At 47.8% G+C, this 103346-nt stretch overlaps 3 protein-coding genes and 1 long non-coding RNA gene across 16 annotated transcripts; 2 read left to right on the forward strand and 2 right to left on the reverse strand.

Annotated features, from left to right (window-relative positions):
• Window positions 1–8815: 8815 nt before the first annotated feature.
• Window positions 8816–17969, reverse strand: DUSP15 (dual specificity phosphatase 15). 6 transcript variants are annotated; one of them, XM_005568643.5, is made up of 7 exons: window positions 17717–17969; window positions 16972–17005; window positions 14817–14899; window positions 12713–12762; window positions 11668–11742; window positions 10313–10484; window positions 8816–9418 (listed from the first exon to the last, which is right to left on the reverse strand). In XM_005568643.5, the coding sequence occupies exons 1-7, from the start codon at window positions 17735–17737 to the stop codon at window positions 9146–9148; spliced, it is 708 nt and encodes a 235-aa protein (XP_005568700.1). In that variant the 5' UTR covers window positions 17738–17969; the 3' UTR covers window positions 8816–9145. The 6 variants fall into 6 exon arrangements, with proteins under 6 accessions (XP_005568700.1, XP_065379028.1, XP_005568702.1 ...); XM_065522956.2 differs by lacking the exon at window positions 17717–17969 and adding an exon at window positions 17560–17651; XM_005568645.5 differs by lacking the exon at window positions 17717–17969 and adding an exon at window positions 17448–17497.
• Window positions 12324–13244, forward strand: LOC141407909 (uncharacterized). The gene is made up of 2 exons (XR_012419233.1): window positions 12324–12470; window positions 12668–13244. It is a non-coding gene; the product is annotated as an uncharacterized lncRNA (long non-coding RNA).
• A 63-nt stretch (window positions 17970–18032) lies between the features above and the next one.
• TTLL9 (tubulin tyrosine ligase like 9) lies at window positions 18033–92846 on the forward strand. Of its 5 annotated transcripts, none has more exons than XM_065522955.2 (14): window positions 18033–18348; window positions 35339–35382; window positions 46604–46696; window positions 55331–55442; window positions 56471–56656; window positions 66914–66982; window positions 69527–69617; window positions 71581–71621; window positions 72444–72531; window positions 82107–82165; window positions 82998–83194; window positions 85708–85821; window positions 87352–87476; window positions 91165–92846. In XM_065522955.2, exons 3-14 carry the CDS (start codon window positions 46641–46643, stop codon window positions 91239–91241), a joined length of 1215 nt encoding a protein of 404 aa, XP_065379027.1. In that variant the 5' UTR covers window positions 18033–18348; window positions 35339–35382; window positions 46604–46640; the 3' UTR covers window positions 91242–92846. The 5 variants fall into 5 exon arrangements, with proteins under 5 accessions (XP_065379027.1, XP_045218648.2, XP_015313382.2 ...); XM_015457896.4 differs by lacking the exon at window positions 18033–18348 and adding an exon at window positions 27614–27705; XM_045362713.3 differs by lacking the exon at window positions 35339–35382.
• An 827-nt stretch (window positions 92847–93673) lies between these two features.
• Window positions 93674–101117, reverse strand: PDRG1 (p53 and DNA damage regulated 1). 4 transcript variants are annotated; one of them, XM_005568648.5, is made up of 5 exons: window positions 100956–101117; window positions 99020–99095; window positions 97526–97600; window positions 95199–95279; window positions 93674–94603 (listed from the first exon to the last, which is right to left on the reverse strand). In XM_005568648.5, exons 1-5 carry the CDS (start codon window positions 101040–101042, stop codon window positions 94521–94523), a joined length of 402 nt encoding a protein of 133 aa, XP_005568705.1. In that variant the 5' UTR covers window positions 101043–101117; the 3' UTR covers window positions 93674–94520. The 4 variants fall into 4 exon arrangements, with proteins under 4 accessions (XP_005568705.1, XP_065379029.1, XP_065379030.1 ...); XM_065522957.2 differs by having other exon boundaries at window positions 93674–94981; XM_065522958.2 differs by lacking the exon at window positions 97526–97600.
• Between the last annotated feature and the right edge of the window lie 2229 nt (window positions 101118–103346).

The following is a 103346-nucleotide window of genomic DNA, read 5'->3' on the forward strand; positions in this document are numbered from 1 at the left end:
TCCTGGCTAATTTTTTGTATTTTTAGTAGAGACGGGGTTTCACCATGTTGGCCAGGCTGGTCTCAAACTCTTGATCGCAGGTGATTCACCTGTCTCCACCTCCCAAATTGCTGGGATTACAGTTGTGAGCTACCGCACCCAGCCAGTTTCCTCCTTTTCTAGTGGGGAGATAAACTGTGTGGTCTAGGCGTCCTAAATTGACCAGCACATGAGTTTGAACTCAATGAGTCCACCACCCACTTTATAGAAGAGCAAAGAGATCCTTGTTGCTAGACAGCCATCGTTGGCCACTACCTCCAGGGGCAGGATGGTACCTGGGGGACAGCCAGCAGACACAATGTGGTCTTGTAGAAGTTGGAGGTGTTGGCCAGGTGCAGTGGCTCATGCCCATAATCCCAGCACTTTGGGAGGCCAAGGTGGGTGGATCACCTGGGGTCAGGAGTTCAAGACCCCTGGTCAACATGGTGAAACCCCGTCTCTACTAAAAATGTAAAATAATTAGTTGGGCTTGTGGCAGGTGCCTGTAATCCCAGCTACTTGGGAGGCTGAGGCAGGAGAATCGCTTGAACCTGGGTGGCGGAGGTTGCAGTGAGCCGCGATCTCACCATTGCACTCCAGCCGGGGTGACAAGAGCAAAACTCCGTCTCAAAAGAAAAGAAAAGAAAAAAAAAGTTGGAGGCGTCCAGCTGGCTGCACTGACTCTCACAGCCCGGAAGGCGGCGCTCTTGTTGAAGGCAGAGTGGAGTCGTTTCTTCCAGGTGGAGGGGCCTCTTTGTTGGTGCCCTCCAAACGCTTGTGCACCACCCAGGCCTGGAGGCTGAAGGGGATTTGGGGATGGGGGGCTTGAGGGGGCACTTGGGGAGGAGTAGCTAGGGCACTTGGGCCGTGCAGAGGGATGAGACTCTGTCCTGCCCCCTGCCCTCTGTCTCCCTCCTTTTCCCTTCCCTTTCCCTCCCTCCCTCCCCACAACACATACTATTTGAGCTCCTACTAGGACCCCAGCTAGGGCTGGGGATTAAATGGGGAATAAGAGAGACATGGTTCCTGCTCTCAAGGAACTCAAGCCTAACGGGAGAAGACAGCTGTAATCAGTTAAACAGAAATAACTATATTCTAAATTATGGATTGTGATAAATAAAAGAAAAAATAGAGTGATGGGATATAAAATTATGGCAGTGGTTTGCTATCTGCCGAGCCATAAAATGAAATCCCTACCTATTGTCATACACAAACTGAACTCCCAATGGTTTAAAAAAACCACAAGTAAGAGACAAAATGATAAAAATTAGTGGGAATAATGCAGGAGAAAATCTTTTAGGGTCAGAGAACATTTCTCAAAATGTAAAAGGAGTGAGACCCTGTCTCTACTAAAAAAAAAAAAAAAAAAAAAGAAAAATTAAAAACTAGCCAGGTGTGGTAGTATGTGCTTATAGTCCTAGCTACTTGGGAGAGTGAGGTGAGGCAGGAGGATCACATGAGCCCAGAAGGTTGAGGCTGCAGTAAGCCATGATCACACCACTGCACTCCAGCCTGGTGATCAGGGCTCACTGCAACCTCGAGCTCCTGGAATCGAGTGATTCCAGGCACACACCACCATGTCTGGCTAATAGTGTAATATTTTTTGTAGAGATGGGGGTGTCACTATGTTGCCCAGGTTGGTCTCGAACTCTTGGGCTCAAGTGACCCTCCCACCTCGGCCTCCCAAAGCACTGGGATTACAGGTGTGAATTACCGCGCCTAACCTGGGAGGCTTCTTTAAAGAGTGTGGTCAGAAAAGGCCTCTTTCAGGAGGTAACATTTGTGCTAACACCTGGATGGAGCCTGACGAACAGCCGGGGAAAGGTGTTCCAGTAAAAGGAGCAGCAAAGGCAAAGGGCCTGCAGTGAAAAAGAGATGGATAATTCAGGCAAGGCCAGTGTGATCAAAGAGGAGGCCATCAGGAGATGTATTGCTACATTTCTCTCGTTCAGCACTGAGGGGGATTTAACGGATGAATTGCACTCAATCATTGTCCTCAGAGACTCCAGGTCTTGTGGGAAACATGGACACCAAAACAGAAAAGCCACAGGTCCTTGTGGGTGCTAGGGGTGAGACTTTTTGAGGTTTAATTTCGTTGTCTGTAAATGTCTGTAGGTGTCAATACCACCTAACCTCATGAGGTTGGGGTAGGTATAAGATGAGCTGGTGCATATAAAGTGCTTAGATAAGTGCTTGGCACACAGTGCTATTTATCATGACACTTATTATATTAAGAATAACATGAAGATGACATGTGCATAGGGCAGAGGGTGCTGTCACCATGACTAGAGGAGTATTGTTTTTGTTCATGGCTGTGGTCTCCAAGTGACTAGAATGGTCCCTGGCACACAGGAGACCCTCAGTATGTATTTGTTGGATGCATTGAGCTGGCCTTGAAGGGTGAGTAGGAAGTTGAGAGATGGAGTGACATTTTTGGAAGAGGGAAGAGCTTGAGCAAAGTCCTGGAGGTGTGGAAGGCATGGTGCACTCCGGGGTCAGTGAGCAGCCTGGTGTTGCCCTTGCTGGGTGTGTGTGTCTGAGGGTACAGTCGACTCTCGTTATTTGAGGGAGTTAGTTGTGTTCTATAAAGTTCCCATAAACACTAAATTAGGGACTAACGAACCATTGCTCCTGGGGGAAATACAGGGCTAGGTTCCTGCCAGCTTCTGGTCACACCATTTTCATCAACCAACCAACACATAACCTTGTTTTCTGTGTGTTTCTGTTTGAGGAACTTTATTTAATATGATGCTGATTTATTAACACTGAACTCACAACCAACAGCTCTAAACCTCATGTCTGAATGAAGCTTATCTGACTTGTATTTTCCATAGAAGGTACATGACAGCTTTCTTGCACTCAGGAACACTAGACCACACTTCAACCTTATGCTTGGGGGCCATTTTAAATTACCAACAAAAAAGCACAAAAACATAAAAAATGTGGAAATAGACTGTAAAAAGGACACTTGTTTACAGTATGAGAGCTGAAATAAGAAGGCAGAGAATTGCCTTGTTTGACCTGAGCTTCAAATGTTCCTGGGTGGTTGGGGGGGGCGACTTACCTTTTTTGCCATTCTGCACACATCCATGAATGGCCATGAAAGTGACGCAAGTGTTGCTTTGGGGATTACAAATAAATTATAGCAAATAGGATAATTTGCAACTATGTGATCCATGAATAATGAGGGTCGACTGTGTGTGGTGGGGGAAAGAGCAAGAGAAATTAAGGAGGAAGAGATAGGCTGAAGCTAGATCATGAATGTCCTTGAAGGCCAAGCTTTATTCCATGAGTTTTGGGCACCAGAAGGGTTTGAAGCTAAGGAGTCATGTGTATGACAGTGGTGGATTGAGGGATGGGTCAGAGCAGCCAGAAGGATGGGGAGGCCAGACCCCAGAATCTCTTGCCTTTGAACAACAGCATGTAAGTCTTAAGGGACAGGCCATGCAACCACCCATTCAACACTTATTGAGCACCTACTATGTGCCAGGCACAGTGCTTGATGACACTGCCCTCAAGCAGCTCATGGTCTGCTAGAGAACACAAATTCACAGCAGTCACTTAAAATTCATAGGGAAAGTTGTTCAATGAGCCTGCACCTTTGGAGTCAGTGATGACTTGAAAGAAGCACTGAGTTGGAGCTTAATAAATGCATTAAATAAATGAATGCATCAGGGAACGCTCTTTAAAAAAATTTTTTTTATTTCCATAGATTTTGGGGAACAGGTGATACTTGGTTACATGAGTAAGTTCTTTAGTGGTGATTTGTGAGATTTTGGTGCGCCCATCACCCAAACTGTATACACTGAACCAAATTTGTAGTATTTTATTCCTCACCTCCCGGGGAAGGCTCTCTTGAGGAAGAGATGGTTAAGCTGAGGATGGTGGGAGCTGACCAGGTAAAAGTGAAGAGGAGAAGGCATTGCAGGCAAAGGGAATCATATGTGCAAAGGTTTAACGGTGATAAAGACATGAAACATTTAGAAATGAAAGGAGCTACAGTCAGGGATGGGAGGGAGTGGAGACAGATGAGGCCAGGGAGGGGCAGTTCATGCACGGCTTTGAGGGCATAGTGAGGAGTTGGGACTCCTTCACAAGGGCAATGGGGAGCTATGGAAGGATTCTGAGTATGGGAGAATTGAGGCCAGATTTGCATTTAGGAAGATCCCTCTTGAGGACTGCAGGGATTGCTGAGGGATGGGGGAAGCAGGAAGCCCTGGGAGGTCACTGCAGCTGTCCCGTGAGAGCTGACAGAAATGGGTTCCAGCAGATCGACTGAAGAGATGTTCTGTGGGGAGAGCCGGCAGGCCTTGGTAATGGAGTAGAATTAGGCTGGAAGGTGGGGAGTGGCCAGGGTTCAGGTACCCAGATGGCAGAAGTATGTAGGGCTGAGCTGATGAGTGTGATGTTTGGGTGTGTTGAGTTTGAGGTGCTTGGGGGCCATCCAGGAGACAGCGCCCAGCAGGCAGCTTGATGAGCAGACTTGGGGTTCAGAGGAAGACCTGGAGCCACCATGCTGAGGCCATGGAAGGGGAAAGTGGGACATGAGGAAGTAGGTTCAGAAGTGAGTGCTGGGAGCCCCAGCAGAGGAGGGGACAGGATGGAGGCTGAGAAGCAAAGGCCTGGGAGGAGTTGCAGGGCAGGCAGCAGAGATTCTGGAAGCCAAGTGAGAGTGTTTCAAGGAGGAGGGAGGGCCTACGAGATGCAGACCCACCCAGACCCATCCAGGAGCCAAAGAAGATGAAGACAGTGACATATGCTTGGATTTGGCAACTTAGGCATTATCAAGAGGGACAGAAGCCAGACTGGTCATGGGGGCTGGGAGGCTGAGAGGGAGGGAGTTGGTGTGAGGAGGCTCTCCAGGTGCTTCCCACTGTGGAAAGAGGGGGAGGCCACAGAAGGAGGGGCTGGAGGTGACTTTGGTGTTTTGGGGGGGCGGGGGTGTGTGGATGTGTGGTTGGTTGCTTATTGCTCAGGGAAGACAGCCCAGAATTGAAATGACGGCAACTGTCCCTCCACAATGCCAGAAGGTCCTCCAGGGGGATCTTTCTAAATGCAAATCTGGTCTTTTTTGTTTTTTCTCTTCTCTATAGATGAGCTCTCACTATGTTGCCCAGGTTGGTCTCGAACTCTTGGGCTCAAGTGATCCTCCTGCCTTGACCTCCCAAAGTGGTAGGATTACAGTTGACGCACAGCTCCTGGCCATAAATCTGGTTTTGACCCTCCCCTACCATAGCTCCCCATTACCCTTGTGAAAGAGTTCCAACTCTTCGTCATGGTTGCAAAGCCATGCATGAACTGCCCTTCCCGGGCCTCATCTGCCTCCACTCCCTCTCCTCCCCCAGTTTAGTAGTTTTTGTCTCTAAATGCTTCATGTCTTTATCACCATTAGATCTTTGCACATGTGGTTCCCTTTGCCTGCAACACCTTCTCCTCTTCACCTTTACCTGGCAAGCTCCCACCATCCTCAGCTTAACCATCTCTTTCTCAAGAAAGGAGCCAGTTTGGAAGAAGTTAATGACGACTGGGGAAAGGGAGGACATTCCTGCAGGAGGTCCCTGAGAAGGGCTGGTGTTGGGAGCACCAAAAAGGTTCCTGAGCTGCAGAGGTTGGTGGGTTTGGGGGTGGGAGGCTGAGGGAATTCCCATGAGTGCATTGGTGGAGTGGGAGAAGAGGTCCTCTGAGAGGGAAAGGTGGTGCAGGTTGTGGCAGCCTTGACTGATTGTTATAAGAGAGTGTCCGAGGGTCTCTTATATGTAGAGAAGATTACCCTCAGTCCTAGAGGCCAGAGAGTGGCCCAGGGTCACACAGCTATTGGTCAGTCCCAGTACCGGGGCCACTTGTGTCCAGAACCTGCCCAGTGCTGAGCGTCTCCAGTCCCCTGTCCCCTTACCTTGAAGAGTGCTGAGTCCTGCTGCGCCTGGTAGCCCTGCTTGGCTATGTGCTTCCAGGGGATGCAAAAGAGGGTCTTGTCCACATCCTCCCAGCGTAACCCCATGTAGCATCCACTCTCAATCTGCGCCACCCCAGTCCCAGAGGCGCAGGGGACCTCTGGCTCTGCCATGGGTCACCTGCCATCGGGGACCTTTCCTTCCTTCTGGCCATCAGGGATGCAGTGCTCAGGGGGCCAGGTCTTGGGCTCGCAGTGGCTGGATCCACGTGGGCCTGGGGACTACGGGCCACCTGGATGATGCTTGGAGGCTATGAAAGTGAAAGTCTGGGTGGGCAGGTTTCACTTTGTCTTTTGTCCCCTCTCCTGGGATGCCCTTTCCTTTTGCCTCTCCCCATAGCAGCCTAGCCTGGAGGGCGTTGATCCTCTTTTATGGGGCGGCAGGAGCCGCTGTGGGTCACAAGACCCACTCAACTTGGGTAGCCTGGGCTCTGCAGGTCCCAGGAGGCGGGCCCCCACTAGCTTCCAGAGACACAGCTTTGCCCCACCCTACAACTGTCACCTGCTCTTCCCAGCCCACCTGCAAACTTGTCAGTCTCTTTCCAGGACCTGGACTGTCGAGGTTGGAAAGGCAAGGGCTTCTCAAACTAACTCCTGCCAGAACTGAGAGGTAGCAACTTGTTTCAAATGCACACTCATGACCTCCATCCCAGACCTGCAGAATCAGACTTTCTGGGCAGGAAGCCCAGGAAACCCACATTGTAATGAGTTCCCCCATGAGGTTCTGATGCAGGTGGTCCGGGGGTCACACTTATTTCCGTAAATATTAGGAGTTCCCACTGACTGATTGCTCATCACAGTGCTGGGCCTGACTAAACACTTTCCCGCAGTGTCTCAATTGGTTCTCACAACAGCTTATGAGGTTGGTATAATGCCCTGTTTTAATGTTAAGACTGAGCTCAGAGAGGTTAAACCCTCTAACAAGGTCACAGGACTAGTGGGTAGTGCAGCCAGGAGCCAAAATGTGTGCCCCACACTGCCTGCCGACAGCTACACCTGCACTTCGTGGATTCTTGGTGGGGGTCTCTGACCCCCAAAAGTGAATGTAAATTTCATGTCTATGCATTTTTTTCTGGGGTTTGCATCTTTCATTAAATTGTCAAAGGAGATGTGGGATATGAAAGAGATCAAGTTGCTCAGATTGCTCCATTCCTTGCTGTATTCATGGAACTGAGGCTCTGAGAGAGAACGCCCCTCACTCCCTGCCCCTCTGCACAGCAGTGGGCACAGAGCTGGGCACCTGGCCAGCATTGACCAGAGACTGGAAGCATTGTTCCTGATGTGTACCTGCTAGGAGGGCTTTCTTCGTGCTCCTCCTTTCCTCCAGCCCCATATTCCAGTAGCCGCCTGGCTCTTGAAGCATCTGGAAGGATTGATCTGGAACATCAGATCAGTCCTATAGATGATGGGGGCCATGGAGGCTTCTTCTTTTTTTTCCAAACAGGGTCTCGCTCTGTCGCCCAGGCTGGAGTGCAGTGGTGCGATCTTGGCTCACTGCAGCCTCCGCCTCCATGGAAACTTTTAAATAGGGGAAGACACCATCAGAGATAGAAGGTGTTTTAAATGGGGCATCTGGTTGCCATTTAAACTAACCAGCCTGGAGGATGTGGGCTCCCTGCACTCTGGTAAGTCCAGCCACTTTGCTCTTCACATTAACTGTGAAGGGAAAGACCCTAACTCATGACGGTAGGTAGTTAGGAAGTAACTCCTTCTGGTTTTGGAGGCTACTGGCAAGGAGGTTACGAACTCATGGCCTTTCCCTTAATGTTCTGCCTGCCTGGAATGCTTCCCCCAGATAACCAAATGGTCCACTCCCTCACCACCCGGCGTATTTTTTATCTGGTATCTTCCCGACCGGAATGGCAGCTACCTGAAAGCAGAGGTTTTGCTCATTGCTATATACCGAGGGCCGAACACAATGGCTGGCACACAGTAGGTACTCAATGGACATTTGTTGCATGAATGAGGAATAGGAAGTTGGGGTGGCAGCTGAAGGTTATTTTGTCCATCCCCCAACTCCAGTGCTGGAATCGGTGCCTCCCCGGCAGCCCTGAGCACAGTGGTTTGTGCATATTAAGAATCCCATACAAGGGGCTATTGGGTTATAGCTATTTTCAATCCCTCTCAACTTTGGGTATAGTTTTGGAAATATCAGCTGCAGTGACTTCTACTCATCCTCAGAGCCAGCTACTGCTTTGATGGGCAGCCCTGGCCTTTAAAATCTTGGCAGGAAGGGTCATTCCCACTGGCTGGGGGTGGAGCCTCCTTGTCAGGAACCTCCCAAACCAGAGGAGCTACTTCCTAACTACCTGCCATCGTGGGACTCAGACTGACTAAGCTAGCGTCCAGCTTCCCCTGCTCTGGCTGTGTGTGCTCGGGCAAGCTGCCTGATCTCTCTGAGCCTCTGTTTCCTCCCTGAGGATTAAGTAAACTCATGCAGTAAAAGGTCAGGATGAGGGAGGCACTACCTTATCTTCCTAGCTAGTATTTGTGCACAGGGATGGGAAGGGAGTCGGGGAGCGGAGGGGCCACTCAGGGTGGAAGAGAGGGATTCAAAAGGTGGCAGGAGGTTCCGAGATAAGGAGGAACTCAGGCCTTGTCAGGCGGGACACGGTGGCTTTGGGAGAGATGTATGTTGGGTGGGAGAGGGGAGGTTTTAGAGAAGGAGGTGCGGTCCCAGGAGGCAACTCCGCAGACTACAGTTGCGGGAGGGTGGTGGGCTCCTCAGGCCCCAGGGGATGCAGGCTCCCTCGCATCCCCTTTCCTGCAGGCTGCTGGCCCCTGGCAGAGTCCCGCTGGTGCTGCCTTGCCTTCGTTGAATGACTGGGAGGCACTCGGACAGGCAGCTTCTTCTGTGTCTCTTTAATACCCTCCAGGCCCGTCCAACCCTCCACTCCCCCTCCCTCCCCTCCCGCCGCCTTTAAGGGTGGGCCCCCTCCCCCAGCCCACGGACTAAGGCACCAGGTGGCTGCAGCCGGCCGGCCCGGACACAGAGACGCACAGGTTGGGGATGCTGACTGCAGACGCGGATGAGCAGGGTGGGCGAGGGAGGCAGGGTTCAGGCCGCCGCGGGGCTCCCCCAGCCTCTGGGCCCATCCTGGGGGGCGTGGAAGGCGCCGACAGCCCCCGAAGGCAGCCAGTTGGGAGGAAGTGGGGAGCCACGGCGGGACTGCATCCTCACTTGCCGCCCTTGCGGGACAGACACCGAGGGAGGCACGAGAAAGTCTGCTTGACGCGCGCCAGCAGCGGCAGCGGCCGGTGGGCTTCCCGGGGCGTGCGTGGCACCAGGCGCTGCAGGGTTCCCTCGGAAGCTGCGGAGTGCGGCCCAGTGGAGGAGGCCGAGGTCGCAGAGCCCTGCCGGCAGCGCTTGCATAGCGGCAGCAGCGCGCGCAACTCCTCCTCGTCGCGGAAGGGGCTCTCGCCGAAGCGCTCCTCCAGTTGCCGGCGAAGCTTGGGTGGGCGGGTGAGGTGGGCGGGGTCAAGGCCGGCCGCGGGACTGGGTCAAGGCAGCCGGCCCCGCCCCCACCCTCCCGACCTTCGCCCTTCTCCGAGCGTCCCATACCTCGCTGAGCCCCTCCCTTCCTGAGCGTCTTCTTTGCCTCCCGTCTCCCGGGTTTCCATCCCGTCACTGAGTTCCTCTTCCCTTCTAGGAGGACCTTCCCTCTCCCTGACCCCTCTTCCGCCTTTGACACTCCCGTTTCCAGACCTGCTAAATTGACCCCAGGCGCCCAGCGGGATCACTCCTCCCTCTTTGCACTTCTGGGTAACTCCTCCCGCTTTGCACCTCTGTGCTCACAACCCCATTCCCACAGGTTTCTTCCTTGCCCGACTCTTTCCCAACGCCGTCCTGCAGATAAGCCTCTGGGTACCGCCCTCAACCTGCTGAGAGCCCTCCCCCTCTCATCCTTTGTTCCCAGGGAAGCTTAGTTCCTGACATTTCTACGTGGCATCTGCCCAAGAGGTATAAGAGGGAAACTGCTGTGGTCTCATCAAGGACACAGGGGTGGAGTAGGACATAGTTCTCCCCGATGGGGTCAAACACTCAAATCCTTCAGGTTCCAGCCAGGTAGGGCAGGCAGTGGGAAGTGCTGGAAGACCTAGTCAAATGGGAGGGCCCGCACTGATCTAAAGGCATTCAAATTCTACATTGAAAAAGAAAACACCTGGCTGTCTGACAAAATACACCTAGGAGCTGGATTAGCTCAAAGGCCATGAGTTTGAGACCCTAGAAAAATCCGGGTCTGAGGCACAGGCTAAATTTGTTCCAATCAGTGATCAGTTTGAGTGGGAAGAAGGATCTCCCACCCATGGCCCAACCCAGCCCTTGACCCCATCCATCCCTACCTTCTGGGAACTGCCCCAGCCAAACTCTTCAAGCTGCTGCCTAAAGCCTGGGTTGGGGTTGGCGATGGGCCGGGTGGCCTTGATGGCTTCAAGCACGTCCCGCCAGCCTAGCCCCGTCACAGTCATCACATACGCCGTCACAATCGTGGTGCTGCGAGAGATGCCTGCAAAGCTGGGATCCCCGACAACCCCTCAGGCTTCAAGTAAGATCCAGTGTCCTCCATGCCCCCCACGCACCCCACCCTGAGAGAGCTCTCTCACCCTGGGAGAGCTCAGCTCTCCCACCCTTGCCTCCTGAGCTCCAACCATAAGGGACCTGTCAGGACTTGCCATCCCACCTCCAGGCCTTTGCCATGCTGTTCCCTCTGCCTAGAGCACCCCCTGGGTTCTCCCACATCAAAGGCCTGAGTGAAACACCATTCATTCAGTCAACAAATATGTCCTGAGCATCTGTTCTTTTTCAGGCACTGGGAATGTAGCGGGTATAAAACAGACACGGCCTTTGCTGTCCTGGAGCTTACAGTATGGCTGGGGGGACAGACATTGATCAGAGAATCAATTCCAGGTGGTGATAATAGCTTTGAGGATGAGTCTGGGGGCTAGGAGATCCACATAGGAAGAGGTATTAATCTATAGGTGGAGTGGGGTTAGAGAAGGGGTTCCCAAGGAATGGACATCAATGAAGTTTGAAAGATGGATAAGGGTTACTCAGGAACCTTGTGGGCAGTGTGTACAAAGACCATGAGGCATAAGCCTTGTAGATTTGGAAGATGGGGAGGAGGTTAGTACAGCTGGAAAGGGGAAGGAGGGAGAGGGTGGGAGATGAGACTTGGGAAACCAGCCTCGTTGCTGGGCCTCCAGCAGAGCCAGCCTGAGCCTGGATAGGATGGGCGCTCAGCGAGAAGTTAAGGAATGAATGACATCAACTGAGTGAGGGGCACCTGGGAAGACCCAGAATTCTTGTCTCCCAGCTTGGGGTTCCTCACTGCCCTGCACCATCACCTCCAAGGCCTGGAGGGGAGGAGAGAGGCCCAGAACTACTGGAGGGTGAACTACTTGCATGACCTCACTATTCCTCCCAACAGTCCCGTCAGGTCAGCTTTCTTTCTTTTCCCCATTTTACAGATGAGGACATTGAGTCTCCGAAAGAAACAGCTACTTGGCTATGGCCACACAGCTCATAAGGAATAGAGCCCCGGGTTGGCCGCTCTCCAATGAATGGTGGGCCCTCAGGCACTGTGACAGGCTGGAGAAGATCCTTCACAGGTTCAACCTTCCCATAGGATGAGTATGTGTTCAACAGAGGGCACAGCCACTTCCTTCCTCCCCCACCTTACCCCCCAACCTTGACTCACCAGTGCACAAGGCAGTTCCCCCCATTAAGGCGGCAGCAGTGGATGAAGTTGATACATTCTTTGAAGTGCTTTTTGCTAGAGGAGAAAGCAATAGGGTAGGGAGCACTGTGGAGCAGATCTCTCAGGAGTTGTTCCACCCCCACCCCAATTACAGGATAGCAAGGGACACAGAGCACTGGGTTCCCCAGGTCAGCCAGCACATGCAGTGAATAGGGGCCAGTACTTAGCATGAGCTGGAGGTGTGTGTGTGTGAAGCAAGAATGGTGGCATTTCAGGCAGTGAGAGAGGCCAGTCAGGGCCAATCTCACCATCTAGGCAGGAGCACTCCTCCTGTGGACCCTGTTATCATGATGGGTTTATTGTGGCCTTTCAAAGAAATGGGTGGGAGGAAATACAAGGGTCCCACTCCTCTGGGGTCTGCAATCAGAGCACCTGGGCACAATGACGGGCAGCAGCGGGCTGGGAGCAAGATTCCCAAGGGGCAGGACTGTCTGCCTGGCTCCATCCCAAGCGGGGACGCATGACTACTGATGTTACAAACAAAAATCCCATTTTCTGAGCTTGGTTATACTTCAGGCCCTATGCTAGATCCTTGACCTCTGTCATCTGATCTTTGAAAGCCTCCTTGACTCTGATCATGCACTCTGGATTTACAGGTGAGGCTCAGAGAGGGGAAGTGATTTGTTCAAGGTCACACAGCAAGTAAATGGCAAAGCCTGGCTGGAACCCAGATGTCTTAACCCCAAGGCCAGGAACAGACTGAACGTGACCCTTTCAAATCAGCCGGTGTAGCTGGTCCCAAGGTACAGAGTGTCTTTTTCCCATTTCATACTGATGATACTGAGGCTCGGGGAGGTCGAGAGTCTTGGCCAAGGGCATATCACAAGGGCATGATTGAGACAGAGTCAAACCTGGGACTGGTTGAGCTGACCACCTGTGATAACTTTCTGGCCTGAGTACTTTGTCCTCCTTCAAACCCCCTCCCCTTCGCCCACCACAGGAGGCGGCTGTCTGTCCATCTGTGGGTCCATCCAGGGGAACTTACATGGGTACCTCAGGGGTATCAGCCACCGGGATGCGAAGGTAGGTGATATCCTACAAGTACAAAATACACTCAGGCAGGGGACCTTGCTTGCAACCCTCCCTGACGCTGGTCTGAGCTGCCCAGGCAGGGCATGACCCCAGCCCAGTTCCTGCCCCTCTCTGGCCCACCGTGGTCCTCTGTCCAAAGAAAGTAGTCATCTCTGAGGCCTCCCAGCTGTGACCACTTGTGATTCCTGAACCTTCTAAGCAGATGGTGTCTCCTAACCCCATCAGCGACTTGGGCATGAGGTCTTCTATCCCTCCCAACAGGGACCCAGGAACCTTTATCAAATCACCAGGAAAGGGCTACTTAAAGGGACTCCACTCCAAATGCAAATTACAAAATTACTTCGTAAAAAAGGTAAAGCAGATTTGATTATCTTGAAGAGAAACAAAAATCATGAAAACAAGTATACATTTCATGAATCCTGGTTATAAAATGATGTGCTAATTGTGAGAATAAGGAATAAATTGTCAGGATTTTTTTCCAACAAACTTGCTGTGATGTCCTTTGTTTCCTGATTAGCCATACAATATCATGAAGATTATTTTTGCCCGCCTCCTGAGGACCTCCTTGCTTTTCTCAAGAAACCGTCTTAACATTTTGATGTTCAAATGGATCTTTTCAGGGGCCAGGCCCACCACTGGCAGTAACTAACGGACCACCAGCCAGGTTCTCATTTATCCATGGCTTTGTGTGAGATTCCAGCCCTTCTCTCACTCACATTCCCCAAGGTCATGACATCCTGCATCTTTGGCAAAGTTTGCAATTTCACTTTGCAACACATTTGGCCTTGGGTTTGTGTGGTGCTATCAAACCCTGCCTGGTAAATGCGCTGATGGAGCGGGAGGGAGGAGAGATGCTCGGGAGAAGCAGGAAGGGCCATAGGAGCAGAGACTCACTGTGTAGACTGTCATTTCATTAGTAAATACACTCATGACTTGACAACCTTCCCCATGCAATCTAGTGACTGTTTACTCCAAATACTCCCAAACGAGGCTGCCCTAGGAGGCAAAATAAGACTCCAATGGTCTGGAAATTTCTTCTCTGAATGACATTGAAAATCGTAGATTATTGGAGGTTGCTGTTAGAGAATATCAAATCTGACATATGGGAAAACTGAGGCCTAGAGAAGGGAAGGACCTTGGCCAAGGTCACACGGCAAGTCTATGGCAGAACCGGATCTTCGTTTCAGATCTCCAGGACCTTTTCCCACCCATGGTTCTTTCTCTCCAGTGGATGATACAGACTCTAATAGATAAGGGAGAAGAGGCTCTGTTCATGGGATAAGAATATGATTAACTTTGTTACAGTATCAGTTGTGATTTTTGGGGCACCTATTTATGTAGTTCCCAACCACTCAGTGAAGTGGGTACTGTTACAAAGTTCCCATTTTACAGATCAGACAGCTGAGGCTCAGAGGGGGCAAAGTCCTGTCTGCAAGGTCATAAAACAAATAAACGGTGAAGATGTTCCTGACATAAGCACGTGTAGTCTGGATTTATTACTTTCCTCTGCTGGGTCCTAACACCCTCATGCCCCTTTCCCAGGAGTTGATAATACCAGCACCAACCGCTCTAGAGGGGACCACACTTTACAGTGTGCAAAGCACCTTCACTATCTTGCAGTCCCTGTGCATCCTCACAACAGCCCCCTGGGGGCAGACAGAGCTGAGGGATCAAAGCCCTAGAGAGGTGAAGTCACAGTCCAAGGTTGCATAGCAAGACACAGAGCCCAGAGTCATCCGTTTGGATTCATTCATCCAGTTGGGCCATGGGAAGCCCATATGGGGGCCATTTTAAGGTTCAGTGTGAGACTTTGGTGCTAGATGGCCTGTGTTTGTACCCCAACTCCTCAGCTTCCTGGATATGTGACCTTAGGTTAATTGACCTCTCGGGGCGTCAGCTGCCAAATAGGGATGATAATGTAAAATGGCCCAGTGGTGAGACCAAATGAGTTAACATGAGTCAAGAAGGAAGCATAGCACCTAGCACATAGTAGATATTTGATAAACGGGTCTGCACCCTCCCACCCCGCATAGCCCTGGGATGGGGGTAAGAAGTACCTGCAGCAGAGGCTGGGGTGACTCATGGATAGAGATGATGTGTGTGATCTTATTCCGGCCCAGCTGATCCAGGTCTTTGGCATCTGAAAGAAACAGGATGTTTGAGCCAATCTGGCTGGCGTAACTTATTTGTCCCTGATGGCCAAGTGCGGAGGGAGCTCACTGCCTGCCCAGCTCTCCCCCTCACCCCACCACTCCACCTTGGCCCACCCTCTGCTGGCTCCCTGATCCTCTTGCTTCTGAGGCACATGCAAATAACAGTCCAGCATCTCTCCATCCTTGCTCATGCTGTTCTTTTCATCCAAAATACCCTTCCCAGGCATATTCTTTGACCCAGCAATTCTACTTCTAGGAATCTTGTCTACGGAAGCACTTGCTCACACAGAAAGCCGTGTGTGGAGGATGATGTTCTCTGCAGTCCTGCTTATATCACAAATAGTTTAAACATGGGAACAACCTAGTGTTCATTAAAAAGGGACTGTACGATTAATGGTGTAGGCATATTTTGGCACAGCATGCAGCCATTAAAAAGAGTTAATATGTTGATGTGCAATGATGCCCACAATGTATTTTTAAGGATACAGAATAAGCTTCCACTTTTATTTTAAATATTATGCCTTTATCTACAAAGATATATGAACAAGGGATGTACCCGACAGTGGCCCTCTCTAGGGGCTGCATACCCAGCATATGCAGACCTTTTATATTCAGAATAAATAACACATGTCCCCTCTGTCTCCATTTCCTCATTCGATGAGCATTTACCGAGTGCTAATCATTTGCATACTTTGGCTGGGCACTGGAGGTCTGGGGCCAGCTTCGTAGCTCCTGCCCTTATGGGGCCTGCACACTTACAGAGGATTCAGACCTTACTTGGCCAAATACTCACAAAAATCAATGTGGCATGAGCAGCTGAGGGAGCTCCCAGGAAGGAAGGGACCAGAATTTACGAGGGTAAAGCATCTGAGCCCCTCCCTCTCTGAAGCTTTCTCTGACTCTGCAGATGGAAATGATTTTCTCACCTCGGGTCACCCAAGCCCTGGACCAGTCTGCCCCTTAGCATGTTTTCTTTTTCTTTTTTCTTTTTTTTTGAGACAGAGTCTCGCTCTGTCGCCCAGGCTGGAGTGCAGTGGCACGATCTCGGCTCACTGCAACCCCCGCCTCCTGGGTTCAAACGATTCTCCTGCCTCAGCCTCCCGAGTAGCTGGGATTACAGGTGCCCACCACCATGCCTGGCTGATTTTTGTATTTTTAGTAGAGACGGGGTTTCACCATGTTGGCCAAGCTGGTCTCAAACTCCTGACCTCAGGTGGTCTGCCCACCTCCGCCTCCCAAAGTGCTGGGATTAAAGGTGCGAGCCACTGTGCCCGGCCCCCTTAGCATGTTTTCTACCAAGCATGTTTTCTACCCAAGGTCTATGTTCAGCTGTGCCTGCCAGCCACCAGCCTGGAAGCCACTGAGGAACAACGTATCTATACATGGGTGTCCCCTCCTCCTGACTGAAGATTGCGGAAGGAATGGATGAGAGAGTGGGGAATGTAAAGCTTGCCAGTTCACCCCCGCCAACTTCCAGCTCCAGGCTGCCCACCTGCTTCAGGGCTCTGGGGTGTGACGGGATTGGTGCTCATGACCCTGCTCACAAGAGGGCCCAGCCCGTCTCCAGAGACCTCTCCTCTGACAAGGAGGAAGTTAAGAGGGGAAGAGTTCCCAGCTTCCCCGCTGGAAGCAGCACCCCTAAACAGACTTCAACCCAGAACCTCAGGGTCAGAAGAGCCCTCAGCAGCTGGTAGACCTTTTGTGCTGAGGAGGAGGCTGAGGCTTAGTGCGGGTGTAGACTTGCTCAGGTCCACAGCCCAGGCCCGGAGCCCTTTGCTCTGTTCCTTTGGTCTTGTGGTAGAACACTGGGTAAGGCTGAATGGCGGGGAGGAATGTCAACGTCAGGCCCCCATGCTCCCTCCATGTCTCTTCGAGCCTGGGGACATTCACCTGCACATGCACCCCTTGTCCTTCATCAGCTTTTTCCTCCTCCCAGCCTGCAGCCGCTTCCCTACCCCCAACCCCATTCCTGAGATACATGGGCCAGGGCATGAATGGTGGACACAGGCCTGAGACAGGCAGAGTGCCATGGCCTCGGGACAGAGTGGGCAGTGCTCACCAATGAAGTTTCCGAGGTAGAGTCCGGGAAGTACCTAGAGGAAGGACAGGCAGGGGTCAGTGGGGCAGAGGCACCCCCTTCCACCCCCAGGGCAGCTGGGGGGCCCACAGCCCCTCACTGTCCTATGAAGGGTATGAACCTCAGGGCTCAGGGAGCACTCGCTTCCCTTTTGTGGGCCCTGGGTCCTCTGTGAGAGGGGTCTGGGGCTCTGGGGAGGGTAGGCGAGGGGGCCAGTTAACCAACCGAGGGAACCAAGGGAGGCCAGCTTGGGTATAAGAGGGGAGAGGAGGAAGGCAGGTCTTAGGAGGAGAGGAGAGAGGTGGACTTGCAGGGTGCCGGGATGGAAATTTTGGGGCTGGGGAGGCAGAAAGGCAGGGACATGCAGAGGCGGGACAGGATGGAGAAACAGCCCCGGAGACAGCAGGGGAGTCAGCGACAAGGGAGAGGGACACATGCAGACGGAGAGCCGGACTCACTGGGAGACAGCCCGGGAGTGACAGCCAAAACAAGACACAGCGAGAGACACAGAGTCTAGGAGAGAGGGCGGACACAGCGGGGACAGAGACGCAGGGTCAGAGAAGGAGAGACCCGACAGCCGCGGTCTCAAGCCACAGGAACACGGAGATGCCGCCGCACAGAGACCGGCGAGACCAGAAGGTCAGAGGCGGGCGGACGGAGCTGGTCAGCGCCGGGCCGCGGCGGCCGGGGCGGGGGCCGGGGAGGCTGCGCGGGGCCCGCCCCCTACCTTGGTCATGCCATTGCCCATGATCCCGGGGGCGGCGGTCTGAGCGCACCCCCAGCTCGTCGCCCGGAAAGCGATCCGGTCACAGCTGCCCTGACGTCCCAGGCCCGGCGCCTGCAGCCTGGCGGGGAACGGGGGGCCTGGCGTCCGCGGCCCTGCCCAGCCCTGCCCAGCCACTGCCACCGCCCGCCGACCCCCGGCCCGGGAGGGAAATGGTGGTGGAGCCGCCGCTGCCGCCGCCGCCGCCACAGGCTCCTCCTACCCCTTCGGTCATGTGGGGCCCCCCCTCGGGTCGCGGCGGGGGGCCGGACAAAGCCCCAGTGTGCCGGGCCCACGGCCCGCGGGACAACGGCAGTTTGTTGGGGCCGCGTGGGGCCGCCACCTCCGGAGGTGGGGGCGGGGGCGCTACCCCACCCTGGCACCGGCAGGCGCAGGCTGATGGGGGGATGTCGTCTAGAGCCCCCCGGCCGGTCCACAAACTCCCGTCCCCCTTCCGGCTCTGCCTGGACCTCCCTGCGGGCCCCGGGGCAAAGCACCCAACTTCTCCCGCCGCGGCTTCCAGCAGAAACGTGACGGGGCTGGACTTTGATCGCCAACGGCTCTCTGCTCTTCAGAGTCTGCTTGGAACGTGATAAGTGGGTAATTCATTCCGATACATCCCCTCCACCCGTGCAGACACCCTACCAACCAGCCATCCTCCTTTCCCATCCATTCTCCCACCCTCTTGTTCACTCATTCACCCGTCCATCTTCCCATCCATACATCCACCCTCTCCTTCCTTCCTTCTACCCATTTCGGCCCCTGGGAGGGATGGTGCCATCTAGGTAAGCTCTGGGACCAGGCACAACTGCCATTAGGTGCCCCAAGAAATCACAGGTGAATGTTGGGAGAGGGATTTCAGGGAGGGTTCCAGTCTAAAGGAGACTACATCAGGATGTATTAATAGCTAGAGGTCAGGGTCCTGGAAGGGGTCTGGAGACCAAGGTTTGAGGCCCTGTTCACCTCTGACCTGCTAGATGACCCTGGGAAAGTCCCCATGAGCCCCAGCTAACCCTATCTGTGTATCTAAGGATGTTGAGGTGAGCCCTTCCGGCTCCCAGGACCAAAGCTGGAGAAAGTAAAATAATCAAGACACTTCCTATAGGACTGAAATAGAAGCAGCTGCACCAGCTTTGTTCCTCCAGCCATCACCCCCACCCCTCAATCTATAGTAGTAGGTGACTGGGGATTGTGGATAGAGAGCAGGACAGAGAGAATCCACAGAGCCCTTTGAAATACAGTGATTGGAGAAAAATAAAACTGTTTCTTTCCTGTTTCTTCCTCCCTCAAGTTCATAGCATACATGGGACTGCCTGTCTCAGCTCTCATAAAAGCCCAGAGTTCTCATAAATACCAAATTATTCAGTAAATACTTACTGAGCATCTAGTATATGATAGAGACTAGGGACACAGCAGTGGGTAGAGATTGTTCCTACCTTCATTAGCTAACGGTCTAGACCAGCATTGTCCAAATGAAGTATAATGCCAGCCACATGTACGGCCACATTTAAAAAGCAGAAACAAGTTAATTGTTGATAATATTTTTATTTAACCCAATATATCCAAAATACCATTTCAACATATAGTCAGTATTCTAAAACTATAAATGAGATATTTTATATCCTTTTAAAATTGTATTAACTATTCAAAATCTGCTGTCTTTTACATTTACAGCAAGTCTCAATTCAGACAAGTCACATTCCAAACGCTTACTAGTCATATGCAGCTAGTAGCTACATATTAGACATCTCAGATCTAGAAGGGAAGGCAAACAAAGTAAGCAAAGAGACAAATTATTTACAAATGGTCCCAGTTTTCTACGAAGGAAACAAAGCGGACATGGAGAACCTCTCTGAATAAGTGGCATTTGAGCTGAGAGGTGACGTATAAGAAGAACCCAGCTGTTTAAAGAGCGGAAAGCCAGGTGCGGTGGCTCATGCCTGTAATCCCAACACATGGGGATACTGAGGCGGGAGGATTACTTGAGCCCAGGAGTTTGAGACCAGCTTAAGCAACATACTAAAACCTCACCTCTAAAAGAAATTTGGCTGGGTATGATGGCTCACATCTGTAATCCCAGAACTTTGGGAGGCCAAGGCAGGAGGACTGTGTGAGCCCAGGAGTTTGAGACCAGCCTGAGAAACATAGGGAGAGCCTGTTTTTACAAAACAAAAACAAAAAAATTAGCCGGGACCTGTAGTCCCAGCTACTCAGGAAGCTGAAGTGGGAGGATCACTTGAGCCCAGGCAGTCGAGATTGCAGCAAGCCATGATCACACCACTGCACTCAAGAATGGGTGACAGAGCGAGACCTTGTCTCAAAAAGTAAAAAATTACGCACACAAAAAAGAAAAAGAGTGGAGAGAGTATTTCCAGCAGAAGGAACAGCATGGGCAAAAGCCCTATGATGGGAGTAGCTTGGCCTCTGTAAAAAGCCAGTGGGACTGCAGTAGAGGGAGCTACAGAAGGTGTTAAGAGGAGGGTTGGGGGCCAGAGCATGCAGAACCACATATGGCCATGATTGGGATTTAAAGTTTTTCTTATCTTCTTCTTCTTCTTCTTCTTTTTTTTTTTTTTAAGACGGAGTTTCGCTCTTGTTGCCCAGACTGGAGTGCGATGGCGCGATCTTGGCTCACTGCAACCTCCACCTCCTGGGTTCAAGCAATTCTCCTGCCTCAGCCTCCCAAGTGGCTGGGATTACAGGTGTGTACCACCACGCCCAGCTAATTTTGTATTTTTAGTAGGATGGGGTTTCTCCATGTTGAGGCTGGTCTCAAACTCCTGACCTCAGGTGATCTGCCCGCCTCGGCCTCCCAAAGTGCTGGGATTACGGGTGTGAGCCACCGGGCCTGGCCAGTTTTTCTTCTCTTCTGTCTGATAAAAACCCAACAGGAAAATTTAATCTGGGAGGCCAGGTCATCTGATTTATTTAAGTCAAATACTTTGACCCCTCACTGACCCTTTCCTTTGTGGGGGCCACTGCAGCAGCTCAAGTAAGAGGTGACAGTGCCCTGGGACAGAGTGGGACCCGAGAAGCTGGAAAGAAGGGGATGGACTCAGCATATATGAATATTTTGGCAGGGCAGCTGAAAGGACTTGCAGATTGATTGGATGTAGGGGGAAGGAAGGAATATTAGGATGGCCCCAAGGCTTCCTGCCTTGAAAGTTACTATCTGTGTCACAGAAATGAAAGCAGGGGTCTTCACCAATTCAACACATGTTTATTGGGCACTGAGCTATATGTAGAAAATTGTGTCAAAGATGTGCTGACTTAAGTTTCCCCAAATGCCCAACCCATGGATGGTGTAAAGAAATGCTGATGCTGGGCGTGGTGGCTCAAGACTGTAATCCCAGCACTTTGGGAGGCTGAAGTGGGAAAATCGCTTGAGCCCAGGAGTTGGAGACCAGCCTGGGCAACATGGCGAAATTTTGTCTCCACGAACAAGCAAACTAAAACAAAAAATTAGCTGGGTGTGGTGGCACGAACCTGTAGTCCCAGTTACCTGGGAGGCTGAGGTGGGAGGATTGCTTGAGGTTGAGGCTGCAGTGACCTATGATCACAGCACTGCACTTCAGCCTGGATGACAGAAGAGACCCTGTCAAAAAAAAAAAAGGAGAGAAGAAAGAAAGAAAGAAAGACGAAAGGAAGGAAGGAAGGAAGGAAGGAAGAGGAAGGAAAGAGAGAGAGAGAAAGAAAGAAAGAAGGAAAGAAAGAAAGAAAGAAAAAGAAAGAAAGAAACCAAGAAAGGAAGGAAGGAAGGGGAAGGAAAGAGAGAAAGGAAGGAAGGAAGGAAGGAAGGAAGCAAGGAAGCAAGAAAGGAAGGAAACTGATAAACGAGCTTGAAGACTAGCTCCTTACCATGGCCCTGGCCTTAGCTCTGCGATCCTAGGCAGGTGAGCCAATGTCTCTTAATTTACCCATAGAGGGGCAATTATAACAGTCCTTTGTACTCCCACTGAGTGTTAAGGGGGAAGACACAAATTACATGTAGGAAATAATTCTTTTAAGTTAAAAGCCCGTATGTGTTATTAGATCTAACACATTTAATATCTATGTACTGTTCAGCCTTTGGAATTATTAGTTAATACAAAGCCCAATCTGTCTTAAATCATGAAATGACCATTTTACAAAACCAATAATAGGAAGATGCTAAAATATGGGTCTCACCCTGTCATTCCCTTGCTTAAAGCCCTTTAGTGGATTACTGTGGTAGACAAAATAACGGTCCCCCCCAAAGGTGTTTACACTCTGTTTCCTTGAAACTGTGAATGTTATGTTACGTGGCAAAGGGGAATTAAAGCTGCAGATGGAATTATAGTTGCTAATCTCGGCTCACTGCAACCTCTGCCTCCTGGGTTCAAGCTATTCTCCTGCCTCAGCCTCACGAGTAGCTTGGATTACAGGTGCCCACCACCATGCCTGGCTAATTTTTGTATTTTTAGTAGAGATGCGGTTTCACCGTGTTGGCCTCGCTGGTCCTGAACTCCTGACCTCAAGTGATCCACCCACCTTGGCCCCCCAAAATGCTGGGATTAGAGGCGTGAGCCACTGCACCTGGCCAGAATCAGCTGATCTTGAGATGGAGAGATTATGCTGGATTACTCAGAGGGGCCCAACATAATCCCAAGGGTCATTATTAGTGAAAGAGGGAGGCAGGAGAGTAGGAATCAGAGGGCATGCGATGACAGAAGCAGAAGTTGGAGTGGTGTAATTGCTGGGTTTGCAGATCGAAGGGGGCCCACAGCCAAGGGATGCAAGTTGAAAAGGCAAGGAAACAGATTATCCTAGAGCTTACAAAAGAAACTCAACCTTGCCGACACCTTCATTTTAGCCCAGTGAGACCCATTTCACACCTCTGACCTCAAGAACTGTAAGATACTACGTCTGTGTTGTTTCAAGTCACTATGTTGTGATTACAAGCAGCAACAGGAAATTCATACACTCACCAACACCTTTAGGAAAATGTCCAACCTGCTTAGCATGGCACACAAGGAGGCCTTGTGGGATGTGGTTTCTGCCACTGACTTTAAGCAAGTTTTTTTTCAACTTCTCTGGGCCTCAGTTTCATCATCTATGAAATAGGGAGGAAAAAAAAAACTCTCAGTAGGTCTGTAGTAATATTAAATGAGAGGACATGTTTCAAATACCTAGTAGAAAGACTGTAACACAGTACATTATTATTATTATTACCATTGGCATTACTATTATCACAGAAAAATTGACAGAGTAAGAACCCTTGTCTCTACTCCCTTCACTAGGGCTATGTTTCCACATCTGTGAAAAAGGAAACAAGACCAAACAGGTGTGGAAGTCTTGTCTCTCCTCTCTACTCCACTCTTTCCTAGTTACTGATCTGTGTCGTGCTTTGCTTTCTCTAACTTCCAACTTCGCATATGCTGTTCTCTCTGCCTGGAATGCTCTTCCCATCCTCCTTACCAAGCTAACTCTCATTCCTCCTGGAAGTCTTTACTGACTCCTATTAGACTAGTTTAGAAACCACTATTGTGCATTCCCAAAGCATGCTAAACTTCCTCTATCATATTATTGCTATGGCCTGTGTTGTTTTTCATTGGGAAAAAAAATCTTAAATCCAGGTAAGGATACTTTGACCTATTTGCTTCAATTGTGTTGTTTAAATAAAACAAAAACATTCTAAATAAACTTGAAGTAGTTAAGTTTCCTTTTCTCTCCCCACTTCCTACACTCTCTCCCCAACTAGTATCATGAATTTAGTGCATATCTTTTGACAGGCGGGGATACTCACCACTATACTCACAAGGATTGGCTATGGTGCATATCTTTTGAGTCTGTGTTTTTAAACTCTTACTATCTATACATACAAAAGAATATGAAACACACTTTATATGTGTTTATAATTAACACAAATTGTAACCTTTAAAAAACATTTCTCATTCTACAACTTTCTTTTATTCACTCAACAATAGGTTTTGGGAATATGTACATATCGATATAGCTCTGGATCATTCTTATCACTGTATGGTATTTTATTATTAGAATATATTGACCGGCTGTGGTGGCTCACACCTGTAATCCTAGCACTTTGGGAGGCCAAGACCAGTGGATTACCTGAGGTCAGGAGTTCACGACCAGCCTGGTCAACATGGCGAAACCATCTCTACTAGAAATACAAAAATTAGCTGGGCGTGGTGGTGGGTCCCTGTAATTGTAGCTACTAGGGAGGCTGAGGCAGGAGAATCACTTGAACCCGGGATGTGGAGGTTGCAGTGAGCCAAGAGCACACCATTGCACTCCAGCATGGGTGACAAGAGCAAAACTCCGTCTCAAAAAAAAAAAAAAAAAAAAAGGAATCTATCCCATTTTATTCACCCATCACCCTACTAGTGGACATTTAGATTGTTTCTAATATTTTCGGTGTTATCAAGAACATTGCAAACAACATCCTTATACATATGACCTATGTAGTGGTGTAAAAATTTCTTTAGGAAGGTTGTCACCTTGCACACTAACTACAAGATGAAAGGTATTCCATGGAGATGTGGGCCTATAGGATATTGTCTAGTAGTGGAATCTCTGGGTTGTAAGGTTCCACAACTTTATGAGATACTGCCAAATTGCATTCCAAGGTGTGAATAGCATGTAAAGGCTCCCGTTTCCCCACATCCTCACTAACATCTGACCTCATAAAAAACATTGACGTATTTTATTTTTGTATAGTTGATGTATTTCAAATCATACAATTATTTTTATTTACATTTCTTAATTGGCTTACCGGCCATTTGAGTTTCTTCTGCTGAAAATTCCATATTTATATCCTTTGCCCATGTTTCTTTTCTTTTGTAGGGGTGAGGGTATGGATGTCTCTTCCTTAACGGTTTGAAGGAGTTCCTTGAGCACCAATCCTTTGTTATATATGTTCTAGATGTTTCCTCCCAGTCTGTAGCTTATCTGCTAATCGGATTTACCATGTCTTTTGTGCAGTGGCATGATCTCGGCTCACTACAACCTCTGCCTCCAGGGTTCAAGTGATTCTCCTGCCTCAGCCTCCCGAGTAGCTGGGATTACAGGCATGTGCCACCACACCCAGCTAATTTTTGTATTCTTAGTAGACACAGGGTTTCACCGTGTTGGCCAGGTCTCGATCTCTTGAGCTCATGATCTGCCTGCCTCGGCCTCCCAAACTGCTGGAATTACAGGCGTGAGCCACCACGCCCAGCCTGGCAGTTTAAATTTTGAGGTAGTCACAGATCATCTTTTTCCTTTATGAGTAGTGTTTTATTATTGTTTATCTAAGAAGTCCTTTCCCACCCCAAGATAATAAATATAACATGTATATGTCTTAAATATTTGTTATCATATTTATTTAATCCATTTAATTAGGCATCTATTTTTCAACTCTATGGAAAGTAAATTTCTCAGTGCCATTTACCGAGTCCTCTATTTTTTCCCCAGTGATTTTTTTTTTTTTTTTTGAGACGGAGTCTGGCTCTGTCACCCGGGCTGGAGTGCAGTGGCCGGATCTCAGCTCACTGCAAGCTCCGCCTCCCGGGTTTACGCTATTCTCCTGCCTCAGCCTCCCAAGTAGCTGGGACTACAGGCGCCCGCCACCTCGCCTGGCTAGTTTTTTGTATTTTTTAGTAGAGATGGCGTTTCACCGTGTTAGCCAGGATGGTCTCGATCTCCTGACCTTGTGATCCGCCCGTCTCGGCCTCCCTAAGTGCTGGGATTACAGGCTTGAGCCACCGCGCCCGGCCATCCCCAGTGATTTATAATGCCACCTCTATTGTACATCAAGTACACACACACGCACACACACACACACACTCTCTCTCCTGTGTCTGTTTTGAAGCTCTACTCCTCATTGGCTTGGTAGGCAGAGAAGTGTCTCCTTGCCCCAACATATACACATTGTTCTTTTGATTTTGACAAGATTCCTCAAAAATCCTGATTGGATTGGGGAAAATACACGTCTTTCTGATATTGAGCCTTCCCATCCATGAACATGTATATTATTGCATTTATTTGATGTCCTTTCATAATATTTTGTAATTTTCTCTATGAGAATATAAACTCCATTAGGGCAAATGCTCTGTCAGTTTTCCTCTCTGCTGTATCTTCAGAGTCAAGAACAGAGCAGGACACAGAGTAGATGCTTCATAAGAATTTGTTGTTTAACGTCTTTCATATACTTTATGAGATCTGTTTCTACATATCTTATATTTCTGTTGCTATATATTTTTATTGTAGTTTCCAATCAGCTATGGTTGGTATATAGAAATTCAAATGTCATTTTTGGGTTGATTTTTTTTTTTTTAAACTTTTAATTTGTTCTAATACTCTGTAGATTCTTTGGATTTTTAAATGCAGACAGTTCTGAGGGACATCTATTTCAGAAGAAGAGAAGAATGGATATTGTGTAGGCAACTAGCAGCATCTTCCACACTACTACTGTATGAAGCTAGAAGAGTCAGGTACTCTAGCCCTGGCAGCGTTTGTGGACTTTAAATCTGAAACAAATAGTACAACAAAGCAGGTGTCTGTTGAGTATTCATTTGGCCAATTCCAGTACTAGTAGTAGTATCTATTGAGCACAGGTGCCAGTAAAAGCAACAGCATCCAGTGCTATTTGCAGCAGTCATGTCAGTAGTGGTGTCTGATGTCCAGTAATAATCAGAAATGGCACCCCAATCAAAGTTTCTGCAAACTCTGATTTTGACCATAATTTTGATCAGCTAGACTCCCTGAATTCCTTCCCCATTTTTTGATTCTGATTTCCAACAACTCTGTGACTCATTCAATATCCTACCAATGAATTCCATTTCTATTTCAGTTAATCAAAGATAGTTTTTTTTGTAACCAAGAATTCTGAACAATTAAACTCTCATGTTATCTGCAAATGATAACTTTGTCTCTTTCTTATATATGCATTCAAATAATGAAATGCATAGATCTTAAGTTTTCAGTTTAGTCAATTTTGACAAATGCGTATACTCAATATAACCCACATCTTTATTAAGAGAAGGAAATCCCCATCACTCCAGAAAGTTCCTTCATCTCCTTCCCAGTCAACCCAACCTCAGTACTTTAAAAAAAAAAAAAAAAAAAAAAAAAAAATGAGCTGGCTGGGTGCAGTGGCTCACGCCTGTGATCCCAGCACTTTCGGAGGTCGAGGCAGGTGATCACGAGGTCAGGAGTTCGAGACCAGCCTGGCCAACATGGTGAAACCCTGTCTCTACTAAAAATACAAAAATTAGCCGGGCGTGGTGGCATGCACCTGTAATCCCAGCTACTCGGGAGGCTGAAAAAGGAGGATCATTTAAGCTCAGGAGGCAGAGGCTGCAGTGAGCCGAGATGGTGCCACTGCACTCCAACCTGGACGACACAGCGAGACTCTGTCTCAAACAAGCTACAATGAGCTATCGCTGTAGTCACTAAAATGAAAAAGATGGACAACATCAAATGTTGGTGAGGCCATAGACCTTAAGAATTAGCGGCTGGGATAGCAAAGGTAACTGGCCGCGTTACTGACTGACCAAGTGACCAGGTGACTTAGTGAATAACTTCTTTAAGTAAGGAAACTCAGTAAATTACATCTGGTAAATTACATTTACCAAAAGCTGACAACTTTTCAGACGCAGCGCTCTTAGTTTAAGGGAAGTGCAGTTGGAGGCGGCGGGGGGCAGAGGCAGCCAGCCTCAGAACGAATAGCCCCAGGGTCGCGGAGAGGCGGGCCTGGGAAAGAAAGGTTGAGGAAGCCGGGGAACCTAGGCTGCCAGGATACCCAAGAGCCTCCAGAGGCTCTAGTGGATCGGAGTCTGCGCACTCCGCCGAGAGCGTGCCTTTGGCTCACCCAATCAGAGCGGCGGATCCAGCCGCTTCTCTGTCGCCTTGGCAACGGGACGCACAAGCACGCGCGGCGAGTGGTGGCGGTTTGGATCTGGCCCGTGGGGAATCGCGTTATGTCGCGACCCAAGGTAGGAGTCAACCTGACCCAGATGCTTTTATCGTCCCTAGAAAAAGGGAGGAAAGCCGCAGAGGGATTCAAAATCGGTTGGGGATGGGTGTTCCCCGCGGAATGGGTAGCGGGGTGGGGCGGGGAGAGGGGGTGGTGGTCTTGCGGAGGAATTCCGGAAAAAGGAAGAAAAAAAGTCAACGAACTTAGAGGAAAGACTACAACTCCCGGCATGCACCGCGCCGCCCAAGCTGCTGCGCAAGTCCAGCGAGCCCGGCCAGCTGGGGGGAAATTTACACAACAGTGGGATTCTAAGCTCCGTGACCCCTGGGGAAGTTGAACCTCAGAATTTCAGATTTCCTGATTTGGCGAAGCCCGCCTGCCCGTCCATCCATCCATCCATCCATCCATCCATCCATCCATCCATCCATCCATCCGTTTATCCATCCATTCAAAACAACGCTAATTAGTGTCTTTTCCCCCATCAAGCTCATTGCTGGTCAAGGGACACAGGTGAATCAGACAAACCTCTGCCCCCTAGAGGGCACAGACCAATTCCCCCGTTTTAAGAATGGGAAAAATGAAAGTCGAAGAGGGAAAATGAATTACTGTAAAATCCGCTCTCCCCACCCCAACCCACTTTTTTTTTTTTTTTTGAAACGGAGTCTCACTGTGTCGCCAGGTTGGAGTGCAGTGGCGTGATCGCAGTTCACTGCAACCTCTGCCTCCCGGGTTCAAGCGATTCTCCTGCCTCAGCCTCCAGAGTAGCTGGGACTCCAGGCGCACGCCACGACGCCCAGCTAATTTCTGTATTTTTAGTAGAGACGGGGTTTCACCATGTTGGCCAGGATGGTCTCGATCTCTTGACCTCGTAATCTGCCCGCCTCGGCCTCCCAAAGTGCTGGGATTACAGGCGTGAGCCACTGCGCCCAGCCTCCATCCTACTTCTTAATCCCAGCTCTCATTCATGAGTGGAACCTTCATTTATCTTCTTTCTTTCCTTTTTTTTTTTTTTTTGAGACGGAGTCTCGCTCTGTCGCCCAGGCTGGAATGCAGTGGCCGGATCTCAGCTCACTGCAAGCTCCGCCTCCCGGGTTTACGCAATTCTCCTGCCTCAGCCTCCCGAGTAGCTGGGACTACAGGCGCCCGCCTCCTTGCCCGGCTAGTTTTTTGTATTTTTTAGTAGAGACGGGGTTTCACCGTGTTAGCCAGGATGGTCTTGATCTGCTGACCTCGTGATCCGCCCGTCTCGGCCTCCTAAAGTGCTGGGATTACAGGCTTGAGCCACCGCGCCCGGCCTTTTTTTTTTTTTTTTTGAGATGAGGTCTCACTTTGTTGTTCAGGAGGGAGTGCAGTGGTGTGATCTTGGCTCAGTCGACTTCCTGAGCTCAAGCGATTCTCCTGCCTCTGCTTCCCAAGTAGGTGGGATTACCAGTGTGTGCCACCATGCTCAGCTAATTGTTTTTTAGTTTGTGTAGAGACAGGAGTCTCTATGTTATGTTGCTGTGTTGCCCAGGCTTGTCTGGAACTCGGCCTCAAACCATCTACCGCCTTGGCCTCTCAAAGTGCTGGGATTACAGGCATGAACCACTGCACCTGGTCAGCCTCTTATTTCTTTAATTCCCTCTCCCAACAAAAAGTGAGTTTATCTGCTTTCAGAGTGCCTTGAACTTCGCCTTTTTACTACAATTCATTACTCATGTGACTATTTGTTTAACATCTGTCTTCCTCGCTGCTCTGGGATCTAATCTGACTTGTTCTTCTCCGTATTCCCGGTCCTCAGCACAGAGCTAACTACAGTTGATACATATTGAATGACTGTTGAACGACCTACCTAGATGCTCAGCTAAAAAACTGGGACTGTTGGCTCCTCCATCTTCCTCACATCCCACATCCAATAAAAGCCTCCTTCCTCTAACTTTCTGAATATGTCTTGAATTTATTTTTTCCTCTACCTCAACTACTATGCTAATCATGACCAAACTCTCAAATTTTAAAAATTAATACTCTTTAAACACACAGATTGGGACACATATAACCTTTTTTTTTTTTTTTTTTTTTTTGGAGACAGGGTCTCATTCTGTTGCCCAGGCTGGAGTGCAGTGGCATGAACACGGCTCACTGAAGCTTCAACCTCTTGGGCTTGAGTGATCCTCCTGCCTCAGCTTCCTGCGTATCATTTTATAAAAATATTATTAAGAAAAAAGAAAACAAACATCTACTGAAATAGTCCCTTCCCATGAACCCAACTAATTCCTTTGAAAGGAAGGACGAACTGCAGGTTGCTGAAGAATGCACAAACTCTTAGCAGTCTACACTGTGAATATAGTTTAGACATGGGTGTAGCAGACCACGTTGGATGAAGGAAAAAAATAGTGGACTACTTCTTTGTGAAACGATGAATTTTGTTTTTGTTGTTGGAAAGGGAAACAAAGGTCTCCTATATATTGACTTAGGACTTTGCGGTTTCTTTCAAATGACCCAGGGGAAATAGGAGTATGAATTTATTTGAACAGGATAATTCATGTCAGCCTTAAGAGAACATGCCGGGATATACTTTGTGTACTCTCACAAAAACATGCCCAGAGAAGGCCAGAAGTCAGAATACTATATGTTCCAACCATTGACCTCATCTCCTCAAGGTGATGGTCGCCAAGACCTCAGCTCCAAGGCATGCTGGGAACTCTTCAGAGGGCTAAGGGGAAATGAGGAATTGGATCAGGCAGGAATGAAACTGGGGTTAGTGGAACCAGCTAAGCAATGAAGCTGATCTCTGGTTAGATGTTCAAAGTCTAATCACAATGGGTAGGCTGGTGTGGCAAACCGGTTTCAGCATGACTGTCTCCACCTGGTGGGTAGTACCAGGGAGCTCAGAGCAGGACTCCAGGAATAGAGCCAGGAATGAAGGCAGCTGGCAGTGTCACAATCCTATGCTCTTTTTGACTCAACACCAACTGGTGCCATTCATGCTACCCTCCATGAATGGCACCAACGAGAAATAAAAGTTCTCTGTTTGTAGCCCATACAAGCAACCAAGCCACTTTTGAATCATTTTCTCAATAAGATCATTTTAAAAAAAAATTCTTGTAGCCTTATCTTTTCTAAATGCATTATTTTAGTGGTTTGGGGAAAGTTTATATCCCTGGCCTGTTTTTTGGGTCAAGATAGTAATAGGACTTCTATCTCAGGCAATATGACAGATGAGATTTCTTGAAAAGCTTATTAACACAACACACTTAAAACTGTTGGCCAAAATATAACAGACATCCTTTGAACTGTGTAACTGACCTGCGTATGTGGAGGGGCAAGGATTGGTAGAAGAAAAATCCCCAAGGGACCACCACCCTAACACAGACACACAGACACACACACACACACACACACACACACACACACACACACAAAAGAAAAATAAAAAACAGAATTGTCACTAACTGATTCTTCATTCGTCATTTTCCTTGGGGAAGTCATTGATTGTCTCACAAACAGGAGTTGAAGTGTCATGGGGCCCACTGGGCAAGGAGTTGGAACTGAGACCTCACCATAAAGCTGGACCCTTCAGAGACCCCCACCCTTAGTAAAAGTGTAATTAGAACCAATTTACCCTTCAGCACTGGGAGACAACTAGGAAGCTAGGCAGCTTCAGTGTAGGGGAAAAAACCTTTCTCCTGATAAATCTTTTTTTGTGTGTGTGACGGAGTCTTGCCGTTGCCCAGGCTGGAGTACAATGGCACCATCTCTGCTTACTGCAAGCTCTGCCTCCCGGGTTCAAGCGATTCTTCTACCTCAGCCTCCCGAGTAGCTGGGATTACAGGTGCTTGCTACCACCCTGGCTAATTTTTGTATTTTTAGTAGAGACAGGGTTTCACCATGTTGGCCAAGCTGGCCTCAAACTCCTGACCTCGTGATCCACCTGCCTCAGCCTCCCAAAGTGCTGGGATTACAGGCATGAGCCACTGCGCCCAGCAAGAATTCTTAACCTTAGATGAGTCCTCAGGCTAGTCTGAGAAATGCTAAATAAGATGTTACCATAAAGTTTACTGTTCTTGGGGGCCCAGGCAGATGTAAATGCTAAACATCTCGGAGTCAAACATCTTTGACTCCTATAATGGTCGAATTACATAATAATTACGTAATAAAAAATGTTTTAAATGAATTATATAATTGCATAATTGTATAAGAAAAGATGTTTTAAGTAAGTTTAAAAAAAAAAGCCTGTTCATGATAAACCCTCAGAAAACCAGGGAATAGTAGGAAATTTACTCAATTTAGTACAGGAAACTATAGGAATCTACAGCCAGTATCATTCTTAAAAGCTGAAATAGAGAATGCATTCCTCTTATGATCAGGAGCAAGATAAGGATGTCAGCTGTTACCACTTTTAGTCAACTTTGTATATACTAGAGTTTTCACCAGTACAATAAAGCAAGAAAACTAAATAAAAAGCGTAAATATTGAAAAGAAAGAAGTAAGTCTGCCTTTATTCACAGATGACATCATTGTATCCAGAGAAAACTCAAAGGATTTACAAACTACCAGAACTAATAATTCAGCAAGGGCATCAAATACAAGGTCAATGTACAAAATCAGTTATACTTCTATGTATGTATCAGTTTCCAATTTGTGACAAATTGTCACAAATTCAATGGCTTTTAAAAACACTAACTTATTATCTTACAGTTATTTATTTATTTATTTGAGATGGCGTCTCACTCTGTCACCCAGGCTGAAGTGCAGTGGCACAATCTCGGCTCACTGCAACCTTTGCCTCCTGGGTTCTCCTGCCTCAGCCTCCTGATTAGCTGGGATTATAGGTGTGCACCACCATCCTGGCTAATTTTTGTAATTTTTAGTAGAGATGGAGTTTCACCATGTTGGCCAGGCTGGTCTTGAACTCCTGACCTCAAATGATCTGCCTGCCTCGGCCTCCCAAAGTGCTGGGATTACAGGCGTGAGCCACTGTGCCTGGTCCCTGTCTTACAGTTAATGAGATCAGAAGTCTGAAAGGGTTCTCGCTGGGCTAAAATCAAGGTGTTAGCAGGGCTGCCTTCATATCTGGAGGCTCTAGGAGAGAAGCCCTGTGTTTTGCCTTTTCTAGTTTCTGGAGACTGTCTCATGGTCCCCTTTCATGTTCAAAGTCAGTTCTCACAGTGTGTGACTGCCACTCTGACATTGACTCTGCCTTCTTCCACATTTAAGGATCCTTACATTGGGCCCACACAGAAAATACAAAATAATCTTTCTATTTTAAGGTTCTTTGATTAACAACCTTAATTCCATCTGCAATTTTAAATTCCCCTTGCCATATAATGTAACACATTGATAGGTTCTAGGGATTAGGACACAGACATCTTTGGAGATGGCCTTTTTCTGCTTGTTACAATTTACTATCATCAGGTAGAAAACGAAATTTGAAAATACTGTATCCAATAGCATCATAAAATTAAAAACCTAAGAATAAATTTAATTAAAAATGTACAAGGCTGCTATACTGAAAACTAGAAAATAGTGTAGAAAAAATTTTTTAAAACATTTAAATTAATGGAGAGACCATATTACTCATGGGTTGGAAGGCTCAGTACCTTATAATGTCACTTCCTGAAAATATCTGTAGATTCAATGCAATCCCAGTCAAAATCTCAACATGTTTTTTCGTAGAAATTGGCAAGCCAATTCTGAAATTTATGTTGAAGTACAAAGGACCCCTAATTGCAAAGACAATCCTGAAATCAGAATTTACTCTACCTGACTTCAGGATTTACTAGAAAGCTACAGCAGTAATTAAGCCAATGTGATAGTGACATAAGGATAGACAAGTAAATAGAATAAAACACAGTCTCGAGATAGATCCACATACACATGGTCAATTGAATTGTGACAGACGTGCCAATGCAATTCAATGAGGAGAGGAAAATTTTTTTAACCAAAGGCTCTGGAGCAACTGGATAAACATATGGAAAATGGAATTGAAAGCATGAGAGAGGATTAAAGATAAAATACAAAAAGACGAGGACAGCTTGACTAGTGTTGGGGGAGTTGGAAGGGCTTGAATGGAAGAATGAAAGAAGATTTCGCTGTGTTTCAGTGGGGCTTGCTTCTGCCAGTTTTATAAAGCAGTATCCTCCGCCCCTCTCCGCCGCTCTTTGAGGGGTAGGCTGGTGTGCTAAGCAGAATTCTAAGATGGGCCCCAAGATTCCCACTCCCTGGCGTACATGCCTTGTACAATTATCTCTCCTTGAGCATGGAGGAGTCTGTGAATTTGATGGTATGGTTACTATGGTGATTACCTTCCATTACTTAGGACTCCATCATAGGTGACTTGGAGAGGGGAGGATTGGAAGTCAGAGGGACGTGCTCCACGTGGCCTGGAGGAAAACAAACGTGCATGTTGTGAAGTGCCTATGGGGGCCACACTGCAGCTGCAGGCAGCCTCTAGGAGCTGAGAGCAGTCCCCAGCAGACAGCTAGCAAGTAAACAGGGATCTCCATCCTACAACCCCTGGCAACTGAATTCTGCCAACAACCTGAATGAGCTTGGAAGGGGACCCCAAGCCCCAGATGAGAGCCATAACCCCAGCCATCACCTTGACTGTGGCCTTGTGAGAGCTGAGCCGATGATGCAGCTAAGCCATGCCCACGCTCCTGGCCCATGGAAACTGAGATAATGGATTCCCATCATTTTAAGCCACTGATTTTGTAATAATTTGTTACCCAGCAATAGAAAATGAATGCAGATGGCAGGTCTGTCCCAGCTGCAAATGTCATCCTGCACAGGACCAATTTCGATTTCTCTCGTCATACGTGCCTTAGGGATTGGTCTTCCCAGGACAGAGGGCCAAGCTGTTTTGGACGTGGTTGAAGTGAAATAATACCCACCACCCACTGAGGATTTGAAAGGTCCATTTGGGGTGAAAGGAATTGACATTGCTCTGAGTCTTTAACCTAGCCTCTTCTGGGATCAATTTAATCAAACATTCCAAGTTAAGAGTAGGAAGTCCAGATCGGCTGGGTGTGGTGGCTCACACCTGTAATTCCAGCACTTTGGGAGGCCGAGGCGGGCAGATCACCTGAGGTCAGGAGTTCCAGACAAGCCTGGCCAACATGGCGAAACCCTGTCTCTACTAAAAATACAAAAATTGGCTGGGTGTGGTGGTGGGCACCTTTAATTCCAGGTACTAGGGAGGCTGAGAATCACTTGAACCCGGGAGGTGGAAGATGCAGTGAGCTGAGATTGCGCCACTGCACTCCAGCCTGGGCGACAGAGCAAGACTCCATCTCAAAAAAACACAAGGAAAAAAAAAGTTCAGATCCTTCTCACACAGTGTATTGAGCTGAGCTTTCAAAACTGGGGTTCAGGGCTGACCTTTGGAGTACTGAAAATCAGGCATTTGCTATACTGGTCGTATCTGTGGAGCAAACCTGCAGTAAGGTGGTACCTTGGATACTTGGGAGTTCATTCATAGCAGATAAATTCTGGTCCATTTGCTGGGGACATGGTGGCCAGTGGGAACTTGATCAGACTGGACCTTCATGTCTCAGAACCTAAGCATTATTGAGTCTGATGGTTTCGGCATTTTAATATGTGCAGTAAGTTAACCTGGGAAAGCAGGGCAGATATACAAAACCAGTTACAGCCTTTTCCTTTCCTCATTGCAGAACCAAAATTACAAGGGCCATGGATTGTCAAAGGGAAAAGAGCGGTGAGTGGTCCCATCCAATCCAACAATCACAGACAACCAACCTCCCTCCCTCGCCTTTTCAATCCCTCTCTCACTTTTCTACTTCAGCAATTATAATGAAAATGATAGTAGAAGTAGTAAAGCTAAACCATTATTGAGCACTTACCATGTGCCAGGCTCTGGGCCTGTCACTTTACCTGTATTGGCTCATTGAATCCTGACCCCAACGATTTGAAGTAGATACTACTATTGTGCCCATTTTACAGATGGAGAAACTGAAGCTCAAAAAGGCTAAGTGACTTGCTCAAGATCACATGATCAGTTAGGGGCAGAGCTTGTTGGACTCCAGGGCCCACTATCTAACTTTGGTCTCTCCTGCCTCCTTCAACAACCCTGTGATGACTTGATGACTTGCATGTCAGCTGTCCTCTGATCTGCTTCACTCTGCATCGACAACCTGGATGCCAAACCCAGCACCCCTTTGGATCTCCTAAAGAGAATCCACTTGCACAAAGCAGGAGTGAACAATGTAGACTTTATTGAAGATTTTTGTGGGGAGTTAGAGGAGGTAGTTTACATAGCAAATGTTTTGATAATCTATTCTCTGGCTCATTAGATATTTCTCTCTCTCTCTCTCTGTCTTTCTCTCCTTTTCTTTTCTTTCTTTTCTTTTCTGTTCTTTTCCTTTGAGTTTCGCTCTTGTTACCCAGACTGGAGGGCAATGGCATGATCTCAGCTCACGGCAAACTCTGCCTCCTGGATTCAAGTGATTCTCCTGCCTCAGCCTCCCGAGTAGCTGGGATTACAGGCATGCGCCACCATGCCCAGCTAATTTTGTATTTTTAGTAGAGACAGGGTTTCACCATGTTGGTCAGGCTGGTCTCGAACTCCTGACCTCAGGTGATCCACCTGCCTCGGCCTCCCAAAGTGCTGGGATTACAGGCGTGAGCCACCGTGCCCAGCCAGATATTTCTGTTCTTTCTAAAGTCCCTCCTGGCTATACCACCACTGAGGAGGGCATGTGTGATTTGGGATGCTTCTCTCTTGCAGCGCCCATCTTCTTTGCCTTCTTTCTCTCCATACTGACTATCCCACCAACTTCAAATCTCTCACTCTCTTATGCAGGGCAACTCAGCAATGTTCCGGATCCTGGCCCTAAACATACATGCCCACCCGACCCCCATCCCAACAAAACAAAGAGCACTTAACAGGCCTGTGTTAGGCTGTTTTTGCATTGCTATAAAGGAATAGCTGAGACTTTTTATTTATTGATTGATTTACGTTGAGACAGAGTTTCGCTCTTGTTGCCCAGGCTGGAGTGCAATGACCTGATCTTGGCTCACTGCAACCTCCTCCTCCCAGGTTTAAGTGATTCTCCTGCCTCAGCCTCCCGAGTAGCTGGAATTCCAGGTGCCCGCCACCATGCGTGGCTAATTGAGACTGAGTAATTTATAAAGAAAAGAGGTATAATTGGCTCATGTTTCTACAGGCTGTACAAGCATGGCACCAGCATCTGCTCAGCTTCTGGTGAGGCCTCAGGGAGCTTACAATCATGGTGGAAGGCAAAGGGGGAGCAGGCATGTCACATGGCAAGAGTGGGAACAAGGGAGAGATCCCAGGCTCTTTTAAACAACCAGATCTCCCATGAACTGAGTGAAAACTCACTTGTCACCAATGGGATGTTGCCAAACCATTCATGAGGGATACGTGTTCAGGATCCAATCACCTCCCACCAGGTCCCACCTTCAACACTGAGAATCACATTTTAACTTGAGACTTGGAGGGGACAAACATCCAAACCATATCAAGGCCCCATCTACTTATTTCATAAAGGCACACACACACACGCACACACACACAGGTATTTACCATAAAACATTTTTTATTTATGTGCCTTATTAGGGCACATGTAGATATGTGTTCCACTACCAGTAAGAGAAAACTCGTAATAGTAGCTTAAACAAATTGTATTTATTTTCTTCACATTACAAAGAGCCTGGGGTGCTGGTACAGTGGTTCAATAATGTCAGAGCCAGCGTCTTCATGATTGCCTTTTTTTTTTTCTTTTTTTGAGATGGAGTCTCACTCTGTTGCCCAGGCTGGAGTGCAGTGGTGCGATCATGGCTCACTGCAGCCTTGATCTCCCAGGCTCATGCAATCCTCCCATCTCAGCCTTCTGAGTAGCTGGAACTACAGGCTCATGCCAGTGCACTTGGCTATTTTTTTTTTTCCAAACTCTTGCTCTGTTGCCCAGGCTGGAGTGCAGTGGCGTGATCTCGGCTCACTACAGCCTCCACCCCAGAGGTTCAAGTGATTCTCCTGCCTCAGCCTCCCTAGTAGCTGGAACTACAGGCGCCTACCAGCACACCTGGCTAATTTTTGTGTTTTTAGTAGAGACGGAGTTTCACCATATTGACCAGGCTGGTCTCGAACTCCTGACCTTGTGATCCACCCGCCTTGGCCTCCCAAAATGCTGGGATTACAGGCGTGAGCCACAGCACCCGCCTCACTAATTTAAAAAAATTTTTTTTTTTTATTTTTTGTAGTTATGAGGTCTCACTATGTTGCCCAGGCTGGTCTCCAACACCTGGCCTCAAGTGATCCTCCCACCTCGGACTCCCAAAGTGTTGGGATTACAGGCATGAGCCTTCATGATTGTCTTGACCTCTTCCTCATGGAGACCAAATGGCCGCTATAGCTCCAGCCTTCATGTCATGATCAAGACAGGAAGAAGAGGGGAGGGAAAACTCAAGCCACATCCCTTCCTTCCCTCCCTCCCTCCCTCCCTCCCTCCCTCCCTCCCTCCCTCCCTCCCTCCCTCCCTCCCTCCCTTCCTTCCTTCCTTCCTTCCTTCCTTCCTTCCTTCCTTCCTTCCTTCCTTCCTTCCTTCCTTCCTTCCTTCCTTCTTTCCTTCCTCAAAAGACCAAAACTGTCCCAGGAACTTACCCTTTCTAGCAGTCTTATGTTTCTATCTTATTGACTAGAATTGTGTAACGTGGCCACCCCAACTGCATGGGTAGCTAGGAATACAAGTTATGTTAAGTGTCATTGTACTGTTATTACTATTCTGCACCCTGCTTTTGTCACACAAAATATGTTTCATGTTTATCCACGTTGGCACATGTAGCTCTGAATGCATTGTAACTGCTACCTCTGTTTCATTGTGTATCACACGTTATTTACCCATCTTCCTGTCGAAAAGCACTTATGAAGTACTGGTTTCAGCAGAAACTGACCCTGGGGGAAGGACGTGAGAGCAAATGGTTTATTTGGAAGGTAATTCCAGTGAGCACTGACAGGGAAGTGGGGAAGTAAGACAGCTGAGGAGGGAAACCAGTAAAAGGTGCATCATCGACAGGTAATTGCTGTGAGCAAGTGGGCTCAATCCCCCCAGGGAATTCCTGGGAGAACGTAGAATGCACTGCAGACTCATCCTAAGTGAGAGATGAGAGACTTAGCGGATTTATCCACCAACTCCAGTCGTCACTGCTTGTATGCTGCTGGCAGAGGGGCAGTTCACTCTGGTGCTTCCAATCTGCTCCACATGCTGGCTGAGCAGACTCCGGGGGCCAGGGAAAACCCTCAGGTAGCATCGAAGGTGCTGGCAGTGGGAAGCTCTTTGATTTGCACGCACAGGAGTGGTGAATGCCAAAGGGATATGGGTAGACCACCAACAGTGTGTGCCACAGGTTATTTCTGTAACAATATTAACAATTACAGACAAGTATCTTTGCACATGTGTTTCCTGGTAGAAATGCAGAGTACAAACCCAGGGTATAGAGCTAGGATAGGTTGCTGAGTTTAGGGTACGTGCATATTCGATTTTACTGACAACTACCCAGTGGCCCTCCAAAGTGCGTTCTACCAGCAGAGGAGGAGTTTCCATTTTATCCCATTGTTGCCAAAACTTGGACCTTTAGATTTTTGCCAGTCTGATGTGTGTGACATAGTCCTTGATTGTTGTAATATGCCGAATTGCTCTCCAAAGATGTGTCCAATATGCACCCCATCAGCATTGTAAAATAATTGTCATTTCTCCACATTCTTGCGAACATTTGATATTTGCCTGATTTTTAATATTTTCTGCAACCTGATGGATTTTGAAATTGTATCTCTTTGTCGTTTTGGGTCTATTGCATATATTTTTAGTAGTCCATGTTGTCTCCTCTATTGACTTTTAGTGAAACCTCCTAATTTTATCTTTTTTTTTTGTCATATTATTTGTAGAGATGAGGTCTTACTATGTTGCTCAGCCTGGTCTCAAATTCCGGGGCTGAAGTGATCCTGCCTTGGCTTCTCAAAGTGCTGGGATTACGGGCATGAGCCACCGTGCCCGGCCTATTTGATCTTTTAAATGGTTACTTTAGAGCAGCAGTTCTAAAAGTTTAAGCTCAGGGTGGGTCCCTTTACAACTTAAAAATTATTGTGAAACGAATTAACTTTTGTATATGTGGCATACATCTAACAATGTGTACCATATAAGAAATTTAAGCTGATAAATTTTAATTTATTTTATTATTTTGTTTTATTTTTGAGACAGAATCTCACTCTGTCACCCAGGCTGGAGTACAGTGGTGCGATCTTGGCTCACTGCAATCTCCGTCTCCCCAGGTTCAAGCAATTGTCCTGCCTCAGTCTCCCTAGTAGCTGGGATTACAGGCATGCACCACCACATCCAGCTAATTTTTGTAATTTTTAGTATAGATGGGGTTTCACCATGTTGGCCAGGCTGGTCTCGAACCCCTGACCTCAGATGATCCACCCACCTTGGCCTCCCAAAATGTTGGGATTACAGGCATGAGCCACCATGCCCGGCCTAAGCTGATAAATTTTAAAAATACTTATTCATTCATTTAAAAATCAATAAAATACTCATTACATAGTAGCATAAACTTTTTTTTTTTTTTTTTTTTTTTTTGGAGACAGGGTTTTACCCTGTCACCCAGGCTGGAGTGCAGTGGTATGATCTCAGCTCACTGTAACCTCTGTCTCCCGGGTTCAAGCGATTCTCGTGCCTCAGTCTCCCAAGTAGCTGGGATTACAGGCTACCACGCCCGGCTAATTTTTGTATTTTTAGTAGAGACGGGGTTTCACCATGTTGGCCAGGCTGGTTTCGAACTCCTGACCTCGAGTGATCCGCCTGCTTCGTCCTCCCAAAGCGCTGGGTTTACAGGTGTGAGCCACTGTGTTCGGCCCAACATTTTTAGGAGTTATAGTTATATTTCCCCACCAAAATGTACTGAGGTGAGTAGTAGTCATTTTACATTTTTGTGAATCTCTTTAATGTTTGGCTTATTGGAAAACATTTGACTTTCCAGATCTTCTGTGCTCAATCTGTTAATATAGATTGTTTTGGTCGAAGGACAGGAAGAAAATCCAGCCTCACAAAGGTATTTGGAAAAGGGAAGACTTTGTGTACCCCTGAAAGAGAGTTGGGGACCCTGAGGAATATTTGAGACCACACTTCACAACCTATGGCTCTAGGGGATTACAATATGCATCCTTACCTTATCACCTTCAAGTCTACCTTGAAGCATAATTACACCACTTCAGCTACAACTAAGAACCCTACAGCAACACACTTCTGTTTGCTCCCCTCTGGTCCTTTGTGCTGCTATTTTTGTCATATATGTACTTGTAAATATGTTACAAACCCTTCATTACATTCTCACTATATTTGCTTTAAATAGCTACTTGTATTTTTTTTTTTAATTAAGACATGGAAGAAAGTATTCCATATTTACTCCACTCATCTTTCCTTCTGAATTTCCATCTGGTATAATTTTCCTTCAGCCTGAGGAACGTTCTTTAGTGTTTCTTATAGTGTGGATCTGTTGGCAATAAATTCTCTCAGCTTTTATTTATTTGAAAATGTCTTTATTTCACTGTCATTTTTTAAGTAAAGTTTTACTGGATATAGAATTCTAGGTTGATCTTTTTTTCTTTAAGCACTTGAAAGATGATATTCTTTTGTCTTTTCAGGCTTATGTTGTTTCTGATGTGAGGTCAGCTGTTCTTTTTTTTTTTTCGGAGTGGGGGACAGAGTCTCGCTCTGTCGCCCAGGCTGGAGTGCAGTGGGGCGATCTCAGCTCACTGCAACTTTCACCTCCCAGGTTCAAGGGATTCTCCTGCCTCAGCCTCCGAGTAGCTGGGATTACAGGTACCTGCCACTACGCCCAGCTAATTTTTGTATTTTTAGTAGAGACGGGTTTCTCCATGTTGGTTAGGCTGGTCTCAAACTCCTGACCTCAGGTGATCCACCTGCCTTGGCCTTCCAAAGTGCTGGGATTACAGGCGGGAGCCACTGTGCCCGGCCAGAGTCAGCTGTTCTTGTCTTCCACTCCCACTCTCCACCCCTCCCCCCCACCCCCCTATGCAATGTGTCTTTTTTCTCAGGCTGTTTTTTTTTTTTTTTTTTTTTTTGAGACTGTTCTGTTTTTCAGCAATTTGGCTATGGCTTACCTGCGTGTAATTTATGTTGTGTCTATCTTGCTTGGGGTTAATTGAGCATCTTGGATCTGTGAGTTGATAATTTAATCAAATTTGGAAAACTTTTTAGCCACCATTTCTTCAAAAAATATTTTCTGTCCTATCTCTTCTTCCTCTCTTTCTTGAACTTCAATTACATGTATGTTAGACTGCTTGATATTATCTCACAAGTCGCTGAGGTTCTGTTCATGTAAAAATTTTTTCTCTAATTCAGTTTGAACAATTTCAGTTGTACTGTTATAAAATGTATGGTTTTTCCTTCTCAATGCCCAGTCTCTTGTTAAGCACACCCATTGAACTTTTAATTTCAGATATTATATTTTTCCCTTCTAGAATTTCCATTTGGTTCTTTTTTTTTTTTTTTTTTTTTTTGACAGTTTCTTACTCTGTCACACAGGCTGGAGTGCAGTGGTGCGATCATGGCTCACTGCAGCTTTAACTTCATGGGCTCAAGTGATCCTCCCACCTCAGCTCCCCAGGTAGCTGGGACTACAGGCACGTGCCACCATGCCTGGCTAATTTTAGAACTTTGTGTAGAAATGGGGTCTCACAGTGTTGCACAGGCTGGTCTTGAACTCCTGGGTGATCTTCCCACCTCAGCCTCCCAAAGTGTTGGGATTACAGATGTGAGCCACTTGGCCATTTGGTCCTTTTCTGCAATAACTCATCTATTCACACATTGTATCCATCTTTTCCCATAAATCCTTTAACATATTTATAAAGATTTTTAAATTCCTTCTCTAATGATTCTGATAACTGAGTCATTTATGGGTTTATTTCAATTGGCTATTTTTCCTCTTGATTATGTATTACATTTTCCTACTTTGCTATTGCATGTGTTATATTTTTAGAACTGCACTCTGGATCTTGTGTATGAAAAGCAATTATATATAATAAATTTTAGTCTATATATACACACACATACATACACACACTTTATAGAGTATGTAAGCTCCTTCCTCTGTCTAGCGGTTAGGGTTAGGGGCTGATCTTTCAGATTCCTCCTAAAGCTGAATTGAACATAGATTGGGCTGCAGCTTTAATTAAATTGTGTGCACTCCAGTCCAGTCTCCTTCACTGCCATTTTGAGCTTGTTAGTGTTTGAACTAGGTGGGGCTGCAGTGCCCATTATTGTTTAATTTATTTTTATTTTTAGAGACAATGTCTCACTATGTTGCCCAGGCTAGTCTCCAACTCCAGTTTTTCATCTGTCAACATAAAAAAATAGAGACAAATCTCCAAGTAAAAAGGTTTTATTTGGGAATAATATACAAGAAGTAGAACTGCAATCTAGGATGTCCATATAGACTAGGATGGCTCCCAGCATGTCTGAGAACAAAGGAAAAGATTAGGGTTTTCCTGGGGAAAGAGGAGATTTACGTAAGTTGTTTCAAAAGAAAGTTCATTGGGGCTAGCAGGGTTTTTTATGAGAGCTGGCGAGTTCAGTAGCAGATTGGTGAGTGTCAGTAGTTGCTAGGTAGGACTTGGAGTCTTGGAGTTCTTGTTAGGCCTTTGCAGTTTTGGATTGGGCCTGAGAAACAGTGTCAGGCTAGTATTCTTCTGTTAGCTGCTAGCTGCCCTTGTGCTGTTAGCAGTACTTGTGTCTCATGTGGTAAGCTGTGGTTTGGAAAATGTTCTTGTGATGGTTCTTATTATCTGGCAACTCATACATGAGAATCCTCCCTTCATGACCTTCCCTGGCTCTGTTTCTTTACTTTTTTACTTTTTATTTTTTGAGATGGAGTCTCATTCTGTCACCCAGGCTGGATGCAGTGGTGGGATCTCGGCTGACTGCAACCTCTGCCTCCCAAGTTCATGAGATTCTCCTGCCTCAGCCTTCCAAGTAGCTGGGACTACAGGTGTGCACCCCCATGCCCGGCTAAGAGCATGGGGCGGAGGCTGGAGAGCAGTGGCGTGATCTCGGCTCACTGCAGCCTCTGCCTCCCAGGTTCCAACGATTCTCCTGCCTCAGCCTCCTGGGTAGCTGGGATTACAGGCACATGCCACCATACCTGGCTAGAAGCTGGGAAAGGCAAGGAAACAAATTCTCCCATAGAGCCTCCAAAAGGAATGAAGCTCTGCCAACCCATTTCAGTCCCTCTGACTTCTGGGACAGTAAGGTTATTCATGTATTTATTTATGTATTTATGTATTTATTTATTTATTGAGACAGGGTCTCACTCTCTTGCCCAGGCTGGAGTGCAGTGGCACAGTCTCAGCACACTGCAACTTCCACCTCCCGGGTTCAAGTGATTCTCCTGCTTCAGTCTCCCTAGTAGCTGGAATTTCAGGCGCCAGCCACTACACCCAGCTAATGTTTGTATTTTTAGTAGGGACGGGGTTTCACCATGTTGGCCAGGTTGGTCTGGGACTCCTGACCTCAGGTGATCTGCCTATCTCGGCCTCCAAGAGTGCTATGATTACAGGCAGGAGCCACTGCGCCCGGCCTAATTTTTTTGTGTTTTTAGTAGAGACGGGATTTCACCAGGTTGGTCAGGCAGGTCTCCAACTCCTGACCTTAAATGATCAAATGATCCACCCGCCTCGGCCTCCCAAAGGGCTGGGATTATAGGCGTGAGCCACCTCGCCGGGCCCCCGGCCCTATTTTGCCAGGGTCTGACATAAGTGACTCCATTTTGAATCTGACAACTTTCACATACCACTAATTATAATGTTAGCTCGAGTTTTTTTAGATGCTTTTATCAAGTTGACGAAGTTCCTCTCAGAGTTTTTAAATGAATGAGTGTTTAATTTTTGTCAAATGCCTTTTCTGCATCAATTGATATGATCATGTGATTTCTCCTTTTTAGTATGTTAATGACTGTTTTTTTTTTTTTGAGACAGTCTCTGTCGCCCACACTGGAGTACAGTGGCGCTATCTCAGCTCACTGCAACCTCTGCCTCCCCAATTCAAGCAGTTCTTCTGCCTCAGCCTCCCGAGTAGCTGGGACTACAGGTGCCCACCACCACACCTGACTAATTTTTGTATTTTTAGTAGAGATGGGATTTCACCATGTTGGCCATTCTGGTCTTGAACTCCTGACCTCAAGTAATCTTCCTGCCTCAGCCTCCCAAAGGGTTGGGATTATAGGCATGAGACACCATGCCTGGCTCATTGATTAATTTTTGAATATTGAACCAGCCTTGCCTGCTGGAATAAACTCTGCTTGGTTATGGTGTATAATCATTTTTATATATTGCTGAAATCTATTTGATTGCATTCTGTTAAGGATTTTTCCATCTATATTCATAAGGGATATTGGTCTGTGGTTTACTTCTTGTGTACTGTCTTTGGTTTTGATATCAGGTTAATACTAACTTGGCAAAATTGAATTTGGAAATTCTCCCTCTTCTTCTATTTTCTGGAAGAGATTGTGTAGGATTGGTGTTAATCCTTCTTCAAATATTTGGGGAAATTCTACAGTGAAACCATCTGAGCCTGGAGATTTCTTTTTTGGGAGGTTTTGAATTATGAATTCAATTTCCTTAATAGCTATAGAGCTATTCAAATTACCTATTTCATATTGGATGAGTTGTAGTAATTGTGCTTTTTGAGGAATTGGTCCATTTCATCTAAGCTGTCAAATGTAGGTGTGTAGAGCATTTCCTCATTGTGGCTGTGATACCTGCGGGCTCCATAGCAGGAGCCTCTGTTTCGGTCCTCTTATTGGGTAGCTGGGTCTTTCTTTTGTCAGTCTTACTGACAAATAGGCTTGTCGATTTTATGGATCTTTCCAGAGAACTTGCCTTTTATTTTACCATTTGGCTATACTGTTTTTCTGTTTTCGATTATATTGATTTCCAGCTCTCCTCTAGGCCCTCTTTAACATCACCCCAGAGTGGGAGGGCACCTCATTACTGCCAGGTCGGGGAGGAAGTCCAGGCTCCACACGTGGTCTCCACTGCTCAGTGGGGGTGGAAGCCTCATTACCGCCTGGCAGAGGTGAAAGCCTGGCTATGTCTGTGGCCTTCTCTGACAGCACCGGGCAGGGGTGTTGGGTGCCCTGCTGCAACCTCAGGGGAAGTCTAGACTCCCTACCCAGCCTTTGCTGGCATCACTGGGAGTGGGCCACAGATGTGTTCTTGGGGATCCAGCTGGAGTAGAGCAGTGATGTCCAAGTCTTCTGCCTGGCTAGGCTGCTCCTTTCTTGGTCCTTTGGCTAGAAACGGGGTGCTTTTGTTGAAGCTTTATCGTCTGTGCCCATTGGCATTTCTGGGTTGGTGGCTTTTCATCTCCATATCTGAACTGTATGAGATAAAAAGGAAACTCAGGGAATTCACCACCTTGTAGTTCCCGTGGTCCTGAAGTCCTCAGCCAGTCTGCCCTCTTCTCTATCTTTTCGTCTTGTATTTGTTTTATAGATAATATCTTGAGTTTTCAGTTGTATCAGTAGGAGGAATAGGAAAAAGTACATCCGCTTCATCTTCCCAGATGATTGCCAGGAGAGGGCTTTGCAAATACTTATCCTTTCACGTAAGGATTAGTCATAGCACATGGAAAGCAACCAGATCATGCCTGGCACGTAGTAGGCTTGGATACAATGATCATTATTTTTCAATGATTCGAAGATGCTATAATTCTCAATTTGATTATGCTAAGTGTTGTCATGCTCTAATGCTAAATTCTAAAATACAGTGTGGAACTTTCCAGATATGGAACTTGACTTCTCTTCCTCCCACTTTTTTTCCTCTCCCTGCGCCACCCTAGGAAAATCATTGATCCTGAGCAAATGTTCATTGCCTTGTCTTGCAGAGAGCAGAGAGCGTCAATCCGGTTCAAGACCACCCTCATGAACACACTCATGGACGTCCTTCGCCACAGGCCAGGATGGGTGGAAGTGAAGGAGTAAGACACTCCCCCCAGCCTTGTCCCTTCTTCCCTTTGTCTCACAGGTCCTTGTCTTCCTTCGGTTTTCTCCTAATTCCCCTGGGTGGCCACTGGGACTTGTCCCAAAGTGGCTGTGATATTTATTTAGCACCCACAATGTGCCAGGCACATTATCGCTATCATCTCTGTCTTATTTAAGCTTTCCAACTAAACCGTAAGATAAGATTATGTTCAGAGTTATGAAACCAATTGCTTAAAGTCACACAGCATTGCAAGCGTCAGAGCAGGATTCAAACCCAGGCGCATTTGTGTCCTACGGCTTTCAGTAGAAACTAGGAATGCAGCTACCACAGACCTGTGGCCTGGATCCTCCTGTGATGGGTCCAGATCAAGGACTGCTCTTCCCTGGCCACTTGCTAATTTTGTGACTTTGGCCTGTAAGCCTGCCTTTCTTCTTTCATGCTGGCCTCTGGGGACACTGATTGAGACAAATCAGCATGTGATGCCTGGCACAGAGTAGGTGCTATTAGTTAGGGCTAAGGATTGGATGTATGCAATGGAAACCCAAAGTAAAAGAGGCTTCGACCTGCTAGAAGTTTATCTATCCCATTGAAGTTCATATGTAGGAAGTTCAGAGATGGTAAGGGGGCCCCACAGAAATGTGAGATCCATCTGCTTCTGTCTTTCCACTCTACTATCCCTTAGGTGAAGTCCTTGTTTTTCATAGTCCAAGATGGAGTTCCAGCCTTGCTTTCACATTCCAAACAGCAGGAGGTAGGCAAGAGGCAATAAAAGGCATAAGCCAGGTGCAGTGGCTCACACCTATAATTGCAGCCCTTTGGGAGGCCAAGGCGGGAGGATCGCTTGAGTCCAGGAGTTCAAGACCAGCCTGGGCAACATGGCAAGACCCTGTCTCTACAAAAATTTTTTAAAAAAGTTAGCCAGGCACGGTGGTGTGTGCCTGTAGTCCCAGCTACTTGGGAGGCTGAGGTGGGAAAATTGCTTGAGTCTAGGAGGTCGAGGCTGCAGTGAGCTGTGATCACACCACTGCACTCCAGCCTGGGTGACAGAGTGAGACCCTGTCCCAAAAGAAAAAAAAAAAGAAAGAAAAAAAGAAAAGGCAAGCCCATCCCTTGAAGGACACAACCCAGGAGTCTCTCACAGCTCACTGGCCAGACCTTAACCATGTGGCCACACCCAGCTACAAGGGAATCTGGAAAATGTAGGTTTTTTTTTTTTTTTTTTTTGAGACGGAATCTTGCTCTGTTGCCCAGGCTGGAGTGCAGTGGCACAATCTTGGTTCACTGCAAGTTCTATCTCTCAGGTTCACGCCATTCTCCTGCCTCAGCCTCCTGAGTAGCTGGGACTACAGGCGCCCGCCACCACACCCAGCTAATTTTTTGTATTTTTAGTAGAGACGGGGTTTCACCATATTATCCAGGATGGTCTCGATCTCCTGACCTTGTGATCCACCCGCCTCGGCCTCCCAAAGTGCTGGGATTACAGGTGTGAGCCACCACACCCAGCCGAATCTGGAAAATGTAGTTTTTATTCGGGGAAATACAAGCTACATTTTCTCAAGTAAATGCTGAAAATTCTTTTACTGTAGAGAAAGGGGAGAAGGGATAAGAGGGATAGCTGCCCTGCTGTGTGGTGCTCAGGAAATATGTGCTGCTTACCATTAGCTAAGCCTTCTGGACACTCTGTAGCATTTTGCATGCATGATCTTTTAGTCATCCCAACAAATCTTTCAGGTAGATGTTATCATCATCCCCATTTTACTAATGAGAAAACTGGGCACAAAGTAGTGAAAATGCCATGTTTGAGGTCACTCAGCTTGTGAGGGCTTGGGCTGGGATTTGCATCAATACCTACATGTTGGAAGAAAAAATATATAAAATCTTTTTAATTTTGATTAAGTCCAAAAAAAGTATATATATACAATTTCATGTCTTTTAGAATATTCACAAAGTTGTGTAATCATCACCATTTTTTTTCCCCCACATACCTGCTATGTCAAAACCATGATCTAATTCCAGAACATTTTCATTATCCCAGGAAGAAACCCCATACCCACCAGCAGTCATTCCCATTTCTCCCTCCCTCCAGCCCCTGTCTTGGGCCCTGTCTCTATCTATTCTGGACACATCATATAAGTGGAATTATACAATATGTAAACTTTTGCCTGTCTTCTTTCACTTAACATAATGTTTTCAAGGCTTATCCATGTAGCAGTATGTATCAGTACTTCATTCCTTTTTTTGTTTCTTGTTTTGTTTTTTTGAGACAGGGTCTCAGCCTGTCACCCAGGCTGGAGTGCAGTGGTGCAGTCATGACTCACTGCAACCTGAACTTCCTGGGCTTGAGTGATTCTCCTGCTTCAGCCTCCTGAGTAGCTGGGACTTCATTCTCTTTTATGACTGAATAGTATTCTACTGTGAAGAAGTACCACATTTATTTATCTATTCATTAATTGATAGGTGTTTAGGTTATTTCCACCTTTGGGCTGTTATACATAATGCTGCTGTGAACATTCATGTATGAGTTTGAATGGACATATGTTTTCACTTTTTGTGGGTATATACATAGGAGAGGAGTGACTGGGTGATATGATAACTCTATGTTTAACTTTTTTAGGAACTGCTAGACTGTTTTCTCAAGTGGCTGTGCCATTTTACATTTCCACCAGGAGTGTATGAGGGTGCCGATTTTTCCACATTCTCACCAACTCTTGTTATTATTCATCCATTTATTTATTTATTTATTTATTTATTTATTTATTTAGAGAAAGGGTCTCTCTCTGTCACCTAGGCTGGAGTGCAGTGGTACAATCACAGCCAACTACAACCTTGACCTCCTGGGCTCAAGTGATCCACCCACCTCAGCTTCCTGAGTGGCTGGAACTACAAGCACACACCACCATACCTTGCTAAATGTTTTAAGTTTTTTTTTGTAGAGATGGGGTCTCATTATGTTACCTAGGCTCATCTTGAACTTCTGGACTTGAGTGATCCTCCTGCCTCTGCCTCCCAAAGTGTTGAGATTATAGGTATAAGCTACCGTACCGACCCTCGCATTTATTATGGCCATCCTAGTGGGTATGAAGTGGTATCATTGTGGTTTTGATTTGCATTTCCCTGATGGCTAACGATTTTTAGCATCTTTTCATGTGCTTATTAGCCATTTATAAATCTTCCTTGAAGAAATATCTATTGCCCATGTTTAAATTTAGTTGTCTCTTTATATTTGAGTTATAAGAATTCTATCTTATAAGGGTATTCTTATATATGATTTGCAAATATTTTCTTCCATTTTGTGAATTATCTTTCCTCTTTCTTTACTGTGTCTTCTGAGGTAAAAACTTTTTCATTTTGATAAAGTCCAATTTAACCTATTTTTTCTTTTGTTCCTTGTGCTTTTGGTATCACATCTAATAAACCATTGTCTAATCCAAGGTCACAAAGATTTACTCCTATGTCTTATTCTAAGAGTTTTATAGTTTTAGCCCTTACATCTAGGTGTCTGATTTAATTTTTTTTTTTTTTTTTTTTTTTTTTTTGAGACGGAGTCTCGCTCTGTCACCCAGGCTGGAGTGCAGTGGCCGGATCTCAGCTCACTGCAAGCTCCGCCTCCCGGGTTCACGCCATTCTCCTGCCTCAGCGTCCCGAGTAGCTGGGACTACAGGCGCCTGCCACCTCGCCCGGCTAAGTTTTTGTATTTTTAGTAGAGACGGGGTTTCACTGTGTTAGCCAGGATGGTCTCGATCTCCTGACCTCGTGATCCGCCCGTCTCGGCCTCCCAAAGTGCTGGGATTACAGGCTTGAGCCACCGCGCCTGGCCTTGATTTAATTTTTTATATGGTGTGAGGTAGGGGTCCAACTTTAATATTTTAAAATACTTACTTTTAAACTTTTTTATTTTGAAATAACTTTAGACCTACAGAAAAGTTTCAAAAATCATACATAGCTTCCTCTTTTAGCAGTTTCACCACCTTTCCCTGTTAGCAGCTTATGTAATCATAGTACATTTGTCAAAGTCAGGATGTTAACACTGATATATTACTGTTAACCAAGCTGCAGACATCATTTGAATTTCACCAGTTTTTTTCCACTAACATCCTTTTTCTGTTCCAGAATCCAATCCAGGATCCCACTTTGCATTTAGTTGACCTTTTTTACCTTAAATATGTTTCAGTTCCTTGGTCTTTGTCTTTCATGCCCTTGACACTTTTGAAGAGTACATTTTGTAGAATGTCCCTTGAATTGGATTTGTCTGATGTTTTCTCATCATGAGGTTATGGATTTTGGCAGGAATATCACAGAAGTGGTGCTGTGCCCTTTCCAGTGGAACTCATCGGGAGTTTGTGATGTCAATGTGTCTTATCACTGGTGACAGTACCTTGATTGACCATTAGATTAAGGTGGTGTCTGCCAGGTTTCTCCAATGTAAATTAACTTTAAAAAAATAATTAATAAGTATCTCATGGGCAGATACTCTGAGACTGCAAATATCTTGTTCCCAACAAACTTTCATGCAATGGTTTTAGCATTTTTTGATAATTCTTTTTTTTTTTTTTGAGACAGAGTCTCACTCTGTCACCTAGGCTGGAGTGCAGTGGGACAATCATGGCTTACTGCAGCCTTGACCCTCTAGGCTCAAGTGATCCTGCCACCTCAGCCCCCTGAGTAGTTGGGACTACAGGCCCATGCCACCATTCCTGGCTAATTTTTGTATTTTTTGTAGAGATGAGGTTTAACCATGTTGACCAGGCTGGTCCTGAACTCCTGGGCTCAAGTAATCCCCCTGCCTTGACCTCCCACTGTGCTGGGATTATTGGCGGGAGCCACCGTGCCTGGCCTTTTTTGAGGATTCTTGCCTAAATCTAATATTATTACAATAATTGCAAAATGGTTACTCTCTGTCATTCCTTCTACATGTATTAGGTGGCATTCTTCTGTAGAGAAAGTTTTTCTCTTCCTGCCCCTTATTTAATTATTTAGTATCAGTTTGGCTCATTGCAGTCTATCATCTTGCCTAGAGGTTACCACACCTAGATTTTCCCAATAGGAAACTGAGGCCCAGAGAAGAGGGCAAGGTCACATAAGTGCTACTGCCTGACAAGACGAGAATCAGGGCTCTTGACTCCTGTTCTAGTGCTCCTTGCACTGTGTGACATGACTTGGTAAAAACATCAGGGTGGCAAAAAGGCAGCACTGGGCATCTAGATGAAGCCCCAGCCAGCCAGCCAGGAATCTGCGAGTCTATGGTGTCTGAGGGTTTATAGAACACATGGCCATTTCCTTTTTTTTTTTTTTTTTTTTGTGAAATCGAGTCTCACTCTGTCGCCCAGGCTGGAGTGCAGTGGTGCAATCTCGGCTCACTACAACCTCTGCCTCCTGTGTTCAAGCAGTTCTCCTGCCTCAGCCTCCCAAGTAGCTGGGATTACAGGAAACTGCCACCACGCTGGGCTAATTTTTTTAGTTTTTAGCAGAGACGGGGTTTCACCATGTTGGCCAGGCTGGTCTCAAACTCCTGATCTCAGGTGATCCACACTCCTCGGCCTCCCAAAGTGCTAGGATTACAGGCGTAAGCCTCCATGCCCAACCAGCCACTTCTCCAGTGGGTTTCCATCAGTTCTTGAAACCATTCTTGCAAACCACTGTGCCTGGGCACAGCCACAGGGGAGGTTTGGAGAAGGACCAGGCCCCAGATTTTCATGAGTAACTTAGGACAAAATTTGGAAACCATAGATTTCTAGTTCCAGTGTCATTCTGTTACCATGTGCTTCACGTCACCATATCTGTGCACAGTGTGTGCACCGATGTCCATCTCTGGACATCTCTGAGCACAGTGAAAGGCTGGGCCTGTCTGCCTGCTTTAAAGCCCTTCTGCACGTGGTGTGACATTCAGGAGAAACACCAAACCAGCAGCCACAAGGAGAAGCAATTTAAATCTTTAGTTCTAGGAAAATTCCAGGCTGGGTGCAGTGGCTCACACTTATAATCCTAGCACTTTGGGAGGCCAAGGCGGGCGGATCGCCTGAGGTCAGGAGTTCGAGACCAGCCTGACCAACATGGAGACACCCGTCTCTACTAAAAATACAAAATTAGCCAAGCGAGGTAGTGCATGCCTCTAATCTCAGCTACTCTGGAGGCTGAAGGAGGAGAATCATTTGAACCCGGGAGGCAGAGGTTGCAGTGAGTTGAGATCGTGCCATTGCACTCCAGCCTGGGCAACAAGAGCGAAATTTCGTCTCAAGAAAAAGGAAAGAAAATTCCAAAGGGAGCTCCATTTACAACACAAGGCTCAACTGCTTGGCCATTGTTCCAGTTGCTATGGCTGTGTAACAAATCCCAAAATTTAGCTGCTTAGGACAGCATTGCATTAGGCACAGGGCTCCTGTGAGTTAGGGACTCTTACAGGACACAGTGGGACTGGCTTGTCTCTGTGACATCAGCTGGGGGCATCAGCTGGGAAGAGTCCAGAGCTGGAGGTCACTTGGTGGCAGGAGTAGTCTGAGGGCATCTGACTCACAAGTGTGGCAGTCGATGCTAGCTGTTTGTGGGGATCTCACTAGGGCAGACAGCTGAAGAAGGTTCTCATGGGTTCTCCTTGTGGCCTCACAGCCCCGCAGCCTCTGGATGAGGGATATAGTGTAGGCATCTTTTGGAACTACAGTCTGCCCCTGCATCCTCCCCATTGGTCCTGTTCAGGGCCTGTTCATTCATCATCCCAAGGTGATGGCGATGTCTCTTCACTTTTCTCCATTTCTGCCTCAAATTTCCTTCAGATGTCCTTTAAAACTCAGTCTACTTGTCTGTATTAGAGAAAAGGGGTGGGGGGAAGAGAGACAAACCAAACACTTTTTTTTTTTTTTTTTTTTTTGAGATGGGGTCTCACTCTGTCACCCAGGCTGGAGTGCAGTGGCACAATGTTGGCTCACCACAACCTCCAACCCCCTGCTCAAGTGATTCTCCCACCTCAGCCTCCAGAGTAGCTGGGACTACAAGTGCATGCCACCGCTTCTGGCTAATTTCTTGTATTTTTGGTAGAAATGGGATTTCACCATGTTGGCCAGGCTGGTCTCAAACTCCTGAGCTAAAACAATCCATCCACCTTGGCCTCCCAAAATGCTGGGATTACAGGTGTGAGCCAGCACGCCCAGCCCCAAACACCTTTTAATAGGAAAATGGATATACTGTGGTATGTTCACCCAATGGAATGGGAAATGGCAATTAGAATGACTGAATTAGACTCCTATGTATCAAAAGGATCGATCTCCAAAACAAAAGTTTGGTGGGAAGAAAGCATGTTGTGAAAAGAAACAGATGGGAGTGGTTCTAACCACAGAGCTTGGACTCTGGAGCCTGAGATCTGAGTTCAAATCCTGCTCTGCCGGTAAGTAATAAGTATTAGTGTTAAGTTTAAAGTCATGACAAACAATGCCATGTGCCATGATGCATGGATACACACATATGTACATGATGAAACTATAAAGTCACTACAGGCCGGGCACGGCGGCTCACACCTGTAATCCCAGCATTTTGGGAGGCCAAGGTGGGTGGATCACCTGAGGTCAGTTCCAGACCAGCCTGGCCAACATGGCGAAACCCTATCTCTACTAAAAATAAAAAATTAGCGGGTTGTGGTGGCACGCACCTGTAGTCCCAGCTACTTGGGAGGCTGAGGCAGGAGAATCGCTTGAACCTGGGAGGCAGAGGTTGCAGTGAACCAAGATCACGCCACTACACTCCAGCCTGGGCAACAAAGTGAGACTCCGTCTCAAAAAAAAAAAAAAAAAAAGCCACTGCATAGAAATGATAACACACCAAACTCAGGCTGATGGTTTCCTTTGCAGCAGGAGAGACGAAGATAGAATCAGGCAGGGATAGACAGGGGGCTTCAGTTGTATCTGTACTTTTTTACTTAAAAATGATTGTGAACAATCATGGTGGTGTTTTATTTCCTGTGGCATCTTTTCAAGCTCCTCCTCCCAGCACCCTAGCACTGGCACCCAGATTTGGTAGATTGACCCAGTTTCCTCTCCCTGGCATGGTGGTGGAGAATGGGTCAGAATTTGGAGCCGGCAGAGCTGGATGTGGGTCCTGCTGCTGCCATGTCCTCGGTGAGCAAGGTCATCCCGCCTTAGAGCTCTGGGGATGATCCAAGTCACCTTTGAGGGCTGCTCTGAGGATTTGGTGAACAGAGAGTTTTGTGAACTGGGAGGGGCTTGCAGAAGTTAGCTCATTCCACTGCGGGCTGCAGGCGTGGCAACTGGCAAGAACAAGTGAGGCCAAGTGGCTGTCGCACCACAGAGAGTTGTAGGGACTGTGGTCTGGGGAGGGTGTGCCCTGTCTGAAGGGGTGGCCGCTCCTCAGCCCAACTAATAGGTGCCAGGAGGCACTCTGGGTTCAGTGATAGCTCAAGGGAAGCCAGCCACCTGGATTTTTGTGGGAACAGTTCCCTGGTTTTTGCTGTGGTCTAACAAAGAACATTTAGGCCAGTGACACCCACGGCCACTTTCAAGAGACTCCAGAGGGACACATTGCTGCATACCCTTCCTCAAACCCCCTCGGCAGCACCTCCCTGGGCCTTGCAGTGCCAAGGTCCTCAGATCATGACCTTTATCCCCACCCCCAACCGCAACCCCAGCGAAGGAGAGTGGGACTTCTACTGGTGCGACGTCAGCTGGCTCCGGGAGAACTTCGACCACACCTACATGGACGAACACGTGCGGATCAGTCACTTCCGGAACCACTACGAGGTAAGCTGGGCAGGCAGGAGGGGACCGAGCCAACCAACTCATGTCACTGGGTGTGGCCATGAGCTGGAGCTGGTACAAGGATCAGAACAGAAAAGTATATTGGAAAAGTGTATTAGAATGTGGGATGCAACGCCGGGTGGGGAGTATGAGGGCTAGACCTATGGAGAGCCAAATGGTTTGGGGGTATAGGGATCTAAGGCCTGAGGATTGGAGGTCACAGGTTGGTTGGAGTTTCAGCACCAAGATTTGAGGAGCAAGCTGGTTTGAGGGTGCAGGGTCTGAAGGGAGAGGATGTATGAATGATTATGGTGATTTCAGGGTGGAGGCAAGTTGAGAAGTTTGGGGTCTAAAGATGGGAAGGAGGTCTAGAAGGGACAGGACTGGGGGAGGCTGTGGTGGGAGATTTTTAAAGGTTAGTCTAGCTTAGTGGTTAGAAGCATGAATTTTTTTTTTTTTTTTTTGAGATGGAGTCTTGCCCTTGTCACCCAGGCTGGAGTGCAATGGCACGATCTTGGCTCACTGCAACCTCTGCCTCACGGGTTCAAGTGACTCTTCTGCCTCAGCCTCCCGAGTAGCTGAGATTACAGGTGCTTACCACCACGCCTGGCTAATTTTTATTAGAGATGGGGTTTTGCCATGTTGGCCTGGCTGGTCTCGAACTCCTGACCTTGTGATCCACCTGCCTCAGCCTCCCAAAGTGCTGGGATTACAGGTGTGAGCCACCGCGCTCAGCCAAAAGCATGAATTTTGGAATCAAGACAGGCCTTGGTCAAATCCTGGTCAAATCCATAGCTTCGTTGGATAGCTATGAGCAATTGACTTAATCTCTCTAAGCCCCAGTTTCCTCATCTGTGAAATGGGGATAATTCTTGACTAGCAAGCTCTTTCTGGGTCAAAGTTACTCTTACTGTTGCTATTTTGTGGGCCAGAGCATGGAGGCTGCAGGGTGGCTGGTGGATGTGTGTGGCTGGGAGGGGAGCGGGGCTGCGAGCAGGAGCTGATGGCTGCCTGTCCTTCCCGCCACCCAGCTGACCCGGAAGAACTATATGGTAAAGAACCTGAAGCGGTTCCGGAAGCAGCTGGAGCGCGAAGCGGGAAAGCTGGAGGCAGCCAAGTGCGACTTCTTCCCCAAAACCTTTGAGATGCCTTGCGAGTACCATCTTTTTGTGGAGGAGTTTCGCAAAAACCCAGGAATCACCTGGATCATGAAGCCTGTGAGTGCCCAGTGCCTGGGGCTGGTGGGAGGGAACAAGTCCCAGGCACCAGAGCAGGGATCAGGTGCAGACACTGTCTGGGAATGCAGCCTTAGATGCAGTCTGCCTTCCCGAAGGGCCAGCTTTAGCTCCTCTTCTCTGCAGTGTGTGGACCCAGCAGCTATGGCTGCCGGCACACAGTAGGTGCTCAATGAGTGTTTATTGAATGCAGAAGTGATCAAAGCCCTCTTATGTTTCCAGGCCTGAGAATGTTCCAGGCCCCAGGGAGGGAGTGGGAGGGAGGAGGGAGCAGACCTTTCCTGTGGAGCTGAAGACTGATGTTGGCTGATGCAGATTTAGCCAATAACACAGGTGCTTGGAGGGCAACTGACATTGGGCTGACAAAAATAATGGATGCTCCCAACGGGCACGGAGCCAGGGTGTACCTGCCTCCCAGGTTCTTCCCCTGGCCCATCCTGCCTCTCCTGTGTCCAGGGAAGACGGTGAGGAAGGCTGTGGCTGCAGCAGTAGGGATTAGGCTGATGCGCATGGAGTTCTGTGACCCACCGGGGCAGATTCCAGCTCCCAGCATTATCCTCTCAGACAGATGGTAATTTGTGCTAATTGGGAACAGCACTTGCATATTAAATTGATTCCATTCCCAGCCCACAGCCTTTGTTAGCAGCAGACACAACGGCAGCTACAGCTGTAATTAAGAGGAGGCATCTTGGCTCTGTGTGTCTGTGCGTCTGTGTGTGTGTGTCCTGTCTCCCAAATCGTGAGGCACCCTGTCTGGGGAGTGGAGAGTGGGTGCTTCTGTGCTTCTAGTCATTTCTGGCCTGGGTTCTAATTCTGTGTCCACTGCTTACAAGCTATATGACCCTGAGCAGGTCACCCAACCCCTTTAAGTCCCTCTGGGCTCATTTCTTCATCTGTAAAATGGAATTAATGAGTGTGTCTACCTTACAGGGTTGTGAGAGAATTCAGTGAAGTTACACACATTCAACACATGAATTATACAAGTTATATCAAGGGCTTGGCATTAAGTGCCTGATAATTGACCACTGGTATTTCCAAGAGTCCAGGAAACACTGTCTCTTCGCTGTGTCCCTGGGAAAGCACTAGGTCAGTGTTTCTCAAACCCTAGAGTGCCCGTGCAGCATCCAGGGACCTGGTTCAATGCAGAGCCTGATTCACAGGTCTGGGTGGGGCCTGGGAATGTGCATTTCTACCAGCTCCCAGGACCTGCCAGTGCTGCTGGTCTGTGCATACACTTTCAGTATCGAGATTGTGGAGCAGCGGTTCTCAAACTTGAGGATGCAACAGAATCTCCTGAAGAGCTTGTTCAAGCATCCCACCCACCACCCCAGAGTGTCTGATTCAGTCGGCCTGGTGGGGGCCTGAGAATTTGCATTTCTAGCAAGTTCTCAGGTATAGCAGTCAGGGTTCTCCAGAGAAAGGAAAGCGTGTGTGTGTGTGTGTGTGTGTGTGTGTGTGTGTGTGTGTAAGGAATTGGCTCATACAATATTGTGAGGGTTGGCAAGTCTGAAATCTGCAGGGCAGGCCAGCAGGGTGGAGCTTCAGGCAGGATTTCTATGTTACAGTTTTGAGGCAGAATTGCTTCTTTTTCAGAAACACTCAGTTTTTACTCTTAAGCCCTCAACTGATTAAATGAACCCCCCCATGCTATCAAGGGTGGTAACTTAAAATTAATGATTACAGGCCAGGTGAGTGGCTCATGCCTGTAATCTCAGCACTTTGGGAGGTCAAGGTGGGAGGATCGCTTGATCCCAAGAGCTTGAGACCAGCATGGGCAACATGCAAGACTTAGTCTCTACAAAAAATACAAAAATATTAGCTGAGTGTGGTGGCATGTGCCTGTAGTGCCAGCTACTTTGGGGGCTGAGGTGGGAGGACCGCTTGGGCCTAGGAGGTTGAGGCTGCAGTGAGCCGAAATCATTCCACTGTACTCCAGCTTGAGTGACAGAGTGACACCCTATCTCAAAAAAAGCTAATTGCAGATGTTAATCACATCTACAAACTACCTTCAGAGAAACATCTAGACTAGTATTTGACCAAGCAACTGGGCACCATAGCCTAATCAAGTTGACACATAAAATTAACCATCACCCCAGGTTCTGAGGGTGCTACTGGTCTGAGTACCACACTTTGAGAACCACTGGGTTTCAGTATTAATTCCGGGATCTTATTTGGATTCCGTTCAGGAGGAGAGAGTGTTAAAAACAGAACATTGCCCTAAATTTGGAGAATAGAGGGAGAAGAGTCCCCCCAGTCCCTCCACTCTTCCCATAAGGCCTGTCTTTGTGACATGGTTGATCTTTGCCCACCCACAGGCGAAAGTTTTCGCATAGTTGCTGTGGCCCGGCCAGTCACAGGGCAGCCCTCGGGCATCTCCTCTGCATTGTCTTCCTGGTGTCTGCCGAGTCTTCATCTTCCTCATCAGTGGCAGCAGAGCAGCCCAGGACTCAGAAGGGAGCAGGCAACATCATCCCCTCTCCACCACCCTGTGGGGACCCTCCTCCCACCAGGCCACAGCCCCAGCCCATCTTGGAGCTCTTAGGGGAATATAAGAACAGACCCAAGAGGGTCTGGCATTTAAATGTCCAGTGTAAACATTGCATTGCTCTTAACTTTTTTCCCATGGAAGCATTCTCCCTTGCCAGCAGTTCAGGCTGGCAGGGTTGGTGGGGAGGTGGGCAGGACACTGACATGGGTCATGGGACCACTGTGACTCCAGTATGCCTTGTGGTATGGGGAGGTGGGTGCTTGGCTGTCAGGGACTGGGCCTGTCAGTCTCTCTGTGTGCCCCGCAAGCTGCTCAGGGACAGGGCCTATCTATCTGCTCACCCTGTGTCCACCAAGCTGGTCTAACACTTCACACACCGCAGCAAGCGTTCTTGGCAACCAGGGGGCTGTTCTCAGCCTTGGGGGCCTATTTCCAAACTGCAAGGCAGGAAGAGCCACATTCTAACATTCCATTACACTAGTTTACCCCAACCAGAGCTTCTCAGAATTTTTCACTGAAACTTTCTAAGAGTTGGGATGATTTGCTTAGTAAAGAATAGAAAATCCAAATAACAGCTTAGACAAGAGGGCAAGACTTCTGTACTGTTTTTATGCCATTGGCCTCTGGAATCTGGTGAAATGTGTGGACCCTATCACAGAATAGTGGTGTTTTTTTAACCACTTCATTGAAACAGAATTGGCATACAAAAAGCTGTGCATATTTAATGTAGACAGCTTGATGAGTTTGGAGATAAGCATGTACCAATGAAAGAGTTGTGGTTTTCAAAACAGAAAATACAGTACATTTCATTATAAAAGAAGGCAGCTATATCGAAAAGCCATTATCAAACTGTTAGTCTGGGTACCCCAAGAAACGGATGCCAAGACAAAATTAAACAGTTTGGCTGGTGAGAAAAAATGGGGAGGGAGCTAGCAGGTGAGACTGGGAGAGAAGTCAGGCCTCCAAGGAAGGAAAGAAAGAAGAGAGGGAGGGAGGGAGGAAGATTAGAAGCCTTTGGAAAGTTCATCAAGGCTCCTGGGAGGCCTCAGCCAAAGTTGGCTGTCAGGAGTCCACTGTCTCTCAGGAATGGCTGGTCTTCATATCCCCTGGGGCACAGTCACTGACTGAGCAGCCCTAGCAAGGCGCTCTGGCAAACACAGCTAGACCTCAACTGGAAGCAGCTGGCACTCTCAGTCAGTTACTCTGTTGGAGGCCTGCAAGGTGCATTGTCATGGGCACCACACAAGCTATTACGAAATTCTTTGTGCTATAGAAATATGTGTGCTTTTCATTAACAATTAAAGAGGATCTAACAGCAGGCCTCACAGCTACCATAATTTTAAAGTCAAGAGGAGCATAAACAATATTTTGAGATATCTGCAACAATTGTAATGTGATATCGAAATCACTGTGATCTCTTTTGATGGCAAAGTCACAGGCATGGCTAACACTCCTATGATTTGTTGCATTCCTAATAGAGAGAAATGTGAACATCTGGTTAGTGGTTAATGAAAATAAAGATGAAAAAAAATTTTTTTTAAATTTACATTTACAGACACTGGGGAATTTTTTGAATGACGAAAAGCCGACTCTAGGGATGGTTTATTGGGTGGCTTAGCAACCCCACCAATTCCCAGCCCAGCAGGCTGGCTGCTTCTCCCGGGCCCCTCTTCACACCTCCCCTGCCTTGGGAATAAAGGAATGCCCTGGCCTCATGTCCTTTTTGAAGAAGACACACATTTTTCCCAGAAGTCCCTGTAGCAGACTTCCCGTAGCATCCTGCTGGCCCCTGCCTGAACCAATCACATGGCAATCACCGTGAGGGCTCAGACCGCCCCAGAGGACAGGGCCACCGGGAGGAGTTGGTCCAGATGGGTTCTGTTGGCAGAGGAGAGGAGGGCATGGCTGCGCCACTGGCTGTATTCCACACCCGATGAATGCTACGTGAGGAATGCAGCCCCCAGCGACAGGGCATGGGGTGACAAGGGGACAAGGACTTTGGTTGGCCACAGCTGGCACAAAAATTTATGGCTTATTCTGATAATCCATTCAAATAGTGGTTTCCAATAAAAAATATATCTTTTTATAAAACGCATAATATGGCTGGGCGCCATGTCTCACGCCTGTAATCCCAGCACCTGGGGATGCTGAGGCAGGTGGATCACATGAGGCCGTGAGTTTGAGACCAGCCTGGGCAACATGAAGAAACCCTGTCTCTACAAAAAATGTAAACATTAGCCGGGCGCGGTGGCTCACGCCTGTAATCCCAGCACTTTGGGAGGCCGAGGCGGGCGGATCACAAGGTCAGGAGATCGAGACCACGGTGAAACCCCGTCTCTACTAAAAATACAAAAAATTAGCCGGGCGCGGTTGTGGGCGCCTGTAGTCCCAGCTACTCGGGAGGCTGAGGCAGGAGAATGGCGTGAACCCGGGAGGCGGAGCTTGCAGTGAGCCGAGATCGCGCCACTGCACTCCAGCCTGGGCAACAGAGCGAGACTCCGTCTCAAAAAAAAAAAAAAAAAAAAAAATGTAAACATTAGCCAGGTGTGGTAGTTCCCACCTGTAGTCCCAGCTACTCAGGAGGCTGAGGTGGGAGGAGTGCTTGAGCCCTGAAGGCAGAGGTTGCAGTGAGCTGAGATGGCGCCACTGCACTCCAGCCTGGGTGACAAAGCAAGACCCTGTCTCAAAGAAAAAAGCATAATATAAAAATATTTCCCTCCCAAACCATCAAGTAATAGAGATGTCCCCAGAAGTAGCAATGTTTATCATGTGATTTTGTGTATCCCCGGCACTTTGCAAGAGGTATATGAGCCCCAGGTTTGTGTAGCACAGATTTAACTATCTCGGATTTGTCACCCGTTGGCTGGGTGACCTTGGGCAATGTGTTTGGCCTCTCTGTTCACTGGTTCTCTCGGCTGCAAAATGGGGATAACATTAATGTTTATGTCAAAGCTGTGTGTTTTTTTCAAGCTTTAATGAGGTAACGTGTGTAAATCACAGTGCCTGGCACAGAGTAAACACCTGGTAAGTATTAGCTGCTGGCATTGCCATTGTTGTGAACCATTTTACTAAAGTTCGTATTCTGATTATCTATTTCAGAGAAGCAAACCACTCCCAGACGTAGTGACTTGAAACAACAGTAATGTCTTATTTAGTTCATGAGCCCCCAGCTTGGGCAACGCTTGACAGGGAAGGCTCATCTATGCCCCAGCATCCACTGAGGGCTGGAAGATCCCCTTCCTAGCCTGCTCACTGGCTGGGCTAACAAGTAGGTGCCGGCTGTTGGCTGGGAATTCAGCCAGGGTTGAGGGCTGGAAGACGCAGTTGCCTTCCAGGTGGGCCTCTCCCTGTGAGCTGGGCTTCCTCACGGGATGGCTGCTGGGTTCTGAGGGCGACCATCCTGAAAGAGAGAGCCAGGTGGAAGCTATATTGCCTTTTATGATCTGGCATTGGAATGCACACATCACTTCTGCCATAGGCAATTAGTAGAGACACGTCCAGATTCAAGGGAGGGGACATTGACTTTACCTCTTGACAGGGTTCTGGAGAACATATGGGACTAGAAATATTGTCGTGGTTGTTTTTGGAAACTGCCATCTGCTGGATGTATTAGGTGATTTCCTAATCAGTATTAGGTGATTTCCATCTCACCAACCCCAATGTAACACCATGCAGGCGCTTCATCTTCCATTCTTTAGGGTTAGTCCCTTAGGAAGGCACCTCCTGGAACAGTCGTGTCAAGTTAGTAACAATGGCCTGAACAATAAAGGCATTTTGTTATCTCACAGAACTAGAAGGCTGAGGGTAGGCAGATCCAGGTTTGGGGATGTGCTCCATGATGCCACTAGAGGCCCAGGCTCCTTCTCTCCATCCACTCTGCAGCCTGTGTGCTGGCTTTTTGTCATCAGACTTGTCACCTCATAGGTGTGACATGGCTGCTGCAGTCACAGGCATCATCTCTGCAGACAGTAGCATTCAAAGAAAGAAGGAAGGAGGCCAGGACTTTTCTTCCCGACCCCCTTTCTCCCCAGCTCCTTCCCTAATATTTTTAGAAAGGAGAAACATCTTTCCTGGAATCTCTGAACAAATGTCTCCTTAGGTCTGATTGGCTAAAACTGGTCATGAGGTTTCCACCAACTGCAAGGGAAGCTGGGAAAACCTACATCTGGCCTTTCCAGCCTCCCTCATGAGAGGTGGGCTTTGCTAGCAAGGAAGAAGAAGAAGGAAAGTGGCCATAGGAAAGGCAGCCAATAGGGTTGGAGATAGGGGTTCCTAGATCAAAGAGTATGAACCTGAAAAGATACCTTTTAATTGAAGTTTAATAAACCATAGAAGAGTAGTCAAATTATAGGTGCACAGTATGAATTTTCACAAAGTGAATCCACTCAAATAACCAGCACCCAGGTCATAAACAGAGCATTCCCTACCCCTCAGCCACCCTCTTAGACCCCCTTCCACTCACTCACAGCCCCTCAAGGCACTAAACAGCATAGGTTTGCTTTGTCTGCTTTTGGACTTCAATTAATTGGAATCTTATAGGGTGAGTACCTTGTGTCTGGTTTCTCTCCCTTGACATGTTTTGCAGTTCATTCTGCTGTTGTGGGTAATTGTACATTACTGTCATCTTTGTATACTATTCCATTGATTAAATATTCATCCATTGGGTAGTCTCCGGGTGGAGCTATTATGATAGTGCTGCTATGGGTGTCTGGGGCCATGTCCATGGTGACATGTCCAGACATTTCTGTCATGTAGGTCCCTAGGAGAGGAATTTCTGGGACCTAGGATAGAGGATGCCTATGTTCAGCTTTAGCGGATGCTACCAGTTTCCAAACAACATACTCTCATACCAGCAGTGTGTGCAAGTTCCAGTTTCTCCACATCCTCACCAATACTTGGTATTGTCTGTCTTTAATTTAACCATTCTCAGGTAGTATGTAGTAGTATCATATTGTGATTTTCATTAGTGTAAGAATTAAAGAAAGAGGAGAGAAACTCGAAAGGTGGCTCGCCAGTCAAGACAGGTTTATTTTAGAGAAAACAAACCTGAGAGGAGCCTTCTGGCTGAGTTAGGTCAGAGCCACACTTTCTTACAGACTTAAGAGTTTTTTGTTTTGTTTTGTTTTGTTTTAAAGGTGGAGTCTCGCTCTGTAGCCCAGGCTGGAGTGCAGTGGCGTGATCTCGGCTCACTGCAAGGTCTGCCTTCTGGGTTCACACCGTTCTCCTGCCTCAGCCTCCTGAGTAGCTGGGACTACAGACACTCGCCACCATGCCCAGCTAATTTTTTGTATTTTTAGTAGAGACGGGGTTTTGCTGTGTTAGCCAGGATGGTCTCGATCTCCTGACCTTGTGATCCACCCACCTCAGCCTCCCAAAGTGCTGGAATTACAGGCATGAACCACCGTGCCCCAGCCAGACTAAGAGTTTTTAAGGATTCAGGGTGGGAGAATTTATTAGAGGCTTGGACTGCTTCTGTGTCTCTTTGTTGTGCTTATCTGGGAGGGAGAGTTGTGTGTCTGTTCCCATACATCTTTCTGCAGCTGCAGGCATATCCCCCAAGTCTGCTTTTAGCTTTCCTATCTTAGTGCACCTGAAGGGAAAGGAATGTGCTTATTAAGACCCACTGTTTTACTGGAGTCCATTGTATGAGGGTGAAGTTTGGCAGTTGCCCAAGAGACTTTCCCCCCGCCTCCCTCTGTGCCTGAGCTGTCTTATCAGTGTTTTACTGTCTGCTCTTTCTGGCTGTTCATAGTTAGAAGAGAAGTGATTTCCTTGGAATGCATGAGGCTAGAAAGGGAGCTGGAACTTAAAGTGGTGGTGTTTGTCCAAGATGACGGTGCTCTTGTTTTGTCAATTAGCACTTCTCTGTTGGTGAACTCTCTGATGAAGTTGAGTGCCTGTTCTTTTGTTTTCTTTTCTTTTCTTTTTTTTTTTTTTTTTTTTTATAAAGACAGAGTCTCATACTGTTGCCCAGGCTGTGCAGTGGTGCAATCCCTGACCACTGCAGCCCTGCTCTCCTGGGCTCAAGTCATCCTTCCACCTCCACCTCCCAAGTAGCTGGTACTACAGGGGTACACTGTCACACCCAGCTAATTTTTTTGTTTTTTTGTTTTTTGAGACGGAGTCTCGCTCTGTCGCCCAGGCTGGAGTGCAGCGGCCAGATCTCAGCTCGCTGCAAGCTCCGCCTCCCAGGTTTACGCCATTCTCCTGCCTCAGCCTCCCGAGTAGCTGGGACTACAGGTGCCCGCCACCTCGCCCGGCTGGTTTTTTGTATTTTTTAGTAGAGACGGGGTTTCACCGTGTTAGCCAGGATGGTCTCGATCTCCTGACCTCGTGATCCACCCGTCTCGGCCTCCCAAAGTGCTGGGATTACAGGCTTGAGCCACCGTGCCCGGCCACACCCAGCTAATTTTTAAAATTATTTTTAGTAGCCATGAGGTCTCCAGGTCTTACTACGTTGCCTAGGCTTGTCTCAAACTCCTGAGCTTAAATAATCCTCCTACTTCGGCCTTCCAAAGTGCTGGGATTACAGATGTGAGTCACTGGGCCCAACCTATTGTATGTTTACACTGGCAATCTTCTTTCATAAAATGCCTGTTCAAGTCTTTTGCAAGGCTGTGAACTGTTGGAAGCTCCTGGTGCACACTGATTAGTTGCTTTCTAAAATTGCTATGCACATTTGGCTGCCCCTGAGCCACCACCAGTACTCCATAGAGTTTTTGGCACCCAGTCTTCTGGGCATACACAACCCTGAACCAGGATGCACAGCATGGCAGGCAGAGCAGGGGCCCTTTGTGCAGTTAACAACCTGTACAACCACACTTGACAACCCTGCCTGCCCCTACCTTGTACAGAGAGCCTCAGGTGGGTCAGGTGGGCCATGTTCAGAGGAGAACAGAAGGAAATGAGAGTTTGCAGTTATGCTGGAGGTAAGATGGCTTGGGGGACCTGCTCAGTTGCTGCAAATACCTAAAGGACTCTTCTGGACCCAGGAATCAGCTTTGTTCTAGGAGGTCCTAGAAGCCAAAGCCAGACTGGCCAGTTTTAGCTCAACACAGGTTAGGCTGTGAACGTTCTATGAGGTCTGGGTTATTGCATAAAGCTCAACATACAGTATGCACTTCATATATACCTTTTGGATGACTACTTAACAAAGCTATCCTGTAACAAAATGGGCTGTGTTTGGCGTGGGTTGGGGGAGGTAGTGAGCTCCTAGGCACTGTGGGTGTGCAAAGTCAGGCAGGAGGACTGTTGTCCTTCTACAGTGGTAGAAGGGGAGTAATGCCTTTGTTGAGGACCACTCCATAAGAGATCAAAGATTCTGTCAGCCCCTAGACTCTGTGAAGCTATGAATTATCCATGCTGGGTTTCAGTAAAGGCAGGCTGATTTCAGTATTAGCCGAAGCAAACCCTAATTAGGAAGGCAAATTGATTTCCAAAAAAAGAATTGGATAATATGTTCCCAGGACTGTTAGAAATGGCTTTTTAATTGTCTGTTCTTTTGCATTATTCATGCAAATGTATGTCTTTGTGAGCTAAGTCAGTCTGCCTCTTTCCCTCGCTTCCCTCTCTCCCTCTGCCAGGGTTAGCACCTTCTCTGTTCCAGCCCCTTCAGTTAGCCTTCCTCTGGGGAGAGTTGGGGGCTCATAAGGAAAAAGAGACAGATATGCTGGGGAGAGCCTCCAGCCATGGGGGCCAACGAAGAACCATGCAGAGCTAAGAGCTGGCTTTCTGCGCCCACCCCACCCCAGGTAGCCCGGTCACAGGGGAAAGGCATCTTCCTCTTCCGCAGGCTGAAGGACATCATGGACTGGAGGAAGGTGAGCCTGCCTCTTCCCCTTCCTCCCTGAACCCTCCTCTGACCTTGCCAGCAGGAGGGGCCCCTCCTTCCTGCTGTCAAAGCTCAGAGGGCTGGCAGAGAAACTCTGCCCACAGGTCTGCCCATTGGAGCAGGGTCTCCAGAGCCAGATTGTTCAGGTTCAAATCCTGACCTTGCCACTCAATCACTCAATAGCTGTGTGCCCTTGGGCAAGTTACTTCACCTATCAGTGCCCCAGTAAATGTGGATGGTGATTGTACCTGCTGAGGATGCAGTGAGCTAATAAACACACACACACACACACACATTCTCACACATACCCACACACCCAGCACAGTGCCTGGCACTCAGCGCTCAATGCACATTTTTTTTTTTTTTTTTTGAGACGGAGTCTCGTTCTGTCGCCCAGGCTGGAGTGCAGTGGCCGGATCTCAGTTCACTGCAAGCTCTGCCTCCTAGGTTCATGCCATTCTCCTGCCTCAGCCTCCCGAGTAGCTGGGACTACAGGCACCCGCCACCTCGCCCAGCTAGTTTTTTGTATTTTTTAGTAGAGATGGGGTTCACCGTGTTAGCCAGGATGGTCTCGATCTCCTGACCTCGTGATCCGCCCGTCTCGGCCTCCCAAAGTGCTGGGATTACAGGCTTGAGCCACCGCGCCCGGCCTCGATGCACATTTTTTATCTGGGCCTCCTGCTCACGTGGCTGGGGAGAGTTTGGCTGACTCTTCCTCAGGGCCTAGACTGAGCCTCGGGGGCAGCTCCCTCCCAACCCCAATCCCTTCCTGTCCCAAGACACGGTGCAGTAGAAATCCTGATTCAAATCCTGCCTCTCCCACTCAGCAGATGTGTGGTCTTGGGAAAATGACCGAAGCCCTCTGAACCCTCTGAACCCGAGTGGTGACGATGGTGCAGGGTGGGTGGGAGGAGCAGGATGGCTGAAATCCTATAGGACCGGCCCCTGCTGTACCAGGAGGTGAACAGCAGTGCTCAGTGTCTTGACTCCTCCCATGAAACTGTCAGGGCACTGCAGGGAAGAAGCTCAGCAGCCTGGAGGCCCAGCCTGCTGGAGCACTGTCAGTCCCTCTGGCAGCCACGTGAGTGGCTGGGCCCAGGTCTCAGGAAGGCAAAACCTGGCTGCTTCTGTCGTGATACAGCTAAATGGGGAACAATGGGGGGTGGAGCAGGTCTACCCTGAGAGCCAGTGCTGCCTGCCATTGTTGGGGCTGTTGTGTCACCCCATCAAGTGTGTGACCCTTGTCTGAGTGAAGGGGACAATAGGTGGGAAAGGCGTTTGCAGCCTGTGAGGTGCTGTGCAGATGCATGAGAGCATTGCTGTCTTCCAGAGCTGGGCTGGCAGGTAGAGAAGAAGGAGCAATGTCCTCGGGGGCCCATGGGTGGTATAAGCAGCACTGTCCAACAGAACTTTCTAGAGGGATGGAAATGGTGGATATCTGTGCTCTCCAATGCGGTGACCACTAGCTACATGCAGGATGTTGAGCGCTTACCATGTGGCTGGTGTGACTGAGGACTGGATTTTTAATTTCATATCCTTTGTAAAAATTGTGGGCTGGGCGTGGTGGCTCACACCTGTAATCCCAGCACTTTGGGAGGCTGAGGTGGGCGGATCACTTGAGGTCAGGAGTTCGAGACCAGCCTGGCCAACATGGTGAAACCCCATCTCCACTAAAAGTGCAAAACTTAGCCATGGTGGCTCTCACCTGTAATCCCAGCTACTTCAGAGGCTGAGGCACAAGAGTTGCTTGAACCCGGGAGGTAGGGGTTGCAGTGAGCCGAGATCATGTCACTGCACTCCAGCCTGGACAACAGAGCAAGACTCATTCTCAAAAAAAAAAAAAAAAATTGTGGTAAAATATGTAGCATGAAATTTACCATTGTAACCTCTTTTAAGTGTGTGGCTTTGTTACATACATTAAGTGCATTCACATTGTTGTGCAACCACCACCACCGTCCATCTCCAGAATGTTTCATCTTCCCAAACTGAAACTCTGAAACTGTTAAACACAAGCTCCCCATCCCCTTCTTTCCCCAGCCCCTAGCAGCCCCCATCTACCTTCTATCTCCATGAACTCGACTGCTCCAGGCACCTCATCTAAGTGACACCAGACAATATTTGTCCTTTTGTGTCTGGCTTATTTCACTTAGCCTTATGTCTTCGAGTTTCATCCATGCTGTAGCATGTAATTTCATTTACTTTTCATCAAGGTAAATGTAAATAGCCTCTTGTGGCCAGTGACTGCCCTACTGGGCAGCACAAGTCTAGAGGTTAAACACTCAGGCTCTGGGCCCAGACTGTGTGGGTTTACATCCCAGCAACACCACTAACTGGCTGTGTGAACTCGGACAAGTTACTCTCCCTCTCTGTGCTTCTAATCTGTGAAATGGAAATAACATTAGTACTTACCTGATAGTAAGTACTAATAGGGTTGATTTAAAGATCCAATGAGCTACCCCAAGTAGTATCTAACACAATGCCTAATACATAGGAAATGTTCCATAAATAAATGTTCAATTATTATTACAACTAGGACACAAGAAGCTCTGATGACCAGAAAGATGATATTCCTGTGGAGAACTATGTGGCTCAGCGTTACATTGAAAATCCCTACCTGATAGGAGGTGAGATGGCTGTCTCTGCTCCTGCTCTTCCATTGCATGGTCATCAGTCAGTCAGTCAACAAGCTTTGACCAGCAGCCTGCCAAGGGCCCAGCCTGACACCAGGCATGAAGGGTTGCATGGAAAGAGATGGGTTCTGCAGTCTCCCACCTCCTAGCCATTGCCTGTACGGTTCCCTCTCCCCAGCATGTCCATTCCACTCCCTTCTTGGTTCAGGAAAATTCTCCTCCTTTAAAAACTAACTTATTCATTCATGCATTTATCCAACAAATATTATAAAGTACCTACTTGGTGCCAGCACTGCCCTGAAAACTGGCTACCCCCCAACCCTGCTCTCCTGGAGCTTACACCCCTGATGAGCAGGCTGCAATAAACCAGAAAACAAACCACGGGACGGTCCCATGCAGTGCTGGGTGTTAGGAAGTCAGTCAAGCAGAGCAATGGGACAGAGAGTGACATGGGGGCCAGGGGGTGGACACGTGAGCTGAGACCTGAGTGACAACTATGAGTCACTGTGGGTAGATTTGGAGGGAGGGGAATGCAGGGAGGAGGAATTGCAAAGGCAGAAGGCCCTGAGGTGGAACCCAGCCTCCTGCCCGCAACCTTGGTGGGTTTCCCCAGGCAGGCCAACATCTGCTTTTCTCACTGGGGCTCTGGGAACTACAGGCACATCAGGCATGCGGGACGTCATTGCAATAGTGTTAATGCCAGTTGCCTCCTCCCACGTCCTCTGGCAATTACCTTCCCCAGGGGGAAGTCCCTAGGCCTCTTCTCCTCTCTCCCCCATAGTGACCCCATCCTGTCTGTGACTTAAACACCACCCAAAGGCCAGTGACTCCCAGTTTTCTGTCCCCAGCCGAGATCTTGCCCCTGAACCCCAGATCCTGATGTCCAGCAGCCTGTGACATCCCTCTTGGGCATCTGCCAGCCACTCAAACCCAACACATCCCAAATTCTGCCCTCCCATCCCCCCACCACTCCTCAGCTTCTGTGTCGGGGACACAGCTAGAAGCCAGGAGCCATTCTGGGTGTGTCCCTCTTCCCCTGCCACATCTGGTTCTCACCAAGCTCCTACAAGCTCTTGAATCTGCCTGGCCGCTCCTCTCACCTCCACCCTGGGCCCGGCCACCATCCTCTCCCTCCTGGACCACCACACCTGCTCCCTCACTGGCACCTGCTGCTGTTCTGCCCACTTCTCTCCACCTCAGCGTGGCAGCCAGAGGGAGGAGACACCCTTCCGTGGCTTCCCATGGTTTGTGAGACAAAACCCCAAAACTGCATGGGCCCTGACCTCTGCCAGCCTAGCCGACCTCATCTCCTTCCACTCTGCCCTTGGCCCGAGCTCTTTCCCCCTCCAGGCCTCTGTTCTCGCAGTTCCTCCTGCCCAAGGTCCTGCACCACTCTGGGCTAGGCAGGCACCTTCACTCCATGAAGGTCACCACTCCCCATGGGGGTCTTTGACCACTGAGTTTCAAGCCTTTCCCCCAAGTTGACCCCCACGCACCCCTCCCCCGCCTCCCGTTATTCTCTCTTTATACCTTGTGCAGTTTTTTTGTTGTGTTTTTTTGAGACCATGTCTCGCTCTGTCACCCAGGCTGGAGTGCATTGTCATGATCAGAGCTCAGGCAGCCTCCATCTCCTGGGCTCAAGCGATCCTCCTGCCTCAATCTCCAGAGCAGCCGAGACTACAGGTGTGCACCACCACGTGAGGCTAATTTTTTGTAGACACAGTCTCACTATGTTGCTCAGGTTGGTCTTGGATTCCTGGCCTCAAGCGATCCTCCTGCCTCCACCTCCCAAAGTGTTGGGATCACAGGCATGAGGCACTGCACCTGGTCCCTTGTGTCGTTTCAGTGGGAGCTTCGTGAAGACGGGGTTTCCTGTCTGTCCACTGCTATTTTCCCAAAACCTAGCACAATGTCTGACGATCAATATTTGTGCACAAATTCTTTCTTTGCCTGACAGGCCGCAAGTTTGACCTGCGTGTCTATGTGCTGGTGATGTCGGTGAGTAACAAAGGTGGGGTCCCTCTTCCAGCAGGGGTTAAAGGGTGGCTGGACTAGGGAGATGGGGGGAAGAGGCCTGGGGGTACCTTGTATGAACTTGTCTGGTCTTCTCTGCCTGGGAGAGCCCCAAGGGACATCTAGGGATAGGGTGGGGGCAGGAAGACTTATCTGAGGTTTACCATCTTAGATGCCCAAAAATTTAGATTTGCCCTCTATCTGCCCTTCTTTATTCATTCGGTCATCCACAGCAGACATTTATAGAGCACCTATTAAGTACCAGGCCCTGGCACTTAGCAGGTTTTATCTCATTCAGGCCTCCTAACAACGCAGAGAGGCAGGTTCTATTATTATCCTCCCTTTACAATGAGGGAACAGATACAGAGGTTGTGTACCTTGCCCAAAGTCACACAGTTGGTGAGCAGCAGAGCTGGGATTCAAATCCAGGCAGCCTGGCCTCAGAGCCTACTCTCTTAACCAGGGAGCGGCTATGTTCCCTCCACCCATTCATTCATTCCTTCATCCAGCCAACGTTCGGATCTTTTTGCTGGGCACAGGATATGGAGGTATCTGAGGCAGGCCCCACCCCTGTCCTCCTGGACCTCACCTTCATTTTGTTTCCTTCTGTATCCCCCTCCCCCTGGGGGAAAGGAGGGGACAGAATCAAAGAAGGCTGGTGTAAAAGCAGGTGCCTGAAGGATGATTTGGGAAAGACAGAAGGGCACTCCCGGTGGAGGAAACGGTAGGTGCAAGAGCTAGGCGGTCTGAGAGTGCCTGAATATATTCCCTTTCCCTTCTCTCTCTCTGTTTCCACCTCTGCCTTAGTACATCCCGCTGCGGGCCTGGCTCTACCGGGATGGCTTTGCCCGATTCTCCAACACCCGCTTCACGCTGAACAGCATTGATGACCAGTGTATCCTGGGATCCTGCCGAACCACCCCCAACACACCTACCCCTTCCCACACTCTGGCCGGTCGCAAGTGAACTCCTTTGTCCCACAGATGTTTGCTGAGTGCCTGCTGTGGTCTGGGCACAGGAGACAATGTATGAGACAGGTCTGGTCCCTTCCCTCCGGGAGCTTCCAGTCTTGTGGGGGTGATTCCGTGGGAGAGGCCAACTCTGCTTAGCGCAGCTCACCACAAACCGCTCTGCCTAATGATAGTTTTGGTGCTATGCCTAACATTCACATTTACTTATATTCCTAGGGTCGGACAGTTTTAGCCCTTTGGAGAACACTGTATACGCCTGTTTCTTCGGTGCCTAGTCATTGGCTCACTCATTCATTCAAGCACAATGCTATTTTCACCCATCCGATTGGCAAAGACCAAAAGTTTGATAACACGCTGTCCTGGCGAGGCTGGGAGAATACATATGTTGCTGGCGGGTTTGTAAATTGATTGGTATGACTCCTTTGAAGATAATCTGGCAAAGATCTGTTAAAAGACAAATGCACCTACCCTGTGACCCAGCAATTCCCCTTCTGGGATTTTATCGTCTTACAAGTACATCTGCAGTATGAGACAAGACAGGCTTCAAGGTTATTCACTGCACAGCCTTGTCTGTGAGAGAAAAAAATAGGGAACAATGAAATGAATGGCTCCTTTATACAGTGGAATACTATGAAGCTGTTAAAAAGGAATGGGGAAAGTGCTTTATGTCCTGATATGAAACGATTTCCAAGATATATTGTTAATTGGGAAAAAACAAAGTATGTCTAGAACAGTGTGAAAGTATGTTCTCGTTCATGTTAAAAATTATATCTGGCCAGATGTGGTGGCTCACACCTGTAATTCCAGCACTTTGGAGGCTGAGGCAGAAGGATCACTTGAAGCCAGGAGTTCAAGACCAGCCTGGGCAACATAGTGGGATCCTGTCTCTATGAAAAAAATAAAAATAAAAATAAATTAGCCAGATGTGGTGTCACATGTCTGTACTCCCAGCTACTCAGGAGGCTGAGGTGGGAGGATCACTTGAGCCCAGGAGTTCAAGGCTGCAGTGAGCTGTGATTTTGCCCCTGTGTGCCAGTCAGGGTGACAGAGCATAGACCCTGTCTCAAAAAAAAATTCTCTCTCTCTCTCTCTATATATATATGTTTGCTTATCTGTACATAGACATCTCTGGAAGAACAGACAAGAAGCTGGGTGCAGTGGCTCACACCTGTAATGCCAGCACTTTGGGAGGCCAAGGCAGGTGGATCACCTGAGGCCAGGAGTTGGAGACCAACCTGGCCAACATGGTGAAACCCCATTTCCACTAAAAATACAAAATTAGTTGGCATTGTGGCACCTGCCTGTAATTCCAGCTACTAGGGAGGCTGAGGCATGAGAATCCCTTGAACCTGGGAGGCAGAGTTTGCAGTGAGCCGAGATCACACCATTGCGCTCCAGCCTGGGTGACAAGAGCAAGACTGTCTCAAAAAAAAAGAAGCTGGAAATAGATGTAGCGTTTGGGAAGAGAAATGTGAGTGGAGACAGAGGTAGAAAGGAGATGTTTCCTTACATACATTGTGTGCGTTTTAACTTTTGAGCAATGTGAATGTATTATCTGGTCATAATAAACACATCAAAAGAAGATCTTTAGGCCTGAGCCTCAGAAGAAAAGAGGTAGAGAATCCAGCAATATTTAGGAGGCAAGTGGGCAGGACCAGATGACCTGCACGTTGGAAAGATGGAAAGGGGTGACGCTACCCAGCTTCGGGTGTGGGCAACCAAGCCAATGCTTTTAGTCCATGTGCATCTCTCTGCGTTAATTTTCCCATTCAGTTGAGTGCGTGTCCAAGGTGATGCATGTGCATTGCCTGCATGTGAGACTGGGATTAGACCTTTCTGAGTATTTTTTGCAATTTGTTTTTTTCTATTTTGCCAACGTCAGCACTTCCAGTACATTCATTTTATTTTGTAATTCTAACAAGCATTTATCATACGCAAGTCATCGAGGTTTTTTTTGTTTGTTTTTTGTTTTTTACTAAAGTTAAATAATACATGTAAAGCACTTAAAACAGTGGCTGGCCCAGAGTGACCTCTCAGTAAATGTTAGTGGTCCTCCTCTCCCACTTAAAAATGTTTGCACAGCTCTGGGCATCATGGGGACTTTTTAAACAAATCAAGCCCTCTCCCGAGGCTAGTTACTAGTTAATGAGGCTTTGCTGTTTTCACAGTGAGTAAATACACATTTTCCACCCCTTCTTTTATATTGTTTAAAATTTTTAATCTTGAAATATTAATAGAAAATAATTTCCTATAAATAGAAAACTGCAGGAAAGACTGTAACAACCCATGCATTTACCATCCAGATTTAACAGATTAATATTTTATCATATTCACATCAGATATTACATACCAAATTTTAAAATAATCTTGGATCACAAAATAATAAACATTTTCAACCTGACTTTATTATATATAATATATATAGTTTATATATAATTATTCAAATATATATTTACATATAGTATATCTATACATATACTAAATACAAAAATATTCATTGAAACACTGTATATAATAGTGTACAGTCATCACCCTTGATCCCTTAAATCTCCCTTGAGGGATGGTGAAATGAATGATAAAGCATCTATGTGATCTTTGCATCTATTAAAAGCAATGAGATAGGTCGAAATATCAGGACATAGAAAGGTACCTAAAACAGATGACTAAGTTAAAAACAAAGTGTAAGATGGAGAACTGGTATATTCACGTTCCCATTTTTGCCTTTTTTTTTTTTTTTTTTTTGAGACGGAGTCTCGCTCTGTCGCCCAGGCTGGAGTGCAGTGGCCAGATCTCAGCTCACTGCAAGCTCTGCCTCTCGGGTTTACGCCATTCTCCTGCCTCAGCCTCCCGAGTAGCTGGGACCATAGTCGCCTGCCACCTCGCCCGGTTAGTTTTTTGTATTTTTTTTTAGTAGAGACGGGGTTTCACCGTGTTAGCCAGGATGGTCTCGATCTCCTGACCTCGTGATCCACCCGTCTCCACCTCCCAAAGTGCTAGGATTACAGGCGTGAGCCACCGCGCCCGGCCTCATTTTTGCCTTTAAGGAAGAATGTTTCTGTTTAAGAAGAAGTATGAAAGGATGTTCATGATTCACTAATCTATCTTACTGATTGATTGATTGATTGACAGTTTCCTCCTCTATTGCCCCTGATCGAGTACAGTGGTGGGATCACCACTCTTTGCAGCCTTGAACTCCTGGGCTCAAGTGATCCTCCCATCTCAGCCTCCTGAGTAGCTGGGACCACAGGCACACGCCACTATGTCTGGCTAACTTGTTTTTTGTAGCAATGAGTTCTCGCTAGGTTGCCCAGGCTGGTCTCAAACTCCTAGGCTCAAGAGTGTGACCTTGATTCAACAGTTTGAATCCTCCCACCTTGATCTTCCAAGGTGCTGGGATTACAGGCGTGAGCCATCGTGCCCAGCCTCACTAATTTATTAACTCTGAAAACTGCAGAGTATTAGAATCAGGTCAGGAAACATTTATTTTCAACTTTATACATAACTATTATGAATTGTTTCTACAACGGATAGGCCTTACTCTAATAATAACATCATAAAACATCTAAAGGATATAGTTTTTATAAAAGTGGTATAGCTCATGAAAATCAAATCAGAAAATTCAGAAAAGTACCAAAAGGAAAAGAAACCTTCTCTAGGCACATTTTCTGGCAAAAACTACTTACTTGTTTTCCTTCTAGGCTTATTTGTAGGGAATTTTGTTGTCATTCACCTTTTATATACAAATGATCCCACTGTATAAATATAACCTTTTCTTGCACTAAACATTATCAGCAGTATTTTCCTTGTAGACTTTTTTTTTTTTTTTTCCTGTTACAAAAATATTCCACTGAGTAGGTTTCCTGGTTTTCTAATCCCCCATGCTGCAGGCATTCGGGAAGTATTCAGTTTCTTGCTATAGTGACACATAATGCTGCAAAGGAGCATATTTCTTCATAAATCTTTTACGGTATTTAAGATGTTTCCTTTGGATGGTGTCATAGAGGTGTAAATACTGAGTCAAGCCCATCTGGCCACATTGCTTCCCAGAAGTGTCCTTTTATGTTTTTACCCTCGCTGGGTGTGGTGGCTCACGCCTGTAATCCTAGCACTTTGGGAGGTTGAGGTGGGCAGATCACTTGAGGTCAGGAGTTCGAGACCAGCCTGGCCAACATGGTGAAACCCTGTCTCTACTAAAAATATAAAAACTAGCCAGGCGTGGTGGTGAGCGCCTGTTACTCACCCCACGGGAGGCTGAGGCAGGAGAATCGCTTGAACCAGGGAGGTGGAGGTTGCAGTGAGCCAAGATTGTGCCACTGCACTCCAGCCTGGGTGATAGAGCAAGACTCTGTCTCAAAAATAAATATAAATAAATAAATAAAATAAAATATGTTTACCCTCCTATTGACTGGTCCATTTCATCCCAGCTCCCCAGTCCTGGGGACAATTGTTTTAAACAGCCATTTCTGAAATGATTGGGCACATCTAGGTGAAGCAGATAGGGGCATTCATTATATGACTCTTGCAAATATTCTGTGAGTTTTGAAGTTTTCAAAATGAAAAGATTTTGTACATCCCACTGACTTGATGAGGAAGCAGAGTTTTGCCTTAAAATTAGCATTTCTTCCAATTTTCATTTTCCCCCATTTGCATGCCTTTGAAATTATGTATCTTCTATTACTAGGAACTTTGAGCTTTTTCCCAGATGGGGTCCTACCAGCTGTATTTTCTCTTTTATGTTTGTCCATATCCTTTACTTAGTACATAAACAGTCATACTTTTTACTGTTACTTCATGTGGGATTTTCATGTGACAGAAACATTAGACTATTGCATTTGCTACACATCTTTTCTGTGGTCACTGATTCTTTAATTTTTGTCTTGACATCTGTTCATTTTTATTTTCACATGCTTGACGGCTTACTTGTCCACTGGTTTCTTCTGTGATTTTTACCATCATTTCTAAACTAAGAAAAGTCTTTTTCTCCTAAAGATTTCACCATGAATCAGTTCTGTTTCTCTGTGGATTTGGTTATATGTTTACTCTGCTACTTGACCGTTGGTCCATCGAGACCTGGTTTTAGGTTCCTCTCTAGAGACGGGAGGCTCTGAGGTTTGCTGACCCATCTCCCACCCCTTTCTTTTAGCCTCTCCTCCTCCTCTGCTCCTAAGGAGGCCCACTGTCTCCTCCACAGCAGGCAAGAGCAGTGTGTGAAGTGTGAAGTTCTGGGAGCCGTGCTTCCTTCATCCGAAGAGAGCTATTCGTCCTCTTCAGCAAGTAACTCACTTTGCTCCAGCATCCTCTTTTCCTTTTTTTTCTTTTTTTCGAGACAGTCTTGCTCTGTTGCCCAGGCTGGAGTGCAGTGGTACAATCATGGTTCACTGCAGCCTCCATCTCCTGGGCTGAAGCGATCCTCCTACCTCAGCCTCCCTTGTAGCTGGGCCCACAGGCATGTACCACCATGCGCAGCTAATTTTAAAATTTTTTGTAGAGACTGGTCTCACTATGTTGCCCAGGCTGGTCTCAAACTCCTGGGCTCAAGTGATCCTCCTGCCTTGCCCTTCCAAAGTGCTGGGATTACAGGCATGAGCCACTGAACCTGGCCTTCTCTTTTCCTATTTTTTATAGCAGCTTTATTTGGCCATAATATCTTCATATATTGAGATATATATTGAGCTTTATTGAGATATAATTCACATATCATACAATTTACCCAGTGAAAGCATGCAATGAAATGCCTTATCATATCCACACAACCATTACCACAATCAGTTTTAGAAAATTTATTTTTTTTTTAAATCAGGGTCTCCCTATATTGTTCAGGCTGGTCTCGAACTCATGGGCTCAAATGATCCTCCCACTTCACCCTCCTGAGTAGAGGATACTATAGGTGTGAGCCACCATGCCCAGCTTTTTAGAATATTTTTATCCTCTCCCCAAAGAAATTCCATACCCATTAGCCATCATCCCCTATTCCTCCCTAGACTCCCTTCCCAGGCCTTTGCAGCCACTTCCTGTCTCTGTGGATTTGCCTATGTTGGACATTTCATATAGATGGAATCATACACTATGCAGTCTTTTGTGTCTGACTTCTTTCACTTGGCTTGTTTCTAAGGTTCTTCTATGTTGTAGCATGGATCAGTACTTCATATTTCTTTTTGGTTTTTGTTTGTTTGTGACCAAGTTTTGCTCTTGTTGCCCAGGCTGGAGTGCAGTGGCGCCATCTCAGCTTACTGCAACCTGTGCCTCCTGGGTTCAAATGATTCTCCTGCCTCAGCCTCCCAAGTTGCTGGGATTACAGGCGCAGGCCACCATGCCCGGCTAATTTTTTTTGTATTTTTAGTAGAGATGAGGTTTCATCATGTTGGCCAGGCTGGTCTTGAACTCCTGACCTCCGGTGATCCGCCCATCTCAGCCCCCCAAAGTGCTGGGATTACAGGTGTGGGCCACCGCGCCTGGACTTTCATATTTCTTTATTGCCAAATATTCCTTGTATAGATATATCACATTCAGTAAAATGGGTATACCATTTTATCCATTGTTGGCACTGGAGTTGTTTCTGCTTTTTGGCTATTATGAAAAATGCTGCTATAAAAATTTCATGTACAAGTTTTTGTGTGGACATATGTTTTCATTTCTTTTTCTTTTTCGAGACAGTGTCTCGGTCCCCCAGACTGGAGTGCAATGGTGCCATCTTGGCTCACTGCAACCTCTGCCTCCCAGGTTCAAGCGATTCTCGTGCCTCAGTCTCCTGAGTAGCTGGGACTACAGGCGTGCGCCACCATGCCTGACTTAATTTTTGTATTTTTAGTAGAGATGAGGTTTCGCCATGTTGGCCAGGCTGGTCGCAAACTCCTGACCTCAAGTGATCTGCTCACCTCGGCCTCCCAAAGTGCTGGGATTACAGGCATGAGCTACCTCACCCAGCCTATTTCGTTTCTCTTGAGTATGTATCTAGGAGTGGAATTGCCGCACATAATAATTCCATGTTTAACTTTTGAGGAACCTGTAAACTGTTTTCCAAGGTGCTGCATGATTGTACATGTCCCCTAGTATTGTTTAAGGGTTCCAATTTCTTTATATCCTCGTCAACACTTGTTATTTTGTATTTTTTGAGACAAATTCTTGCTCTGTTGCCCAGGCTGGAGTGCAGTGGTGTGATCTTGCCTCACTGCAGCCTCGACTTCCCAGGCTCAAGTGATCCTCCCGCCTGAGCCCCTCAAGTAGCTGGGACTATAGATGCTCGCTTCCATGCCTGGCTAATTTTTGTATTTTGTGTACATACAGGGTTTCATCATGTTGCCTAGGCTGGTCTTGAACTCCTGGACTCAAGCGATCTGCCTGCCTTGGCCTCCCAAAGTGCTAGGATTACAGGCGTGGCCATCATGCCTGGCCAGTACTTGCTATTATCTGTCCTTTTCATTATAGCCATTCTAGTGGATGTGCAGTGGTTTTGATTGGCATTTCCCTGATGACTAATGATACTGAGTACCTTTTATGTGCTTGTGACCACTTATAAATCTATTCAAATCCTTTGCCCATTCTTAAATTGGATTATCTTTTTAGTGTTGAGTTATAAGAATCCTGTATATATTCTGGATACTAGTCCCTTATTAGATATATTATTTGCAAATATTTTTTCTCATTCTGTGAGTTTTCTTTCATTTTTTTCCATAATTTCCATTGAAGCACAGAAGTTTTAAATGTTGATAAAGTTGAATTTATCTATTTTTTATTTTGTCATCTGTGCTTTTGGTGTCCTATCTAAGAGGACCTGCCTACTCAAGGTCACAATGACTCATTCCTCTATTTTTCTCTATGAATTTCATAGTTTTGCCTCTTATATTTAGGTCTGTGGTCCATTTAAAATTAATTTTTGGGCTGGATGTGGTGACTCATGCCTGTAATCCCAGCACTTTGGGAGGCCAAGGCAGGCAGATCACCTGAGGTCAGGAGTTTCAGACCAGCCTGGCCAACATGGTAAAACCCCTGCCTCTACTAAAAATACAAAAACTAGCTGGGCGTTGTGGCACACGCCTGTACTCCCAGCCACTTGGGAGGCTTAGGCAGGAGAATCGCTTGAACCCGGGAGGCAGCAGTTGCAGTGAGTTGAGATGGTGCCACGGCACTCCAGCCTGGGTGACAGAGCAAGACTCCGTCTCAAAAGAAAAAAAAAAAAAAAAAAGAGCTCTGAAGAAGAGCTCTAAAGAAGATGTCTAGGAAAAAGATGCTAAGGAGGATACTCACCTTCTCCAGAGAGGTTGAAACCACCCTACTCTGTTCAATACACCACAAACTGGAAGAACCATACGTTTAGGGGAATTAGACTTGGAGTCAGAGACCTAGAACCTCTACCTCCCCATCTGAGAAATGCCCCAAGTAAGTCCTGGAGAAAGTCAGGTCTTATGGCCATTTCATGAGGTTTGGTACTGAGTGTGGTAGCTCACACCTGTAATCCCAGCACTCTGGAGGCTGAGGCGGGCGGATCACTTGAGGTCGGGAGTTTGAGATTGGCCTGGCCAATATGGTGAAACCCCATCTCTACTAAAAACACAAAAATCAGCCTGGCATGGTGGCGGGCGCCTGTAATCCCAGCTACTTGGGAGGCTGAGGCAGGAGAATCGCTTGAGCTCGGGAGGCGGAGGTTGCAGTGAGCTGAGATTGCACCACTGCACTCCAGCCTGGGCAACAGACTATGTCTCAAAACAAACAGACAAACAAATACAAGGAGGTTTGAGGAAGCCATCCTGCTTAGCTGTGGGGGGAAGATGTTAAGGAAGGAGTATTCTGAATGGTGGTCACTTAACTTCTCTGAGCCTCCAAGGTCTCATCTGTGAGACGGGAATAATTTGGGGAACAAGTGAGATGCTCTGTAAGCTGCAAAGTGCTGCTGATGTCACTGGTGGTGATGATGGTGATGGTACTGAGAGGCCAAATCTCCGGGCTGGGTCTTCCAAGGCCACCCTGACCCTATCCCAGTGCTGGATCCCTTTGCCAATATTCCTACAAAGTGGCCGCCCAGCCTGGACCCCTCTAGTGACAGACAGCCTAGTGTGTCCTGAGATGGTTGTTCTGTATTTAGTTCCTTTACTTGTTAGAACCACTCCTCTTGATTAAAAAAAAAAAAAAAAGATTAAAAAAAAAAAAAGAAAAGAAAAACCGTAGTATAATATCAGCTATGCCAGGCACTGGAAGAGGCACAGTATTTAACCTTTTGAAAAATCCTGTGAGGTCAATATACTACTAAGTACCCCCATTAAAAGGTGGGGAAATAGGCCCAGGGAAGTGAAATGGCTTTTCAGGAGCCCACAGCCAGGAAAGATGCAGGCAGGATTTGAACCCAGGCCCAACTGACTCCAAAGCCCACACACACGACCGTGGAGCTATTTCGTAGTCTTCCCCATCAATTCCCAAGCAAGGTCTCAGTTCAGTCCTGGGGACTTCAGGGGGCAGGGCTCGCCCTTTTTGTTCACACTGACCCTTGACTACCACCCTTTCCCAGATGTTCACCTCACCAACGTCGCCGTGCAAAAAACATCTCCCGACTACCACCCAAAGAAGGTGAGGAAGCCAGGCGTGGCTCTGCACGGGGGCAGCCCTCTAGGGCCGGGTCGGGGTAGGGAGGGTGGAGTGGCAAGGAGCCCAGGATAGGCCTGTCTGAGCCTGTGTTCACCAGTGAGGCAGGCCTGCCCATCCCACTTGCAGGGCTCAGGGCAGGACTACAAATGGAGGCCTACATATCATGTGTCTAAGTATTTAAAAGTTGTAATCACACTAACACACCCCTAAACAAAAAGTGTCCTATTCCCCTACCTTGACAGATATCTTCTATTGGTCAATGGATTAATCGATTAATGTAATGTATCATACAGATATATTTTATCTCTATCTATGTAAAATAACCTGCAAGGCCAGGTTCAAATACAGAATTCTCAGACTTCTCAAAGTCAAGGGCCAGACCAAGGGGACACAGGAGAGCAGGTCCCCAGCTCACACCTGTTCCCTTCTCTCCCTTCTCTGGCTCCATCCCACACAGTGGGGCCCTTGTGCATACACACCCCTGAAAACGGCAGCCTGTTGGTCAGTCCTTGGCCTTGGGATGTACACATGGTCAGTGTGGTCTGTCCTCAGCAAGTCAGGCTCAGGGAAGGGGCCTACGCAGGCCGTGTGGGTAGGGACCTCTGGGATCCTGCATAGCCAGTCCTCTTAGACATGAAGAATTTTTTCCCCTGAAAGAGGGGCACACCTGGGGTCATCCTAATTACAGGGCTCAGGGCTGGGCCCCTCTTGCCCAGGTCTAAGGGAAACACTGAAGGCAATTGTGTAAGGGTCCTACCAGGCCAGATCCTGACTAACTGAGGCTCCTTTCTCAACCTGGCTGCCCGGGGCCCAGGGCTGCAAGTGGATGCTGCAGCGCTTCCGGCAGTACCTGGCATCCAAACACGGGCCCGAGGTGGTGGAGACGCTCTTCAGGGACATCGACAACATCTTTGTCAAAAGCCTGCAGAGTGTGCAGAAGGTGATCATCAGTGACAAGCACTGCTTCGAGCTGTACGGCTACGACATCCTCATCGACCAGGACCTCAAGCCGTAAGTGGGTGGGTGGGAGAGCCAGGAGGTCACAGTTTGAATACCCAGACTGCCCAGGTTTGAATCCCAGCTCTGCCAATTCCTAGTTGTATAACCTTGTGCACACTTACGTTTTCTGTGCTTCAATTTGCCCATTTGTAAATGAGGTTGGTCATGACAGGATCTATCCATAGGTGATTATAGGAACGTTATGATGAATAAGTGAGATATAGTCTGTAGAGCACTGAGGACCACGCCTGGCACTGGGAGGCCTTTCCTGATCATCTGCTGAGTCAGGAATTCTCCCCTATACCAGGCAAGAAACTTCCCCTCTGTAAGTCTTGGAGCTTTGAAGATGCAAAGCACCATATAATGGAATATTGTTACAATGTTGATCTTTGCCAAGACTTTGATCCACTCCCAAGATGCCGGTGGAAGAGGTTGAGCTGATGAATAGAACAAACTGGACCTGGCAGGGACCACTATGATGGCCTCACATGATGCAACAGGACACAGAAGCCTAGTGAGGGTCAGGGAGCTTGAGGTTATGTAGCCAGTCAGGGGCAAAGCCAGGCCCAGGGTCTAAGGACTTGGACTGAGCTGCTCCTCACCAGCACTGCCAGATCCAGGAGCCAACCCTCTATTCAGGGTCACCATGTAAGTGTTGAGGGGTTTTCTAAGCCAGGAGAAGCCCTCGCTCAAGGGAAACAGGGTCCCGGCACCAGCAGGACTCTCTCCTTTGTCCCCTGTAGCAGGATGTGACTGCTGGCATTAAGGTGGACCTGGTGGAGGAATAAGCTCTGGTCGGTGCTTGGACACCAGCTACTGCAGGAAGCACTGGAGCATCCACTTGCAGCCCTGGGGCCTGGGTAGTCAGGTTGGGGGAGGGACCCTCAGTTAATCACCACCTGGCCTGCTGAGACCCCTAAACAATGGCCCTCAGCACTGCCCTTAGGCCTGGACAAGAGGGGTCCAGCCCTGAGTGTTGTGATTCGGATGACTCTGGCTGTGCCCCTCCGTGTGGGCAAAAATTCTGCAGGTCCAAGAAGACTGGCTGCATAGGACCCCAGGTGCCTACGTCACCCCTCAGAGCCTCAGCTTCCTCATTTGTAAAATAGGAAACACCATGTCTACCTCTCCAGGTTGTTAGAGTAGTTTACCAAGATAATTTGCTGTATAGTGGAAAGGGACTTGGTCTCCCACAGACCTGCCAGGTGAGCCCTTCCCTCTCTGGCCTTTTCCAGCTTCCTGTCTGTAAAAGGATGGGGTTGAACAAGACAAGAGGTAGTTAGCGGGAGGTCTTTGGGCTGCTTTTGGCCTGCAGATACTTGGAATTTGGCCTTTAGACTGTTTTTGTTTTTAATTTTAATTTATTGACAGGCTCTAAAATTTGGAAGATGTTTACATAAAAATCAGAATTACCAAGTACAGTGGCTCAAGCACCTATAATAATAATACCAACTACTCAGGAGGCTGAGGCAGGAGGATGACTTGAGGCCAGGAATTCAAGGCTGCAAAGAGCTAAGATTGCCCCACTGCTCTCTAGCCTGAGTGATAGAGCCAGATCCTGACTCTTAAAAAAAAAAAAAAATTCACAATTTTTGGCTTTTCTGGAAAAATCAGATGATCTCTCAATTCTGGACTCACATGCCCACAAGGCAACACTCTCCTGGAGCTGGCCACAGCCACCCCTTTAGACATGGAATGCCCTTTCCAGCTCACCACAGTCTCCACCTCTCCCCACTGCTTCCCAACCCCTGACACAGCAGGTTGGGTGCCACCTACAGTGCGCAAATTTTCACTAAGAAAAGGAAGTTTTTCTTGCATTCACATCTCTGTTGGAAGAAGGGAAAACAATAACACCACGAAAGCACCATAATCATGCCTATGCCAGCTTTCTACATTTAAGTTACCTTTCTTCAAAGTGGAAAGGTGGCTCATGCCTGTAATCCTAGCACTTTGGGAGGCCAAGGTGGGTGGATCACCTGAGGTCAGGAGTTTGAGACCAGCTTGACCAATATGGTGAAACCCTGTCTCTACTAAAAATACAAAAAAAAAAAAAAAAAAAAAATAGCTGGGCGTGGTGACGGGCACCTGTAATCCCAGCTACTCTGGAGGCTGAGGCAGGAGAATCGCTTGAACCTGGGAGGCAGAGGTTGCAGTGAGCTGAGATCATGCCATTGCACTCCAGCCTGGGCGACAAGAGCAAAACTCCCTCTCTAGGAAAAAAAAAAAAAAAAAAAAAAAAGGCAGGGGGGTGGGAGGGAGCTGGGCACAGTGGCTCCTATCTGTAATCCCAGTACTTTGGGAGGCTGAGGCAGGAGGATCACTTGAAGCCAGGAGTTTGAGACTAGCCTGGGCAACCTAGCAAGACCCTATCTCTATAAAAATAATTTAAAAAAATAGAAAGGTAGAGGGAGTAGCCTGGATTGAATTAAGGGTGGGGTCCATGCATCCATCTAGCCTCTCAGTGAAATCCTAGGGGCTCCAGGGACCGAGTAACCCTAAGACCCTCTACTCCCCTTCCTCCCCAGGTGGCTCCTGGAGGTCAATGCGTCCCCGTCACTGACAGCCAGCAGCCAGGAAGACTATGAGCTCAAGACCTGCCTCCTGGAAGACACCCTGCATGTCGTGGACATGGAAGCAAGGTGAGGGAGGGCAGCCTTGATCACATGTCCTTGTACATGACAACTGAGGCTCCCACCAAGGAAGAGGGGAAGCTTAGAACCTTGGGGCCTGAGTGGCCCTCAGTGATGGCTTTGGCCTGCCCTACCACTTTGTAGATGGAGAAGCTGAGATGTCCACAGAGGGTAGGGTCCTGACCCAAGGACTTGACCTCTCCAGGGCAGAGCAGGGCCAACTACAGCTTTCTGAGACAGTCCAGCAGGATTTCCTTGAAACCTTCTGACTGTGAGGCTTTGGACTAGTCACATCACCTTTCTGAGCCTCAGCTTCCTCATCTGCAAAATAGGAAATGCCATGTCTACCTCTCAGAGTTGTTAGATTAATTTACAATGATAATTTACTATCTAGTGCCTAGCTAACAGTAAGTGCTGAGTACAAAGCTATTGCTATAACAATGTGCAATGGCAGAAAACAAACCCAGAGCTACTTTTAGGAATGGGTGAATGTGTGAATCCAGGTGCTCAATGTTGGCTAGTCTGTTCCCCCTCCCCCTCCCCCTCCCCTCCCCCTTTCCTCTGTATTAGCTTTTCCCCAATTATTCCAGCAGAAGTTTGAGGATTGATTCTCCTTGCTGGGAACTGGGACACATGACCATTCCTAAACCACTCATTGTGACTCTGCTTGACCAAGCATAGTTCTTGTGCCCACATCCTCGGGAGTGGGGTCAACCCCACGTGAGCCATGGGATGAGGGAGGGAGAAGTGGTTTTCAAAGGAAAACCCAAGGTACTCTTGGACTGAAAGGTGAAATGGATGCTGAGCAGGCAGAAACCTCAGGTATCCACTATTCCTACCATTACCTATTCATTCAACAAACTTTTGAGCCCTGCTCTGTACCAGGCCCTGTGCCATATCCTGCGGACACAGTAAGGAACACGGCAGAACTAGTCCCTGCCTTTATGGAGTTTAAGGTCTAAGGAGGAAAGGAGACTTTAAACCACAAATCACAAATAGAGGCACGTGGCCAGGCGCGGTGGCTCATGCCTGTAATCCCAGCACTTTGGGAGGCCGAGGCAGGCAGATCATTTGAGGTCAGGAGTTTGAGACCATCCTGGCCGACACGGTGAAACCCCATGTCTACTAAAAATACAAAAATTAACCGGGTGTGGTGGTGTGCACCTGTAGTCCCAGCTACTCGGAAGGCTGAGTCAGAAGAATCACTTGAACCTGGAGGCAGAAGTTGCAGTGAGCCAAGATCGTGCCATTGCACTCCAGCCTGGGTGACAGAGACTCCGTCTCAAAACAACAACAAAAACAACAACAAAAACAAATAGGGGCACGTCATCAAGAGCAAGGAGCCTTGGGGGAAAACTGGGGAACAACCCCTCAGAGACCTGCATAGGTACCTGGGAAACAGTCAATGAATGGTTGGGAAAAAAGGACTTCTGAGAGACAGACATCAGTCGGGCTCAGGGAGGGATCAGGGACCTCACTTGGGTGTTAGGGCCCCGCCAGGTGCACCTTCATTAACCCTGTGTGCTCCTTCCTGTCCAGGCTCACGGGAAGGGAGAAGCGAGTCGGGGGCTTTGACCTCATGTGGAATGATGGCCCTGTTAGCAGAGAGGAGGGGGTTCCTGACCTGTCGGGAATGGGAAACTTTGTGAGCAACACACACCTCGGTATGTAGGGCCAGGTGGAGTGGGCACAAGGGATGGGTCATGGGAGGTACCAGGTAGTCTAGGAGGCAGGTTGGGATTGTGGTTAGATTGTTTGAATTCAATCTGCAACTTACCAGCTGTGTGACCTTGGGCAAGGGACTTAACCTCTGTTCCTCATTTTTAAATTTGGTTTCTAAAAAGTGAAAACTTCCCCTGATTATAAAAAAAGGATTCACACTCATTGTAGAATATTTGAAAACTAAAGAAAGAAATAAAAAAACATCCAGACATAACCATCTTTAACAATCTGGTGTATTTCCTTCCAGTTCTTAAAAAATGCATATATTCATACTTTTTCTTTTACAAAATTGGCATTGGGCTAGAGTTTCGAATCCCACTTTTCCCCATGGCATTTTCCATTCAAGTATATTAAGAGCCTCCCTCTTGAATGTACTTTTTGGTCCAGTCTGGATGAAATCTTTTACATACATTATCTCATTTCATCTTTAAGCAGTTTTTATTGTCATTTTACAGATGAGGAAATGATATCCAGGTGCTATGTAACTTGCTGAATGAAGGTTTTGGTCATAAGTGGTGAGCCAGGACTCAAACTCCCATCTGCCTGGCTCCAAAACCTGAGTGCTTGACCGTTAGACTTTCCTGCCTCTTGGCACAGTTTAAAAAAATTACCGTATGGCTGCAAAATATTTCAGTTTGTACATATGCCGACATTTACTAAACCAATTTCTTATAATTGGACATTTGGCCCAATTGCATTTTATATTTTTTAACTTTTATAAATAATACCCTGATGAACACCCTTTCACATTAAGCTCGGCTGAAATTCTGGCCATTTCCTGAGGACAGATTCCTAGAAGCAGAATTATTGGGCCAAAGGGATGGGATTATTACAACCAAACTGCTTTCCAGGAAGATTATACGAATTTGCCAGATTTGAATTTTTAGGGAAAAAAAAAATCTGTGCCAACTGGCGAGGTAAAACATACTGACTCATTGTTGTTTTATGTGCATTCCATTGATTACTGGTGAGGTTTCCGTTTGGTAAATTTGCACTTCTTTTGTAAGCTGTCTATACTCTTTATCCATTTTTCTAGGGGTTGTTTAGTTTTCTAAATGTATAAGGCTTCGGATGACTATATAACCCTGTCCAAGCTTAATTTAATACGCATATAATCACCTGGAAATCTTGTTAAACTGTAGATTGTGACTCCATAGGTCTAGGGTGGGGCCTAAGATTGTATTTCTAACAAGCTCCTGGGTAATGCTCCATGGATTAACCATTGCTGTATAACAAGCCCTCCCAAAACCTAGCAGCTTAAAGCAACTGTTTTATTTGCTCATGCTTCCTCAGGTCCCTCCTGGGGTCACTCATAGGGCTGCAGGCACCTGGCAGATTTACTGAGGCTTGATAGCTACGACAGCCTCATTCATAGGTGTAGGGGTTGATACTGGCTGTCAGTTGGGCCTCTCTTTCCATGTGGCCACTCGTCTTCCAATAGTCTGGCCCTGGCTTCTTCATGTGGTAGACTCGGGGTTCCAAGAGGGTGAGAAAAGACACTGCAAAGGCTTTTGTGGCCCAGACTCAGAAGTCCCATAAAGTCATTCTGCTACAATCAAAGCATGTGTTAGTCTAACCCAGTCACTGGGTAAGAAAATAGACCCCACCTCGCTGGGCGCAGTGGCTCACGCCTATAATCCCAACACTTTGGGAGGCCGAGGCGGGCATATCATGAGGTCAGGAGATCGAAACCATCCTGGCTAACACGGTGAAACCCCGTCTCTACTAAAAAACACACAAAAAAATTAGCCGGCCATGGTGGCGGGTGCCTGTAGTCCCAGCTACTCGGGAGGCTGAGCAGGAGAATGACGTGAACCCAGGAGGCAGAGCTTGCAGTTAGCCGAGATCGCGCCACTGCACTCCAGCCTGGGCGACACAGCGAGGCTCTGTCTCAAAAAATGAAAAAAAAGAAAATAGACCCCATCTCTTGATGAGAGGAGCAGCAGTCACCTTGCACAGAGGTGTGCATATAGGAATGGAATTGTTGCAGCCATTTTTGCTAACAGTGTACCTCAGATATCAATGCGCTAGTTCCTGGACCCCCATTTGAGTAGCAAAGATGGAAAGTGGCGGTTCTCTACCTTGGCTGCCCATTGGAATCACCCGGGAGCTTTAAAGACTACTGATGCCTGCCAGATCAAGATATGGTTGGTGTGGGCATCAGTAGCTTTTAAAGCTCTCAAGTGATTCCAATATGCAGCCCAAGTTGCAAGCCACTGTTTTATATTTTAATTTTTTTTTTTTTTTTGAGACAGAGTCTCGTTCTGTCACCCAGGCTGGAGTGCAGTGGTGCGATCATAGCTCACTGTAACTAACCTCAAACTCCCAGGCTCAAGCAGTCTTCCTGCCTCAGCCTCCCAAGTAGCTAGGCCTACAGGCACACACCATCACACTTGGCTAATTTTATTTTTTTGTGTGTGTTTTTTTCCTGTAGAGACAAAATCTCACTATGTTGACCAGGCTGGGAGAGCCAGTGCTTTAGAAGTCTCTAGAATTATTCCTGTTTCAAGTGTTTGGGTTGATGGTGGTAAACACAAGGGTAGCTGGTTAGGGTAGGAAGAGTACTGATGGATTGTGTTAGGGAAGTGTTCAGGGACATCCAGGTGAAAGGGTCAGCAGATAACTCAGAGATGAGTCTAGAACTCCAAGAAGTTTGCACTGGACAAGAAGACTTGGGAGTTATGAATGAGCCAAATAGAGTTTAAGTTAGGGCTGCATGGAACTCACTCTGGAAAACCCTGAGGATGTGCATAGTAGGCTCTCAGCTCAGGGAATGGCTAAGTGAGTGCCTAGGAAGCAGGGACAGACAGGGTTTGGGGGGATGTGGAAGATGGCAGACACCCCCAGGTCAGTACTAGTGGCCAGAGAGATTCAGTCACTCAAGCAGCATTTTTGAGTGCCATCAATATGCCTGGCATGAGATTAAATGACCAGAGAGTTACCCCAAGGATCAGCTCTGAGAGCAAATAGCCAACATGTAGCACCATGAACGTCCTGGGAGAGACGTCTCAGCACTCACAGCAGAAATATTTAAAAGCACGAACTGCCTGGGACTGGGGGCCACATGTACGGAAAACTCATCCCGTAGCCAGTTGTGCCTGACACATGGGTTGGGTAAGGGAAGAAAGCTGACAGTACTGGGCAGCTATGAGAAGCCAGGCACTGTGCTAGCTTTAAATGCATTTTCACTGAGCAAAGCCAGGAGGAGCGGCAGTGTGTGGTAGTGGTTAAGAGTGTAGCTCTGGCACCAGGTAGTCTGGGTTCAAATGATTTAACCTCTCTGAGCCCGTTTTCTCTTCTACACATCATTCCCGTGAAGGCCAAACAAATCCATCCACATTCAGCATCTGGAGCAGTCCCTGGCTTGAGGGAAGCTCCCAATCCTCACGTTCACTCCCTAAGGTGGGCAGTAGTATCCTGGTTTACAGATGAGAAGACCGATGCTGGAAAGGGTAAATGACCTGCTTGAGGGCCATGGCAGTTCAGGAATGGAGCCAGGATGTAAACCACAGGCTGTGTGTGGTTGTCTGACTCCCGCTGTCCCCTCTTCCCAGCAGGGAGTGGGGGCACAGGCCCCTCCACTCCTCCCAAGCACAGGTCATCCCAGCCAACACCCCACTTCCTTTCCAGGCTGCATCAACGATCGGAAAAAACAACTGAGGCAGCTCTTCTACTCCCTTCAAGTCCAGAAGAAAGCTTCCAGTTGATCCCCAGCTGCCAGGAGGAAATCAGCCTTAGCAGGTGCCACCCAGGCCTCCCCTGCACTCTCAGATCCCAGCACAGCACCTCAAAGCTCTCACCTCCCCACCTCCACCCTGGCACCAGCTTTGCTGGCTTAGCAGCTGCAGCTTACTACCTGAATTGGGCCGCTTGGATACCTCCAGCCCATCCCCAGGCATCTTTGCACCAGGAGACGCCAATCCCTAGGACTGGGGGGTGTTTTAACCTTGACAAACTGACTTGGCAATTAGGCCCAAAGAGAACAAATACAGCAAGTTCTGCTACCCCCAAGAGATCATATCTAATAAATGAGCACAGGCCCTACTTGGAGTCACTGGGCACCAGGCCTGGTTCAGGGGATACTGCTGGCTGCAGCCAAGTCCTCCTGGCTTTGACACTTGGATGCCTCCCAAGTCAGTGCTGAAAAGGTCCTTCAGGAGCAAGGGTTTGGAGGCTAAGGAACTTGTCTTTAAGCTGTGCTTACAAAGCAAGCCGTTATTAGATTGTATTTATTGGGGGTCTGGGGAAGTACTGAGCCCTAAACACATCCTCTTCTCCTTGTAATACCCTGACCCTGCATATGGGGAACCCATGGGGCTCCCTGACCATCATCTGAAAACCAGTGGGACAGAGCATCCCCACTTCTCAGATGGACCAGACAGACCAGGGAGGCAGAGCTTAGTGAGGGTCTCTGCAAAGGTGCATTGATCTAAGTCAGATGGGTGACTTAAGTGCTTCTCTAGGCCCTGTGTTTGAGCTTCGGAGCTGAGCCAGAAACCAGAAAACCTTGGGCTCATGGGCAGGACAGCTTGGGGAGTTGAGTGTGAGTAAAAATCTCTGCATTTTCACATCTTACATTCCTAAGCCTCCTCTTGGTTTAAGAGGGGTTGCAACAAGAGTCGGGGCTGTTGGGGTAACTGCTCCAAGGGGGATTTACTCCCTCTACCACTCCGCCAGCTTCAGAGTACTTTCTCTGGCTGCAAATGGTGGAATCTGCCTGCCTAGGTTAAGTGCAAAGGGAAGACTTTTGGAAGGAAAATACTGGCAAATCCAAGAAGTGAACCCGCTGACTTTAGGAAAGCCAGAAGCCAAGCTACTCTGGACCTTCTGCCTTCAGAGCATGAGGACTTCTCCCATTCATCCTTGTGACTGAGGCAAACACAGACAGGTCCAGGCATGGGCTCCAGGTTCCCTATTTCCAGAAGGAATGCGATTGGCTCTTTTTGGCCCAGCACACACCCTGCAAGGGAGGAAGGGGCAATTTTCCAATGGTGAAATTGTGAATCAGGCAGTCATACTGGAGAACATCTAGCAAGGTGAATTCTGCAACTCCCTACTTTATTTACATTTAAAAATAAGTAATATATTCATGTGGTTTAAAATCCAAAGTTTACCAATGGGTATAGGGTGACATCTCCTTCTCTCCCACCTCTGTGCCCCAACCCTGCAGGTGCTGTTCTGAGGGAATGACATTGTATTTGCACACACACATTATTAGCTTATAAGACACCTGCCTTCCCCTTGCTTTTCCCACTTGATGTATCTTGGAGCTTGTTCCTTATTCTTGATTATAGTTGTATGGTATTGCACTATCTGGAGCTACTGATTCCTTTAACTAGTCCCCTGTGGATGGACAGTTTGTTTCCAATTCCACCTGCCTACTTCTTAAGAGTTCACAGGGAAAACACATAGTAATTTCTGCAAAACTCAAGAGGATTCAAAACTGTAGGTCTGGGCCAAGTTTGGCTTGGGTAGGGTAAAACACCTGTGACCCACACTCACGTTTTAAAACAGTTTCTGCATTAGACAAAAATATTTAAAAGACAGGAGATTCAACTTCACAACCCAAATGTCTAGCTTCTCTTGAAAAAACGTTGCCGGGCGCGGTGGCTCAAGCCTGTAATCCCAGCACTTTGGGAGGCCGAGACGGGTGGATCACGAGGTCAGGAGATCGAGACCATCCTGGCTAACATGGTGAAACCCCGTCTCTACTAAAAAATACAAAAAACTAGCCGGGCGAGGTGGCGGGCGCCTGTAGTCCCAGCTACTCGGGAGGCTGAGACAGGAGAATGGCGTAAATCCGGGAGGCGGAGCTTGCAGTGAGCTGAGATCCGGCCACTGCACTCCAGCCTGGGCGACAGAGTGAGACTCCTTCCAAAAAAAAAAAAAAAAAAAAAAGAAAGAAAAAACGTTAAGAACTGGCCATGACAGCCTGTGTTTCTATGTAACTATGAGCCAGAGCCAAGAAGCAGGGGGACCAGGAGAGGTGTGCCCCTGCCATGCTGCCATTTGTTGTCACCTGCCTATCACAGGTTCATTTCAAGGCAAGAACCATGTTCATAGGTGGTATTCTAAATGGAGCGGCGTACCCTCACTGAAGGACTAGATGAGGTAAATAAAGACTAGTTGCTGCTATTCATTCATTCAGCTAACATTTATTGAGCCCTTAATGAACACAAGAGTTTTGACTTCATGACAGTTCATACTGGGACCTCAGACCACTGAAGGCAGACAGTAACGAGCAGTGCTGGCCAGGCCCCACTTTCAGAGGGGGTGGAAGGTCACTCTTGACACATGTCATATATGGTAAGAGGGGCACCCACTCACCCAGGCCGGGTGCAGGACTCTGCAAGGCCCTCCTGAGTAAAGAGCGGCCACAAAGGGCTGCTAGGCAGCACCCACTCTTGGAATCAAGCAGGGAAAAAGCGCAAAAATGGAGCTGGCAGGGAGGTGTGTGCCTGCCCCACAGATGGCTGTGGTGAGCCATAAAGCACCAAGATTCTGTTCTTCATTCAGCAACCACCCATGAGCCTCCTGGTTTATTCCAATCCCATGGCACCTGCCTGAAAACCTCTCTCCCTTCTGAGGGGAATGCTGGAATGAAACTCCACTCTGCCCCTCCCTCCCTCCCTCCTTGCTCAGGGTCCATGTGAACAGCAGGCCATTGTTGGGAAGTGCCTGTTGCAGTCATTCTTACACCCCCACAGCCACTGCCCCACACACCCACTGATGGCTACCAGGGCCCATCAATAGATCTTGTGTCCACTGAGCCCTGGTGTCCAGGTCCAGCAGCCAGATAGGCTGAAGGTTCCCTCCTGCCATCACAGAGTAGCCAAGCACTACAGACAAAGAGGTTTTCATGGCCAGATTCCTGACGCCTGTCCCCTTACAGGGCAGATCCTGTTCTTACAGATGTCAAGGTTGGAGGGTTCTGGGTCCTTCATGACCCTGGGGGGTTGCTGGTCCCCCATCTTGGTTCTTGAGTCTCATCCTTTTAAGATGACCTTGAGAGCTTTAAGCTCATCCTGGTTGAGGGGGTTCAAGTTAAAACCCTTCAGCTCCGGTTTGCCTAGGAGAGAAGATGATCCATCAGCATGTCAGGCCTCCTGCTGGCTCTGGAACCAGGCCCAGGAAAGGGGCTGACGCTGCACTAATGCTGCCAAACTTGGCCTGGAGGTCTGGCAGGGATGGGCCTCCAATTCTGCAATGCACCAGATGAGGCATCACCACCACTCCTGTGTCACCAAGAACCTACAAAGTCATGACTCTGCTGTCTCAGGTTTTTACAAGACCTGTGACCAATCTAGAGTGCTTGTGTTTATCAAGAATTTCAGCTCTGACCTCAATCACTCACTGAAGCCTTCTGAGTTTCCTCAGTCGGAGCTATCTGATCCCCATGCCATGCCCTGATGTATAACGTGAGATCACCCCAAGCGGTTCCTGGGACCTGGAAAAGAAGCTGTGACAGGACTAGGACTCTATAAATTCCCGTCCATTCTGTCCCTGGGCAGCTACAACCAACCACTGTGCATACCTCCAGGGCCACTCACAGGCTGCCCCGGCCACTGCCCACCTCTGAGGGTTGGGCTTCCCACCCCTGCCCTTCAAAGTCCATGCTGATGATTCTCTCCCCTCCTCGTCTCCAGTCCCTGCTAGGCCAATACCTTGGGCCTCAAAAAGGCGGTTGACCTTCACTTTAAGTTGCTTCCGGAGTTTTTCTATTTCTTTATCCAGATGATCCTGATCTGAAAAAATGAGGGGGGCAAGCAGAGGATAAGATTGTACCAGACAGACTTGACCTCAGGAGTGGAGATGCCAGCCTCTCCCCAGCAAGGGCGTGTAGCTTTCAGGAAGGAAAAGGAGACATCAGAGGCCAACTGAGGAAGGATTCAAGGCTAGAAGGGACATGACCTGCTCAGGACCACTCAGAGAGCCCAGGACACAGCAGTCCCGACTTCCATTACACTGGCCTTTTTTGCATTATGCAAAGTACCTTGAGGTGGTCAGTGGACAGAAAAGGCAACATCAGGACTTTAGGCCGCCCTCCCACAATGAAATTATGGAAAACTCCAATGCACAAACAAAGAAGCATCTCTAGATTCAGCCCACCCTAGATGGCTAGAAAATGGATGCCTAAGAAATTTTACAAACCCGAGTCCATCAAGGTGGGGGGGTTTTAGAAAAATATGATTGTGTGAACATGTGACGTAAACAATCAACACGAAAGCCTAATGCTCAGGCTTAACTTAATTAGCCACTGTGAACAGAAAAGGGTCTCCTAGTGTCCTGGACTGCCCCTGAGAAAAGTCAGTGTGATGACAGAGGTGGCTATCAAAGCCTCATTGACCAATCAACTGAAGTCACCCAGCCAATTCTACCTGCTCACGAGTGACATTCTGGCTAGTCTGTCTCCCCACAGACTCACTCTTTCTGACGGGGAGAAACCCTGAATGGCCAAGTCTTATAGCCTGGTTCTATTTCTCATTGTGAATGAGTAACCCCAGTGTCCATGAGCTTGTTTAGCCTGTGTTGATCCCCAAGAAACCTGATGATGTCTCAGAACCCCTCTAGGTACGGTGACAAGACCACATTTGGGGACCAAAAGAGCCAACAAGATCCTCAACCCAGGCAAGGGACCCCTCTGAAAGCTTAGTCTACAGCCCACCACCAAGTGCAGTTTAATTTTATAACCATATTATTACTGTATTTTTTCAACACAACAGTTGGAAACTTCTCCATGCTGGATATAGCTTTCTCTGTTAGTAGTTTTATGTAATTGGCCGGGAGCAGTGGCTCACGCCTGTAATCCCAGCACTTCAGGAGGCCAAGGCGGGTGGATCACCTGAGGTCAGGAGTTCTAAGACCAGCCTGGCCAACATAGTGAAACCCTGTCTTTACTAAAACAACACAAAAATTAGCCAGGCATAAAGGCATGCACCTATAATTCCAGCTAATCAGGAAGCTGAGGCAGGAGAATTGCTTGAACCTGGGCGGCAATGTTGCAGTGAGCCGAGATAGCGCCATTGCACTCCAGCCTGGGTGACAGAGCAAGACTCTGTCTCAAGGAAAAAAAAAAAAAGAAGTTTTATTTCATGAGGTGTGAAGACACCCTATTTTCAGGGACTGAGTCAACCTGGCTTGTCCTTTTGGCCATTTTCAAGGTTATGGAAGAAAAAATATGTGTAGCCTGTTCTTTTTCTAGCCAATAATCCATTTGTAGCCTGACTTGCTTTAAGATGCTTTTCCAAAGAGCTTCCAGATTATGGCTGTGGAAACTGAGTACACTGAGTGCCCAAGCTATGGCAGACCCTAGACGTTTACTCTCCCCAAACCTCCATATTCAACCCAGTCTCTATTGCAGGGCATGTGAAAAAGAAAAGCTCACTCTCCCGGGCTCTCTTGCAGCTATGGGTAACCATGTGACTTAGTCTGGCCAATGAGATGTTGGCAGGAAGTCCCTGAGGAGATGGCCTCACTTCCAAAATAGAAGGCAAAGCTCTATGTGGCAAAAGCCTTCTGTCTTTCCTCCAGCCTGGCATGAGGACATGAGGACATGAGGCCTGCAATGATGAAACAACAACCAGGAGAATATGCTAAGGTGCCACTGCTGGGCAGCTATGCCAGGCCTGGACTACACACCTCTGGACAATTTCTTATGCAAGAGTAAAAGAAGCATATTTCCTTAAGCCTCAATTTGTTTGGTTTTGTTAGTTGCAGCCCAACTGATTCCTCACTAGTAAGAAAGCACTATGTTAGGCACACATAGTGTTTTACCTCAACTTCACAGCTGTGCTACATAGACACATTCCCCTCTTAGAAATGAGGAAATAACCCACAGTGGCAGAGGTGGAATTGAAACCCACAGCAGTCTGAACCCTGTGACAGAGCTGCCTCTCCTCCAGCTGCCTGAAGCCTGACTCCCTGTTCTGGATTAAGACCAAAGCTGGTGGAAGAGGCAGCACATCCCTGACCCATCCCCAGGAGGCCTTACCTTTTTCAATCATTTCCTTTGTCTCAGGGTGAGGCATCTTGATAAACATGTTCCCAAAGCAAACCATCACATCTTCTGAAAGAGCAAATGGTAATTCCTTCAACAATTTTTTTTTTTGAGTACCTATTATCTGCCAGGCATTATTTTAGATACAACACAGCAGAACAAGACAAAGTTCCTGCCCTCTTGGAGCTTATGTTATAGTGGAAGAGAGAGAATAAACAAAGATAGGATTTTTCACACCTCAATTAAAAGTTGTAGAGAAAAATAAAGCAGGCTAAGATGGCTAGGCAATGCCAGAGGAGGACCTTGTTACTCATACCAGGTAGTCCGAGAAGGCCTTACTGATTATACGATATCTACATAGAGACCCAAGGAAAGTGAGAGTGGGAGCACTGCAGACATCTGGGGAAAGAGTGAGCCAAACAGAGGAAACAGGAACAGCAAAGATCCGTAGTGTGCTTGGGGTGTTCAGAACAGCAAGGGACCAGGCGCAGTGGCTCACGCCTGTAATCCCAGCACTTTAGGAGGCCAAGGCAGGTGGATCACTTGAGGCCAGGAGCTCGAGACCGGCCTGGCCAACATGGCGAAACCCTGTATCTATTAAAAATACAAAAATTAGCTGGGCGTGGTGGTGCATGCCTGTAATCTCAGCTACTCAGGAGGCTGAGGCACGAGAATCACTTGAACCTGGGAGACAGAGGTTGCAGTGAGCCGAGATCACGCCACTGCACTCCAGCCTGGGTGACAGAGCAAGGCTCTGTTTCCATATACATAAATAAAGTAACAGCAAGGAGACCAGTGTGGATGGAGTCATGGGGGGCGGGGCAGGGGCAGAGATGATATTGGCACACTCATGGATTCACGGGGGCTGGATTACTCAGTCTTGCAGGACCTCTGGATTTTACTCAGATGAGATGAGAAGCAACTGGAAGATTCTCCACATTCTAGTGCACTTTCAACAAAATGTAAACTTCCTCCCTTATCCCCCAAGACCTTTCATTATGGCCTGGTCTCTGCCCCTCTCTCCAGCCATACTTACTCCCCATCTGCTTCCTCTGCCACAGCCACTCGGCCTCATCTAAAGGGTTCCCATTCTTCCAGATATATATTCTCAACACCCACCCCAAGTCCAATTCCATCTTTGGCTTTCTTACAACTTTCAATTACACATTTTACGTTGTTTTCCTCATCTGTAAAGCACAAGGGCAGGAACCATCAGTTTCATACATCCCCAACACTCTCTCAGTGTCTGCCATTGTTGCTAAGCCAGGAGCTAACAACCAGTCACTGAAGTGAGCAGGCAAAATCCTGAACCACAGTTTGTGCCAGAACTGCAAAATTTGCTCCCCCATCTCCTCAGACTGTTTCAATTTCCCACAAGGCTGTTATACAGCTGTGACCTCCTGCCTGATCTCTATCAGGGACAAGGTAAAGGCCTTAAAGGAAAATGGAACAGGCCTCCAGGGCTGCACTGAGAAAATTTCAACTTACCAGAGAGGCTGAGATCCTTCTGCAGGGCCCTCAGGCCCTCTCGATTCTGATTCCTTTTAGTGTCCAGGTCCACAATCTGAAAACCACAGGGACAGGAGGGAACTCAGCTATCTCTTGCCCCAAGCTGTCACCTCTTGACAGACAACAGCTGCAGAGACAATGAATTATTCCTGGTTACATCCAATGTCCTGCCTAAAATGGATTGATGTGTGAATGTATTTCTTCTCACTCAGCTTCCTGGTCTGAAAGACAATGCTGTGTGCAGCTGCCCTCTGCCCAGAGAAGATGCTGGGAAAACATGTGCTGACTAAACGGGAAATTCTGCATTATCCACTCGAACTTTAGGGCATGTCAGAATCACCGGGGGAGTGGAAACCCTTCCCCTACACACTGTGATTAAGCAGGCCTAATGTTTATTTTTGGACAAACTTCTCCAGCTGATTGTGAACTAGTAATATGAGAAACCCAACAGTACTAGATTGGAACAGCAGGATTGGGGGCACTGAGACAGTGGTAACAACACAATAGCTACTAAGGAAGTGAAGCAGTAGTACAGTATACTGCACGAGAGTGCTGGTTCTGGAGCTGGAATACCCAAGTTCGAATCCTGCTGTCTGCCTCAAGCTGTGTAATTTCACCTTCCTATTTACTCCTCCTCAAAATGGAGCTACAAACAGTACCTACCTCACAGGTTATTGAGCCAGCAATTAAATGACTTAACACAGTACCTGGCACATAGTAAGTAGCTGATAAACTTTATTTATTTATTTATTTTTACTTTTTTTTATTTTTTTTGAGACGGAGTCTCGCTCTTTTGTCTAGGCTGGAGTGCAGTGGCGCAATCTCGGCTCACTGCAAGCTCCGCCTCCCGGGTTCATGCCATTCTCCTGTCTCAGCCTCCCGGGTAGCTGGGACTACAGGCGCCCGCCACCACGTCCGGCTAATTTTTTGTATTGTTAGTACAGACAGGGTTTCACCGTGTTAGCCAGGATGGTCCTGATCTCCTGACTTCGTGATCCGCCCGTCTCGGCCTTTCAAAGCGCTGGGATTACAGGCGTGAGCCACCGCGCCAGGCCTGCTGATAAACTTTAAGTGCTCTTATTATTCTCATCCAGCACACCCTGATCCAGTATTTAATTTGACAGATTCTTGCCCAAGTTTTCCCCTTCTCAGTAAATACCTGACCCTTCTAACTGGAGATGAGAGGGAGTCACGACTCCCGTGGCTCCCTCACCCATTTACACAGCCACTATCACGGCCTACTGAGTCTGTCTCCAAAATACATTTCTGACCCCTTCACTTCTCTCCACCACCACTACCTAGTCCAAATCCATCTCTGGTCTGAACCATAGCAATGGCCCCTCACCCGTCTCCCTGCCTTCACCCTTGCCCGCCTATATTCTGTATTCCACACAGCAGCCGGGGGATCCTTTTAAAACCTAAATCCAATTACGTCACCCTCCTTCCCCAAGGAACTCCCTTCTAAAGCTTGGCACTTAAATTAGAGCCTGACCCAAACCCCCTACAAGGCACCCCATAAACAGGGCGCCACCTTCCCCCAGGTCCCCACCCCCTCCCAGTCACAAGGCCCCCTCAGGCCTCTTTTCGGTTCTAGCTCTCCCCGAGGGCCTTTACAGGGCGGTGCCCCCAGATCAACCATGGGGCCGGGAAGTGCATTTTGAAACAGGTGCTCAGGAAACCGCCCAGAGCATGATGGGTCGAGATCCAGAGAGCATGGCAAGGGGCAGAGAAAAGATGAAGAGCGAGGAATGACCAGCACAGCGCAGGCGCTCGCTTAGTAGCGGCCGAATATTAATTGGCCCACGTCTGTCGCCTCGGAGCCGTTAACCGCCTGTCCGGGTCAACTCTCCGCGACCCCGCGGGCTTTCCGACGGCGCCGGCCGCCAGGCCCCAGCGCCGCGGACGGGCCTCTCACCTGCCGCTTGTCCGCCAGCACCTCCTCGGCGAGCTCCTCCACCTCTACCAGGTACCGCAGCACTCGCTCCGCCTCGGGCGATAGCATACCGCCCACCAACTCCTCCTGCGGCTGTCGTGCGACCCCGGGGGTCTCCGTTTCGACTCCCGCTGCGCATGCGCCGCTCTCAAGGGGCTTCCGGCGCGCCTGCGCAGTTAAAAGAACGGTGGTGCGCAGGCTCCAACGCTCGTGCGCCAGCCGGCTGCGAGAGGCGGGGCCTAGCTTTGGGGGCGGGGCTGGAGCGCCCTCTGCAGGCTCAGAGAGTTCAGTCCGTGGGTTGTCTCTGAACTCCTCGGTTCACACTTCTTGAGCGCTTACTATGTGCCAACCAGTTTTAGGTGCTTAGGATGCAGCAGTGAGCACAACAAAATCCTTGCCTTCATGGAACTTCATTCCAGTGGGAAACACCGACAATTAATGGCAGGTAGTGATCAGGACCTGGGAAATATGATTCTTCCCCTGGCTAAGAAACACCAAGAAGGCCCATGTGGCAGTGTGACTTATGTTTAATCTCTGACACTTTCAGTTTCTAATTTATAAAAAGGGGATGAATAAAAATCCGCCTCAGTGTCTCTCCACAGAATCGGAAGGAAGTAGGAATCGGCTGGGCGCAGTGGCTCATGCCTGTAATCCCACTTTGGAAGGCCAAAGCCCGGGGGGATCACTTGAGCCCAGGAGTTAGAGACCAGCTTGGCCAGCACAGTAAAACCTCCGTTTCCACTAAAAATAAAAAATAAAATTAAAAAAAATTAGCTGGGTGCGGTGGGGCGCGCCTGTTGGTCCCAGCTACTCAGGAGGCTGAGGTGGGAGGAGCACCTGCACCTGGGGAGTGGAGGCTGCAGTGAGCTCTGATGGCACCACTGCACTCCAGCAGTAATCACTTTATCACTTTTAATTCCATTTAACCAGAGTTCACTTGAGCCCCTGTGTTGGACCCAATGCCCAAAGTAACTGGCCTATACATAAGGAACAGACTTGAAAACTATGGGCAGTAAGCAATGAAATGGTAGCTCAGAAAAGCAAACGGGTGTGGGTTGTAGGATTGGTAGGACTTCCCAGAGGAGGCAGGAAGATGGAAAATGGTTACCATCAGAACCAGAGAGTTCCCACGAGGTCTTCATGCCCAAACTCCTCATTGGATAGCTGGAAAAAAAACGGAACTCAGAGAGAGGTAAGGCTTTGAAAAGAAGGTGAGGGGTGAGCCATGTGGATGCCTAGGAGAAGAGTGTTCCAGGCAGAGGGAACAGCCAGTGTATGTGGAACAGAATGGGCAGGGGGAAGCAGGCAGGAGGTCAGAGGGGAAGGAGGCATTGAGCCCACAGGGCTGTAAAAGGCGCTGGGAAAGGACTTTGAAAGTCTAAAGAGCAGAACTGGTATTATCACTCTGATCTTTTGCCTCTCTGACTCCAGCTTCTTCTTCTCTCCTTTTGACCTCTTGTAACCCCTCACACCCCTTGCCTTACTTGAGTGTCAAAGCAACCTTTGTATGGATGGGATTATTACTGCCCCATTTCACAGCTGCAGACTGAGGCCATGAGAAACGCAGTGCCTCATCACACAGCAAGCCAGGAGTGCCTGGTGTCCATGCCATTTCTGGACCCTGAAAAAACCCTCCCCAAAAATTGTGGCCCCAGAAGCCCCAGCAGCACCTCTGTGTTGCCTAGCCTTTGGCTGCCTTCAACTACCAGAGGCAGAGCTAATTTTTCCTTCAGCCACCTGGTGTGGGGAAGGAGGGAGATTCATTAAGGATTCCTCACTGAGGGTGAATTTGTCGCCAAACCCAGGATGTTTTGTATAAACACCTTCTGGTTCAAAAATGCAGACACAGGCCCTGAGAAGGAAAGGGGGATGTTTGCCAAAGCAGAAATGGGGCTCACCAGGCGTCCCTCGGCCTGGACCCCAGAACTGCGTCTCCTCTACCTCAGGACCCACAGAGGGCTGGACCACGTTGACCCTTGACCCCTACCAGATGGGCCTGGATGGGGAGAGGCTGAGAGAGGCTCCCAGATTAGCAGCTTCTTGGTGGTGACTGGCCGTTAGAGGCCACCCCTGGCCACTGGAAATGTTGGGGTGGGGAATCATAGTCATTTCCAAGACTTTGAAATGGTCAGACTCAGAAAGACTCTCGGAGAGCATTTCAGTTTCAGAACCATTTATTTCACAATTATTTATTGACTTCCCAGGCCCTGTGATAGGGATTCTGCCATGAGCAAAACTGGACATGGTCCCTGCCCTCAGGAATCTCCCAGTCTGGTGGGAGAAACAAACAATCAACATACAAACAAGTAAATATATGTCAGGTGGTGAAAAGTGCTACCAGAAAAATAGCAGCCTGATGTGGGGGCTCACACT

This window comes from Macaca fascicularis, chromosome 10 (assembly GCF_037993035.2).
Source record: "Macaca fascicularis isolate 582-1 chromosome 10, T2T-MFA8v1.1".
Lineage (NCBI taxonomy): Eukaryota > Metazoa > Chordata > Mammalia > Primates > Cercopithecidae > Macaca > Macaca fascicularis.

What these genes read in the sequence shown, in the direction of transcription:
- TTLL9 (XM_015457896.4), top strand. An exon ending in GGATGGGTGGAAGTGAAGGA is followed by an intron (nt 46,697 to 55,330) that starts GTAAGACACTCC and finishes CCGCAACCCCAG; the next exon opens with CGAAGGAGAGTGGGACTTCT. An exon ending in AAATCCCTACCTGATAGGAG is followed by an intron (nt 69,618 to 71,580) that starts GTGAGATGGCTG and finishes TTTGCCTGACAG; the next exon opens with GCCGCAAGTTTGACCTGCGT.
- DUSP15 (XM_005568643.5), bottom strand. Translation starts at nt 17,737, where the DNA reads ATGGGCAATGGCATGACCAAG. An exon ending in CACCCCAGCCTCTGCTGCAG is followed by an intron (nt 12,763 to 14,816) that starts GTACTTCTTACC and finishes TTGTACTTGTAG; the next exon opens with GATATCACCTACCTTCGCAT. An exon ending in GATACCCCTGAGGTACCCAT is followed by an intron (nt 11,743 to 12,712) that starts GTAAGTTCCCCT and finishes TTTCTCCTCTAG; the next exon opens with CAAAAAGCACTTCAAAGAAT.
- PDRG1 (XM_005568648.5), bottom strand. Translation starts at nt 101,042, where the DNA reads ATGCTATCGCCCGAGGCGGAGCGAGTGCTGCGGTACCTGGTAGAGGTG. An exon ending in AAAGGAAATGATTGAAAAAG is followed by an intron (nt 95,280 to 97,525) that starts GTAAGGCCTCCT and finishes TCATTTTTTCAG; the next exon opens with ATCAGGATCATCTGGATAAA. An exon ending in CCGCCTTTTTGAGGCCCAAG is followed by an intron (nt 94,604 to 95,198) that starts GTATTGGCCTAG and finishes CTTCTCTCCTAG; the next exon opens with GCAAACCGGAGCTGAAGGGT.